General features: G+C 38.6%; 4 protein-coding genes, 1 long non-coding RNA gene and 2 pseudogenes across 10 annotated transcripts; 5 read left to right on the top strand and 2 right to left on the bottom strand.

Moving 5' to 3' along the window:
• Positions 1-3,322: 3,322 nt before the first annotated feature.
• LOC113337162 (inter alpha-trypsin inhibitor, heavy chain 4-like) lies at positions 3,323-9,135 on the top strand. Its single transcript, XM_026582858.1, has 13 exons — positions 3,323-3,876; positions 5,112-5,264; positions 5,376-5,588; positions 5,672-5,761; positions 5,887-6,003; positions 6,112-6,381; positions 6,532-6,694; positions 6,959-7,036; positions 7,217-7,317; positions 7,476-7,646; positions 7,784-7,858; positions 8,202-8,309; positions 8,586-9,135. Exons 1-13 carry the CDS (start codon positions 3,487-3,489, stop codon positions 8,910-8,912), a joined length of 2,256 nt encoding a protein of 751 aa, XP_026438643.1. The 5' UTR covers positions 3,323-3,486; the 3' UTR covers positions 8,913-9,135.
• Positions 9,136-9,259: 124 nt separating this feature from the next.
• LOC113337163 (protein LAZ1 homolog 2-like) lies at positions 9,260-12,077 on the bottom strand. The gene is made up of 9 exons (XM_026582859.1): positions 12,001-12,077; positions 11,228-11,405; positions 11,088-11,144; positions 10,896-11,004; positions 10,609-10,793; positions 10,436-10,524; positions 10,096-10,345; positions 9,711-9,944; positions 9,260-9,631 (listed from the first exon to the last, which is right to left on the bottom strand). Exons 1-9 carry the CDS (start codon positions 12,045-12,047, stop codon positions 9,416-9,418), a joined length of 1,365 nt encoding a protein of 454 aa, XP_026438644.1. The 5' UTR covers positions 12,048-12,077; the 3' UTR covers positions 9,260-9,415.
• A 57,402-nt stretch (positions 12,078-69,479) lies between these two features.
• On the top strand, positions 69,480-71,523 carry LOC113337151. The gene is made up of 5 exons (XM_026582840.1): positions 69,480-69,648; positions 69,761-69,848; positions 69,930-70,561; positions 70,656-70,857; positions 70,966-71,523. Exons 1-5 carry the CDS (start codon positions 69,643-69,645, stop codon positions 70,983-70,985), a joined length of 948 nt encoding a protein of 315 aa, XP_026438625.1. The 5' UTR covers positions 69,480-69,642; the 3' UTR covers positions 70,986-71,523.
• Positions 71,524-90,240: 18,717 nt separating this feature from the next.
• On the top strand, positions 90,241-97,191 carry LOC113337135. 5 transcript variants are annotated; one of them, XR_003354111.1, is made up of 4 exons: positions 90,241-90,521; positions 95,590-96,369; positions 96,474-96,536; positions 96,620-97,191. It is a non-coding gene; the product is annotated as an uncharacterized LOC113337135 (long non-coding RNA). The 5 variants fall into 5 exon arrangements; XR_003354112.1 differs by having other exon boundaries at positions 95,590-96,149; positions 96,272-97,191; XR_003354110.1 differs by having other exon boundaries at positions 95,590-96,536.
• A 927-nt stretch (positions 97,192-98,118) lies between these two features.
• On the top strand, positions 98,119-101,998 carry LOC113337230 (sm-like protein LSM1B). Of its 2 annotated transcripts, XM_026582927.1 has the most exons (6): positions 98,119-98,237; positions 98,365-98,518; positions 101,030-101,098; positions 101,186-101,301; positions 101,399-101,461; positions 101,670-101,998. In XM_026582927.1, the coding sequence occupies exons 2-6, from the start codon at positions 98,458-98,460 to the stop codon at positions 101,745-101,747; spliced, it is 387 nt and encodes a 128-aa protein (XP_026438712.1). In that variant the 5' UTR covers positions 98,119-98,237; positions 98,365-98,457; the 3' UTR covers positions 101,748-101,998. The 2 variants fall into 2 exon arrangements, with proteins under 2 accessions (XP_026438712.1, XP_026438711.1); XM_026582926.1 differs by having other exon boundaries at positions 98,158-98,518.
• Positions 101,999-102,169: 171 nt separating this feature from the next.
• LOC113337228 lies at positions 102,170-104,780 on the top strand (annotated as a pseudogene).
• Positions 104,781-104,813: 33 nt separating this feature from the next.
• Positions 104,814-137,298, bottom strand: LOC113337229 (annotated as a pseudogene).
• Positions 137,299-144,179: the final 6,881 nt, after the last annotated feature.

Below are 144,179 nucleotides of genomic sequence, written 5' to 3'. Positions count from 1 at the left end.
AGTGTCCTTTGATACTCCTAATGGTTATGCCAAAAAATTAGATGATTTATATATATTTTGGAACCTAGGGACAAACAAAAATCCTAATGTATATTTGATTATAGGAAAGAAAGAAAAAGAACAAAAAACAGTAAGGAATCGGTGAAGAAAAATTAAGCGAGATGACTGATGGCATAAGTGAGTTTTTTCAACCCACATGAGATGATTAACGAAATATTTTAATTTTAAAAGACTGTTGTCTTTAACTTATGTATGGGTTATACTTAGTCAATGCCTAAGAAAATAAATAAATAAGTCCGTAACATTCGCATAGTATTTAACAAACTTTCCTTTACAATAACCGTCCCTTTTCTCCCTCCTTTTTCTCTCATTTCCAAAAATAATCTCAATATTTTATTTATAAATTCTTTCTATTCCCAAATCCGAATCCCCATTTCCATTTCAAAATCATCCCCTAATCCTCCCACAAACCCTAATCATCAAATTCATTCATGGCGGAAGAATTCGTGAAACTAGTAGAAGATGAAATCAATCTCTCCGAGAAAATATATCTTGGCAAAGATAGAAATGTTATACCACCAAGAACAATATCGATGTTATCATTATCGTCGGAGGGAAAACAACATTTTCCGGTTATAATATTTTCCAGCAAGGTGCTCCTTGGCTTCAGGTGTACCACTTTAAGATTGAACTAAAGTTGACCACGCTGAATAAATTATGTCATCCAGAAAATATCTCATCCTATAATTATTGTCGTTTATTGTGAAATTTGCATCTGGAGCATTTCCATACTCCATTTTTTCAAAGAAAGCGATTTTTGCAAAATAGTGATGTCGTTATTTGAATTCAGGAGTCCAAAAAAAGCAGTCCATATGCAACAATCATAAGTAGACAACTCTTCCAGAACAACTGGTTTTGAGTAGTGTCCCTTATACTTCCCTTACCCAGCATAGGCTACCTAGTATTCTGAGAAAGCCTCACTTCGCACTTTCAACTAGAAATCAGTCTACATAATCTTGCTTTAATGTCGCAAAAAACATGGACCATAATGGTTAGCTAAAGTTCCGCAAAACATGGCCAGATTTTATTATTTTATTGTTTTTACCATACGATGTACTCATCAAGGGAATCCACTGGCATACCATAACCTAGAATTCTTAGGGATGTTGTTTTCAATCAGGGCTATATCCCCGTACATTTAGTGCATCAAATTGATAGTTGAATTTAGGGTTTACCTGGTATAGATCTCCGAAAAGCCTAATAACTAAGTGATGTGGCATACGAAAGCTCCGTTGAAAAGTAATCACACATCATATGTTGATATCCTTCTTTCGAAATATTCATGTATATCATCTTGTCATTGTTGATATCAGATATAGAGGTCGCGGTACTTTCCTTATGTATAATTGTATCATGACGCACCTCATCCTTTCACCTTCGTCTGAATCTTCATCCATTTGATCCAGCTAAAGCTAGCATCCACGATTATTGTTGTCAGAAATATATCGAAGGAACTTCCTACACTTCCTCATCTTCCAAATTAGGATCCATAAAGAGAAAAAATTTGATCCAAACGTCTTAAAAAAAGAATATATTGATGAAAGAAATTTGATTAATTTCTATGAAAATAAATAGAAGCCATGTGAGTTTACTGGTGGATGTAAGATCGGTTTATAAAGGTATGATATGCATATAGCCGTTGGATAAAAATGTATCCTTATTGTCTGATATGAAGACGACCGCTCGAGACTTGTATGAGTGCCGGATCAATAGGAGACGGTCCTCGACTCAACTTGGGACGACCGTCCTTGTTGATGACGATCGATTCATTCTCCATTGGAATGCATTTTCTCCACTACCCAAAACTAGATTTTCCTATCCACCTGGACCCTCAAATAATAAAAATTTCTCTCTACCACTAGATTGGCCTTAACCTACACATATATGTGTCCAACAAATTAGATGTACTTGACCAGACTCAAATACCTTTTTCAATTTGATCTGTCAAGAATTTTGTGTTAGCGAGTTTCGAACTCAGGCCATCAATATCATAACTCAGTGATTTGTCATTAACTGATGACACGGGGCCCTCAATCAAGTACTTGAATCAGGTGGATAAAGTAAGTCATACTTTGATCCAACATCAAGAAAATGAATAACCACAACGATCTAAAATATGAATCAACCGAACCAAATGTCAATTCATATGCATTCCCATACTAACAATTTTTTTTCTTCTTCTGATGCATCTAACTCATCTAGGTCTAAGTCATTAAATCTGCATCTGACATTTAGCTCACAAGTTATTGATTAGTAAAGTTATAAAAAACTTTTAAATCCTGTCAGAACAAAATAGTACCTGACTTAAATAGTCCCAGAACAAAATATGAACTGTGTCGGACATCAAAAAAGTATGAAAAACAAACAATCTAGCATGCACAAAATGTAACTTATGTCGAGTCAGACTCAGATAGCGCATCAGACTCAGGAACCAAGGCGTATGATGCAAACACACAAGGTGCAGACTGCAAAAACTCTCTCTCTCTCTTACTCCTTTTACAGTAGGAAAACAAACAAACTAAACTCTCAGGCAACCAATCTTGCTCATATTTGGTCCTTTTTGGGCCGGATCTGAGCGGGATTTCATCTTATTTGTTGCTTCAGCTAGTTTTTTCATATTTTCTCTTACCTTTTGGTGAGCTTAGTCCACTCTTACAGTGATTTTATCTCCTCTTTTCAAGAGATTTATCTCGGTTATAATGGTTGTTCTTGGTTACTTGGTTGGGTTTTTAGATCACTGGTGATGCTCTCCATTGACGAAATCTTCATCTTTTTTGTTTTTAGCAACAAAATCTTAACCAGAATCTCCATCTTTGAATTATCTGGCGACGAGATTTTCATCGAAATCTTTATCAAAGATGATTTTGACGACAAAATCTACATCACCAGGTAAAAGAGATTTGAACAAATCACTCTTACTCCAAGAGCACATCTTTCTAGAGTAGAAAAACAAACTAAATAGTTGGAGTTTAATTCCGAGAATAACCATCCTATTTTGATTTAACCGAATTTTATTCATATTTGTATTTGTCTAACTACGATAATCATTCTCTTTCGGTTGACGGATTTTTGGGTAATGTATTTTTAAGATATGTTATTGCTTCGGTGTATTCTCTAATTTTCCGTCTTTCACTTGTCCCATGATTGGTGAAAAAAGACAAAAATGAAGCAACCTACTACCCTCCGTAAAAAGTCGGTCACATTGACATAGTATTTAACGAACTTTCCTTCACAATCACTGTCCCTTTCTCCCTCCCTTTTTCGCTTTCCAAAATAATCTCAATATTTTATTCAATAAAAGTCTCTCCCATTTCCCTTACACCGCACTATTCGGATTCCCCAAATCCGAATCCCAATTTCCTCACAAATTCTTCCCCAAATCCCCCCACGAACCCTAATAATTTCCAATCATCAAATTCATTATTCATGGCGGAAGAATTCGTGAAATCAGTAGAAGATGGAATCAAACTCTCTAAACGAATCTATTTCGGCAAAGACAGAAACGTTACACCGCCGAGAGCGATATCAATTGTATCGGAAAAACAACAACAATATTTGCCGGCATCTCCGATGATGTATGGTGTAATTTCTGATCCATCCATTGTTGATAATCCTGATATACCTAGTTATCAACCGCATGTACATGGTAGATGTGATCCGCCGGCTTTGATTCCGTTGCAGATGAATAGTATTGAAATGGAGGCGAATGTGTGGTTGGATACTGTTTTTGTGAGTATGGTTGGATCTTGGCGTGTTCATTGTGTTATGGGGAGTCGGAGTTGTGATTGTCGGATTGCTATTCCCATGGGAAATCAGGTATGCGTATTTCTGATTTTGGGATTTTTTTTTTTTTTGTGTGAAGTTGTGATTGTTGTAGCTGAATGATGTTTGGGGGTTTCTTCATATTTTTGTTTTTTGTTAAGAATATGTTTATGGTGTTGTTTAATGTGAAATTCTAAGCTGATAAATTCGAACTAGGTTGCGTATAATTGTAATTTAGGGCATGGAATTGTGATTATTTGGAGCTAATCATGGTTTGGGGGTGTTTTGATTTTGTATTCTAACGTAAACTGGAGCTGATAAATTCGGAGTGGGTTGCATTTTACTGTAAATTAGGGGGTAAAATTGTGTTTAGTTGAACTGAATTATGTTTGGGGTAATTGAGAGAGCTTATAAATTGGAAATAGGTAGCGTTTTATTGCAAATCAGGAGGTAGAATTGTGAAGTTGTGATTATTGGAGCTGAATCGTGTTTGGGAGCTGAATAATTTGAGTATGATGTTGTTTCATGTGAAAATGTGGGCTGATAATTTCAACTAGGTTACACATATCATTGTAATTAGGGCATCAAATTGTGATATTGGAGCTAAATCTGTTTAGGGGTTTCTTGATTTTGTGTGTTTTGTTTCATCTTCGTTAACTCATTTTGAAATACAGTATAGTGTTTGAACTTATGCTGCATATACGCTTTATTTGTGTTGTTAAAATTAGAGGTTTTGTCATGATGATATATGTAGATAACGAGATTAATCTCTAAAAATAAATGTATGAATTATTGTTATACACGTATAGTCTGATATCAATGGAGACGGCTCCTATGATTCAGTTGAGGTATAAATGAAAAGGGGAGAGATAAGATCACAAACACAGAATTTCAAATTAACACTTAGTTACCTATTTCCGATGATAGCTGAAGGCTTGGGTTTAATCTGTATCTGTGTGTTCATATATAGCTCTAAAACTCAAAAGACTGACACAATAGGTCATCTTTATGGAGGGTTAGGTGGAATTGTAGGAAACAGTAGTTATTTTCCTTGCTATTCATACCCTGTTTGCACCAAACTCAACCAATATTGGGTAAATAAAGGCGGTTAGATTCTAATCACACTGGGTTGTGCCGTAAAGTGGGCCTGCACGTATAAGCTTAACCACTGTGGCCTTTGCTGGTGCAAATATAAGCTTGACCGTGTAAATTTTTAGAGTGTCTTGGATACTGCTTTGGCTAGCTTGCTCTTAAGGCATAAGTATAAGATTCGGCTAACAGCCTAACAGGGTTCAATTCTAGGTGTTGAGATTGAAGTCAACAGAAGGTCTTTTCATTCCCAACTAACTTCTGTGGAAGACACTACAGATTGTGTAAAGTTAGCGAAAGTTGAAGATGGTGGCTTTTTGAAACCCCATATATTTACCTTGACGATACCACAGGTAATGTTTTAATTGATCCAATATTAATTTAGGTTTATCGCCAGAAGTTGTAGGTTTTTTTCTCCTCTGTATTTTCTGAATCATCTACATGTATTGCTCTAAACATTGAAGATCGATGGAGGGGCAAATATATCTGTCAAAGCAAATTGGTCTCAGAAGCTGGCGTTCGATGCTGGTCAGTTCACTGTGAATATACCATTTAGTTTTCCAGAATATGTAACTCCTGCAGGGAAAAAAATCGCCAAGAGAGAAAAAGTAAAATTGAATGTGAATCCTGGTATTGGATCAGAAGTTTTATGCAAGACATCTAGCCATCCTCTGAAGGTGGGTCTTAGCTTATATTTTGATAAACATTTACATCTGACTGTCAAATTGTATTTTCATAACATGATTGCACAACATTCCAGGAAATAAGACGCCAAGCAGGAAAATTGGCTTTCTCATATGAAGCAGATGTTCTTACATGGTCAAATATGGAATTTAAATTCTCTTATGCGGTAATAATTACGATTTATGAAGGATATCTTGTTACAACTTCGATGTAATGTTCGCCGAATTTTCGTTCCAATATCAAGAGATTCAAAACAGTCTTACTCAAACCTTCCTGTCTAAGTGTCTGCAGGTTTCTTCAAAAGACATATCTGCTGGGTTGCTGTTGCAATCTCCACCTGTTGATGATTTAGATCAGAGAGAGATGTTCTGCATCCATCTTCACCCCGGCAATCATCAGACTAGAAAGGTGCAATTCATTAATTCAGTCTGCATGTTTTGTTGTAATGTTACGAGGTTCTGCACTTAGTCTATAGTTTGATTGGATTACGTTGTCTCATTCTATTAAATTTGATAGGTTTTCAGAAGGAAAGTGGTATTTGTTATTGATACAAGTGCAAGTATGAAAGGAAAGCCCCTTGAGGCTGTGAAGAGTGCACTCTCTGCAGCCCTCTCTAAGCTCAACCCCGAGGATTCTTTCAGCATAATAGCTTTCAATGGAGAGACATATTTATTCTCTTCGTCCCTGGTGCCAGCAACAAAGGAAACAATTGAAAATGCTACTCAGTGGATAAGCATTAACTTTATAGCAGAAGGTGGTACAAACATATTGCTACCCTTAAATCAGGTATAGTCTACATCTGGCCGATTTTTGCATAATAATTAGATAAGGAAAACACCTCTTTGTACGTGCTTCCTTGAGATTTCTTATCACAGTGTAGTCCTTTAGTGACATCAAAGATCGCAAGCTCTAACTTACCTTTCTGGGTTTTCCCAGGCAATAGACATGCTATCTGGTGCTGAATCTTCTGATTCAGTCCCTCTCATTTTTCTTCTAACTGATGGGACTGTGGAAGACGAAAAGCATATCTGTGATGTTATGAAAAGTCATATGAAAAATAAAGGGTCTATGTCTCCGCGTATCTCTACATTTGGGATAGGTAAGCATCCTAGTGGTCGTGTAAGTTTTGACAATTTTTTTTTTCGTAATTAGTAGTTTCCGTACGGAATTTTTGGTGTTGCATTCTCTTCGATGCTATAATTTTTCATAGTCAAGAAGCAGCAGAAGAGGTTGATGCAACTTCTACGACATTTTCCAACAAGATACTCACTGACATGTCTTTCCCATGTTGATGGAATTTATGATTGATATGTGCATTCAAAATTCAAAGTTGGTAATTGTTATAAAACAAAAAACTTTTCAGGCACATACTGTAATCATTATTTCTTGCAAATTTTGGCACAAATCAGCAGAGGCTATTATTATGCGGCTTATGAAGTAGGTCAGTTGTTTACTATGTACCACGAGATTCGTATTTATCAAGGTTTATTTCAGTATAAAGCTTTCTAATTGTTACGTATACTGTTTACAATGATATTACATAGCATCATATGGAAACATAGTGACGCGATGATGGGTATTTCAGAATTCGAAACTTACAGTCTTCATTGTGCTTCATCAGATTCACTCTATGTCCGGATGCAAAAATTACTTACTGAAGCCTCTTCCATTATTTACGCGAATATCACCATTGACAGTATTGATAATCTTCAGGAACTTGAGGTTTGCTTCTCCTGGTTATGAGCTTTGTGGTTACCGATTGTGGACTTCATGTTTGTATTCCCTAGAAGCATCATATGTTGATTGGATTTTACAGAGTCAAAGGATTCACTTAATCTAATCCAAATTTCTAATTACATACTTCTTATTTGTCATGGTAGGTTTATCCGTCCCTATTTCCAGACCTGCTATCTGGAATGCCATTAACTGTTTCAGGCAGATACAAAGGGAGGTTTCCTGATTCTGTTAAAATTAAAGGCGTTTTAGCAGATATGAGCAATTACGAAGTAGATTTGAAGCTGCAGCAGGCGAAGGATATACCTCTCGACAGAGTATAATCTCTCTTTCTTGTTTTTCCTTTTATTCTTGTATAAGAATATCTAGGGTATTACCTATAGAGGCTACAGTACCTGCAACTAGATCATTGGTACTTCAAATTGTTTTCTCTTAATTGTTGTCGTTTTTATAGGTATTCGCTAAAAGGCACATTGATGTACTCACTGCTCAAGCTTGGTACACTCAAAGCAAGAAGCTGGAAGAGAAGGTTCGTTACTGAAAATGCCATATTAGCTGATTTAATTAGAAATGGATAAGAAATGTGACTGTTAATTCCGTCCGTGAATCACATCATAATGATCCTATGTATGTTTTCTAATTTGTACTCCGTGTAAATGAAAGAGCATTTGAAGAGATTGTAAACTTATGTTATTACTCGCGGAGGCTATGGCTGGATCAATGGAAGAGGGGAAAAAAAAATCTTATCTTCCAACATAAAGTTCTGTTCACTTTGTGATGATGCTCTTTATTTCATGTTAATCTGGGAAATTTCACCTAATTTCGCGTGGCATTACCATATTGTTTTACCTCTAAACTGTTATGTATTGCAGGTTGCCAGAATGAGCATACAAACTGGGATTCCATCTGAATATACGCGTATGGTTGTTCTTCAGAACGATGGAGGGAAGAAAGCCTCAGATTCAATTGATATACAAGAGGTAAGCGTTATACTCGACCAAATTGTCTCTGTTTTTCTTCTTTCGGAGCTTCTCATCTAGTACGTGGTGCCTCTATGTATTGTCCTGAAAGCACAATTGCACATTTTCCTTAAGAAGTTGACTCTAGATGAACCAAACAGATTGTTGTAAAATTAGAACGATTTCATGGTGATAGGGTAAGCCATAGGAAAATCGCCAGTAGGGCCAAGTTGTGTGAATAATTCATTTTTCTGTGTATACTCATCAGTCATCTGTGGGAAATTGAATGGAAACTAGGTAAACAAATTGGACTTGCAGAAGATGGTCGACTCCGAAGGTCGAAAAATAATGCTGCTGCAATGCTTGGGAATTGGTTTTGGCAACCTGACAGCCACAACGGAAAGTATACCTCCTGGATGGGGAGAACCCGAGTTACCAGAACCTGTCGCAGATGCATTTGTGAAAGCAGCTTCAAACTGTTGTAGCAGTCTTGCAGATTTGTGTTGTTGCATGAACTGCATCAGGTGTTGTTCCAGTATGAATAACCAATGTGGCATTCTTATCGTACAACTTTGTGGTGGTTTGGCGTGCTTAGGCTGTTTCAGCTGTTGTGGAGATGATTGATGATGATGAAAGACCACAATCAGCGTCACTATTTGTGGTTGTATGATTATCCATGTTTCTGATTGTTGTGTGTATATCGATTTTCATATAATTTATCAGGGCAGGATGTAACTAAAGTTTCTGCTTGCCACTTGCTGTTAATACCTCGGATATACGGAATAGAAAAGGATACGGTATGCCTAAATTGACAACAAATTACAATAGAAACTGTAAAGTTCAGACTTCTGCTCTTCTAGTTTTTGCACTTAACTTGGTTTTCCTAGTAAGTTTACAATGGCTGCAAGGAGCACTTTGGTTTTACACACAACTGTACATAAAATATGCAAGAAAATCTGGCTTATCTGAGAAATTTCGTACTATACTGAAAAATTATTTTCTTACAAATTATCCGTCGAAAAATCTTTCAACAAACAGCTAACAACCACCTACAGACTGAACCTTTAGGGAGGTTTCTATGTCGGAGCACCTCAAAGCAATTTGTATCCAGGATATTTTCATTTTTCCTATCTGTCAGTTTCATCGTGAGTAATTATCTCTTCAGATCGTTCCAAGTTGGATCCGTCTCCTGAAATGTTTTCTTCTATTTGTTCAACCTCTACCTTAGGTCCTTCCTTTTCGGAACCGATTGAAATGTGATGAAACTTTTCTTGTATTTTGGTCACTCCCTTCTCCACTGGTTCCATTGCTTGGTTTATTGTCAAAACAACATCCTTGACAACCTATTACAAAGTGATAAACTAAGAACGATAAATCGAATTTCATCCACACACATGGTAGTGAGATAGAGAGAGTGCTTACATGTTGACCACCTCCAAGCACGATATCCTGTACGCTCTCTGTAACACTTGTTCCAGGGGCCTCCACCCGGGTTTCCTTTTGTTCAACCACTGCTTGTTTCTCTTTACCATCCTCCTCTACCTTGAGGTTGGCTTTGGTTGTAATGGAAGTGACTTTTCCTTGTTCAGAGACTGTCAGGAAACGATACGGTTTGGGCGAGAAGACAAAAACGTGCGCAACTGCTGCAATAGCCATCTGTGCAAACAAGATCAAGAAACACAACGTATCCCTTCTATATTAGAATGCTATCATGTCTGATAATAATAAGAAGAATTGACTAACGATAGGTTAATAAAGGAATAAATTGAAACAATGAATCAATTTCCACGTATTTATAACAACTTACTTCTATACATATGAGAAAATCTTGAAGTGCATTTTGAAATTTCCCCTCTTTAGGTAAAACGCCAACTGCACACAGTATTGAGATACCCATACCTTGCCACCAAGTTGCAAATACAATAGCTTTAAAGCTAATGAACTTGGCAAGTGGTTTTATTGGTTGTAGCTTTTCATGAGTGGCATTATAGAACTTCACGAGACAGTACAGAGCCCACATCTGACTGAAGTTATATACTAGAGCTATATAAGGGTACCTGCAAAATTTGTTAACCACAAGAATTTTAGCGTATCAATACCCGTAGGACATTCAAGCGTAATAACTACAAGAATTGACTGCTACTTACCCATAATACCACTTGAATTCTCCGTCTCCATAAACCCCAAAAACCTCTAATATCAATGCCAATAATGAACAAACCGTCTTCAGAATCATCTGCAAAAATCTCAAGGTATCGGATTCCATTGGGATCAGATCAATGTACAAACTGAATGGAAAGAAGATGAATAATCGACTTACATATTGTACAAGACCAAATTTTACAATTGTGTACAAGTTTTCTCCAAGAACTTGCGGTTGGAAAAAAAAGTGTTTGAATGATGGATTTTGTAATGTCTTATTCTTGCTCTCTTCTTCCAGTAATGGCTCCGAGAGTTGTTTTCTTGATTCATATTCGAGTAGTTGTACAACTCTTCGTTCACCACCTACCTCATTCATGAATCAAATGTCACTTGGCAACACTGGAAAAAAATGCAACAAATGTCTTTCCTAGAGCTATGAAGGACAAGGATAAGGATCGAGCTTACCAAGACAGGCAACTAAATATCTGCCAAAAGAATACAAAGCAAATGCTTCGTAACAATTCCTTATGATGTCACATGCGACAGATAATTTCGGATTCCATAATGATATAATCTGAAAAGAACCAAAAAGTCATAACAAGGTCAAGAATGTTTGCAATCTTGTAGTTAAGTCTCATAACCAGACATGATACTTACAGACTCACAAGCATAGAACGGAACCATGAACAGCACAGCTACAATCCATTTTTGTTCCTGCAACAGACTTGTAACCCATATTAGACACACTCACCATTAATGTTAGCTTTGAACTTGGGAAGAGAACACGATAAACTAACCGGGGGATTAGTATACCATCGGAGATGTTGCAACATGAGAATGATGGAAAGAAACAATGAAACCAAGACAAAGACCGCTCCAATGATCAGTGCTGGCTTATAGAGATCACCATAAGTTCCATCAAAATACGAGGAGTTCATTATAATGCCACCCATATCTTCTTCAATCACCAAAAACCTACACATTGAGTAACACGTAGAATTTGTTACATCTGTAAGCTAAAGTAAGCTGACCCATTTGATTCTTAATCTGACTCACTAACTCGGACTACTGACAGACCATATACAAATACTTGTTAAGTTACATGGATGTCCAGTCGAAAATTTTACATCTCTCTTTATTTAAAAGCTGATCTAGTGACTCAATGAGGCCTTGTGTCAGGCTCAGGCTAAGTTCCTACAAATATTAAAAAAAGACGGGCTAACACATGAGTCAGACTCAGATGATGATTCAGCCATTTACACATTTTAAGATATATTGAAAATGGGTTCTCATAAACTGCTAAATTCATTCAAAATTTAACATTCAGTGGTAGAAAACTAAGTTGACAGTCCAACATATGAATCAGACTTGGGTCTGACTTAGAATTCTATGTCCGACATTTCCAGTTTCCATATTTTAGTACTATATTGAGAATGGGTTTTCTAAAACTCAATCAGAATTTAACATCAAGAACAGAAGAACTTCAAATTCATCCCGACTTGTCATCAAAAACAAATCGAGTCTGACTCAGATGATAACTATCAGAAGTTTAGAAAGAACTCGTACTAACCTGTGATGATAAACTCCACCATTAAAAGGAAACCTTGGATATGTCATCCTCCCGTCTCTGCTACTGAAAATCTGAAACCCAAAAAGATTAAAACCATAACAAAATTGTAAAAAATGGATTATTAGATTTTGATAATAACAGAAAAGTTTGGTTTTTGATCTAATTTGCTGACACGACATAACATGTCAGTCCACGTGGCATCACCACGGCGAAAAAAACGGTACACGTACCTCTCAAATCTCAACCGTTAATCTAAAAACTTTTATAAATAAAGCATCTTATTTCTTATACATATATACCTCCGATTAAAGGAAATGAATTGAAAACCCTAGCTAGTTGAAGATGTCAATACCCAAAGCGATGATGAAGATTATACACAAGTATACATCATGGGAAACTATGGAGGATACCGATAAGGCGGAGAAAAAGTATCATGATATGATGTATCGTTTTTTGCCTCCAGTATTTGATACTTCGGATCTCAAAATAGAAGTTGAGGATCTCGAAATACAACTGGGAGAATGGAGAAACTGGATTCTGAACTCAAGGACTATGTCCTTGCCGGCGGTGATTTTCAAAAACCATTTCATGATGCAGTTGAAGATTCTAAAGGTCAGATTTTTGAAAAGTTTAAGGGCATGGAAGAAACATACTGTGGGTTCCATGATACAGATCGGGCTAGCGCCATTCTGCTAGAGAGATCCGTGAGAACGGTGGACGATCCAGTCTATTGCGAGTGTAGGTCTTCTGGGACTGTGTTTACCCTTACCACTCTCGTGTACGGTCGATCACCCTACAGGACCTGCCCAATCTGCTCCCCACCGGTGGTGGATGAGGATGTTGAAATGCGTCTCACGGAATTGTACGAAGAACTAGCGACCAACAGGAGAAGGGTGTTGGAAGCACGGAATCTCTATGGGACTTCGTGGGTCAGTGTATTTCAAGGTGAATGATCTAACTAGAATATTAAAACAAAAAGTTGATGCATTGAATAATCGGACGTGGATCGACAGAAGTTGTCCTGAGAGGGATTGTGCGCAGCAGGCGCAGGTGGAGGCTAGGTCACCGATGATAGAGAAGTTGCAGTGTCTTTGCAATTTGATTGTTCAAGTCCGCGGGCATCCAACTCAAAACCAGGCAATGAGTGGAGGGGTCCTTCCATATTATATTTCAAGTTCATTATACGGAAACTAGTGATGTGGGATTATTGTCCTTTCATTGATGAAGGAAGTGCTAGGTGATAGAGTTGAGAATGTTGTTGTCTCTTCGAAATACGGCTCCTCCTCTTGTTATCTGGAGAAGTCTGGCATGGGCGGGATGACGATGGTGATCAACCCTTATGACGATATCATTCAGGACCTCCGGAAGAGGTCTGATGCTGACAAGAACGACGTTCACGTTAGGGACGCGACTCTCTTGCTGTTTAGCTGTGCTGATTTGTATTACAAGACGAGATGACAGAGGCATCCTACGCTTTGAGTACTGATAGACACATTTTTGTGTCTGAATTGTCCTCAGTGTTTGTATTGCTAGTGCTTGATTTTGTACTTATTATGGTGTTTTATGTTTGTGTAGGTGTTTTTGGAGAAATACACTTGTGTGGAAAAACTTGCTCAAAAAGTGCTATTTGGACCCCTAGAGGACATTTGCTGTACGGACCCCAGATTTGGCTAAGGGACACTCAAGGTTATGCGTAGCCCAAATTCATCCTCAGCACCCAAATTTGTCCTCAGCACCCATCTGTTATTCGCACCCCAGAAAAGGATAGGGGCACTTCATCTTCAACATTTCAAAAATAAAAAATGGCGGGAAAAAACTTCACTTCACTGCAGATTTTTCGATCGGAATTTGGAGGAGTTTTTGTGCGATTCAATCGCTGAAACTTCATGGGTAGTTGTGATATGTCCTAACAGAGCTGGTATGGGTGTTTGTTTCGATCAAATTTGGCTAGATAACCCAAGATATGAAATCAGAGCATCACGGGTAGGTTTTCCATTCTAAGTCCTGATTGTGTGACCAAGAGATTTTCGCGTGGCTGCTGCATGTTGGAACACTTCTGGACAATGACTGGATGCGTTGAGAGTAATTTGGCGTGGGGAAACAACGTGAGAAGCTAAATCAGGGAAGAAAATATTCCCAGAATATTTTTCATCAAGGCCGAGTTAAGAGAGAATTATCTTGAGTTATAGCGAGATTTCTTGGTGCTACTGGGTATAAATAGGTTCCTAGGATCACATAGAAGCTGCCGGGAGAGTTTGGGAGAGTTTAGAGTAACAACAGAGGAGATTGATCGTGTTGCAGAGAAAACTTTTATGCTACTGCTAGGAAGAACACGAAAAACAAAAGACCACCAGAGGAAGTCGTTTATCAACAGTGACAACGACAGACACACGATGGACGCAAAGATACAACAAAAACAGTTCTTTTCTATCGTTCTTTGTAACAGTGTTTTGCAACAATTATAAACGTTGCAAACACCCGATTTTTCATTATTTTCTCTCCATTTCATCTTTGTAAACAAATTTTGAGCATGAATCAATACTTTGAGCAAGTTTATACAATGATGAGCTAAACCCATCCTCTGGGGCGACGGAGGAAGCTATTTCGCCAATAAAATATGGTAATCTCTATTTTATTTAATTTATGCAATTATTATATGATTATTGGTAGTCCCCGGCAGCGGCGCCAAAAACTTGGCAGGCCTAGAAAGGTGTAAAAAAATTATCCCCGGCAGCGGCGCCAAAAACTTGGCAGGCCTCGAAAGGGTATAGAAATTGAGCGTAAATAAAAACGGGGGCCTACAGTAATACCGCAAGTGCACGGTCGTCAGTTATAGCTCGTGCAAGTACGGGTCGATCCACAGAGATCGGGTGTGTTTCGGAAGTGTTTTAGCTATTTGGGTTCCTAGATTTGCTTTGGGCTTAGAAGCCTTTTGGAAACTGTTGGGCTTAAAGTACTAATGGGTTTGTTCATAATAAAATGAACTGAGCTTGGGCTCAGTTTGTTCTTTGAAGTGCAAATGGGCTTAGGCCTTAAACTTAGGCTTTTGGGTTAAGCCCACAGTTAATTGAATTGGATTGGGCCTTAATGAATTTGGGCTTTGGACTCAGTTGTCTAGATCTTGGGCTTTTGTTTTAGTAAAGAGTCTGGGCCTTTGGGCTTTACTGATTTGAATTGGGCTCAGTTGGATTGGAACTTGGGTTCAGTTGGCTGCAGGAGAAGGAGTGGCAGGGTAGCAGCAGCCTGACAGCAACAGACAAGGCAGCAACAAGAGCAGCAGCAGCTTGACAGCAGTGGAAGTGGTAGCAGCAGTAGCAACTGCACAAGCAGTGCAGCAGCAGTGCAGCAGATGAAAGTGCACAGCAAGGCAAGTGCACAACAAGAAAAGAAGTAGCAGCACAAGCAGCAGGAGCAAGAGTGGCAGCAGCTTGGCAGGGCAGCTGCACAAGCAGTGCAAAGAAAGAGCTGCACAGTAGCACAAGAGAGCACACAGCAGGGGACAGCAAATAGAATGTACAAGCAAGGAACAAAGCAACAGCAAAATAAAAGTGAACAGAAGCAAATGAAAATTACAGTGGACAAAACAATGCAAAAGCAACAGAAAATAAAATGAAAGATACAACAGGGCAACAGCAAAAGCAAAGAACAAAACAAGAATGGACCAAGGCCTAAGGCCAAGGGCAGGGGTGATAAAGAAACTGACAAGAAGCAATACTAAGGCAAGAATACAGGCATTCCTATAGAATGGGTTGAAGACTAGCTTGCTATAAGCACTAGCTTCTCCCAATGCACAATCAACACTACAACCTAAGCATACAAGGAGAATGGCAAGAACATCAGCTTGCTATGAGCACTGATTTCTTGCCATTGCACAATCAGCACATTGCTTCACAGATACCTAGCCTAGCATTCCTTCAAATGTAACAATACATTAAAACAACAGGAACATTTAACTGACAGTGAACATTTAACAGTAAACAACACTAACAGGAATTGAAAACAAGAAATGATACAGGCTAACACATTAACAGAACTTGGGCATAAGCATAACAGGAATATGAACATAAGCATAACACATTAACAGGAAAATTAACAAACAAAGATTTAAAACATGGAACAATGAACAAGAACAACACAACTGTGAACTGAAATTAAGCAGTGACTGAAAATTGAAAATTGAACTAAAGTTAACAGTTAACAGGACATGAGAGTCCTGGATGTGGGCTAATCCCAACATGAGTCTTTACATCACACCCACAGTCCCAATTTATAGTTACAAGCACAATTAGGGTTCTACACAAAAAATCCCCAAATTGACAGTAGACTAGGGTTTTGATTTTCGAGCTTACCAAACGTGATAAGACGAGTCCGTCTTCAACCCATGCTTCTTCTCCCTTCTCTGCTCCTTCCCATGCCTTCAATTTCTCTTTCTAGCTTCACTAATTCGTCAACCATTCACCTAGGGTTTCGGCGAGAGAAATTGACGAATTAGGGGGCTATAAAGATGGGTAATAGTTGTAGGAAGGTAGGGGTGGTGATGGTGGAGGTGTGGTGGTGGTAGAGGAGTTGGTGATGGAGTCAGAGCAGGTGGAGAAGGTGGTGGTGTACGGTGGTTCTGTGGAGAAGATGGTGGAGAGGGTATGGCTCGACTGTGTTTGGGGTAGGGGGTGTGTTTGGGTTAGGTGGATGGGCTCGGGTACTAGGGTGTAAGGCGAATGCATCGAGTCTTGATGTTCTGTGACTCTGAGCTGCGAGATTCGGAGATGGTAGGTAGATCGGACGGTGAATCGGAGGTAAGCGATGAGCGACCGTTGGATTATATGATACAACAAAATAAACGGTACTTGATGGAGTTAGGTACTGTAGTGTTAGGCGGAGATATCAAACTTTGATGCACAGAAAGGGAGCGACCGTTGGATTCAACTACCATCTAATCTGAAGGCTTGGAATTTCAGCTCTGTGGTGCTCGGCAGAGACATCAGATTTCGATGCTCTATGAGGGAGCGACCGTCGGATGCTTCTGAGAAATGATCTGATGGCTGAGAACGGAGGCGCTTTTGTGTGTAGAAAATGAGGTTGTGCGCACCATTCTTCGCGGCTTCCTTGCGTAATTTCTTCCGGCTTTTCACTACTTTTCTGCTTTTCGCTCCGCGACTCATCCGAACTTTATTTATTACCTAAAAATGCAAAATTAATTAATAAAAATATTTATTCTTGAAAAAAATGAAAATACAGAATATGGGATAAAATGTAGAATTAATGCACAAAAGATGAGTTAAAATGCCAACAAAAAGGGATAAATATATACAATATTTGGCACTCATCAAATACCCCCAAACCTGAATTTTACTTGTCCTCAAGTAAAACAAAACTAAGGAAATCCTAACTATACCACTGTCGCTGGTCTCTCGAATGCATTTAGCGTATGCACTAAGCCTTTTAAACCACTAAGTGTCCCTAGTGGACGAGTGAAGTCTCGTGAAGGTTTACCAGAGGTGTGCCTACAAAACCTAAGGACAAAATATAAGCTCATATTCCATCAAACGTGACATGTGCAAAACAGTTAAGCTCACAGCAAAATGGAGATGTCAATCTAGCTATCGAAGGCACAATCCTAGCACTGATAACAAAAAAAGACATGTGATAAGAGTGTAAAGTGTATCTACACATGTGTAAAGAAAGATCTGAAGTCATGACTACTAATCACCAAGAGATAGTTTCTCAGGCTAAGAACTGAGGTCGAAATCTAGCTAGCTGTCCGGACTTTACGAGAATTGTGAATGAGTTGGAGGTATTTCACAATTTCTCGCGTTGTACATCAATGGCATACACCCTCCTTGCTTATTACAAAGAAATAACAAAAGATGACAAATTACATGACTCTTATTTACATTTACTATTCTCTTTTATTTTGGAACAAGAGATGATGGAATTGATAAATACTTGATTTTTTTTTTTTTTTTTTTTTTTTTTTTTTTTTTTTTTTTTTTTCTCTTTTTTTGTAATATATACATCGTTTTTTTTTTTTTTTTTTTTTTTTTTTTTTTTTTTTTTTTTTTTTTTTTTTTTTTTTTTTTTGAGGAAACACTTTGATACATATACAAAGGAACCAAAGATACATGACACTTTGCAGAGGCTTTTGAGACCCTTTTAATTCGATGGTTGTCTTTCTTAATGTAACCTCCACCTTCTATCCCAACCAACCAAAGAACAAGCTAGTCAAGTTTCGTTCAGTATTCTAAAGTGATTGGCAATCGTAACTTCCTATCAAACACCTTGAAGATCGAGGCCATACATGTATTGGTAGATCGTGCGCGTGCAAATTTCTTATCACTATGTGAATTGTGCTAGAATCAGGGTGCCTAAATATCTAGACTAAGACTCCTAATAAAAATACATATTTGCACAAGAGTCAACATTTCAAGGTAAATGAGCTCCATTTTTTATGATTTTTCTTTCAATTTTTTTTAATTTTTTTGAATTTGATTTTTCAATTTTTTTGGAATTTTTCAATTTTTTCAAAAAGAAGAAGGAGTTCGTTTTCAATTATGGCAATTATCATGGTATCTACTCTATACCCCCAAACCTAAACTAAACATTGTCCTCAATGTTTCAAAATATGGAAAGAATTAAAATGCAACATATGGAAAGGGACATGCTGAGTAGAGTAAAAGGAGAGAGAATACCCGATTTCGGCGAAAGCAGAATTAAAACTCCGTTATTCAAGGCAAAAATCCAACATATTTTAGCCGAGATCAAATTGGATTAGCAAAATATATACAAAAGGAACAAAAGGTTTTTTTTTTTTTTTTTTTTTTTTTTTTTTTTTTAATAAATAAAATAAAATTTGGTTTTTGTATGGGAGCAAGCCCACTGTGCAAGCCTCTAATGAAATGGATGGAAGGCTGCGGCCCACGAAACACTAAGTTTTAATTTTGAAAGTTTAATTTGGCCCAGTTGGTTAAGGCCCGACGTTTGTTTTAAAACTTTGGTTTCGAGGTCCACTTTCGAGTGGAATACAAGTCCAATTGATGCTTACAAGCTCAGCTGGGTTTAAACCCAGAGTTCAAAATACAAGTCCAATGAAAGAATTTAAACAAGCCCACAAAAAATAAATACAAGCCCACAAATAAATTATTACAAACCCAAAATAGAAAAAAAAAAGCCCAAAAAAATTGGGTTAATTATTACAAGCCCACAATTAAAAATTGGAAGCCCACAGGTTGGGTTCTCTCAATGAATGGGTTTAGGCTTACCTTTTAGCACAGCCCAGCTGCTCTGATATTGTTGCAAAAACCCAGTTGGGTTTTGGTTCTTTTCCTTGGTGGCGTCCCAGCAGAGGAAAAACAGGTTCAGAATCAGCAGGTCCAACAGCAAATGAAATGAAGCAGATGCAGATGCAAATGCTATGCATGAAATACAAAATAGCTAAGAAAAACACAGATAAAACACAGCACCAATCCCCGGCAGCGGCGCCAAAAACTTGGTAGGCCCGAATGGTATAATTGAAGCGATAAAAACGGGGGCCTACAGTAATACCGCAAGTGCACGGTCGTCAGTTGTAGCTCGTGCAAGTACGGGTCGATCCACAGAGATCGGGTGTGTTTCGGAAGTGTTTTAGCTATCTGGGTTCCTAGATTTGCTTAGGGCTTAGAATACCCCTTTGGAACTATTGGGCTTAATGTACTAATGGGTTTGTTAAAATGAACTGAGCTTGGGCTCAGTTATCTTTGAAGTGCAAATGGGCTTAGGCCTTACAGTGAGTTCAGGCTTTTGGGTTAAGCCCACAATTAATTGAATTGGATTGGGCCTTAATGAATTTGGGCTTTGGACTCAGTTGTCTAGATCTTGGGCTTTTGTTTTAGTAAAGAGTCTGGGCCTTTGGGCTTTACTGATTTGAATTGGGCTCAGTTGGATTGGAACTTGGGTTCAGTTGGCTGCAGGAGAAGGAGTGGCAGGGTAGCAGCAGCCTGACAGCAACAGACAAGGCAGCAACAAGAGCAGCAGCAGCTTGACAGCAGTGGAAGTGGTAGCAGCAGTAGCAACTGCACAAGCAGTGCAGCAGCAGTGCAGCAGATGAAAGTGCACAGCAAGGCAAGTGCACAACAAGAAAAGAAGTAGCAGCACAAGCAGCAGGAGCAAGAGTGGCAGCAGCGTGGCAGGGCAGCTGCACAAGCAGTGCAAAGAAAGAGCTGCACAGCAGCACAAGAGAGCACACAGCAGGGGACAGCAAATAGAATGTACAAGCAAGGAACAAAGCAACAGCAAAATAAAAGTGAACAGAAGCAAATGAAAATTACAGTGGACAAAACAATGCAAAAGCAACAGAAAATAAAATGAAAGATACAACAGGGCAACAGCAAAAGCAAAGAACAAAACAAGAATGGACCAAGGCCTAAGGCCAAGGGCAGGGGTGATAAAGAAACTGACAAGAAGCAATACTAAGGCAAGAATACAGGCATTCCTATAGAATGGGTTGAAGACTAGCTTGCTATAAGCACTAGCTTCTCCCAATGCACAATCAACACTACAACCTAAGCATACAAGGAGAATGGCAAGAACATCAGCTTGCTATGAGCACTGATTTCTTGCCATTGCACAATCAGCACATTGCTTCACAGATACCTAGCCTAGCATTCCTTCAAATGTAACAATACATTAAACACAACAGGAACATTTAACTGACAGTGAACATTTAACAGTAAACAACACTAACAGGAATTGAAAACAAGAAATGATACAGGCTAACACATTAACAGAACTTGGGAATAAGCATAACAGGAATATGAACATAAGCATAACACATTAACAGGAAAATTAACAAACAAAGATTTAAAACATGGAACAATGAACAAGAACAACACAACTGTGAACTGAAATTAAGCAGTGACTGAAAATTGAAAATTGAACTAAAGTTAACAGTTAACAGGACATGAGAGTCCTGGATGTGGGCTAATCCCAACATGAGTCTTTACATCACACCCACAGTCCCAATTTATAGTTACAAGCACAATTAGGGTTCTACACAAAAAATCCCCAAATTGACAGTAGACTAGGGTTTTGATTTTCGAGCTTACCAAACGTGATAAGACGAGTCCGTCTTCAACCCATGCTTCTTCTCCCTTCTCTGCTCCTTCCCATGCCTTCAATTTCTCTTTCTAGCTTCACTAATTCGTCAACCATTCACCTAGGGTTTCGGCAGGAGAGAAATTGACGAATTAGGGGGCTATAAAGATGGGTAATAGTTGTAGGAAGGTAGGGGTGGTGATGGTGGAGGTGTGGTGGTGGTAGAGGAGTTGGTGATGGAGTCAGAGCAGGTGGAGAAGGTGGTGGTGTACGGTGGTTCTGTGGAGAAGATGGTGGAGAGGGTATGGCTCGACTGTGTTTGGGGTAGGGGGTGTGTTTGGGTTAGGTGGATGGGCTCGGGTACTAGGGTGTAAGGCGAATGCATCGAGTCTTGATGTTCTGTGACTCTGAGCTGCGAGATTCGGAGATGGTAGGTAGATCGGACGGTGAATCGGAGGTAAGCGATGAGCGACCGTTGGATTATATGATACAACAAAATAAACGGTACTTGATGGAGTTAGGTACTGTAGTGTTAGGCGGAGATATCAAACTTTGATGCACAGAAAGGGAGCGACCGTTGGATTCAACTACCATCTAATCTGAAGGCTTGGAATTTCAGCTCTGTGGTGCTCGGCAGAGACATCAGATTTCGATGCTCTATGAGGGAGCGACCGTCGGATGCTTCTGAGAAATGATCTGATGGCTGAGAACGGAGGCGCTTTTGTGTGTAGAAAATGAGGTTGTGCGCACCATTCTTCGCGGCTTCCTTGCGTAATTTCTTCCGGCTTTTCACTACTTTTCTGCTCTTTTCGCTCCGCGACTCATCCGAACTTTATTTATTACCTAAAAATGCAAAATTAATTAATAAAAATATTTATTCTTGAAAACAATGAAAATACAGAATATGGGATAAAATGTAGAATTAATGCACAAAAGATGAGTTAAAATGCCAACAAAAAGGGATAAATATATACAATATTTGGCACTCATCAATTATTTGCCTTGATAAATAAATAGAAAAAAATGGTTTTTGTTAAACAATTGTTATTTCAATTGATGGAGCATGCTAGCCTAGGGTTTTGATGTCCCATACTTTCGATTTACAATTGTTATTTCTAAAAAAATCAACTTTTGCAATATTTAGAATCAATTTGAATGAAGGATATGCATAATTATAATTAGAGAATATAAATCACTTTGATATTGGTAATTAGTGGAATCCATAGCCCCAGTTTTCTCCATATTTTTCATATTACTTTTATTTTAAGTTTCCTATATTTTTATTTAAAATTAAGTCTAAAATCTGCTTTCACAAGTCTTGAACGAATCTTATTACTAGAACAACTTTGAAAACACATCAAGTACTGCCCTATGTTTTCCTTTCAATGTTTCGTGAAACTAGCGTGTAATGGTAATCTTTAAGAGATGGTAATCTTAATATCCTTAAACCTTGTGCTGAATTTTTCTTATTTCACCTTTCTGTCATTTTATAGTGTGATCTTAAGAGATGTTCCACTACATCTATGGAATGACAATGGTTTTTCAAAGATAGCTGTCATAGTCTCTTATGCGCCTTAACTCTCTTAAGGAACCCTGTCTTCCCTTATTATTCTTTTGTGTGTTGTAATAACTATAATAGTGATTGGTTAGTGTGTACCCGATCAGATAGTGACAGGTGTACGTTATTTGACCGTTAGAGTTACGTGAATGATTGCTATTTAAAGCTGTAAGAACCTTATCTTCTTCCTTAATGAAAGATTACTGTTAGCTAAAGTGGAAGAGGCTGAGTTCATTAGGAACCAGAGTTACGATTTCTGGTAATTGGTGTCCAATTTGTACTGAGTACAATACATTTGGCATCAGAGCCATCCTAAAAATTTCACCATGGGAGCTTCCGATCCAAAATCAATAAAAGATCTTTTTGAAATCATTCAACGAGATCGTATAACCATCGAGGAAAAAATCAATGTCTTATCTACTGAATCTAAAGACACAACAGAGACCTGCAAGGAGACGGCTGAATCTGTCAAAACACTTACTGCGCAGATTGCAGCATTACTCAGATCAACTCCTCAACCATCCGGATCTGGTGTTCAAGATCCAACCAACCATGGCGATGACTCTTCTCACCAGAATAGTCCAATATTTGGTACCTTCCATCCTTACATTTCTTCCCAACACTTAAAATGAGCACCGAAGCTTGATTTTCCTAGATTTGATGGCGAAACTCCGCGGGGTTGGATTCAAAAATACGATCCTTATTTTTTTCTACACAACATTGAAGAACAACGGAAAGTGGACATTGCATCCATCCATCTTGACGGTAAAGCTGATAAGTGGTTCTTGAATTTCCAAGTGGGTCGTCATCGCATTCTCTGGTATGATTTTGCTCACGTTATTTTTTTTCGATTTGAAAATTCGGTTGATGAAAATTTTGTTGGGTCTTTTAATAAATTGATCCAATCGAATTCTGTTGAGGAATATTTTGACCAATTTGAAGCTCTTACAGCTTTAATGCTTGCTCATAATCCGTCTTTGGATGAACGTTCTTTCATATTAAGTTTTATCAGTGGCCTTAAGGAGGAAATTCGCAACTCAGTCTGTATGTTCAACCCTCAATCCTTGAGTCAGGCTTTCTCCTTAGCCATAATGGAGAAGCAAAAATATCATACACTTCTTAAATTCAGTAAACCCTCTTCTACTTCATTTTCTGCATCTCGACCCTTCTCTTCACCTAACTTTCCTCCCAAACCCATTATTACTAATACCAATTTCTCTAAATCAACACCCACCACCCCAAAGTCTTCCTCTCCTACAAACACCAGACCTTCTTCCTCATCACCAATCTTAAGAAGGGTAACCCCAGAGCAAATGAGTTTGAGAAGAAACAAAGGTTTGTGTTACAATTGTGATGAAGTGTATAAGTTTGGGCACCTTTTCAAAGGGAGACCGCAACTATTTATGGTCCAAGATGAACATTCTGATACTCAAGACACTGAGACTGATGAAGAGGTGTTTTAGGAAGCTGTCGAAACACCATTGGAGTCTGATATTTAGATTTCACTCCATGGTATTACGGGTAATACTAGTGGAGATACTATATGCATTCCTGGATTTCTTAAGAGGCATTTTATATATATTCTTGTTGATACGGATAACACTACTAGCTTTATTGATTGTGCTTTAGATGCTAATCTCCATTCACTACACCATTTTTAGGGATTAGCAACGGCCTCTGACCGTTGCTGACTAGGGTCGCAACGTCAGATCTCTGTTGCAAAACACGGTGTTGCATTTTTTCGCAACGGCACAAGCTCCGTTGCGACTCTCGGTCAGCAACGGAAATTCGCAACGTCCCGTGCCGTTGCGACATTGTTTATTCGCAACCGAGATTTGTCGTTGCTAAGCTGTTTCTAATTATAGGAATACCCGTACCCGGAACTAAATGTTATTGGTTCTGGTTCTAATTTAGCAACAGATTAAAGACGTTGCTAATATTTTGCAACATAAAAAAAAAGGTCAAGTCTTCATTCATTGACCTGGTCAAAATCAATTTCGCCCCACATTTCCCCCTGCAGTTACCCAGTTTCCCATATTCATCATTTCCACAGATATACAAACTATGACATTCATTCATTCAACATACAAAACTGTATACTATTATGAAAAATGAATTCTTCAATTGATGTTAACAAAACGTATGAGTATTTGATACAAATGTATTCCAAGTATCACAACAAACTAATGTACACATTAGAAACATATTTAGTTCCTAAGTTCAGTTCATGGAAAGTTACGAAATTCCTAAGTTATTCTAACTTAAATCACTATAAGGAGATACCACATAAACTTAAAAATCTTGCAGCTGCCAAGGGACCTAATGGCTGCTGCTTTGTTCTCCAACCTTAATTTCTGATCTCATAACATACATCATCATTCAATCAACCTGCGAACAAAGCATCACAAATTCTTCCAATCAGATAACCAGTATGCTTATAAAGATTGAGTCAAAAACTAATAAAGAAATAATATGATATATAAGTACAAGCAGGAAAAATCTGTGGAAATGATGAATACGGGGAACTGTACAAATTTCCATTGTCTCTAATCCTCCTTCCAATGACCTAAGTTAAAACAATGTGAAAAAGCGGGGGTCTAACAACACCACCCAATATTTCGCTTAGCAATCTGTATGGACTAACTCCGAATTACTTTTTAGAGAATCAACTAGACAGTCAGACTCAATCTAGGTAAAAGTATCTCAATGAGTTAATATCTCTCTCTTGTTTTGATTTACTCGAGCTAATAGAAATCAGCGAGTCTTTAATCAAACACAAGGAATAACTTGGATGGTACCAAAGACCAATATCCAAGGATCAATCAATTTGAATCAACAACCAAAGGTTGGATATTCTAAAACGCACAACCTGTATTATTTCAATTATAAAGAGAAACGATATAATGCGGAAATAGAAATAACACATAAACTAGAATTTTGTTAACGAGGAAACCACAAATGCAGAAAAATCCCGGGACCTAGTCCAGATTGAACACACACTGTTTAAGCCGCTACAAACTCTATCCTACTCCAAGCTAACTTCAGACTGGACTGTAGTTGAACCCCAATCATTCTCCACTGATCCAATGTACAGTTATGCTCCTACGCCTCTAATCATAGCAAATGCGCACTTGATTCCCTTAGCTGATCTCACCCACAACTAAGAGTTGCTACGACCCAAAATCGCAAGCTTTGACAATAAAAAAGTTTGTCTCCCACAAACAAGTCTATCAAAGGATCAATATGTCTCCCACGGATAAATCCTAAAGGTTTTGTTCCGTCTTTTGATAATAATCAAGGTGAAAAGGAACCAATTGATAATCCGGTCTTATATTCCCGAAGAACAACCTGGAGTTATCAATCACCTCACAACAATCTTAATCGTATGGTAGCAAAACAAGATGTTGCGGAATCACAAACAATGAGACGAAGATGTTTGTGATTACTTTTTATATCTTGCCTATCGGAGATATCAATCTCAAGCCAATCAATCTGATTGTACTCGTACGATAGAAGATGCAAGACCAGATCACACAACTACGATAAAAGTAGTATCGGTCTGGCTTCACAATCCCAATGAAGTCTTTAAGTCGTTAACCTGGTTTTAGAAGAAGAAAACCAAAGGTTAAAGGAGAATCGACTCTAGCACGCAAACTAGTATCACACGTAAGGTGTGGGGATTAGTTTTGCACAATACTAGATGTCTCCTTTATATAGTCTTTCAAATCAGGGTTTGCAATCAATATTAGCTTAATAACAAAGCATTCAATATTCACCGTTAGATGAAAACATGATTTAGATTCAAGATAATATTTACCAACCGTTAGATCGAAAACTTAGCTTGTTACACATACTTGACAATGCAATCTTCTAGGTTTGTTAACCGTTCCCAAACATATGCACTTGTTGGCTCAAGAATAGTTAACTAAAAGGTTATCCATATGAGAATTTCATATCAACCATGTTCTTCTTCACTATAACTAGTTCAAATGACTTCAAATGAACTAGTTAGGGAGTTATTCAATTGCAAGGAAATCTCATGTACTACACAAGACACAATTGAAGCAAAGATGATTTGATTCACTTGAATCGGTTCATGAACTTTTATATCCACGGTTTTCAAACTGTATTCCTTAGTGTTTTTAAGTTTAAGTTCAGAAATCATCTTCATATATATAACCTTCTCAAGTTCGCAGACTAGGTTTGCATACTTAAGTTACCGGGCAGAGTTTACAAACTCCAGCAGAAATTCTCGGGTTTGAGAACTTCGCCGGTTCGCATACTGGGTTCGCGGATTGAGTTCGCGGACTTAGATTCGCAAGTAGTTTGTTAACTTCAGCAGAAATTCTCGGGATTGAGAACTTCGGCAGTGCGCGGATTGAGTTCGCGGACTTGGCTCACACTATTCTTCCGGTTCTCTTGATCAACAAAGTTCGCAAACTTTGGTTCAAGGAATAAGACTTATACATAAATGTGTTTCCATAACAATGCTTATGTCCACCATTGGTTATGTAATCTAAACTATCATTTCAATCATTGAAACATTCTAGGAGGACGTTATGTAGTTGTTACATCATTTCTCGTCAAAGCAATTTTCAAAGTGATTGAAACATATCATGACTTTCGTCACTAGGTAAAGATAAACTTGATCGAAGCGAAAAGCTTACCAACACATATTTCGATATATATATAGGCGAGGTATACTCAGCTCGAAATACCAAATATATATAATCTTAGTCTATATATATAGCATACAACTTCTTGTCTCAAAGAGTATGAGATAGAGTAGATAAAATTTTGAGTGACAGATAAGTTCAAGTCTTCACATACCTTTTTGTCGAGAAATTTCACTGGTTCCTTGAGTAGTTCTTCTTCTTGTATGATGAATCTCCATGAAGTCCTTGAACTCAACTGCACTTTCTATCCTAGTCCGAGACTTAGCTATAATAGATTAGAAATCAAGACTTATAGTTTTGATCACTAACATTGACAAACATGCTTGAGATAGCAACGCATGTGAGTTCCACCAACCAATGCTCTAACAATCTCCCCCTTTTTCAATTTTAGTGACAAAATTATCAATACATATGGAATACAAAAAGATAAAGAAACTTTAGTAGCTCATATTCCACATGTATAATCTTCAACTCCTTGAAATCTTCGTCACTTCCAAGTACTCCAATGATCCCAAAGGTTGTAAGTTTAGCATCACCGCTGTTGAAGATCCGTAGCTATAACAATGAGAAAGCATCGGTCTCGATCATTGTTATACAATGTCATAGTATTATTAAACAGCGTCAAATTCCAATTATATCACAACTTCAACAATAATACTATGGTGATATGTATTACTCCCCCTTAGTCAATACTCCATCTCACATGGAAACCACTCCCCCTTACACAATGATCCGAAAACCATATGTATTTGTAGTGTGAACTACATATTAATTCTCCCCCTTTTTGTCAATAAAATTGGCAAAGGTACAAGAACGGTATCATAATGAAATTTCCGAAAGAGACATTTTATGACTAAAATAAAAAAATACATACCAACTAATTTTGATGCAATCATAAAGCCGAAGCTAAATGCATTCATCAAGGAGTTTAAAGATACAAGATAACCCCTTTAAAATTCCACAGCCGCACACCCCTTAAGATATGACCATTAAGCACAAGTTCAAAAGAACTCTCCCCCATTTGATGTCATTCCCGAAAGAACAACAACGAGCGACCTTAATTTCAAAAGAAAAGAAGGATTTTTATTGGACACCAAAAACCATGAGAATGATTTTTTATATCCAAAAACTCAATCAAACTAATCACAAGTAAACACATGATTAATTTAATCGGAATACGCAACCAAATTAAACGCAAAAAGTGATCAATTCAATTGATTGTGCTCAACATAAGAGAACTTATAGAGACACGAAAATACTCAACTAGATTAATTACAAGAGAACACATAATTAATCTAATTGTAATACACAACCAAACTAATTACAAAAGTAATCAATTTAATTGTCATTTGTTTTGCTCGACATAAGAATACTTACGGAGCAATAACTAAATAACCAAACAAGATGATTAATTTAGTTCAATATGCTCGACATAACATATCTCACAAAACAACAACTAAGCTAAAAAAATCAATTTGGTTGTATAATGCTCAACATAAGATACCTTACGGAGCCTCACAGTAAAATACATAAAATATGGATAAGGTATGATCAATACTGCGGAATACACAAGGATTCATTCTATCTTCAATCACTATTTGCATAACGACAATAATAGACATAATCCTTGAAAAAAAAAGACTTTAACCTATTGACAATATAGGATTAACTTTTGTATTTGCCAAAAGTCCATTCATTCTTTTACCAGTACGTGAATACCGAACACGAACGACTTTACTTTTGGCAAAGTATGGGACAAACATAGTTCACGGACGTAAACACCAATATCCCATATAAAATTGCAATATATCAAATCATAAAGATTAATACCGCAAAACATCATCCTCCAAATATTTTTAGAATTTAATACCAATAAACCTATAAACATGAAGATGAAAATAATGGACATATCTATGTGTAATCACAATGATTGGTATTCCAAACTCTAGTAATACTTCTCAAAAGTAAGAATAAATTCTCACAAGAAGTTTCCTAGGCATCAAGACAAACTCGTAATGCACATATAAGATGATTTGTCCTTAGAGAGTAGAATCAATCTTTTTCGCCTGGATTTATACCAAGAAAATCTACCAAAGGAGTATAAAAAGATTTTCAAATAAGAACATACAAATTCATTAACGACCATGCACCATAGTTCACATGAAATGATTGTGAACATTCAAGAATCCCATAGTAATGCGTATACTTCCCATTCTTGAACTTCCTTCTTTGCGGTTCACCAACAACATTCTTTTAAAAGCTAAAAATGATCTTAGAATAGTACTACTTCATGAATCCAAGTTCCCAAGTTCAAGAGAAGTGGAACAAGTACAACGAAACGGATAAAAACACTCAAAAACAAGAGACTGGACAAATACCAATCTTTACTCACCCAAATTCAATAATTATCACCTCCATTTTGAATAGAAAAGAGGAAGACACTGCAGAAAGAATGAGGTCATTCCGAGTTCGGACGAAGACGTTACGGCTAAAACAAGTTTACCGAATATCGTCGTCAAGTATGCATACTGGTAGTCCCCGGCAGCGGCGCCAAAAACTTGGCAGGCCTAGAAAGGTGTATATAAAATGAAGCAATGATAAAAACGGGGGCCTACAGTAATACCGCAAGTGCACGGTCGTCGGTTGTAGCTCGTGCAAGTACGGGTCGATCCACAGAGATCGGGTGTGTTTTGGAATTGTTTTAGCTAATTGGGTTCCTAAATTGCTATTGGGCTTTGACTACCCTTTGAGTGATTTTGGGCTTAATGGGTTTGTTTTTAACAATAAAATACTTTAGGTCTTGGGCCTGTGAAATGAACTGAATCTTGGACTCAGTTAGTTTGGTCTTGGGCTTTTGAGTTTAGGCTTATGGATTAAGCCCAAAGGTTGGTTGAATTGGGCTTTGATTTTTTAATGAACTGGGCTTCAACTTTTGGTTCAAACCTGGGCTTGGTAACTGTGGACTGGGCCTTAGCTTTTTGGAATGAGCTGAGCTTTGGGCTCAGTTGGATTGTGGACTCAGTTGGCTGCAGGAGCTGGACTTGGCTTGGCAGGAGAAGTAATGGCAGCAGCAGCAGCCTGGCAACAACAACAGCAGCAGCAGCTTGGGAGCAGCCCTGGCAGGAAAAGGAAGGCAGCAGCACAAGCAGCAGGGGCAAGAGCTGCACAGCAAGGTAGCAGAAAAAGGCAGTGCACAACAGCAGCAGCAACAGAGTTGCAGCAGCAGCAGCTGCAGACAACTGCAAGGCAAGTGACAACAAAAAAAATAGCAGCAAAACAGTGAACAAAAGCAAAACAAAGCAAAAGCAACAGAAAACAACACAAGATGAACCAAGGCCTAAGCCAAGGGCAAGGATGATGGTGAAACTGAAATGAAGCAAGGCTAGGCAGAATACAGGCAAACAAATAGAATGGGAAGAAAACTAGCTTGCTATGAGCACTAGTTTCTCCCAATGCTCAATCAGCACATTGCATACAAGCATACACAAGGAATGGCAAGAAAATCAGCTTGCTATAAGCACTGATTTCTTCCATTGCACAATTAGTTCAAAGCTTCACAGATGTATCTAGCCTAGCATTCCTTCAAATGTAACAGCACATTAAACACAACAGTGAACATGTAACAAACATCAACAGGAATGAAATGGGAATCAAAACATGAAATTAAACAAGCACATAACAAGATACATTTAACAGGATACTAACATGACAACAACAATGAGCTGAAAACAATAAGTGAACTGACAGGAGACTAACATGAACTTGAAACTGAACTAACAGGAGACTAACACAACTAACATGAACATAACTGAAACTAACAATAAACATTTAACAGAAACACTAACAAACAATGATTTAAAACATGGAACAATGAACATCAAACAAAGCAGCTAATTGAAAAAGAAAACAACATTAACAGAACATAATGAACATGAAATTGAAATTGAGTTGTAAACTGAAAATTAACAGGACATGAGAGTCCTGGATGTAGGCTAGTCCAAACATAGTTTCTACAACACACCCACAGTCTATTTATACCCCCAAATACATCATTAGGGTTTTCCCCAATTTTCCCCCAAAATCAGTGAAATTAGGTTTTGCAAATTACCTAATTTTATGGCACAATTCCTCTCATGTGTGTCGACCCATTCTTCCTCTGACTCTCCTGATGCTATCCACGCCTCCAATTGCAACTCTATTTCACCTAATTTGTCAATTTCACCTCTAGGGTTCCTGACATGGGAGAGGCGTGAAATTGAGTGATTAGGAGGACATAGAGTTGGTGAAAGGGGAAGTAATGATGTGTATGTGGTATTTGGTAGTGACAGTGGAGAGTTGGTGGTGGTGGCGGACATGGTGGTACGGCGGAGCTGGTGGAGTTTCTGCAGAGCTGCAGAGGGGAGGTGATGGTGGAGAGGGCTCGATGGTTTGGGAGAGAAGGGTGCGTTTTTTTGAGGTGTAGGTGCTCGGTCGCTAGGGTGTGAGGCGAGTGTATCGAGTTTGATGATCTGCGACGCTGAGCCGTGGGATAGGGAGATGAAAGATCAATCGGACGGTGAGATGAAGTGAAGCTTGTAGCGACCGTCAGATTATATGATACAACAAAATCAACGATGCCAGATGGAGTTAGGTGTTGTAGTTTTAGGTGGAGATATCAAACTTTGATGCACAGCAAGGGAGCGACCGTTGGATTCAACTACCATCTAATCTGAAGGCTTGGAATTTCAGCGCTGTGGTGCTCGGCAGAGACATCAGATTTTGATGATCTATGAAGGAGCGACCGTCGGATGCTTCTGAGAACTGATCTGATGGCTGAGAAAGGAGGCGCTTTTGTGTGTAGAAAATGAGGTTGTGCGCACCATTCTTCGCGGCTTCCTTGCGTAATTTCTCCTGGCTTTTCACTACTTTTCTGCTCTATTTCGCTCCGCGACTCATCCGAACTTTATTTATTACCTAAAAATGCAAAATTAATTAATAAAAATATTTATTCTTGAAAACAATGAAAATACAGAATATGGGATAAAATGTAGAATTAATGCATAAAAGATGAGTTAAAATGCCAACAAAAAGGGATAAATATATACAATATTTGGCACTCATCAAATACCCCCAAACCTGAATTTTACTTGTCCTCAAGTAAAACAAAACTAAGGAAATCCTAACTATACCACTGTCGCTGGTCTCTCGAATGCATTTAGCGTATGCACTAAGCCTTTTAAACCACTAAGTGTCCCTAGTGGACGAGTTGAAGTCTCGTGAAGGTTTACCAGAGGTGTGCCTACAAAACCTAGGTCAAAATATAAGCTCATATTCCATCAAACGTGACATGTGCAAAACAGTTAAGCTCACAGCAAAATGGAGATGTCAATCTAGCTATCGAAGGCACAATCCTAGCACTGATAACAAATAAGGACATGTGATAAGAGTGTAAAGTGTATCTACACATGTGTAAAGAAAGATCTGAAGTTATGACTACTAATCACCAAGAGATAGTTTCTCAGGCTAAGAACTGAGGTCGAAATCTAGCTAGCTGTCCGGACTTTACGAGAATTGTGAATGAGTTGGAGGTATTTCACAATTACTCGCGTTGTACATCAATGGCATACACCCTCCTTGCTTATTACAATGAAAAAACAAAAGATGACTATTTACACGACTCTTATTTACATTGACTACTCTCTTTTTATTTTTGGAACAAGAGATGATGGAATTGAGAAATACTTGATTTTTTTGTATTTTTCTGATATTTTTTTCTGAATATATACATCGATTTTTTTTTTTTTTTTTTTAACAGGAAACACTTTTGATACATGTACAAAAGGAAACAAAAATTACATGACACTTTGCAAGAGGTAGCCCTTTTTGATGCACCCAGTTAAATTCGATGGTTGTTTTTCTTAATGTAACCTCCATCTTCTATCCCAACCAACCAAAGAACAAGCTAGTCAAGTTTCGTTCAGTATTCTAAAGTGATTGGCAATCGTAACTTCCTATCCAACACCTTGAAGATCGAGGCCATACATGTATTGGTAGATCGTGCGCGTGCAAATTTCTTATCACTATGTGAATTGTGCTAGAATCAGGGTGCCTAAATATCTAGACTAAGACTCCTAATAATTATACATATTTGCACAAGAGTCAACATTTCAAGGTAAATGAGCTCCATTTTTATGATTTTTCATTTTTTAATTTTTTATGAATTTTGATTTTTCAATTTGTTTGGAAGTTTTCAATTTTTTCAAAAAGATGGAGTTTTGTTTTCAATTATAGCATATTATCGTGGCATCTACTCTATACCCCCAAACCTAAACTAAACATTGTCCTCAATGTTTCAAAATATGGAAAGAATTAAAATGCAACATATGGAAAGGGACATGCTGAGTAGAGTAAAAGGAGAGAGAATACCCGATTTCGGCGAAAGCAGAATTAAAACTCCGTTTATTCAAGGCAAAAATCCAACATATTTCAGCCGAGATCATATTGGATTAGCAAAATATATACAAAAGGAACAAAAGGGTTTTTAAAAATTTTTATCTACTGGATTATATACAAAAATTCACCATACACTAACAATCTAAAGAGTTGAGGATCAACCCAAAAGAAAAAGTGTAGAGACAAAGGAAGTTTCAAAACACTAAAATTGGACTTAAATGGGAGTGAGAGTGAAAAACCGAATGAATTACCTCTAAACCTAAATTGTTCAACAGGTTTACTTTTAAGCACAAAATCTAACAATTTTAGGGGTTCAGGATTCAAAAGGTCTAACTCATAATGGACTGTTTTCGGGATGGGCAAACATGCAATTTCCAACTGTGGCTCTTTAAAAGTGTTATATTTTGAAGCAAAATAGTCCAAGAGGACTTGGGAAGCACACAGTTCCAAACCTAGGTTAGGCATTTTCAGAAAAATTGGTTTTACAATGTTGGTACAAACCAAATCTAGGTTGGGTGGAAGGCCAACAGATTGTGACTCATGTAGGAGAATAGGCATATCATTATCAATTAAATCAAAATCTCCTAAATCATCTACACATGTCACATCATGCTCACAATCATCAATCACATTGGCAAGATCACAATCAGAATTATCAACATCATCAACAGATTTATTCTCGTGTATCGGCACATCAGGGGAAACATCACATGGAATACTAGAAGAAATATCATGCATTAAGGTCGGGGCAGAGAAGCCTAATGTATTTGAACCCAAAGGTTCCATAACATTTTCAGTATAGACATGTTCTTCTAACATAACATCATAATCATCATCATCATCATGATAGGAATTTTGCAGTCTAGGATAATTTTCAATCCTAAGGTCGGAGCTATTACAAGAATAAAACTCTAATTCATGGGGATGACTCATATCATGTGGTGTTGTTCCTGTTTCCCTAACGGATTCCCATTGATGGGTTTTCTCTGCAATCTCGGCTAAAAAATTCCATGCATCATCCACAGATTTATCAATAAACTCACCATTACACATAGACTCAACCATGGTTCGAGATTTAAAGTCTAGTCCCTCATAGAGGATGACGACAAGTCTCCACTTCTCAATTCCATGGTGCGGACATTCACTCAACAAATCATTAAAACGTTCAAAATAGTGAAAAACAGTTTCCTCATCCAATTGGAAAAAACAATTTATACTTTGACGAATAGCGATGGTCCTATGATGTGGAAAGAATTTTTTGAAAAATAGATCTGTGAGTTGGTCCCAAGTGTTGATTGATTGTGGTCTCAAACCGTAAAACCATGTTTTGGCCCTTTCCTTTAAAGAAAATGTAAACAAACGCAATTTGAGAGAGTCTTCGGACATATGATCAGGTTGCATAGTCCGACAAATTTGTTCAAATTCTCTTACATGAGTATAGGGGTTCTCAGAATCGAACCCTCGAAATATAGGAAGTATTTGTATCATGTTTGCATTTATTTTAAAAGGGTTATTGGTTTGAGGTAAGACAATACATGATAATGGAATTTTTATTGACGGATACATGTATTCATGGAGAGCATGAGGTTGGTCCATTTTGAAATGACACAAAGCCCACTATTTGGTTTTAATGGGTTTTAAAAATTTGGTTTTCTATGGGAAAATTTTGGTTTTGATGGGATATAAAAGAAAAAGAAAATTTGGTTTAAAAATGGGAGCAAAAGAAAATTTTGGTTTTTGAATGGGAGAAAAATAAAAATTTTGGGGCCTTTTTTTTTTTTTTTTTTTTTTTTTGAATGGGAGAAAAAGAAAATTTTTTTGTTTTTTTTCTTTTTTTAAAGAAAATAAAATTTGGTTTTTGAAATGGGGAGCACGCCCACTGTTGTCCTCTAATGGAATGGAAGGCTGCGGCTCACGAAACACTAAGTTTTAACTTTGAAAGTTGAATTTGGCCCAGTTGGTTAAGGCCCGACGTTTGTTTTAAAACTTTGGTTTCGAGGTCCACTTTTGAGTGGAAGCAAGCCCACAATCGGTTACAAGCTCAGCTGGGTTTAAACCCAGAATACAGAATACAAGTCCAATGGAAGAATTTAAACAAGCCCACACAAAATAAATACAAGCCCACAAATTAAACAAACAAGCCCAAAAATAAATTATTACAAACCCAAAATAGAAAAATAAAAAGCCCAAAAAAATTGGGTTAATTATTACAAGCCCACAATTAAAGAAATTTGGAAGCCCACAGGTTGGGTTCTCTTAATGGAATGGGTTTAGGCTTACCTTTTTAGCACAGCCCAGCTGCTCTGATATTGTTGCAAAAACCCAGTTGGGTTTTGGTTCTTTTCCTTGGTGGCGTCCCAGCAGAGGAAAAACAGGTTCAGAACAGCAGGTCCAACAGCAAATGAAGTGAAGCAGATGCAGATGCAAATGCTATGCAGTGAAATGCAAAAATAGCTAATAAAACAACAAGAAAAACACAGCACCAATCCCCGGCAACGGCGCCAAAAACTTGATAGTCCCCGGCAACGGCGCCAAAAACTTGACAGGCTTCTAAAAGGTCCTAAAAATGATCCCCGGCAACGGCGCCAAAAACTTGGTGGGCCCGGAGATATGTATAAAATTATGCGCAATGAAAACGGGGGCCTACAGTAATACCGCAAGTGCACGGTCGTCGGTTGTAGCTCGTGCAAGTACGGGTCGATCCACAGAGATCGGGTGTGTTTTGGAAGTGTTTTAGCTAATTGGGTTCCTAAATTGCTATTGGGCTTTGACTACCCTTTGAGTGATTTTGGGCTTAATGGGTTTGTTTTTAACAATAAAATACTTTAGGTCTTGGGCCTGTGAAATGAACTGAATCTTGGACTCAGTTAGTTTGGTCTTGGGCTTTTGAGTTTAGGCTTATGGATTAAGCCCAAAGGTTGGTTGAATTGGGCTTTGATTTTTTAATGAACTGGGCTTCAACTTTTGGTTCAAACCTGGGCTTGGTAACTGTGGACTGGGCCTTAGCTTTTTGGAATGAGCTGAGCTTTGGGCTCAGTTGGATTGTGGACTCAGTTGGCTGCAGGAGCTGGACTTGGCTTGGCAGGAGAAGTAATGGCAGCAGCAGCAGCCTGGCAACAGCAACAGCAGCAGCAGCTTGGGAGCAGCCCTGGCAGGAAAAGGAAGGCAGCAGCACAAGCAGCAGGGGCAAGAGCTGCACAGCAAGGTAGCAGAAAAGGCAGTGCACAACAGCAGCAGCAACAGAGTTGCAGCAGCAGCTGCAGACAACTGCAAGGCAAGTGACAACAAAAAAATAGCAGCAAAACAGTGAACAAAAGCAAAACAAAGCAAAAGCAACAGAAAACAACACAAGATGAACCAAGGCCTAAGCCAAGGGCAAGGATGATGGTGAAACTGAAATGAAGCAAGGCTAGGCAGAATACAGGCAAACAAATAGAATGGGAAGAAAACTAGCTTGCTATGAGCACTAGTTTCTCCCAATGCTCAATCAGCACATTGCATACAAGCATACACAAGGAATGGCAAGAAAATCAGCTTGCTATAAGCACTGATTTCTTCCATTGCACAATTAGTTCAAAGCTTCACAGATGTATCTAGCCTAGCATTCCTTCAAATGTAACAGCACATTAAACACAACAGTGAACATGTAACAAACATCAACAGGAATGAAATGGGAATCAAAACATGAAATTAAACAAGCACATAACAAGATACATTTAACAGGATACTAACATGACAACAACAATGAGCTGAAAACAATAAGTGAACTGACAGGAGACTAACATGAACTTGAAACTGAACTAACAGGAGACTAACACAACTAACATGAACATAACTGAAACTAACAATAAACATTTAACAGAAACACTAACAAACAATGATTTAAAACATGGAACAATGAACATCAAACAAAGCAGCTAATTGAAAAAGAAAACAACATTAACAGAACATAATGAACATGAAATTGAAATTGAGTTGTAAACTGAAAATTAACAGGACATGAGAGTCCTGGATGTAGGCTAGTCCAAACATAGTTTCTACAACACACCCACAGTCTATTTATACCCCCAAATACATCATTAGGGTTTTCCCCAATTTTCCCCCAAAATCAGTGAAATTAGGTTTTGCAAATTACCTAATTTTATGGCACAATTCCTCCCATGTGTGTCGACCCATTCTTCCTCTGACTCTCCTGATGCTATCCACGCCTCCAATTGCAACTCTATTTCACCTAATTTGTCAATTTCACCTCTAGGGTTCCTGACATGGGAGAGGAGTGAAATTGAGTGATTAGGAGGACATAGAGTTGGTGAAAGGGGAAGTAATGATGTGTATGTGGTATTTGGTAGTGACAGTGGAGAGTTGGTGGTGGTGGCGGACATGGTGGTACGGCGGAGCTGGTGGAGTTTCTGCAGAGCTGCAGAGGGGAGGTGATGGTGGAGAGGGCTCGATGGTTTGGGAGAGAAGGGTGCGTTTGTTTGAGGTGTAGGTGCTCGGTCGCTAGGGTGTGAGGCGAGTGTATCGAGTTTGATGATCTGCGACGCTGAGCCGTGGGATAGGGAGATGAAAGATCAATCGGACGGTGAGATGAAGTGAAGCTTGTAGCGACCGTCAGATTATATGATACAACAAAATCAACGATGCCAGATGGAGTTAGGTGTTGTAGTGTTAGGTGGAGATATCAAACTTTGATGCACAACAAGGGAGCGACCGTTGGATTCAACTACCATCTAATCTGAAGGCTTGGAATTTCAGCGCTGTGGTGCTCGGCAGAGACATCAGATTTTGATGATCTATGAAGGAGCGACCGTCGGATGCTTCTGAGAACTGATCTGATGGCTGAGAAAGGAGGCGCTTTTGTGTGTAGAAAATGAGGTTGTGCGCACCATTCTTCGCGGCTTCCTTGCGTAATTTCTCCCGGCTTTTCACTACTTTTCTGCTCTATTTCGCTCCGCGACTCATCCGAACTTTATTTATTACCTAAAAATGCAAAATTAATTAATAAAAATATTTATTCTTGAAAATACAGAATATGGGATAAAATGTAGAATTAATGCATAAAAGATGAGTTAAAATGCCAACAAAAAGGGATAAATATATACAATATTTGGCACTCATCACATACGGGGTTGCAAACAAATTTTCAAGTCCGCGAACTTAAACCCCTGGATTTTGATTTTAAAAGATGTTATGCATACCTGGTAGGTGTACCAAGAAGTCCAAACATCCCGAACTACTATTTTCAAACCTAAACGTTTAAGAACCTTAAACACAGATCAAGTTAGGTAGAAATGAACGATAATCAAGGTACATGGATCATTAGAAGTACTCCAAAAAGTAATAAAAACATAAAACTTTCTCAAGTTTATAGACATACGTTTTTAGAAAAGTACAATTGAATTCTACAGCCTTACCGAATATAATCTGTGCGCCCCAATTGTTGTGCTTCCCTCACCGTATACATAGCAGGGCATTTCTTGGTGAGGATGCACTTTCAACACAAACAAGTTGTGTTGAGGTGAACAATGTATTGCTCACTATGGCACCAAGAAAGAGCTTCTTTCCAACAACTCTTATAGTGTTGAGAAACACCCAAGGAACTGTTTTTATAAGTCTATCAAATAACTTCAAGAGAACCAAAAGAGATTTGTTTTTCTGATTTCTTGTTTTTCAACTTATAAAAAACAGTTTCTGCAGATAGTTTTTAATACTGCGAAAAGAAACTCTTTTGATAAAAAGAGACGTCCTAGATTCTTCATAAAAGAAGACAATACTACTATCTTGATAGGAAGTATCAGGAATTGATCAACAAATCAATTCATGCTTTGAGGTGATACACTTAGATGACTGAGAATTAAACTCTTCTTGTAATTCGTTTAGTTTATCACAACTAATTGGATTACGCAGAGGAGGAGCATTTCTCTCACTGATTAGTAAATCAATATCAACCTCAACATGAACATGAATATTATTCATCATAACTTGATTTAGCCTGTCAAGAGATTCTTGCTCTTTCTGGAGGTATAACTCAACATCTAGAGATAAGCTCTCAAGCTTTTTTTCAAGACTTGAAAACACTTCAAGGGATTTTAAACCTGGTGGAGGTTTAGATAGAATTTCTTCTACATATTTTATTAAATCGGTCATGGAAGAGAATTCTGAAATCCCTGGATCTGGTGGTGCATTTATTGAGATAGCACTACTGTCCATAGAGTCAGATTGCTATAAACACAGACTTGTAAGGTCTTAAACGTGTTTGCCTGCTCTGATACCAATTGAAAAAGCGGGGGTCTAACAAAACCACCCAATATTTCGCTTAGCAATATGTATGGACTAACTCCGAATTACTTTCTAGAGAATCAACTAAACAGTCAGACTCAATCTAGGTAAAAGTATCTCAAGGAGTTAATATCTCTCTCTTGTTTTGATTTACTTGAGATAATAGAAATCAGCGAGTCTTTAATCAAACACAAGGAATAACTTGGATGGTACCAAAGACCAATATCCAAGGATCAATCAATATCAATCAACAACCGAAGGTAAATCAATCAAAAAACGTGCAACCTGTATTATTTCAATTAAATAAACAAATATAATGCGGAAATAGAAATAACACAGACACCAGAAATTTTGTTAACGAGGAAGCCGTAAATGCAGAAAAACCCCGAGACCTAGTCCAGATTGAACATACACTGTATTAAGCCGCTACAGACACTAGCCTACTCCAAGCTAACTTCAGACTGGACTGTAGTTGAACCCCAATCAATCTCCCACTGATCCAAGGTACAATTATGCTCCAACGCCTCTGCTCCCAGAAGGATACTGCGCACTTGATTCCCTTAGCTGATCTCACCCACAACTAAGAGTTGCTACGACCCAAAATCGCAGGCTTTGACAATAAACAAATATGTCTCCCACGGACAAGTCTATCAAAGGATCAATCTGTCTCCCACAGATAAACCCTAAAGGTTTTGTTGTCTTTTGATAATAATCAAGGTGAACAGGAACCAATCGATAATCCAGTCTTATATTCCCGAAGAACAGCCTAGAGTTATCAATCACCTCACAACAATTTTAATCGTATGGTAGTGAAACAAGATGTTGCGGAATCACAAACAATGAGACGAAGATGTTTGTGATTACTTTTTATATTTTGCCTATCGTAGACACCAATCTCGAGCCAATCAATCTGATTGTACTCGTACGATAGAAGATGCAAGACAAGATCACACAACTACGATAAAAGTAGTATCGGTCTGGCTTCACAATCCTAATGAAGTCTTTAAGTCGTTAACCTGGTTTTAGAAGAAGAAAACCAAAGGTTAAAGGAGAATCGACTCTAGCACGCAACCTAGTATCACACATAAGGTGTGGGGATTAGTTTTGCACAATGCTAGATGTCTCCTTTATATAGTCTTTCAAATCAGGGTTTGCAATCAATGTTAGCTTAGTAACAAAGCATTCAATATTCATCGTTAGATGAAAAACTGATTTAGATTCAGGATAATATTTCTCAACCGTTAGGTCGAAAACTTATCTTGTTACACAATTGACAATGCATGCTTCTAGATTTGTTAACCGTACCCAAATGTATGCACTTGTTGGTTCAACAATAGTTAACCAAAAGGTTAGCCATATGAGCATTTCATATCAACCATGTTCTTCTTCACCATAACTAGTTCAAATGACTTCAAATTAACTAGTTAGAGAGTTTTTCAATTGCAAGAAAATATCATGTACTACACAAGACACAATTGAAGCAAAGATGATTTGGTTCACTTGAATCGGTTCATGAACTTTTATATCCACGGTTTGCAAACTGCATTCCTTAGTCGTTTTAAGTTTAAGTTCAGAAATCATCTTCAGATATATAGCCTTCTCAAGTTCGCGGACTTAAGTTACCGGGCAAATATAACAGTACTTAATATTTGCTCTTTTCGATAATTATACATGGGTATAACAATACTTGACATTTGCTCTTTTGGATAGCTGTACATGGGTATAACCACACTTGATGTTCCATCTTTTCGATAGTTGTACATGGATATTACAATAATCAAACAATGACAACTGAAACTGGCAAGCAATTCTTTTTCTTACAACATGTTTGATCATTGATAAAGCCAATACAAGTACAGATTTAGGTATATCTTACTGTTATCTTGATCATTGAAGCAAGTACATACATTAGTTCTAATGCAGGTAAGTGTACTATTTCCCTATTTTAGTTCATCTTGGTTGGAGGGCATTGTAAATTATTCTTCAGTAATAATGTGTTACGCAGTATTTTACTTCTAACCACTAAAACTCTAATTAAAGAATGATACACAATGAATCTCAATTTTAAAATCGAAAAAAAATTATTTTAATCCTTGGATGGTTGTGGTGAAAACCTTAGTTTAGTTAGCAACTTCCACCAGGCCCACTAGACTTTATTTACTTAAAGCCTGTTCCTTTCAATGTTTCCTTGTCACACTGCTTTATTTACATAGTTTGGTAAGTTAGATGAGGAATGGCCATCCGCTTCCTATTCCTCGATTCGACACCACGACACCACGTTTAATTCTAGAATCTTTGGTGTTCCAAATGCGGCTTTCGAGGGCAGTGATCAGATATATAGACCTGGATTTTATTTTACTTTTTTGCTCCTCCGCTACTACATCATTAAAATCTAGCAGATGTATAGCCATTGTAGATGGTTGGTTATGATAATACATTCAAAAATATATAAGAAATGAAGAAATGAGTCAACTACTAAAGTAAGACAGCTTTCTATGTAGTCATACTTCTTAATGGCCTTCTTGTGGTACTGCTGGATCTTCAATGATATGGCAGGGTAAGAGCAGTTTCCTTTTACCCAAAGTCTACTCTCCGTTTCTTAGTGATTTGAGGAGGATTTTGACAGTTTTGCTTCACTTCTAAATGAATCAGGTGCATGTACATCGTGAAAGACTGCACAAAATAGCATCCTTGCGGGATAGGCAGCGAATATGCAGTCTTCTTTCTAAGTACTTTCCCAATGGAGGTAGGTAAATGTTGATCGCATTCGAGAATTTACTTCATATATGATTTCTTCTGTCTAAAAGATTGTATTTGTGGTTGATTGTCTCGTATTACTTTTCCTAGTTGAATACTAGCACACGTCTCCCTCTATTAAAGTTCCTCAATGGAGCCCTGAAATAATTTTTCACTTAGAGAATAAGGGTTTGTCAGGGCTGATCTAAATGTTATTTAAGCTAGCATAAGTGGTTTTGAGGTGCAGTCTGTGTGTATTGCCTCTGGTTTAAGACCTCGGGGAGTTCGATTTCTTTCACCTATCACATACTAGATTGTCAAGGTACGTGGCTTATGTTCTGCCAGTCCTGGTCCCTGTGGTCCAGCTCGACCTATCGTAATTTAGTGAAACATTTCACTTCGGCTTCTTTTCTTTGTTAATTATTATTAGAAAGTAAAAAGCCAGTGATTGGAGTAGGGGTTTTGATTCTCCAAATGGAGGTCAAATGTTTTCTCATGGTCACTGACTTTTATTATTACTTAGAACAGAAAACTTTGTTCCTACTTTTTGTGGTGTTTGGGATCCTAGATTGAAAGACTTAATGTCCTCGGTACTTTGTTATACCTGTTTCTTTACAAACCACAAACTTCTCTTTCAAGAGGGAACTCACTTTTTTATCAGTCAAATTGACTGTCATAGTAGCTAATTGGTCTTTCAGTGGGGTTTCCTATTAAAATAATTATGTTAAAAATAATTAATAATATAAAAATATATATATCTCAACGATATAAATTCATTGGGACCTCATGTATAGTGTTTTCTTATGGTCCTATGGACCACTTACTCAATTAATGCTAGTCCAATGGTGAGGAAAAGGAGAATCCTTCGATACATGAGTTCTACTCTGCCAATAGGGTCAGAAATTGTACTCGGTCCGTTCCAATTTAGAAGATGTTTTAGGAGTTTTCATGTAAATTAAAAACGGAGAGATATACAAAAAAAGTTTTATCTATGTCCTTGGAAAAACTTTTCAAACATTAATTACTATTAATATGTTTAAAAATAAACTTATGATTTCAAGACAAATTGTGAGGGTATTGTTGGTAATTTTATGGGTAGATATGAAAACTATCAAATAATGTGGAACAAAAAAATAAACCTAAACACTCATCTAAAATAGAACAGAGGAAGTATTATCTAATACTTAAAGGTATGCTAGCATTCTCGTAGCTCGGGGAGGTCCCTTTTGTTTTCTAGCCATCTTGACTTCCTCTTTACATGTCTGGTACTCTATCGGCTACTAGGCCCTGAATTACCATAAATGTACCTTGGCACCGTTGCACCGTTCTCTCGTCCGAGCATCTTTGCCCTTTTGAATGCTTATTCAACCAGTTGGCCACCACGCCCCTTTTGTATATGTAAATTTGTGTTGGAAGATACATAGGGGAACAGCTTTTACTAGATATGGAATGTCTAGGTAAAAGAGATATTCACTTAGAATACACTACCATGTACGGCTCATTTTAGGTGAGTTATACATGATTGCTATGTCATGTTTTTATGTTACAAAGAGATGTCCTTTTCACGCTTTTGTCGTTTAGTGGCTAAGGAAAGACCAGTTCACACGCCATATATAGGAATTATCCACTTTTATCAAATCTCGTCTATGTTGGAAATTGTAGTAGTATTAGTAGTGGATTTAAAAGGTATCGAGTATAAAGCCTTCTCATTTTGGGAAACTGCTGAAACCCATAATTGCCGACCAGAAAAAAAGGAGGTTTTGTAAAGTATTGCAACTTGGACTGAGAAAACAGAGATATGAAGTGAGTAAGCCGCAACTTGTAATTGCTGAAGCCTTGAAGGTAGTTCACATGGACTGTTGACATTTATAAATCTCAGTTAAAGAAACCCTTTTGCTGTTAGACCATTGGTAACAGTATCCTCTTTTTTGTTGCTTTGCATGCTTATCAAGGACAAGGAAAAATTAAGGGAAGGAACTTCTCTAGGCATTGTATTCAGTGTCACCAGTAAGATTTTCCATTCGTGAACTTCGAAGAGACCACATGTGGAAAGGTGCATATATATATGAATGGAGGGCTTGTTAATGAAATCGAATACCTAGTTAAACTTGCAAAGTTGCAATGACCACTCAATACTTTAGCTGTTATACTCTGAAATGCTTCCAATCAATTACTTGCTAGTCCTCTTCTTCGAATTTTTAGGTTACCGAAATTTCTGTGTGAATACCACAGTGATATATTATTTCCCCAACTTCATTATTACATTAGAATCATTACCTTCAGTAGATATTCATGATATAATTATTTTTTTTTTCTAATTCCGCTTGGTTTAACCTCTCTTTGTTTGGGCATTACATCTGTTAGAATGATTCATGTGAATTTGTGTACGTGTCCTATAACTTTGTTTTGTGTCTATGCTTCCGTACTTTCAAGGGTCGAAAACAGTTTACTTTGTGAGCTCAAATATCCTTTTTTTATTCCCTCTTCTTTTATGCATCTAAGTTTCTCTGAAATTTGATGAAGCAGTGTGCCGTTTGCAGAAATTATGATGATACTTTATATAGATGTTGAAACCATATGTAACCACATGAATCTACTGTAACTCACCAAGTTGGTGGCTGTTGTGTTTTAACTTCATAAGGTGACTCTATAACGTAGTGTTAATAATCAAAACTATATAGTTAATTATGACTAATCTACATGTAAAACAAAGTTTATAATCCCTTTGTTGGGATAACAGCTGAAAATACATTTAGTTGCTCGACACGGAGAATTGAGGTTCTGATAGACGCATTTATGTGTCTAATATATCTCAATTGTATATAGTGTTAGTGCTCGATTCTATACTTATTTGGTTATTTTATTTATTTGTAATTGTTTTTATAAGAATAAGGTTTTGCGGCAAAATTGGCTAAAAATATGGCATTTAGACCTCTCTAAATACCATACCGGAAACTCCCCAAAAGTGTACCGGAAGTACCCAAAAATAGCTCGGAGGAACCACGAAAAAGTGCGGAAAACATCCCACAAGAATTGCTAAAGTACTCCTAAGTTGGATAAGGGGCACCCCATTTCAGGGCATGTGCTAAAGGGACACCATAACTGGATTAGGGGGAGGTCAGTTTCCTTCTCAAAATTCAAAACAGAAACTGGCGGGAAAAATGGCAGCAGCGAAGAACAGTTTTGAAAGTGGAACTTGAGCGAGTTTTGAGGAGATTCAATGGATGTATTTGGTACGTATGGACTCTAGAAGACATAACAGGCCTGTTGCAAGCAATTAGACCCAACCAATTGGGCTGGATAAGCCGGAAGAAGAGATCAAAGTCCAGGCAGAGAGACGTGTCCTGCTGTTCACTGTCGAAGATTTTGTGGAGATTTTGGGAGACTTTTACGCTGGATAATCATGTATTTGGTCCTGTTCAAGTCATAGGAAGAGTTTGGTGGCTATTTTATAGCTAACAGACGCGTACAAAGCAACATAAAAGAGATTTCTCTCTCAACTGCACGTGAAGAAAAAGGGAGATAAACTCGGATTTAATCGAGTTATTTGGACCCTGTTGTGTATATAAAGGCTGTTGAGAAGTGGTAGAGAGTTTTATCAAGAGTTTGGGGAAGGTTTGGGACGCAGAGGAGCGAAGAAGAAGGATTAACAGTAATTCACACCTGCTGCTGCTGCCATTGGAGGACCTTGAAGAACAGTAAGAACGGACTGCGCATAGCAGTCTTATTTTCTGCAGCGTCAACAGCAGCAGCGGAGTGTCGTTTTTTACTGCAGCTCCCTGGTATCGTTTCTTTCTGGACGTATTTTGTGGGTCACAGAACCACTGTTTTATAACTTTTGACTCTTTTAATCACACTTTGATCTTTGAATTAATATTTTGAGTGTATGATTAATATGAATAGCTAAACCCCAATACTGGGATGATGGAGGAAGCTGTTTTTCAGCCATGTGGTTATTAAAATAATTCTTCATTCACTTTTTGCACCGATTTTAATTGATTTATGATTTCAATTAATTACTTGTGATTTTGTTTGATGGAACATGCTTAGTCCTAGGGATTCTTGATGTGCCATGCTTATAATATACAAGTAATATTTTCTAGAATCTAATTTGTCTAAGATAGAGTTAATATTTTTTTTATTTTGAGCTATAATCGCCTAGGATTATTTTCTGAGCCACTTGAATATGAAACACATTGGAATCCTGAGTCCTGGTTCCTCTTGATCTTGTGACATATTTCCTGTATATATCTTTATTTTTAAATCTTTACAAGTCCAAGCAACGAACTCTTATTTACCGCAATCGAAATACTACAACAAAATGGCGCCGCCGACGCGGACTTGTATATAGATTTGTTTTTAGGTTTAATTTTTTTATTTATTTATTATTATTTGTTCCTTTTTACGTTTCTTTTTGTGTCTTTGATTTACAGGTTCGAAGTGGAATACTAAGGACTTGGGAACAAAAAGCTTAAAGCTAAAAGCTAAAAGAGAAGAAAAAAAAAGACATTTAGGATTTAATTTTTATTATTATTATTTTTTTGTATATAGCTTTTATTTATTTATTTTTAGAATTTGTAAATAGGCTTTATTTTTCATAATTTTTGTAATTTTTGGACTTTTTATTTGGACTTTATTCTGGACTTTTGGACATTTTTTTATTTTTATTTTTTAACCCTACGGAAGAGTCTTATTATTAATAAAAAAAAATTAAATTGTTTGCAGGGAAAGACGACGATTACGATATCGTCTCGGCCCCTCGGGTTCGTACATGACATAGGAGTCGTGGCCCGAGTCGACTTCAACGGTCCATCCCCCGTCTGGTACGGGAGGTAAGTCCATCGAAACACTCGCGAATCTCCTGTAAGCGAGTTATTGTATTCCTTAAGGTGATTCATTGATTGAGGATGAATTTGGATTGTTTTTAATTTCCTAGTAAAGGGCAAGGCCTGGCCAAATCAAGATAAGGACTCGGATTTCATCACCATTTCCTTCTTGCCCGCCTTAAGAAAACGAAACCTAACGCGAACCCAAGCTTAAAACTTGACTAGAACGAGACCGATAGGGAAACGCGCTTATTAGGAAAAAATTTCGAAGGATATTGGTTACTTTCTTAAGCACACCTCGAAGTTCATAATGGTTTCTGTGAGTTGAATGCGTGACTGCGCCGCCTTGTGATAGTGGTGAGGCCTTGGGTATCAAAGCTCCACTGAGCTTCCCTCGCCTCAATTCATCTTACTTTGACTCGGATTGATTCCAAAAGGGTTTGCTCAAACTGTAACGAATTCCCCTTCGAGAGATAGAAGTTAGTCTAGAAACAATCTAAGTGGAGCCATCATGCTTTTTGTTTGCTAGAAATTTAGGTTTGTTTTGGTCGAGTCAGCCTTGTTTGTGATTGTATAGAATTCCCTTGCAATTAAGAATGTCGAACTGGTATGATAGAAGCCAATACAATGATTATCGACCTGAATTTGAATATGGACATCATCCTTTTTATGACCATGTTGGGAATAGTGGTTGGGAACGCCATCCTTTGGAAGGATATGGGTCATACCCTGGTGAGCCAAATTACTATCCACACGTGCATCAGTCATACGAGCAAGAAGATTATAGTGCTAGTTCTTCGTCTCTAGAGGATACAATCAAACTATTGAAAAGTGGTCCTTATTATGATCCTTCAGTTCCTATTCCTTCTCTATAAGACACTCTCAGGAATTTAGTTGAGTCATCACGTCAGTTAGCTGAATCGACGTATCAATTAGATGAGGTGAATAACGTAGTTATGGACGAAAGAACTGCAACAACAACTGAATTTGTAGAAGATATCCTCAATAGATTAACTCAAAACTTAGATCCTACACTAAGGGAACTTTCTTTGGAAGAGACCCTTGAGAGGATAGCTGAGTCGACACGTAGACTTGAGTTAGAGACGAAAGAAAGTATTGCTCAAAATAACTTGAACTGCCAATATAGTGTATCCAATAGTACCCTTGAGAATGAAGATAGTTTTTCACATAATCAAGATAACAAGGTTATAATTGGTAACACTACTTATTTAGATAAGGTTCAATCATCTTCATACTATTATGATGATGAGGATAGTAGTGATGAAGAATCTGAAATATGTAGGCATAGTGATCAGGAATCTAGTAATCCAATTGAGCCTTATAATGATTATGTTATTTCTGGTTCAGATCCTAATAATTTTAACAATTATTCATCTATTCAAAAAGGACAAGGATTTGATTAAAGATACCCCCGTTTTAGACGATGTAGTATTTCCTTTTGATTACGAAGTCGATAATAGTTTAGAGGAACGAGTTTATTCTGAGAAAAATATTGTAAAGTCTAGCGATTTAGAAACAATAGTCTTAGACGAAGAAGATGAACTCGTAGAGCATTTAAACATGTGTGAGGAGGCATCACCTGAGTATAACCTAGAAGAAGCAATTGACCATTTTCATGATTTTGATGATCTAGAAATTAGAGAAATTGTAGCTAGTCTATCTAGAGACACCCAAAACTCCAAGTTTGGGGATGATTATCATTCTCCATGTGATTTAACTCTTAGAAAGGTCCCTCACTTGGGTCTTGACATATCTGCCTCAACCATTTTACAAGATTATCGTCATACACGTTTTCCAGAACCTAGTGATGTCCATAACGAAGTTCAGTTATTAGAAACCCATCCTCTGGTTGATGTGGTTTGCCCAGGCTATGATACCCAGATTGACTTTGTTTTCCCACCAAATAGTTTTCTTACAATTGTGGGAATGTATAAATTTCAAATGTGTCACTTATTAAGTTCTGAGACTAAGCCTAAGTACTTTAGGAAATGGGAATCGACACATTTGCTTCAGAATGACCACTACTCTGACTGTGGTCAACTATGTAAGTCATACCTAATTGACTTAGAGGATCCTAAGTTATTTAGGTTATTTTGTGATTCCAGGTTCTTATCTGAGTTTTTCCAGACTCTAGGACCTAATAATTTGGATCCTACCTATGAGAAAATGCATCCGAGGAAAATAGTCTATTTAGACCCCTTCATAGAACCTGAACCTGAACCGCAATTAGCGATAGTTATCCAGAAACTAGGTAAGGGCATGCTAGTCTTGTACATTTTCTTGGTTCACTGCAGTTTCCTTTTGTCAGCTCTTTTTGGTTTTAAAGACCCACAGTTATTCCGGCTACTGTTATACGGTTCGAGTTGACTAAGCCTTTTCTATGTCTGGATGAAGACTTTAAACTTAGCACTTCTTGGGAGGTAACCCAATCTCATGCAACACGGTAATATCTTTCCTTAACTCTTTTGCTTCAAATGGTAACAGTTTCTCCTTGTTCGTGCTTTTAATTTTATCTTTAGAACATTGAGGACAATGTTAGATTTAAGTTTGGGGGTATGGGAGAAAGTTTTTAGTTGCAGTATGAATAAATAAACTCCAGAACCTAGAAATTTTTGCCTATTGAGGATTGCACTAACTAATCTAAGTGGATGGAAGCATTTTGGTTGTAGGAGTTGAGGAACCAATCTGATTAGATGGCAACATATAGAAGAGTCTATTCATAAAAGCACAGAGATCAGGTGTTAGAAATAACATGATAGTTTCACCATATCTCGTTGAGTCCTTTTCACTTGTGTTTTTATTTTTTCATTTTAAACTATGTTTCTCTAAGTGATTAGGTGGGGCTCACGATTCAAGTTGTTACCACTGCTAGGGTGAGATTGAGTGATTGAGATACCAAAAAAAAAAACATGAAATGAAAAAAAATTTGAGAGTAGACCATTAGACCAAAACGGAATAAGATTCAATAAAGTCGACCACTGGAACCCTTGTATATGCCAGTTGTGTTGACCTAGAGTTAGGATTATTGACCATTGGTTCCCTTGTATATGCCGGTGAGTTGATACTAGTCAGACTATCTCAGTCATTTAGGATAAGTTTATTTTGGCAGTGGCCTTCAGACAGATATGAGAAACACCGTTCACCTAGTTAACATCAAAACCATCTATGCTTTTCTGTATCCATCTTCCTGATCCATCCATGTGATTAGTTTTGACTCCAAATATGATGTCCATAGTGCAACTATCTGAATAGAGATCTGTCACTTTATATGAATTTTAGTATGCTTGAGTGCAAACTCGTGTACAACAATTGGAATTTCGCATCAGGGTACTTCTTCCTGTAGTCAATAAGTATGCCAACCAAGGAGATTCTTTAGTGCCTTCCAAGGTTCTGCGTAGATAGCTAAGGTATGGAGTACAGGTTTTGTGGGTACACCTCTGGTAAACCCACCCGAGACTATAAATCGTCCACTAGGGTCACCTAGGGGTTTAAAGGCTTATTGCATACGCTAAATGCAATCGACGATGCCTGCGACAGTGAGTTAGGATTTTATTTTCTATTTGATTTGCTCGGGACTTGCAAATAATAAGTTTGGGGGTATTTGATAGACGCATTTATGTGTCTAATATATCTCAATTGTATATAGTTTTAGTGCTCGATTCTATACTTATTTGGTTATTTTATTTATTTGTAGGTGTTTTTAGAAGAATAAGGTTTTGCGGCAAAATTGGCTAAAAATATGGCATTTGTACCTCTGTAGATAGCATACCGGAAGCTCCCCAGAAGTTTACCGGAAGTACCCCAAAAATAGCTCGGAGGAACCACGAAAAAGTGGGGAAAACATCCCAGAAGAATTGCTAAAGGCACTCCTAAGTTGGATAAGGGGCACCCCATTTCAGGGCATGTGCTAAAGGGACACCATAACTGGATTAGGGGGAGGTCAGTTTCCTTCTCAAAATTCAAAACAGAAACTGGCGGGAAAAATGGCAGCAGCGAAGAACAGTTTTGAAAGTGGAACTTGAGCGAGTTTTGAGGAGATTCAATGGATGTATTTGGTACGTATGGACTCTAGAAGACATAACAGGCCTGTTGCAAGCAATTAGACCCAACCAATTGGGCTGGATAAGCCGGAAGAAGAGATCAAAGTCCAGGAAGAGAGACGTGTCCTGCTGTTCACTGTCGAAGATTTTGTGGAGATTTTGGGAGACTTTTACGCTGGATAATCATGTATTTGGTCCTGTTCAAGTCATAGGAAGAGTTTGGTGGCTATTTTATAGCTAACAGACGCGTACAAAGCAACATAAAAGAGATTTCTCTCTCAACTGCACGTGAAGAAAAAGGGAGATAAACTCGGATTTAATCGAGTTATTTGGACCCTGTTGTGTATATAAAGGCTGTTGAGAAGTGGTAGAGAGTTTTATCAAGAGTTTGGGGAAGGTTTGGGACGCAGAGGAGCGAAGAAGAAGGATTAACAGTAATTCACACCTGCTGCTGCTGCCATTGGAGGACCTTGAAGAACAGTAAGTGATGAGTGCCAAATATTGTATATATTTATCCCTTTTTGTTGGCATTTTAACTCACCTTTTGTGCATTAATTCTACATTTTATCCCATATTCTGTATTTTCATTGTTTTCAAGAATAAATATTTTTATTAATTAATTTTGCATTTTTAGGTAATAAATAAAGTTCGGATGAGTCGCGGAGCGAAAAGAGCAGAAAAGTAGTGAAAAGCCGGGAGAAATTACGCAAGGAAGCCGCGAAGAATGGTGCGCACAACCTCATTTTCTACACACAAAAGCGCCTCCGTTCTCAGCCGTCAGATCAGTTCCCAGACGCATCCGATGGTCGCTCCTTCATAGAGCATCAAAATCTGAAGTCTCTGCCAAGCACCACAGCGCTGAAATTCCAAGCCTTCAGATTAGATGGTTGTTGAATCCAACGGTCGCTCCCTTGCTGTTCATCAACGTTTGATATCTCCGCCTTACACTACAACACCTAACTCCATCTGGCGTCGTTGATTTTGTTGTATTATATAATCCAGCGGTCGCTACAAGCTTCACTTCACCTCACCGTCCGATTGATCTTTCATCTCCCTATCCCACGGCTAAGCGTCGCATATCATCACACTCGATACACTCGCCTCACACCCTAGCGACCGAGCACCTACACCTCAAACAAACACACCCTTCCCTTCTCCATCGAACCATCTCCTCCATCACCCCCTCTGCAGAACCGCCATGCCCCGTACCACCACCATGTCCGTCTCCATCACCACCACCTCACCCCAAATCACTCCACTAATTTCTCCCCAACTCTATTCTACCTAAACCCATCACGTACCATCTCTTTAATCATCATTTACAACCTCAATTTCTCATCTCTCTGCCTGAAACCCTAGGTGAGAAATTGGTGATATAAATGATGATTAAAGCATCAATTGGAGCTCGAGAGGAACGAGAAGAATCAGGAGAAGATTGGGTCAACGAGATGGAGCGAGTATCTCATCAACAGTAGGTAAATCAATTTCACCAAACCCTAGTTCTACTGATTTTGGGGGAAAATTGGGGGAAAACCCAAAAATGTGTAATGGGTATAAATTAGTGTTATGGGAAGTATTAGAAAGAGACGATTGACCTCTCTGGACTAGCCAGTAGAGAATTGGAGAAAAAATTTTATGAACTGAAAATTTCAGTACTTGTATGTTTACAGTTGCAATTTGCTTATGTGTTGTAGTTATTTGATATGCTGCAATTTATGTTTAACTTATCTCATATGATGTATGTTTGTTGCCAAAACATGGTTAGCATGAGCTAATCAGTTTCAGGCCAAGGCTCAGTGAAGCCTTGTGCACTGTCAAGTGTGATTGAGCTAGGATAGTTCTTCCCTGCTGTGTTTTGATTGTGTAATTGAGAGAGGCCAATGCTCATAGAGCCTGTGATTGGCTGTACTGTCAAAAGACAGCCAATGCTAGGGGTAGACTAGTGAGCAAGTTGGTGTTCTTTCATTTCTAGTTGTATGCTTAGGATTGAACATAACCTAGACCATGTCACTTGATTAGGACACAAGGTGGATCATCAGCCTTGGCTTACCCACCACTTCTCTTTCAGTCAATCTTAATTTCAGTCACTTTTTCAAGTCCTGTGTGTTTGCATTTCAGCTATATTTTCTTGCTTTTTATGTTCCTGCATCTTGTAGCTACTGTGCACTGAAGTCAGTGCACAATCCTGCCTCTTGCCCTTGGCTGCCAAGCCTTGGTTGTTTGTTGCTTTTCTTAACTGCTTCTTTATTGCTTTACCCTGCACTTTTGGTTCTTTGCTTATCTTTCCCTGCTTTGGTTCTTAGCCTGTTTCTCTATTGCTTTACCTTGTGTTCTTATTTCTCTGCCTGAAACCTTGCCTGCCCTTAGCTCATTACACACCTTAGCTAGGAAAACTTCTCATATGCTCCTCTCCCTGTGGACAAACCCCTACTCACTCTTTTATTACAAATCTTGACCTTGTATACTTGCAAGTGTTTGTGTGCATCTTAATCATCACACCAAGTTTTTGGCGCCGCTGCCGGGGAGCTGGCTGCCATATTTTTGAAGTTTTCATAGCTGTTGTGGCCTTGTTGTGCTTGCATAGTTGTGTGTGTTCATTGCTATCTTGTTCACTTGCTAACTGCTGCTGGAGCTGTGCATTATTTGTTGTTGCTGCCAAGCCTGCTGCAAAGCCTGCTGCTGCTGTTGCTGCTGCTGTTGCTGCTGTGCTGTGCTGTTGCTGTGCTGTGCTGTTGCTGCCAAGCCAAAGTCTGTTGCTGCTGTTGCTGCTGTTGCTGCTGGTGAACCAAAGCAACTGCTGCTGCCAAGTGAAGCTGCTGCTGCCAAGCTGTTGCTGTTGCCAAGCTTGCTGCCAACTGAAGCTGCCTAGCTGCTGCTGCTGCTGTTGCTTCTGATCCAACTTGCTGCCAACTTGCTGCCAACTGATGCTGCCAGGCCTGCTGCCAACCTCTTCTGCTGGGCTTGTGCAACAATCTCTGAACTGGGCTTGAACCAACTGAGCTGGGCTCAGTAACCTCAACTTCTGCTGGGCTTGCAACTTCTGCTCTTGGGCTTGCAACTTCAGCTGGGCTCCGTTGCTGCTGCTGCTGGGCTCTGCTCCACCTGTTGCTGCTGGGCTTGGACGTGAGCTGCTAGGACGATCCTAAAGCCCAACTGGGGTGCAACTAAAAGGGGACTAAAAGCCTATTTTTGGGCTTCCCTCCAAAAACAAGTAAGCCTAACCCATGAGTTAACCCACTTGGGCCTCATTTAAATTCAAATTTGGGCTTGTAATAATTTATTTAATTATTTATTTTGGGATTGTAATAATTTTTATTTTCTTTTTCTTTTTTTTATTTGGGATTGTAATAATTTTTTATTTTTTTTTTTTTCTTTTTTTTTTCTATTTTTCTTTTATTTTTCTTTTCTTTTATGGGTTTGTTTAATTATTATTGTTTTTATTTTCTTTTATGAGTTGTGATAATTTATGATAGGTTTAGTTCAAAAATTTTCAAAAACCCAAAATTTTTAAACCAAAAAACAAAACCCCTTCTTTAAACCAAAACCCATTCAAAAACCAAATCTTCATAACCCTTGGGCCAAATTGTTTCCGATTGCTCTGTCTGACCAACATGTTAGTTAAGGTACCTACTAGGACATGATTGTGACCTACAGAGACCAGACAAACAGACTTGTTAGAATTAACCCAGACGAACCTATCGAAATTCTAAGTTCTGAGGGAGACAGTCCAGATCAACCAGAAACAATGGGAGAACCACGTACCCTCAAGGATTATATGTACCCAACTAGAGCCAGTCAACCGTCTGTATTTTGCTGCCCGAGGCTAATGGCCATTATGAGCTGAAATCTAGCACAATACAGATGCTTCCTATTTTTAGAGGTGTTGAGAATGAAAACCCGTACCACCACGTGAGAGAATTCGAGGAAATTTGTGGAACTCTGCGTTTCACTCAAATGACCGACGAAACCCTGAAGTTAAGGCTTTTTCCTTTTTCCCTGAAAGATAAGGCAAAGGCCTGGCTCTATGCTTTACAGCCTCAATCCATCATGACATGGGATGACCTCATAAAGGAGTTTTTCAAAAAGTTTTTCCCGAACCACAAGACTGCGACAATTCGTCAAAGTCTGAATAGCTTTGTGCAATTAGAAGGTGAGACCTTAGCTAGATACCTGGAGAGATTCAATGAATTATTGCTCCAATGTCCCCATCATGGTTTTGAAAAATGGAGACTTGTGCAAATTTTGTATGAAGGTCTAGATGTGTCCACCCGAACAACGGTTGAGTCGATGTGTAATGGTCTATTCGTAGATAAAACTGCTGACGCGTCTTGGGACTTCTTGATTGAAGTAGCTGAAAAGACGCAACAGTGGGAATCCATCCGTGAAACCAGAAAGACTACATCCGAAGCAAAGGCTTTTAGGATTGAAGCGGATTTTGAGGGTAGAGCAAACATGGCATCAATAGTTAGGAGATTAGAAGAGTTAGAACTACATAAAAATTCAAAACCTTCCACCACTACTCTCCGAGAACATGTCGCTTCATCTGTTTGTGCTGCTTGTAACGACCCCAACCATCAATTCCAAAATTGTCCAGATTTGCTTGCATCCAGGAGTCTAGGCTTGAACAGGCACATGCCATGTTTCAAAACCAGAGCATAACCCTTATTCACAGACCTACAATCCAGGATGGAGAAACCACCCTAACTTTTCATGGTCAAAAGGACCCACTCAAGGAGGACCATCTCAACCAATCAGAGCTATCAAAACAATCAGGGATATCAGAACAATCAAGGTTATCAACACCCGAGAAACCCTCAACAACAATCAAACTCTCAACAACAATCATATCCTCAACACAATACAGACAAGAGATTATCCACCTTAGAGGAAATGTTCCAGAGTTTGATGCAAAGTCAGAAAAATCTAGATCAAAAGATGGATCAAATATGTGAGAGAGAAAAGGGTAAACTTCCGAGCCAACCCCAACAAAATCCAAAGAGGATATTTCAAACAGGCACAACATCCTGCACTGAAACCTCACCTGATCAAATCCATGCCATTACCACCCTCCGAAGTGGTAAAGTCATCGAGAACAACGTAGGCGAACCTAATGATCTGATACAAATTCCACACTGTCTCCACAACCCCAGAAAACCAAAGAATCTGAGCAAGTTGGAAAATCTGACAATTCTACTGCTGTGAATGTCCCTTTGCCAACTCATCTTCCTGTTGCCCATTTCCTCAAAGATTGATCTATCAACAGAAAAGTACCCATTACAATGAGATGTTAGATCTGTTCAAGAGAGTCAACATCAACATTCCTTTTCTTGAAGCAATCAAGCAAATCCCTGCTTATGCCAAATTCCTCAAAGACTTGTACTCAAAAGCGCAAGCTCAATGTGCAAAAACGTGCTTTCTTAGCTGAGCAGGTGTTCCATCATTCTGAACAAAACTCCACCCAAGTTTAGGGATCCAGGATGTCCAACAATTTCTTGCACTATAGGAGAACACACGGTCAATAAAGCGTTATTAGACCTAGGTGCAAGTGTTAACCTACTGCCATATTCTGTTTATGAGCAGTTAGGTCTTGGGGAGTTGAAACCAACATCTATCACTCTACAACTGGCAGACCGATCTGTCAAGATTCCTCGTGGAGTGGGGAAGATGTTTTGATCAAGGTTGACAAATTCTATTTTCCCGTAGACTTCATTGTCTTAGACACTCAACCTGTACAAAACCCAGACTGTCACATTCCTGTCATCTTAGGACGTCCTTTCTTGGCTACGTCCAACGCGATCATCAACTGTCGGAATGGAGTGTTAAAACTGTCTTTTGGTAACATGACGGTAGAATTGAATGTGTTCGATATTAGTCAACAACCTGTGAATCTTGATGATGATGATGTACATGAAGTTAATATGATTGAAGGATTAATGCAAGATTCGTTGACTAACATTCTATCCGTTGACCCCTTTCAAGCATGTATGGAGAACTTTAACCCTGATTTCTATGATGATGCATACTGTAGTGACGTCCTATCTCTGCTCGAATCTGTACCTCAAATGGACGTCACTGAAAGGAAATATGAAGTGGAACAACCCTATTCTCTGATTCCAAGCTTATTCCATCCATTGTTGAGCCACCCAAGCTTGAATTGAAACCATTGCCTAGTACGTTGAAGTACGCATTCCTAGGTTCTTCTGATACTTTACCTGTCATTATTTCATCATGTTTAGACACGGAACAGGAAAGTAAGCTTTTAGAAGTACTTAAGGAACACAAAGAGGCCTTAGGATGGACCATCTCAGATCTCAAAGGAATTAGTCCCACCATTTGCATGCACCACATTAACCTTGAAGAGAATGCCAAACCATCGAGGGAAATGCAAAGGAGACTTAATCCTAACATGAGAGATGTAGTCAAAGGAGAGATCCTGAAACTACTTGATGCGGGTATCATATACCCAATTCCCGATAGCAAATGGGTTAGTCCCATTCAAGTTGTGCCTAAGAAGTCAGGCATTACTGTTGTTCAGAACGACAAGAATGAATTAGTCCCTACTCGTACAATCACAGGATGGCGAGTATGCATCGACTACAGGAAGTTGAACACAGTAACAAGGAAGGATCACTTCCCGCTCCCTTTCATTGACCAAATGCTAGAACGTGTGTCTGGACACAGTCACTACTGTTTTCTAGATGGCTTTTCCGGTTATAACCCCATTTTGATTGTGGAGATTTTTGATGTTTGGGGGATAGACTTCATGGGTCCATTTCCCATGTCTGACAGCAAGTTGTACATCCTAGTCGCAGTTGATTACGTTTCTAAGTGGGTAGAAGCCATAGCAACCAGAACAAATGACCACAAGGTGGTACTTTCATTTCTAAAGGAGAACATATTTCACGTTTTGGTACCCCTAGAGCTATCATCAGTGACGGCGGTTCACATTTTCGTAACAAGTACTTTGAGTCTTTAGTACGCAAGTATGGCATAACTCACAAGGTTGCTACTCCGTACCACCCTCAGACTAGTGGACAAGTGGAAGTGTCTAATAGGGAAATTAAGCACATTCTGGAGAAGACGGTCAACCCGTCCAGGAAAGATTGGTCATTGAGATTGAATGATGCTTTGTGGGCCTATAGAACAGCTTATAAGACACCAATTGGCATGTCCCCCTATCGTCTAGTGTATGGAAAGCCGTGCCATCTACCTGTGGAATTAGAACATCGTGCCTACTGGGCAATCAAAGAGCTGAACTTTTCTCTGGACGAAGCTGGAATTCAAAGGAAACTTCAACTCAACGAGTTGGAAGAGTTGAGAAATGAGGCTTATGACAGTGCCAAGCTGTACAAGCAAAGATGAAGATATTTCATGACAAGCGTATTCTGCGCAAATCCTTCACTCCTGGTCAGAAAGTCTTGCTGTATGACTCCCGATTACATCTTTTTCCAGGAAAACTGCGTTCCAGATGGAAGGGTCCGTACCTAGTACGCACAGTTTTTCCTCATGGAGCTGTAGAGCTGGAGGATGTCTCCAACAAGAACGTTTTCAAAGTCAACGGGCAGAGATTAAAGCCATTCCTTGAGCCATTTCCACCCGACATTGAAACAACCGACCTGGAGGACCCAGTCTATGTGGACTAAACTGGTCCACTCTTTCCCTAAATAACCAAAAGTTTTCCAAATTTTCCCTAAAAACCAAAATTTTGTTTTCCCAACAAAACCAAATTTTTTCCAAAAAGTCCAATCCCATTAAAAACCAAAATTTCTTGTAGATAATGTGTTAGTTAAATTTCCTTTTGTATATTTTGTGCTCATCCATTGTGACTGCTAATATGATGGATTTTTGCCTTGAATAACGGAGTTTTAATCGAGCTACCACCGTACAATCGGGTATTCTCTCTCCTTTTACTCTACTCAGCATGTTCCTCTTCATATATTGTTTTATAATTCTTTCCATTTTTGAAACATTGAGGACAATGTTTAGTTTAGGTTTGGGGGTATAGAGTAGATACCATGATAATATGCATAATTGAAAACGAACTCCTTCTTTTTGAAAAAAAAAAAAAAAAAATAAAAAAAATCAAAATTCAAAAAAAATTAAAAAAATGAAAAATCATAAAAAAAAAATGGAGCTCATTTACCTTGAAATGTTGACTCTTGTGCAAATATGTATTTTTATTAGGAGTCTTAGTCTAGATATTTAGGCACCCTGATTCTAGCACAATTCACATAGTGATAAGAAATTTGCACGCGCACGATCTACCAATACATGTATGGCCTCGATCTTCAAGGTGTTTGATAGGAAGTTACGATTGCCAATCACTTTAGAATACTGAACGAAACTGGACTAGCTTGTTCTTTGGTTGGTTGGGATAGAAGTGGAGGTTACATTAAGAAAGACAACCATCGAATTTAACTGGGTGCATCAAAAAGGGCTACCTCTTGCAAAGTGTCATGTAATCTTTTGTTTCCTTTTGTATGTATCAAAAGTGTTTCCTTTAAAAAAAAAAAAAAAAAAAAAAAAAAAAAAAAAAAAAAAAAAAAAAAAAAAAAAAAGAGAAAAAAATATCAGAAAAATACAAAAAAATCAAGTATTTATCAATTCCATCATCTCTTGTTCCAAAAAAAAAGAGATAGTCAATGTAAATAAGAGTCATGTAATGTCATCTTTTGTTGTTTTTGTAATAAGCAAGGAGGGTGTATGCCATTGATGTACAACGCGAGAATTGTGAAATACCTCAAACTCATTCACACTTCTCGTAAAGTCCGGACAGCTAGCTAGATTTCGACCTCAGTTCTTAGCCTGAGAAACTATCTCTTGGTGATTAGTAGTCATGACTTCAGATCTTTCTTTACACATGTGTAGATACACTTTACACTCTTATCACATGTTTTTTTGTTATCAGTGCTAGGATTGTGCCTTCGATAGCTAGATTGACATCTCCATTTTGCTGTGAGCTTAACTGTTTTGCACATGTCACGTTTGATGGAATCTGAGCTTATATTTTGACCTAGAACTTTGTAGGTACGTTCTAAGCAAACCTTCACGAGACTTCAACTCGTCCACTAGGGACACTTAGTGGTTTAAAAGGCTTAGTGCATACGCTAAATGCATTCGAGAGACCAGCGACAGTGGTATAGTTAGGATTTCCTTAGTTTTGTTTTACTTGAGGACAAGTAAAATTCAGGTTTGGGGGTATTTGATGAGTGCCAAATATTGTATATATTTATCCCTTTTTGTTGGCATTTAACTCATCTTTTGTGCATTAATTCTACATTTTATCCCATATTCTGTATTTTCATTGTTTTCAAGAATAATATTTTTATTAATTAATTTTGCATTTTTAGGTAATAAATAAAGTTCGGATGAGTCGCGGAGCGAAAAGAGCAGAAAAGTAGTGAAAAGCCGGGAGAAATTACGCAAGGAAGCCGCGAAGAATGGTGCGCACAACCTCATTTTCTACACACAAAAGCGCCTCCGTTCTCAGCCGTCAGATCAGTTCCAGAAGCATCCGATGGTCGCTCCTTCATAGAGCATCAAAATCTGAAGTCTCTGCCAAGCACCACAGCGCTGAAATTCCAAGCCTTCAGATTAGATGGTGTTGAATCCAACGGTCGCTCCCTTGCTGTTCATCAACGTTTGATATCTCCGCCTTACACTACAACACCTAACTCCATCTGGCGTTGATTTTGTTGTATTATATAATCCAGCGGTCGCTACAAGCTTCACTTCATCTCACCGTCCGATTGATCTTTCATCTCCCTATCCCACGGCTCAGCGTCGCAGATCATCAACTCGATACACTCGCCTCACACCCTAGCGACCGAGCACCTACACCTCAAACAAACACCCTTCCCTTCTCCATCGAACCATCTCCTATCACCCCCTCTGCAGAACCGCCATGCCCCGTACCACCACCATGTCCGTCTCCATCACCACCACCTCACCCCAAATCACTCCACTATTTCTCCCCAATCACTACCTAACCCATCACTACCACTTTTACATCATACAACCTCAATTTCTCATCTCTGACTGAAACCCTAGGTGAGAAATTGAAGATATAATGATGATTAGCAGCAATTGGAGCTCGAGAGGAACGAGAAGAATAGAGAAGATGGGTCGACGAGATGGAGCGAGTATCTCATCAACAGTAGGTAAATCAATTTCACCAAACCCTAGTTCTACTGATTTTGGGGGAAAATTGGGGGAAAACCCAAAAATGTGTAATGGGTATAAATTAGTGTTATGGGAAGTATTAGAAAGAGACGATTGACCTCTCTGGACTAGCCAGTAGAGAATTGGAGAAAAAATTTTATGAACTGAAAATTTCAGTACTTGTATGTTTACAGTTGCAATTTGCTTATGTGTTGTAGTTATTTGATATGCTGCAATTTATGTTTAACTTATCTCATATGATGTATGTTTGTTGCCAAAACATGGTTAGCATGAGCTAATCAGTTTCAGGCCAAGGCTCAGTGAAGCCTTGTGCACTGTCAAGTGTGATTGAGCTAGGATAGTTCTTCCCTGCTGTGTTTTGATTGTGTAATTGAGAGAGGCCAATGCTCATAGAGCCTGTGATTGGCTGTACTGTCAAAAGACAGCCAATGCTAGGGGTAGACTAGTGAGCAAGTTGGTGTTCTTTCATTTCTAGTTGTATGCTTAGGATTGAACATAACCTAGACCATGTCACTTGATTAGGACACAAGGTGGATCATCAGCCTTGGCTTACCCACCACTTCTCTTTCAGTCAATCTTAATTTCAGTCACTTTTTCAAGTCCTGTGTGTTTGCATTTCAGCTATATTTTCTTGCTTTTTATGTTCCTGCATCTTGTAGCTACTGTGCACTGAAGTCAGTGCACAATCCTGCCTCTTGCCCTTGGCTGCCAAGCCTTGGTTGTTTGTTGCTTTTCTTAACTGCTTCTTTATTGCTTTACCCTGCACTTTTGGTTCTTTGCTTATCTTTCCCTGCTTTGGTTCTTAGCCTGTTTCTCTATTGCTTTACCTTGTGTTCTTATTTCTCTGCCTGAAACCTTGCCTGCCCTTAGCTCATTACACACCTTAGCTAGGAAAACTTCTCATATGCTCCTCTCCCTGTGGACAAACCCCTACTCACTCTTTTATTACAAATCTTGACCTTGTATACTTGCAAGTGTTTTGTGTGCATCTTAATCATCACACCAGTAAGAACGGACTGCGCAGAGCAGTCTTATTTTCTGCAGCGTCAACAGCAGCAGTGGAGTGTCGTTTTTTACTGCAGCTCCCTGGTATCGTTTCTTTCTGGACGTATTTTGTGGGTCACAGAACCACTGTTTTATAACTTTTGACTCTTTTAATCACACTTTGATCTTTGAATTAATATTTTGAGTGTATGATTAATATGAATAGCTAAACCCCAATACTGGGATGATGGAGGAAGCTGTTTTTCAGCCATGTGGTTATTAAAATAATTCTTCATTCACTTTTTGCACCGATTTTAATTGATTTATGATTTCAATTGATGGAACATGCTTAGTCCTAGGGATTCTTGATGTGCCATGCTTATAATATACAAGTAATATTTTATAGAATCTAATTTGTCTAAGATAGAGTTAATATTTTTTTTATTTTGAGCTATAATCGCCTAGGATTATTTTCTGAGCCACTTGAATATGAAACACATTGGAATCCTGAGTCCTAGTTCCTCTTGATCTTGTGACATATTTTCTGTATATATCTTTATTTTTGAATCTTTACAAGATCGAGCAACGAACTCTTATTTACCGCAGTCGAAATAGTACAACAGGTTCAGAGTCCGAGAACAGACTTGTTATGCAACCTCGGTGAACCAAAATTATAATATATCTGTAGGGTCACACAAACCTTTATGCCAATGCTTTCAAGTATAATATGTTTAATTTAGACCTTAATTTATCAACTGTATCACTGCTAACATTAACAATGGATGATAGTATGTAATTTATATAATATTTTATTAATGCTTTGGTTGAAATCACGCAAAGCGAGAACACCATGAAATTTATGAATTTGTATTTGTAAAGAAAAACAAATGATTTTTGTACTGGTTAGTAGCAGACTTATATTGGGAAGAAGGAATGAGCTTGTACAGTTGTACTCCTTCATTCTGCTTCTGACACCGGTTAGAGGCACGGCCATCAAAATGTTGTACACCATACTAAGTACATGTACACCATACTAAGTATATCGTCCCTCATGGGTTCAGCCTCTTCTTTACACCGTCTATGTACATCTACACCATACTTGTATATATCCTATGTATTATAAGATATGTACTAAATTTGCATGTGTTGACGAGTTACGATATATTCGATGTGTATCCATGGATTAACAAATATGATGCCATGACTTTGGGGTGTGTGCGGCCGACATTCTATTTCATTACCTAGTTTGCAATGTTACACCCTGGATCTGTGATTCCTGTCATGATTTTTAGAATATCATTTTGCTCTCTTTAAAAGGAATGCAGCATCATGCTTAATATGACAACTTTCAAGTTATTTGAGTTTAAATCTAGTTAACATTGCGGCTATGGATTACTTGGAAGTAAGTCAACTTTCAAGTAATACATCACTGAGTCCCAGCAGTGGCTTAGGTTAAAAACTCGTCTGGAATCTAAATCTTGCAACAATACAGATATAATTTTTCAAGGCTTCTATGAACAGCAATACAGTTTGAGTACTAAGTTTAAATAATCGTACATATAAGCGTGATTGCCGAAAAATTGCAGATCTCATTTCACCTTGTTATTACTTGAGGTTGTGGGAGTCTAATTTCTAGACTCCTCGAGTTTGTGAGCTTTAATAGTTTATACCATAGGCGTGTGATGTTTGCTCTTTTTGGTAAGTGTACATAGTTATAACAATACTTGATATTTGCTCTTGTCGATAGCTGTACATGGGTATACTATAACCTTACTTGATGTTTGATCTTTTCGATAACTGCACATGGATATTACAATAATCAAACAATGACAACTGATACTGATGAAGTAACTTCATTCTTTTTCTTACATTATGTATGATCATTGATGAAGCCAATACAAGTACAGATGAAGGTATATCTTACTGTTATCTTGATCATTGTAGGAAGTATATACATCTAATGCAGGTAAGCGTACTATTCCCCTATTTTACTTCATCTTGGCTGGAGGGCGTTGTCCTTCATTTGTTGTTTTTTAATCCCTTTAAATAATAATTTAGGCAGTATTTTACTTGATCTAAGCACTAAAACTCTAATTAAAGAATGATGATATGTGATGAATCTCAAAAAAAAAAAAAATTGAAGACAAAAGGATAGATTACTGCAGGGAAAACTAATATGCAGATTCAGTCTCATCTGGAACATGCTCAGATTGAGCAGTCCGTCCGATTAGGGGTGTGTAGAAAAACCGAAACCGCGGTTTTCACACGTAACTGTCCGCAAAATTGCGGGTGAAAACCAATCCACAAGAATCTATGGACCGGACACGGTTGAGTTTTCAAATCCGCAAGGTTTAGCGGTTTGGTTGCGGTTGGACTTTGAAATCCGCGGATTCACCCGCATCCGCAAAAAAAGAGTTTTAGATTTAGATTAGATATCTCTAATTTAATTTACTGGGAATAAGAGGTTCGTCCTCTTCAGAGAACATTTCAAGATCTGCATAATCTTCTTGAAGAAACTGAAGGTTTTGAAACTTCTCGATGCTTGCATGTGATCCACTCCGTATGTTGTGAGAACTACTAGAAAAAGAAGCTATGCCCTCCTCTTGATACTGAATATAAACACAAAACATGGTAGCTAATTATCCGCCAAAGGTGGTCTAATGTGGACAAGAATCCTTCTAAAGCACTAATCCAGAAAATTTATCCTGTTGTTTGTCAATTCATAGAGGAAATTAAATTCGTTTTCAAAAACAAGGTGTTTAATCAAATGATTAAAGATCACTACACTTATCAGTTGTAGTGTTAATTAAGATTACTACCTATTAAGTATATATTGTACTCATAATGTTGTGCAACAAAACTTTGACATTTGCTCCATTGTTATTAATTTATTATCATGGGAGTGAGACAGTGAGTTAACATAAATATAGAGATCAATTATTCATACGAAGGGATTTTCGCAGATAGGCAGACTTTTTTTTTTTTTTAATTCTAAATCCGCAGTTAATCCGCATCAGGTCCGCATCACCCGCTAATTCGTGGATGCCAAATCCGCGGGTGATTGGGCCGGTTACGGTTCCATTTTCCAAATCCGCAACTTTCACGGTTTGGTTGCGGGTGACTCTTAATCCGCAACCGTCCGTCCGTTGCAACCCCTACGTCCGATGACTGAATCTGTATTTGGAACAAGCTCATTTTGAATTTGTAGAACTTTATTTTGATCCTTGGAGGGCTGAGGTGAAAAACGTAGTTTAGATAACAACTACCACCAGGCCCACTGGACTTTATTTACTTGAAGCCTGTTCCATTCAGTTTTATTGCTTTACATACTCTGGGTAAGGGTTTTGGTTAGGAGAGGCAAGGCAAGGCCATCTACTGTCTATTCCTCGAATCGACACCGCGTTTAAGTCTAGAACCTTAGGGATTCCAAATGCCCCTTTCGAGGGCGGTGATCAAAATAAGATTTTCCAGACCTGCATTTTTATATTCTCTTTACTCCTGCACTACTACATCATTAAAGTTTAGCAGATGTGTAGCCATTGACTATGGTTGGTTATGATAGTACATCCAAGATTATATAGGAAATGAGTAAACAACTAAAGTTAGACAGATTGGTATGTAGTCATCATCATAAATGGTTGGATTGTGATACCGGTAGATCATCTTTGATGTCGCAGCGCAAGAGCAAAAAAAATTTACCCAAAGTTAATTTACTCTTGTTTCTTTTTTATTTTGAGGAGTATTTTGACAGTGTTGGTTCACTTCTGAAATGAATCAGGTGCATTTACAGGTTTACACCGTGAAACACTCCACAAAATAGTGTCCCTTGCGAGACAGGCAGCGAGAATGTAATCTCCCTTTTAAATACTCTCCGAATTGAGGTAGGTAAATGTTATCCTTGATCCCATTTGAAAATTTACTTCATATGATTTTCTTTTGTTGTTGATTGTTCTCTTACTACTTTTTCTAGTTGAACACGAGCACGTCTCCCTCCATTGAAGTTCCTCAATGGACCCCTGAAATAACTTTTAACTTAATTTGTCGGGGATGATCTAAATATTACTTAAAGCTAGAATAGGTGGTTTCGTAGTGCAGGCTGTGTATCGCCTCTGGTTTAATACCTCGGGGAGTTTTTTTTTTTTTGATCGATTTAATACCTCGGGGAGTTCAACTCCCTTCACCTATCACAGACTAGATTTTGATGGTGCGTGGCTTATGTGTTTTGCCTGTGCTGGTCCCTGTGGTCCAGCTTAACCTATCATAGCTTGGTGAGATTTTTGAACTTTGATTTCTTTTGTTTATTACTTATAGGATGTAAAAACTAGTGATTATAGTAGGGGGTTTTATTCTCCAAATGTAGGTCAAATGTTTTCTCATGGTCAATAACTTGTATTATTACTTAGAAAGGAAAACTTTATTAACTACTTTTTGTGGTAGTTTGGGATTTTATTGTCCTACGACTCCTACCCGTTTCTTTACAAACCACAAGTTTCCCTTTCAAAGGGGATCTCACTCTTTAATCAGTCAAACGGATTGTCAAAGGGGTAGTAGTTACTTAATCATTTTTGTGGGGTTTTCTTATTGAAATTATTAGGTTATCAGTAAACACCAACCATATCAATTCATTAGTGTAACATCAAGATTAATGGTAACAACCTCATTAACCTCGTTTAGTCTCTTCTCTAGTGACCACATACTCGGTTAACGCAAGTGCAGTAGTACAGGTAGACTGAAGATGGAATAGTGAAAGGTGTTGAAGTGAGTTTAACACACTGCAGAAAATAAAGTTTTACTGTACAGTGCTTTTAAGTAGCTATTTGCTTGCATTTATCATAAGCTTAGGGAGGTTTTCTTTTTTGGTGTGATCTCGGTTTTCTCTTTGCATGAACTAGGACTATATATTTAAGCTTGATACAAATCGTAGCCATTGGAGGCCTTAATTTACGTGAAATGTATGTCGGTCTCGTCCTCTGATTGGTACATCACCTTAGCTTTTAAATATGTATTTAAACATTTGGCCACCACACCTCCTTTGTATATGTGAGTTTTTTGTGTTAGATATGGAATATCTAGGTAAAAAAAGATTTGACTTCTCACTACAGAAAATAGCTAATGTAGTAACCAAAAACTTTAGGCAGTGATGATTACACTACCTCCCTGGCATGGGGAATTTGCATCCATGCAAAATGTGTCAACCTATTATCAGTCTAAATCTTTTAATCTTTTTAACAAATAGAAACCACTTTAAGTAGGTGATAATCTGATTCACTATCACCAATGAATAACCCTGAATTCTAAGATCCTAAAAAGATGTCATGGAAAACCCTTTAACCATTTCTCTAATTTTCACATTTTATTACTTTCCACCTGTCAGATTTTAGATATGAAACACAAAATCTTATTGGCCCATAAATCAGTAGGTAAAATGACACTTGTCTAGTTGTCTAATTAAAGTTCTGTAGTTAAGTCCTAATCACTAGGTTAACCACTAACATGCTTCAATCTAAAGCTAAATCTCTTTTAGTCATATCTTTTTAGAAGTGCATGATTTGCCACATTAGGGCTGACGCGTTCTCGTTATAGTCCCTTGGATGCATTTTCCCGTCATGTCATGTTATTAACCATTGGATGCACTTTGCTACATCTTTTTGGCGAGAATATCTTTTGGTCCCCCCATTTGAATCCCCCATGTAAATGTGGGTATCAAACTCTGCTCATAAAAGATTCAGTCACTGTGCATTTCGTTCGGCATGTTATCAGCCGTTAGATTACTTCGCCCCCATCTTTTTGGCAAGTATCTTTTGGTCCCCCCTTTGAATCCCATGTAAATGTGGGTATCCAATTGGCTCATAAAAAGATTCAGTCATTCTACATTTTATTGTCATTCGTGGCGTTGAACCTTTTAATGGCTGTACATCTATCCCATAGGCCAACTTGCTTTGTGATGTTTGTCGGATCATTTGCTGCCTTTCTACGGCAAAAGGTTTGTACATCAGTCCGTCTAGATTTTTATTGTGGGAAGCTTTGGGATCAAGTTTATTTCTTGCAGTTTAGTATGTTTACGGTTTGGAGATATGCAGTTTAGTGTTAGATTACTTTCGTTTGGCCATTAACAGCAGGCAATAAAAGGGTTGGGTTTATTAACTAGAATTCTTAACATTAGAGTAGAGCTCTCTATATGATAATCTAATGTAAAAATTCCGAACAGTGTGACTGCACAGGAATAAGCCATTTGGTGGACACAATCTAAATCAAAAATCCGCAAGTGACGAACATTTTTGGGAATAATGGGTCCTCACACGGTCATCAACCAGTGGTTAAATTCCACCTTTGATTGGACCTCATTTGGGTTCTAATTCTAGCCTGGGGTTAAAATCTCAGTGGTTCCAAACATCTTTCCCCAGGATTTTTTTTTTTTTTTTTTTGAAAAAGCAACCATTAGCTTAAAAAGCTTTAATGATTTAATTTTCCACCAAAATAAGATATAGGTGAAATTCTTAGTTGGAGGAGAAAAGGTTAAAAGAGTGAGTCGCATAGTAAAAAGTTAAATTTTTTGGGTACTTGTACCAAACAAAAGTTTTCTTGAATTTGGCTGTGGAAATCCTCAAAACATTTCTCTATTTAACACTGCCCAAAACCCTTATTCACTTAGTTTTTTACTACTACCAGCAGGTCCATTACAGTACTATAAAAAGTATCACTGCTCTGAATTTGAACTCAAAACAACAACATCAACAATCAACCACAACACTGTGTTCTATTAACTGATTAGAAACCCTACCACCACCCCAAGTTTAAGAAGAAGGAAGAACTCATCTTTCGTCCCCATCTGTCAGACCACAATGAAGGTAAGCTACATTGAGAGATAGAAAGAGTTATATCTTATGTGGTTGTACATTTCTATTCATTCTTGTGTAAGTTGCTGATGTTTATACTTGTGAAATGCTTGTGTTGTTGTAGTTCTTGAATTGGATGCAAAGCAAGATCAATGGAAAACAACCAGCATCAGTGAGCAGTAAAAAACCTGTTGCGGTTTCCACTAAAAACAGTAAGTATAATTTTTATTGGAATAATTATCTTGAGACATTGAAATGAAATAATCCAATTCATGTGTTGTTTTGTTGTGCAGATGTTGTGATGCAAGAAAGCCGGAAAGATGAATTCAGCGATTGGCCACATGGGTTACTAGCAATTGGCACATTTGGGAACACTGCAGTTAATAAGGGTGGCCAAGAATCATCATCGTCTTCAAAAAGACATGGTCATAGTGACTGCAACAATAATCAAATAATTGAAGAAGAAATTAGTCCATCATCATCGTTATCAGAAGTATTAGGAGACGGTGATTTAGATGATTTTACACCAGAAGAAGTTGGAAAATTACAAGAGGAACTAAAAAAGTTATTGTCCCGTAAACCAAAACCAGCACTTACAGAAGAAGAACAATGTAGGACATTATCAGGAAGACGAGGAGTAAAATTGTTTAATCTTCTTCCATTAGACAAGTTTCTGAACTGCCCGTCGAGTTTAGAAGTTGAGCGTAAAGTTAATGATGTTGATTCTCCATGTCAACGTGAGCTTCGACGTAGTCTAAGTGTCATAGCAAACATGGAAAAGAACCTAAGTCCAGAGCGTACTAAATCAATAAAGAAGAAATCCATATCTTTTCTTCTAAAGAAGATGTTTGTTTGTAGAAGTGGTTTCCCTCCTCCAGCACCTCCAACTTTCAGAGATTCAATTCCTGAATCCCGTATCGAAAAGGTATACATTGCATTACATTTTCGTTAATTCATGTATATTAGATTTTACGTTGTTGTGAACATAGAGATTAACTGTGTTTATTACTCAATTGCAGCTTTTGAGGGCCATGATTAACAAGAACCTATATTGTCCGAAAAATTCTCCTACGACACCAACTGCAAAGAAATTCTTAGAAAATGACAACTATTATTTGGAAACAGATAAAGAAAATGATGGTAAAGGTGGTGATGATGATGAACAACAACCCAAAGAAAAGATCAATGGTGGTTACAAATGGGACAAGACAGATGATGATTGTAAGTTGATACTAATTGATTTGCATTTTCTCATAATCCTTATTTTTCAGATTACATTTACCAAAAATGGTTTATATTGTTCTAATTGAATCAATTGTTTGGCTGCAGATATTGTTCTAGAGATATAAATCATGCACATTATATGTTACAAGCAAGGGATGTATCACATGGTAGTTTTCTTCAGAAAATTGTTTGAAGTAATTCTGATTATAAATGAAAAAAATTTGCAGATATTTATTTTGACTCAAGTATTCAAATTGGAGGTGGAAATTGAAAGAAAACCAGACCCAATCATCAAACCATTCATTCAAGGTGGTGAAGAAGTAATATGAATGATTATGACGGAGATTGAGAGGAAAAATCAGTTGTACAATTTTTGTTTAGTTTCTGTTTCATTACAGAGATTAAATATTTTTTTCTTGATGTTATTACACCAAGATTATTATTACTACATCAGATGATGGAATAGTAGCTGCTATTACCTCAAATCCTTTTTACAAGGAGAAGATAGGAATCCATCATGGTGCCCAAAGATGGTTCCTAAGTAGAGATTATATGAATAATACATTTAAGTTTCACCATTGGAACTTGTAGAGGGAATATAATTTATTTATTTTTACTTTTCTTTTTCCTCATATATTGTATTATAAACTTTTAATTAAAATTACTCATATTGTTTTATTAAATGTATTTTTATGATCACATACCAAGCCATTGTAAATATCCATGGTAAACAGATGCATCACACTAAACTGTCTGAGTTGCACATGGTGTCATACACTGCCAAGATTATTTTAGTGGAATTTGATATGGATGTGGTAAAGGATCCGGAAAATTCCGACCCGGACGAGTCAAATCCAGATAAAAAGCACAAATAACATAGAACAGGCATCCTGTTATAGGGACTGTTGAAACTATCACTATTAGAGGGGCTGCTACGACAAGACATAATGAGTCATTAATTAGTAATTCCAAAAAGCCATTTATCTATATATTTTTTATAATGGTTAAAAAGCTCTTATTTAGTTAGCGTGTTAATTTAGTTATCTAATCCTTAGTTCAATGAACTTTTTTTATATTTAGTAAAAAAAATTAAATAAGATTAAGAGTTAGGTTTGGTGGAGAGATAAAAAGAGTTCTTTTTTTTTAGATTAATTCCAAAACCTTAGATGTGAATTTGCTCAACCAAAATAAATGATTTCAGTGGCAAATTGGAGGTGGGTGAATCTCTATTTGATAGAGAAACAATATTAAAAATACCGCACGATAGAGATCTTACTCTGACTAATCTCTTAGATCAAATGTCCATTTCATAGAAATTTATGGTTGGAACTAAACCATAGAAGCCAACCATACGGATCATTTACGGTTGGAATTAACCGCACGGATCATTTACGGTTGAAATGAACTATAGAAATTAATTGTATGGGTCATTTACGATTGAAATGAACCATATAAGCCAATCGTAGGGGCCATTTACGGTTAGTATCAGATGAACATCAAACCGTAATTGGTTAAAATTAGGGAAACCCAATCGTAAACCAGTTACGGTTGGATTGTTATCTTACGAGATGAACCATAAATAAAATACGGCTCATTTTTTGGTGGCTAGTATTCATCCATAACCAGTTACGGTTGGATTGTTATCAATAAAATACAAAAAACAACTGTAATCAAACTCAAAAACCTAAATTATTGCATCTAAACTAATTGAAACACAAAAAAACAAATCCTACCTTGCATAAGTCATGCTGGTTAATGTATTTAGTGGTTTAAGGGTTTGAAAAAGAAAATTAGTGGAGAAGAACGGTAAAGACCGAAGGAGAAGATAAAAGATGAATCAATACTATTTTTGATTTTTAGTTTTTTTTATTGATTAATTCTAAATTCATTGTAGGGTAATTTAGTCTTTTTAAGGGATGGGATAAGGGTAGTTTAGTACTTTTAAAGATGAAAGGGTAATCTAGATCTTTAACATGATACTATGACACCCCTAACCAATTTGGCGGCTATTACTATCATGGATGAAGTCCCTCCAATGGAATCGTCGACCCCTATAATAGGATTCTAAAAACAAACTACGCTCTCACTTCATAATCTCATAGTAATACTTCTACCAAAATCAGAACCTAAACTTCACGTAAGAATTTTTTCATTCTCTTTCTATTTTCTCTCCCGAAAAAAAAGATAATGAAAACCTAAAGTTCTAACCGCCGCACTGTTCATATACGCTCTTGTGGAGATGATCTGAGCATCCAAATCCTCAATCTTTTTTTCTATTCTTCTTTCATCCCTTGCGTTATATTTAGTTTTCCTATTTCTTTAAATCTCGTTCTTTTAGAGTTCATCTTATTTTCCCCCTTTTATTTTTGCTATTCTCTTTGTTTTCTAGATTTTCAATAGTAACCTAGCTAATTAAGATTCGAGTTATTCAAATTAGGGGATTATTCTCTTATAACCTCTCTTGCTGATTCGATATGGTTTTAATTTAGATTATAATTTCTTGCTTGTTCGGTATTGACAACACTTTTTTCTTTGGTTCTATGATCGGTATCTTCCTTACTGTTGTGATCTTTACTTGCAAGGGTTTATTGTTTGAAGTGGTTTTATCATTTTAAAGGTTAAGGTTTTAAGGATCGACATATCATCAGTTTCTTGTTCAAGATTTGGGTGTTTTCTTTTTTCCATTCAAGCAGGACCAACTATTCGCCATAAAAAGTGTTCTTCAACTTCAGTTCCTCAACAAGTTCCAGGTACCAAGCAGAAGCAATAAAACATTATCTCATCAGTTTCATCTCTAGCTGTCCTGACTCCGTTTCAGTTTCACTCTCCAGAAGCAACATGTTTTCCAAAGACACGGGTAAAAGTTCTTACAAAGACACTCAAGATACAGATACAACTTTTTACAAAGACATCTAAGACACCAAGACCGATTTCGATACCGACCCATATCACAATAGACCGATTCAGAAATATTATAACCTATTTAGGTTATATTCGTTACTTTTGTTACTATTATGCTTGTTACATTTGTTACTGTTACTTTGGAAAAATCATTGACTATTGGTTGGGTGTATGGATCCTTTATACCTAGGTCACATATTTCACTATGATTTTGAAAAAAACCTTGAGATGGTTGGATATATGTATCCTAACATCTAGGATCTTAGATCCTTATGTTATTCATCCCAGTGACAATCCTGCAACAGTTTTGTTCTACCACTTTTGCAAGGAGATAACTAGGGATCGTGAGTACGCATTATTACCAAGGCCCTGAAAGCAAAAGGGAAACTTGGATTTATGGATGGTTCTCTTCCTCCTCCAGCTGATGAACTCGCCTATCAATGTTGGAAGCGCTGTGATGATCTGGTTAGAAGCTGGCTTCTCAACTCCTATCAACCTGACATACGAGCAAGCTGCTTGTATGCACCTTCCTCTCACGCTATTTGGAAAGATCTCCACGTAAGATTATGCATCTCCAATGCACCTATCTTGTTTAGGTTGAAATTTGATATTGCTGCTATTCCACAAGAGTCAATGTCAGTTTCCTTGTATTACACAAAAATCCAAAACTTTCTGGGATTAGTATGATTCCCTTGTTGCTGCCACTGAAGTATGCATTTGTGGTGCTGGGAAATATTTACTCTAGCGCCTTGAACGTGACCGAGCTATGGAATTCCTCCAAGGCTTACATGATCATTTTTCTAACTTAAGAAGCCAGATCCTGTTGATGGATCCATCCTACTGCCTTGAGAATCTTCAACATGGTGCAACAAGAAGAGGAACAACAACATATCACTGCCAGTCCTCTTCCCAATATTGAATCTGCTGCCCTCAACATCAACCAGAATAATCCACGGCCTTCTCTTCCATTTCCGAGTCACAACAAACGTCCTCGACCACATTGCTACTACTGTAATCGTCATGGGAATGTCCGTGACAAGTGTTATCGTCTGCATGGTTTCCCGTCATCCTCTGCAACAACTCCAATTGTTGCTAACACCGCATTTGTGCCTCGGGAGTCTCAACTTATGCAACCTGTTGCCATTCATGCGTTCTCGGCTGAACAATATTCTCGCGTGCTTGCTCTAATCAACTCTCCAGTCGAGGATACACCGATGGAGCCTCGGGTGAATTTTTCTGGTAAGCTTTTTAATACTTTTTTTTCTGACCCGTGGTTTGTTGACAGTCGTGCTACTCACCATATATGCAACTCCTTATCTTATTTTACTTCTTATACTCCTGTTATTACTTTAATTCAAATGCAAATTCCTGATGGAACATTCTCTACAGTCAAACACATTGGTGAACTTGTTTTCTCGCCAACTCTAAAATTATCTAATATTCATCACATTCCTAATTTTAAGTTTAACCTTCTCTCTGTGAGCAAATTAACTTGCTCTTTGAATTGTATTGTCATTCTGACACACAATTCTTTTGCTTTTCAGGATCTAGTCACGAACAAAGTGATTGGTCAAGGTAATCTCACTGGGGGTCTTTATCATCTCCGAGTTTCTGCACTTCCAGCAACATCGCACACAGCTCTTCTCAATAAGACGTCATTCGACATTTGGTACTGTCGTCTTGGACATCCTAGTTTAGGACGTTTTAAATATTTATGTAGTTCGCATGATTATATTCATTCTAATTTTTCCATTTCTTGCGATGTATGCCTGATGGCAAAGCAGACTCGTTTATCATTTAATAAAAATAGTATTACTTCTAAACGGTGTTTTGAACTCATACATTGTGACATATGAGATCCCCTTTCCACAACATCTCTTAATGGTGCAAAATATTTTCTCACCATTGTAGATGATTTTTCTCGCTGCACTTGGGTATATCTCATGCACACCAAGGGAGAAACTTGCAAATTTATCAAATTTTTTGCCCGTCATGTTGCTACTCAATACTATTTCTACAGGCACTTCCCTACCTTATTTACCAATATTACACCGTATTCAATCATATAATGGATCCGAATTTCTCTCTAACGAATTTCAAACATGGATTCATGATAATGGAATCCATCATCAGAGCAGCTATGTCCATACTCCCCAGCAGAATGGGATAGTCGAACGAAAACACCGTCATTTACTAACCGTGGGAAGAACTTCTGGTTTTGAAGCAAATTTTCTCATCACCTACTGGGGTGAATGTATTCTAACCGCAGCTTACCTTATCATAAGATGTCAACTCTAGTTCTCTCCAAACGATCTCCTCATGAAGTTCTATTGGGTGCGCCACCTAATTATCGTCATCTTCGTATTTTCGGTTGTCTCTGTTATGCTCGAAATACTAAAATTATGAACAAATTTGATCCTCGTGCTCAACCAGGTGTATTTCTTGGCTATCCATATAATCATAAAGGTTTTGTCATATTCGACCTCAATACAAAATCTACATATATCTCTCGTGATGTTGTCTTTCACGAGCATATTTTTCCTTTCAAAGATGCCCAGGTTTCTCCTCCAGATTTCTTTCAACATGTGGCTCAAGAAGAATATTTTTTTTTGATGAACCTCCTAGTTCCTATTCGCAATTGCCATCAGCTTCATCTATGGCACATTCCACTCTCGTAATTTCTTCTCAGTCTATGCAACCTTTATCGCCAAATACTGCTAATTTGTTTAATTCAAGAACTGGCTCTTCACTGCATTCTTTGCCTACTTCTACTGCCAACTCTAGTACTGGTATCCCTACTGATTCTATGGTTACTGCACCAGCAGTTCCTTTATGCAGATCGACTCGAGAACACCACCGTCCTAATCACTTAAAGGTATATATTTGCTCGGTTAATCAATGTACATCTCATTCTCCTTATCCTCTTACAAATTATATTTCTTTCGATCAATTTACTCCGCAACATCGTGCATTTTTTTCATCAATTATTATTAATGATGAACCCCGCACATTTATGGATGCTATCAAAAATCCAGTTTGGTGTGATGCAATAGTAAAGGAGCATACTGCTCTAAAGGACAATGATACTTTCACTATCACCACTCTCCCACCTGGCAAGTATGCCGTTGGCTGCAAATGGTTATTTAAGATTAAATATCGCCCTGATGGTACAATTGAACGCTATAAGGCACGTCTTGTTGCTAAAGGTTACACACAACAAGAAGGCATTGATTATCATGACACCTTCGCTCCTGTTGCAAAACTAGTCATTGTTCGTGTCTTGGTGTCTATAGCTGCCATTCATAATTGGCCTTTTCATCAACTTGATGTTAATAACGCTTTTCTACAAGGTGATCTCCTTGAAGATATTTACATGAAACTTCCTCCAGGATTTCAGAAAAAAGGAGATAATCGTGTTTACAAACTCAATAAGTCTTTATATGGGCTTAAGCAAGCCTCTCGCCAATGGTTTTCTAAGTTTTATACAGCCTTACTTAATAAAGGATTCATCCAATCTCGTGCTGACTATTCTCTTTTCACTTTTCATTCTGGTGAAGTCTCTATTTATTTTTTAGTTTATGTTGACGATATTATTATCACAAGTAATAGTGATTCTGATATTCAGGCGCTAAAACATAAACTCGAATCTCAGTTCTCTCTAAATAACCTTGATCGTATACAATATTTCTTGGATATTGAAGTTTCTCGCTCTCCCAAAGGTATTTTTATTTGTCTACACACGTATATTCTTGACATTATTAATGATTCTGGTCTTTTAGGTGCTAAGATTTCTTCTTCTCCGATGGAACAACATCTAAAACTTCATCCATCTTCCGGTGATCCTCTACCTGATCCTAGTTGAAAAAGCGGGGGTCTAACAACCTCACCCAATATTTCGCTTAGCAATCTGTATGGACTAACTCCAATATACTTTCAAGAGAATCAACTTGACAGTCAAAATCAATTATTAATAAGAAGTATATCAAAGAGTTATATCTTAATCTCTCAATCCAATTCGCAATCAAACAAATAAGAATTTGCGAGTCTGATTGAATATAAGAGAAATAACTTGAACGGTACCAAAGACCAATGTTCAAAGATCAATAAATTTCAATCAACAACCAAAGGTTGGATTTACCAATTGATCGATTCAACGAACAACCTGTGATATTTCAATTATATAGCAAAATATAATGCGGAAGAGAAATAAAACAGACACCAGAAGTTTTGTTAACGAGGAAACTACAAATGCATAAAAAACCCGGGACCTAGTCCAGATTTGAACACCACACTATATTAAGCCGCTACAGACACTAGACTACCACAAAGCTAACTTCGGTCTGGAATGTAGTTGAACCCTAATTGATAGACACATTTTTGTGACCGAATTGTCCTCAATTTTTCAGTATTGTTGGTACTCGATTTTCTACTTATTGTGGTGTTTTATGTGTTTGTATGTATTTTTGGAAAATAAACATTTTTTTAAATTTCGGCTCGAAAAGTTGGTATAGGCACCCGGAGGACACATGTTATTCGGACTCTCAATTTTGGATAAGGGACACATAACTGATAAGGGGCACCCAGGGAGCCAGCTGCTAATCGCACCCCATCACTGGTTAAGGGGACTCCATCTTCTTCCTTGATTTGAAAAGAAAAATTGGCGGGAAATTTGGTGTCAATGGTAAAGGATTTATTATCTTTAAGATAAGAATATCTTCTTGCCTTATAAACATGAAGTTTTGAAGAAAAAAGAAGTTATTTTGTATTAAACAAGAAAGATATCCTTAGAAGATTTTATCTTAGATTTTATTCTGCGAATTAAAGAAGATATGGATTTAGTAAAGAAATATATAGAATAAAGAGAAGGAAAAAATTCTGAAGATATTTTTAATTAAAAAGAAGAAGATTTTGGAGTTATGGAAGAATATATTTGAGTAATGTGTATTTTTGTGTATAAATAGAGAACTAGAGAGCACATTTGGGAAGGGGGCAGTCCGGAGCCAAGAGCGTTATTTCATTTGGAGTTTATTATTTTCAATTCTATTTTCTACTGTTTCTGATTATTATTATTTTAGAAAAAGGATTGTACGGTTTATTGTGAGAACTCCAATGGTGATTAATAAAATAAATTATTTAATCATATTATCGTCTCTGGTATTATCATGAGGAGCTAGACCACATTACTGGTACAACAGAGGAAGCAACTTTTCATGATTGTGGTAAATGAATTAATTCTTTATATGACTTTTTGCATAGATTTAATTGCGTTATGATTTCTACTAATTATTTGTTATTTTGTTTGATGTCGCATGCTTGGTTTTAATTACTTTTGATGCGTCATGCTCACAACTTACAACTAATGTTTTATGAAATCTATTTTTGGCAAAGAATTAGAGTCACAACTTCTTTTGTTTGAGTTATATTGTTTAGAATTAATGATTGAACCACAAGAATATGAAAAGTAGTGAAATCCTGCGTCCTGGTATCTCTTCATCCTGTGACCTTATTTTGTATATTTTTCTTTGTTTTTAGTATTTTTTTTATTCAAGCCTAAATCAATCTCAACAAATTCCGAGTAAACGACAACCTTATTTACCACTATTCAAAATTCGATCAATTTTTGGCGCCGCCGACGGGGATTTGTTTTTAGGTTTTATTTTATTTTTTCTTTTTTACGCGTTTTGGTATTTTTGTTTGCTTTCAGATTTGGAGCTAAGCTAAAGGAAAAGAGAAAGTGTTGAAAAGAAAGGAAAAACCCAAAAAGGAAAGAAAAGAGAAATCCAAAAGGAGTGAAGAAGAAGATTTTGTAAATAATTTTATTTTTATTTTTTTAGAAACTGTAATTAAGGTTTTTATTTTTGGACATTTTTTTTTCTTCTTTTCTTTTGGACATTGAACATTGGACTTTATTTTTAAAACCCTACATAAGGGTAGTTTTAAATAAACTGTTTTTTGAGAAGGACGACAATTACGATATCGCCTCGTCCCCTCGGGTTCGTACATGACATAGGAGTCGTGGCCCGAGTCGACTTCAACGGTTCATCCCCCGTCTGGAACGGGAGGTAAGAATTCTAAACACCCGTGAATCCCCTGTCAGCGGGTTTACTGTATGATTTCGTATGCATATATGTTGAGGACCTGAAATCGGATTTAATTTTCTAGTAAAGGGCAAGGCTTGGCCAAATCAAGATAAGTACTCGGATTTCATCACCATTTCCTTCTTGCCCTCCTTAGGAACACGTAACCTACGCCAACCTAAGCCTTAAAATTTGGACTAGAACGAGACTGATAGGGTAACGAGCTTATTAGGAAAGTCGTTCGAAAAATATTGGTTACTCTTTTGAGCATACTTTTAAGTTCATGATGGTTTTTGTGAGTTGAATACGCCGCCTTGTAACGCCGGTAAGGCCTTGGGTATCAAAGCTCCACTGATCTTCCCTCGTCTCTATTCAACTTACTTTAACTCGGATTGATTCCAGAGAGGTTTGCTCAGATTGTAACGAATTCCTTTTCGAAAGAATAAAATCTGGTCTAGAAACAATCTAAGGGATCCATCATGCTTTTTGTTTGCTAGATAAAATAGGCTTGTTGTGGTCGACTCAGCCTTCTTTGTGTTTTTTTAGAATTCCCTTGCAGTTAGGATGTCGAACTGGTATAGCCAATACAATGATTATTCGACTGAGCAACATGAACATTATTCTTTTTATGACCATAGTGTGAATAGTGGTTGGGAACACCAAACTTTTGAAGGTTGTGGGTCATACCATGGTGAGCCCAATTATTATCCACATGCCCACCGGTCATACGAGCAAGATTCTTATGATTCATCTCCTCTAGATGAAGCACGTAAGATACTTGAGTCAACGCGTAAGTTACTTGAGTCGACACATAAGTTAACAGACACAAATGACTTAGTTATGGACGAAAGAACGGTAAAAATGAGTGAAACTTCTTTTGAAGACACCCTCAGGAAGTTAGCTGAGTCAACATGCAAGTTAACCGAGTCAACACGTAGGCTTGAATTAGAGAAGAAAGAAAGAGAAGCTCGAATTACTCGTGATTGCCAATACATTCTTTCCTATATCACCCGTGAAAATGAGGATAATTTTTATAATAATCAAGATGAAGAGGTTAGAATTGGTAACACTACTTGTTTAGATGAGGTTTGATCATTTTCATGTTATTATAATGATGATTATGATGAGGATATTATTGATGAAGAACATGAAATATGTAGGCATAGTGATCAGGAATTTGTTACTCCGATTGAGCTTTATAACGGTAGTTTTGTTTCTAGTACAAATCCAAATAATTATTCACCTATTTAAAAGGATGAGGATTTGACTAGGGATACCACCGTTTTAGACGATGTAGTTCATGATCCTTTAGCCTGCAGTGTGTTGGATAATCCATTATTAGATGTGCCTATCAGTGAATCGGAGGAAGTAACTTTGATTAACACCTTAGTTAATGAGCCTTTATTAGAAACTTTCTCTGATAATCCTTTTATATGATTGTGGTGATGGTTTAGAGGAACGAGTTTATTTTGAGTATAGCGATTTAGAAACAACAGTCTTAGACAAAGAAAGTGAACTCGTAAAAATGAGTGAGGATGCACCTGGTTACGACTTAGAAGAATCAATTGACCATTTTCAGGAATCTAATGATCTAGAAATTAGGGAAATTGTGACTAGTCTACCTAGAGACACTGAAAACTCTAAGTTTGAGGGTGATTATCACTTTCCTGGTGCCTTACCTTTAACTCTTATAAAGTTCCCTCGTGTAGGACTTGACATTTGTGCCTCAACCATCTTACAAGATTATCTCCATAAACTTTTTCCTGAACCTAGTTGTGTCCATAAGAGAGCTCAGTTGTTAGAAACCCATCCTCAGGTTGATGTGGTTAACCCAGGCTATGATACCAAGATTGACTTTGTTTTCCCACCAAAAACTTTTCTTCCCATTGTGAGAACATATGATTTTCAGATGTGTCGGTTATTAAGTTTTGAGACTAAACCTAATTACTTTAGGAAGACCACTTCTTTCATTGTGGTCAGCTGTGTGAGTCAAATCTGATTGACTTAGAGGATCCCCAACTATTCAGGCTTTTGTTATGCGCTTCTAAGTTCTTAGTTGAGTATTTCCAGACTCTTCAGCCTGATCTTCAGAATGCCTTTGAGGAAATCCAACCGATAAAATATTTTTATTTAGACCCTTTTATAGAGTCTGAACCTGAACCACAACTAGATGTAGTTGTCTTAAACAAGGGTATGTTCGATGTCTTCTTGGTTTGTTGTAGTTTCCTCTTCTTGTGGTTAGCACTTTGTGATCCAGATGACACACAGTTATTCCGGCTACTACTTTATGATTCTATGAGGTGATTAATTCCTTCTGATGTCTGGTTGAAGATTTTAAACTTAGCACTTCTTGGGAGGTAACCCAATCTCATGCAACACGGTAATATATTTCCTTAACTCTTTTGCTTCGAGTGGTAACAATTTCTCCTTGTTCATGCTTTTAATTTTATCTTTAGAACATTGAGGACAATGTTAGATTTAAGTTTTAGGGTATGGGAGAAACTTTTTAGTTGCAATAAATAAACTCCAAAGCCTAGAAATTTATGTTTATTAAGGTTGGCACTAACCAATCTAAGTGGACGGGAAAATCTTGGTTATAGGAGTTGAGGAACCAATCTGATTAGATGGAAACATCTAAAGAATCTATTCATAAAACCACAAGGCTCAGTTGTTAGAATTAAAAAAAAAACATGATAGTTTCGCCATATCTCGTTGAATCCCAATCCTTCTGTTTTTACTTTTTAAGTGATTTGGTGGGGAACACGATTCAAGTTGTTACCATTGCTAGGGTGAAGTAGAGTGATTGAGATACCACAAAAAAAAAAAGTTGAGACCAGACCATCAGACTAACCGGAATAAATTCAATAAAGTCGACCACTGGTGCCCTTGTATATGCCAGTTGTGTTGACCTAGAGTTAGGTTTATCGACCACTGGTTCCTTTGTATTTTCCAGTTGTGTTGATATTAGTCAGACCGGTATCTCAGTCCATTAGGATAGGTTCATGTTGGCAGAGGCCTTCAGATAGATATGGGAAACACCGTTCACTTTAAACCATCTATTTTTCTCTTTATCCATCTTCTTAATCTTTCTATGTGATTGGTTGACTCCGGTTATGATGTCTAGAAACTATCTGAGTAGAGCTCTGTCACTTATACATGAATTATAGTATGTGATAATAGTTTTGATTGTTGTTGTAGTAATGAGGTTCAAACTCTCGGACTTGTGAAGATTAAATTTAAAGATTTAATAAAATTATATACAAAAATATTAACAAAGTGGGAGAGAGGTAACCAAGACACTAGATTCCACTATTACACATGAATGATGTCAAATATTTCATAACTCTAATTATCCTTTTAATCCTTTATTTCTTAATCCACAAATAATCAAACATATTCTCAAAAATTAATTGTATCCCTTAAGCATAGATTATCTAACCAAAGCATAACCTATCTAATTGAATCACAACTAATGAAGAAAATTATGTAAACTTTTAAGAACTCTGCAAAAGCAGTGATTGAGTAAATTATAATTAAATATTAGAGAAAATGAAATAGTTACCCATTGTTCATGTGTGAATAACTTCATCCATTGCCTTGGTTACGAGAGAATTAGCCGCTCATCATGTTGGAAACACGCTCAAAAGTTGATTTCATTTATGCTCAAAGGGTTACAAATGATGAATAAGGGAGAATTATAATAAAAATCGGGTTCGCAATGCTTATAACTATTGGAAAAGCCGTTACAAAGAGCCGTTACTGTACTGTTGCGTTTTTTAAGTCTGTCTCTGATCTGCGACCAACAGTATGAGTCGCTGACACTGTTTAAAAACGACGGTTGTGGCGAGTCTGTTCTTCAGTGTTCTATAATGAAAGCAGCAGCAGGTGGTCTCTCTGCAAATTCGATTTTTTTGACTCTGTGGTGCTCTAAACTTCTCCCAATCTGTCCCTCTCACTTCTCTATGATCCCCTCACCCTATATATACTCAACAACAGCAAAATATCACGCCATAACTCTCACAAATTTTCATTAAACTCGTCAGTGAAGAAAAATATTCTAGGAATATTTTCTTCCCTGTTTTAGCTTCTCACGTGTTTCTACAGCTGCAAAATCTCCTCATTTATCTTCTTCACGGTCCAGAGTGTTGCTAGAGTCATCATACACGAGCAGAACACGCATAAATCTTCCAAAACCCGTGAACTATTCTTCTCATGCACGGGCTGCCCTGATTCCTTGTCACGGATTTTCCATCCAAATTTGATCGAAAAAAAACACCCATACCAGCTCTTTTATGACATATCACAACTACCCATGAAGTTACAGCCCTTTAGTCCACCTAGAACATCTTCAAATTTCGATCGAAACATTCTCGGAGAGCTGCCACATTTTTGCCGCCAATTTTTAAGTTTCAAATGAAGAAGATGGTATCCCCCTAACCAACTGTGGGGTGAGAATAGCAGTTGCCTTTTTGGGGTGCCCCTTAGCCAAATCTGGGCTCAGTATAGCAAGTGTCCTCCGGGGGTGTTCCGAGTGATTTTTCGAGCCGATTTTTCCAACAATATTTATTTTCCAAAAATACCTAAAAATACACAAAACACCATAATAAGGACGAAAACGAGTACCAACAATACGAAACATTGAGGACAAATTAGACACATAAATGCGTCTATCAGTATGCTGAGTGCAAACTCGTGTACAACAATTGGAATTTCGCATCAGGGTACTTCCTCCTGTAGTCAATGAGAGTATGCCAACCAAGGAGATTCTTTAGTGCCTTCCAAGGTTTTGCGTAGATAGATAGGGTCCGGAGTAAAGGTTTTGTGGGTACACCTCTGGTAAACCCTCCGGAGACAACACTCCGCCGCTAGGGCCACCTAGCGGTTTAACGTCTTACTGCACGTGCTAAGTGTAATCATTTTTATTTTTCTAGATTAGATTTGCTCGAGGACTAGCAAACAAAAAGTTTGGGGGTATTTGATAGACACATTTTTGTGACCGAATTTTCCTCAATTTTCAGTATTGTTGGTACTCGATTTTCTACTTATTATGATGTTTTATGTGTTTGTAGGTATTTTTGGAAAATAAACATTTTTTGAAAATTCGGCTCGAAAAGTTAGTATAGGCACCGGGAGGACACATGTTATTCGAACTCTCAATTTTGGATAAGGGACACCTAACTGATAAGGGGCACCCAGGGAGCCAGCTGCTAATCGCACCCCATCACTGGTTAAGGGGACTCCATCTTCTTCCTTGATTTGAAAAGAAAAATTGGCGGGAAATTTGGTGTCAACGGTAAAGGATTTATTATCTTTAAGATAAGAATATCTTCTTGCCTTATAAACATGAAGTTTTGAAGAAAAAAGAAGTTATTTTGTATTAAACAAGAAAGATATCCTTAAAAGATTTTATCTTAGATTTTATTCTGCGAATTAAAGAAGATATGGATTTAGTAAAGAAATATATAGAATAAAGAAAAGGAACAAATTCTGAAGATATTTTTAATTAAAAAGAAGAAGATTTTGGAGTTATGGAAGAATATATTTGAGTAATGTGTATTTTTGTGTATAAATAGAGAACTAGAGAGCACATTTGGGAAGGGGGCAGTCCGGAGCCAAGAGCGTTATTTCATTTGGAGTTTATTATTTTCAATTCTATTTTCTACTGTTTCTGATTATTATTATTTTAGAAAAAGGATTGTACGGTTTATTGTGAGAACTCCAATGGTGATTAATAAAATAAATTTATTTAATCATATTATCGTCTCTGGTATTATCATGAGGAGCTAGACCCCATTACTGGGACAACGGAGGAAGCAACTTTTCATGATTGTGGTAAATGAATTAATTCTTTATATGACTTTTTGCATAGATTTAATTGCGTTATGATTTCTACTAATTATTTGTTATTTTGTTTGATGTCGCATGCTTGGTTTTAATTGCTTTTGATGCGTCATGCTCACAACTTACAACTAATGTTTTATGAAATCTATTTTTGGCAAAGAATTAGAGTCACAACTTCTTTTGTTTGAGCTATATTGTTTATAATTAATGATTGAACCACAAGAATATGAAAAGTAGTGAAATCTTGTGTCCTGGTATCTCTTCATCATGTGACCTTATTTTATATATTTTCCTTTGTTTTTAGTATTTTGTATATTCAAGCCTAAATCAATCTCAACAAAGTCCGGGTGACCGACAACCTTATTTACCACTATTCAAAATTCGATCACTAATCAAGATACAGTCGCGTTCCTTATGTCTCTGATCCCAGCAGGATACTACGCACTTGATTCCCTTAGCTGATCTCACCCACAACTAAGAGTTGCTACGACCCAAAGTCGAACACTTGATAAACAAATCTGTATCACACAGAAAAGTCTATTGAATAGATAAATCTGTCTCCCACAGATATACCTACAAGTTTTTGTTCTGTATTTTAATAAATCAAGGTGAACATGAACCAATTGATAACCCGGACTTATATTACCGAAGAACATCCTAGTATTATCAATCACCTCACAATAATATTAATCTATTAACGAAACAGGATATTGTGGAATAACAAACGATGAGACGAAGATGTTTGTGACTACTTTTCTATCTTGCCTATTGGAGATATAAATCTCAAGTCAATCTTAAGATTGTACTCATTCACGATAAAAAAACAGCAAGATCAGATCACGCAACTACAGAGAAAATAGTTGGGTCTGGCTTCACAATCCCAATGAAGTCTTTAAGTCATTAACCTACAGGGTTTCGTGAAAAACCTGAGGTTAAAGGAGAATCGAATCTAGCTTATACAACTAATATCACACATGAGGTGTGGGGATTAGGTTTTCCAGTTGCTGGAGTTATCCTTTATATATATTTCAAATCAGGGTTTGCAATCGAAGTTGCCTTGGTTCAATCCATGGGTGAATAACCTTGGTAACAAAGCATTCAATATTCACCGTTATATGAAAACCTGATTAGATTCAAGATAATATATTTCAACCGTTATATCGAACTTAGCTTGTTATACACAAATGAAATGCACCTTCATTTAGGCTTGAGTAACTGTACCTACACATGTACACCTAGTCGGTTCAACAATAGTTAACCAATGGTTGGCTATGTGAGCACTTTCATATCAACCTTATTTATCTTCACCATAACTAGTTCAAATGACTCAAATGAACTAGTTAGAGAGTTGTTCAATTGCTTAGATCTCATAGTAGTATACAAGACACAATTAAAGCAAAATCGGTTTGATTCACTCGAATCAATGAATGAACATTATAGCCACGGTTTGCAAAGATTTCATTCCTTATTATATAAATTTTTTAGTTCATGAACAAACCGATTTTAGAAATTAACCTTCTTAGGTATGCAAATGGGTACGCATACTTAAGTGACCGGATTGAGTTTGTTTTTATTTTCAAACTCCAGCAGAAATTCACCGAAGTGAAACTTCCACTAGTATGCGTACGAGTACGCATACTTACCCGGATTTCCAACAACCTCCAGTACGCGTATGGGTACGCATACTTTAGGTCCCCGGTTTTGGATTTTTACAAAAATGTGAGAACATACTATGTTTTTTTCCAAACATGGTTACTTGTACTAAACTCTCATTTTAATCATTGAAACTTTCTTAGAGGATGTTAAAATAGTTTTTATCCACAAACTATTTTCATATATCAAAGTGATTTTCAAGTTATTGAAATAATCAACATGACTTTTATCACGAGTAAAGATGAACTTGGCCAAAGAAAAAGCTTACCAACCCATATTTCGAGAAATAGATAAGCGAGATAAACTCGGCTCGAAATAGCAAATATGTATAATCGAAGTCTATATAGAAATATGACTTTTGTCTCAAAATATGAGATATAATAGATATACTTTTGAGTGATAGATAAGTTCAAGTCTCCACATACCTTTTGTCGATGAAGTTCCACAAGTTCCCTTGATTAGTTCTTCGTCTTCATTCGATGAACGTCGTGGAGTCTAAGGCCTGAACTACACTTACTATCCTAATCCGAGACTTAGCTATAAGTAGACTAGAAATCAAGAATTATAGTTTTGACAACTAAACTTGACAAACAAGCTTGAGATAGCAACACTTGCGAGTTCGACCGAGCAATGCTCTAACACTAGTATTTATCGTCGCCTAATAGGTCGACTTCTTTATCTTCAGGTGAATCGTCCTGACATCACTTATTCTGTTAATTATTTGAGTCAATTTGTGCAGCAACCATGTTCTGGTCACTTGGATACTACACATCGTGTAGTCCGTTATCTTAAAGGTACTGTTAGTCACGACATCTTTCTTTCTGCCAGTAACACTTTATCTCTTGCAGGTTATACTGATTCTGATTGGGCAGGTTGCCCCACTACTCGTCTTTCAACCACAAGGTATTTTACAATGTTTGGAGATAGTTCTATTTCTTGGAAATATAAGAAACAACCAACCGTATCTTCCGCCGAGGCAGAATATCGATCTCTCGCCAAGATGATATCTGAACTGTTACACTTGCATTATATTTTCACTGATCTGTGTATCACCATTCCGAAACCCATTCCAGTTTATTGCGACAACCAAGCCGTTATTCATATCTTCGAAATTGAAATATGTTTAGTTTTCATGAATGAACTAAACATATCGAAATCGATTGTTATTTTGTCTGTGAAAAACTTCTATCTGGTCTCATCAAACCGATATTCCGTCCGCAACACAACTAGATGATCTTTTTACAAAGCCACTTGGAGTGGATCATTTTAGGCGTCTTCAAGCAAGTTGCGCATTTTTCCTGACTCTCCTCACGCTCCAACTTGAGGGGAGGGGGGGGGGGGGGGGGGTATTAGACATGTATATAGTTCCAGCAGCTGTGCCGTCACAAGTTAACCACTAGTCCAAGTCTTTAGGCCTATAGCAGCTGGAGGAGTTATTGTAAATCCAAGTCCTATGTATTTTGGTTATTGTAATGTAATCTCTTTCTATTTGTTTAGATTAGGATTGAATCTTTCTCTTGTAACTTGTACCTATTACATATAAATACTCAATGAAGAAACAAAGAGTCTACACGGTTGTGAGACTAATTTTGTCTATATATAAAATCTTTGAGGTTTTAATCGATTTGGTTCCAGGATTAACATGTATTTGTTGATTACTCAATCTCAATGAGACAATATACATGAACAACCGGAATGAATTATTTACACATAATTTGTGAGTAAAATTTACACCAAAAACATAGGTTTTCCCTATTTGCGTCATATCCAACTATGAACAATTTAGTCTGCAAAATAATATATGCTAAGTATTAAAGCATTAACTAAACTTTTTTTTTTTAATACTTTCACTAGTTTTGATTAAATTGAAACGAAGAAAAAGGATTGTAAATGAAACTTAGTGATCAACTTAAAATTACACCTAGGGTTAATAGAATTTTGGGTTTTTTATTTATGAAAGAAAATATTAGTGAATAATAAGAAGATAAATAGGGGTGGTAATAGTTATAGTCAAATTTGAATTAAGGAAATCTTATAAAATTAACAGTCCTAATTGACTTGTCAAAATATTAAGGAAATCCTATAAAATGTCGTGACTAACCTTTGACTAGCCCTATTTAATGTTATGCTGCCACCAAAACTAAAACTAATAGTATTAAAAATTATAAATTGGATAGTATTATTATTTTATGAAATATTTTAAGAAAATAAAGTAAAAATTTTACTGTTTTTATTATGGAGTCCATAATTAGAATGGGATGTAAGAATAAGTAGAAGTTTTATTAGGAATTTTATAACTATCCATAAATATTTTTATTCAAAAAAAAGAATGACAATTAATACAAAGATATTGAGTAGATTTTTTCCTTATATATGGTGATAATATTTAAGATTTTGAATTAAGTTTATATTAAAAACGATTTTATGATTATAAAAAATAAAGGGTATATTTGATAGTTTAAGGGAAATGTATGTCTATAAACAGAGCGGACAAATAAAAAAAGACAGACAAAAATAGAAATTAGGACAGATAAAAGAGACAGAGGGAGTATGTGGTAAATAGGAAAAAATATAATTGAAGAGTAGAATAATTTTAGAAATATGAGGGAGGTGGCAAATAGGAAATGTGTGGGTGGCAAATAGGCGAAACCCTTACAAAACCAATAAATTATTTTGTACTGTGAGTTCAATTTTTTTTTACGGGCTTTATTTACTGTTGGGCTGATTTAGTAAATTATTTCGTATTGGTTTTTACGGGTTTGTTTTAAACGTTTTATTGAGGGTTGATTCTGTATTTAGGTTCACAATATAGGGTCCTAAATATAATATGAATAATTATAGGCTCTTCATTTCTTAAAGAAAGGCAAAGAGAAAGAAAAGAAGGAACATTATCCCTGGATCTATAGATTCTAGTCAAAAGGGTTCCTTGTTCAAATGATTCCAGGGGTTCTGATTTTTACTAACAAAGTTGTAATCTTTACACCTGCAAATGATCAGAGTTATATTTGGGTTTAAAAGTTAGGGTTTTTATGGTTGTGGAGAGAAATCAATCAGTGGGTTTCTATCAATGCTGATCAAAACGCTAAATTTTCAGAAGATTTGAAGAGAAGAAGTTGTTGGTGGTTTCAATGTCTTGGCCTGGTTCTGAAGATGGATTCCTTTCTACTTCACTTGCTAGCTATCTTGACAGTATGTCTTCTCTCCCCCATCTTTCTATATCTCTTTATCTATAGCTTCTGATGAGTTAAAGTTTCAATTTTTATGTCAATTTTTTGTCTATTAATGCTTGATTTTGCCTGGGGTTGCACCAATTTTTGTTAGCTTGTCTAATTTGATGTAAAATTTTGTTTTTTATGCTTAACATTTTGTGGGTTTTGATCAATTTTGCATAAGTTTGTGTTTTTGTTTCACAAGTTAGTTTCATTCATGCTTGATTTGATGACCTGTTAAGCTTATGAGTGTCTTTGAAATTGTTTCGAAACTGTAAAGAAGGTTCATTTTTGATGTAATACTGTTATAGGGTTCAAAATTTGTTAATGAGAAGCTTGGAAACAATTTCTGTTTCAAAGCTGTAAACACGATTTCTGTTCAATGACATGCATTCCATTTGGGTGGATCTTTGCACCATTCAGATTTTCCCTAGTCAGTGGAGAAGGCATTATCATTTGTTTGTTGTGATCTATCATTTTAGGTAGGTGGTTCACGTTTTGTTAAAAGTGGCTCATCACTACGTTAGAGTTGTCAACCAAAGAAAATTAACCAGTCCAGTTTAGTTATTAGCAATTTAGGGAACAGCTTCCTAAAGACCTTCTGGTCTTGATTTATCTTAGAGTCGGATTTTCTTGCAATTTAATTTGCTAGATCAGCATCCTGATTGTCATACAATGGCAGGGATACAGAGAGATGGTATTTTCTTAAGAACTGTTATTAGAGAACTCACTTCCAAGCTAGCTCTCATGCTAACGACCCAACATGATGCATATATGGATGCCTTAATCTCTAGGATGGTGAATTACTTAGGGTGAATGGGGGAATCTAATAGTAATGGTTGATAGGGCGTGAGACCCATGCCACCCAAGGAGGAATGCATTGTTCATAGGAAGGTAGCATCATATTAGCTAGTAGCGACTGAGGTTAGGTGGCAGTGGATGACATGCCACATTCACTCTTGGATTTTCTCATTCACCCCAAGGGTTCATCAACGCTGGTGATTAGGGTGTCTATGTAGGCACCATTTAGAGTTTTAGCATGAAAGTGGGTTGTGTACCAATGTTGCAGTGCTATGACATTGTAATTTTAAGCTTCGAGTACGAAATTATATGAGTGATGCCATCTGTATAGTGTGTTTCTTATGGAGTCAAATGCAGTGGTGTTGGGCTTGTCACAAATTATTCCCAGGAAGGTTAGCCCTTAACAGGTTAAGTAAGAAAATGACAGTCATTTCTCACGGCCTTCTATAACGCGATGTTGGTCAGCGCTCGCTCAGTCAAATACATAAATCAGTCGTTAGATCAAATAATGAAATTGAAATTAACGAATTTAGGGTTTACTTATTACCCTTAATTTCAATTTTGTTATTTCATCAAACGGTTGATATATGTGTTTGGCTGACCGAAAGATTGCTGACCTACATTATGTTATAGACGGCTGTGTATTCACTCTAAAGGGTGATGTCTATGTAGGCATGAAAGTGGGTTGTGTACCACGGTTGTAATTTTAAACTTCAAGTACGAAATTATGAGGGATGCCATATCTGTATTGTCTATTTCATATGGAATGAAACACTCGAGAACCCTGTGATTGAATATACTATTTGGGGTGCCTGGATCATAGAGCAATTGTGTGCACGTCGATTTCCTTGCGATTGGTAAAGTATTTTGACGCCGTTATGTTACTTTTAGACCAGGTGCAGCACTTAGTCAAATATTTCTGTATTTGGTAAAATACATAAATCAGCCGTTATATCAAATGAAATTGAAATAAACGGTTATAAGTAAACCTAAATCAGATTTAAGGTTTACTTATTATCGTTGATTTCAGTTCTGCTATTTCTTCTAATGGTTGAGTAGATTGGTAGCGGGAACTTTTCTATCAATACCTCTGCTCTCGGTGTTCATGAGCTCAGAATCACTATTTAGTTCATTCAGTGCTTACGAGCAAATTGTAATTGTTCCAAAGCTGCAAAGTTGCTCTTGCTAACACTTGAACATGACATGGTCACCTATATGGATACGCTAGCTTTCAGGAAAATTTATCTTCTATTTTCCTTTTGTTCGTAGGTTATGCTTATGTAGGAGAAAAATCGGGGAGATAACATCAGTCAACGATTTTTTCTCCTATATGAGCGTAAACCTACATATGGAAAGGAAAGAGCGCAAGTCGTCAGATCTAGCATAGGGGGAAACTAATAAAAGGCGTCCAGCATGTTTACTGCAAGTATATGGACTAATTTCCAGCATTAATGGGAGTATCCAGTAATACATATGACTGGCAGAACACTATTGGGGTTTCTGGATCATAGGGCAATTGTTTGCATGTTCATTTCCTTGTGATTGGTGAAGTATTCTGACCCTGTTATCAATTTTGTAAAAGTTTGTGTTTTTGTCTCACAATTTTGTTTCATGCATGCTTGATTTCATGACCTATTAAGCTTATGAGCGTCTTTGAAATTGTTTCAAAGCTGAAAGCGGTAAAGATCGTTCCTTTTTGGTGTAATACTGTTAAGGGATCAAATTTTGGTTGTTATTTTACAAGAATTTTTTACAGACTGAAAAAGAGAAGAACTTTCCCACTTAGTCTTATGTGGTGCCTCGTGGTACCAATAGAGATGTAATTTTCTACTGACGTGTACCCGGTCTTTCTGAAAGTTTGTCTGTTCTTTAAACCGTTGATCTATTACGTGAGCTTGTAATTTTTTATAGCCTTGTAATTGTAACTATAAGTTTACCTAATAGATCACCGCTTCAAAGAGCAAAGACAAACTTTTTCAAACAGATCGACCATGTCCGTCGAAATTACACTATGTTGTTTTGCTTGTTAATTGTAGCGTATTTGATCCGAGTTAAGCAGAGGTGAACCTTGTGAAATGTGTATAAGAAAGAAAAAAAAAAGGTTTCTTCTCATAGTACTAGTCTTGTCTACTGAGGCACTTAGCAGAACTCTGTACTTTTTTACATATAACTATAAGCATCTTCTAGGTTGGTTTTAGCCTAGGCACTCACGGATCTGGCCTAGGCTTAATGATTCCTATTCGTTGGAGCTGCATTGGGTTCTTTTTTTCCACCAAGTCATTAATCTTGTTTCACAAATATAGCAGTAGTTACAGTGACTCATTTTTATCCTCCACATCTTATTTTTAATTTTAGCAGAACTTTGTACTTTATATATATATACCCCTTTTCTAGGTTGGTTTTAGTGCTGTGATGTGGAGGATAAAAATGAATCACTGTAACTACTGCTATGTTTGTGAAACAAGATTAATGATTTGGTGGAAAACAAGAACCCAATGCAGCTCCAACGAATAGGAATCTTTAAGCCTAGGCCAGATCCGTGAGTGACAGCCGAATAGTCACATCGTAGGTAGCTGTTATCCCTTAAAATCTTCATTTGGTCAAACACACAAAGCAAGCTGATAGTATTTCACAGTTTACTGAGATGAGCCTCTCTCATCCAAATTACTTAAGGGATTATTATTAAAAAGTCTTGTATCGGCCTATTATTTAAGGGATTATTATTAAAAAGACTAGTACTATGAGAAAAACCCCCTTTTTTTATTTCTTATACACGTTCATCTCTGTTTAGCAGTTAATTTTCTGTTCTAGTATACTAGGTCATTTTGTGTTAGGTGCCATTTTTGTTTTGTTTATTCATGCTTCACTGCATTCTGGATTTTGACTAATTTTACATCTTTCTATGTGTATTACATGTTCGATTTGGGAAGCCTTTAGCCGACGCCAAGTATATAGTAATTCTTCAAAACTCTTTCCTTTTTGTCTAAAAATATAAAATCCGTGCAACATATTTACTGCAAGTGGAGAACCTTAGCTCATAATTCTTCAAAACCTTTTCCTTTTTGTCTAAAAATATAAAATCCGTACAACATATTTACTGCAAGTGGAGAACCTTAGCTCTCATGTTCTGCAACTTTAAACCTGGTTTTCGTCTTTTAGTACTGTGCTTTCATGGTTCTGCTTCAACACTGACCTTATAAGCATTTGCTGAGTAGAGTGATAGCATGGACTTTGGAAATCCACTTTCTATCAAATACCTTCACTGTCGGTGGAAGAAGAACCGTGAATTATTTTCTTCAAGCTGAACAAACTTGTTAACTGGTGACTTAATATGCTTAGGACGTCCAACTTGTTTAGCAGGTGGAGAAGATACGTGAAATTGTACCTTTCCCTGTTAAACATGCTTTTTAACCGGTGATTTAACTATTCTGTCACCTGCTAAAAACTGAAAAAGAATCGTTTCACAAATTTTCCTCACCTGGTAAATAACTAGAAGTTCAAAACATATTAAGACACCGGTTAATGACTTTGTTAGCTCTGAATAAGAATCAGTTCACGTTTCTTCCCCACCTGCAAAACAAGTTTAAAGTTCAAAGAATTGAACTTCCTCGAAGGAAGTTCAAAGCATGGAACTTCATGGTTCCGCTTCAGTACTAACCTTATAACTATAAGCATCTTCTAGAAGAAACTGAAACCCTCTCTCTCTATCTGTTCATAAGCTTAGAATCACTATTTATTTCATAAGGTGCTTATGAGCGAACTTTAATTCTTCCTAAGTTGTAAAGATGCTCTTGCTAACCCTCTCTATCGACACAAGTATATATGTCAGCAAGTATGACCAGTCATAGAATACGTTGCCGCTATGGCTGTAACGTATTCGAGGACTAGCCGTAATTGCTGAACGGTAATTGTAGTGAACTTCTATTCTATGAATTTTCAGGATTGGTAAATCTTTCGGGGTGAATGGGGGATCTAATGGTGAATTGGGTGGGAAACTTATTCATAAGGTCATTGACATTGTCCTTAAGCTATAAACAAAGATTCTTGGCAGCAGTGGATCCCACACCCCCTATTCACCACTAGATTCTTCCATTCATCCAAAATGGTTCATCAAACATGAAGATTCGGGCATCTATGAAGGCGCATTAGAGTGTAGCTATGAAATTACAATGCTTTGGTGTTGTAATTTTACTTTTCATGTACGAAATGATATGGAATGATGCCATTTGACCCCTTTACGTTCACAGGTATAAATTGCAGAGAAGCTTCTTGTTTTGCTGAGAGATGACCAGAAACTCATGGGGATACTTCGTTCTTTTGATCATTTCGGTCTGCTTTTTGTCTATATGTTGATTTATGAATTTGCCTCTTTTCTGCACTTTAGTCGCTTATGGAAAAAGCAAATGCGGTTCTTGAAGGTGCGTGCCTTTTGGGCCGGCTCAAAAGGCAGAAAGGGTTGCTACAGATTTGAAAAACAGTTTTGTGCACCCCCTTTATAAAGTATATCTTTAAGGTTTTATAATCAAATACTCCACCCATCACAATGGTAGAATCATGCTGGTTGCGCAAAATAACAATCCGAGGTGGCCATTGTGCTCTGATTGGAATAGCAAGATAACCCGATTTTATCGCACACTACAGTCATGAACAGTATCATATTGTCAATTTGTAACAGAAAGTAGTCCTTTTATTTTCTTAATGGTCCAGTTTGCAGTTTGTTTCTTAAATGTGCACTCCTTTACATTCCCGTGTATAACTTGCAGAGAAGCTTCTTGTCTTGCTGACAGATGGCCGGAAACTCATGGGGGTATTTGTTCTTTTGATCTGCTTTTTTCCGTCTCTATGTTGATTTATGAATTTGCCTCTTTTCTGCACTTCGGTAGCTAATGGACACTTTGTTTTCTGTATACAACAAATGCGTCCTTGAAGGAGCTTGTGAACAAGCAACTTTTGGAGATCTCTGCTGCGACATTTCTTGAGGTCTTAATGTGATCCGCAGGGAAAATGTTGTCTTAATAAGAGAACTGGTATATAAACTGTTTATTTAATTTCAGTTTTCTGACTAATTGTTGCCAATAGTTAAGTACCTCTCAAGTAGTAATTTTTCATGTTTTTGTTCTCATCAAATAAGATTTAGAGAGGGAGGAGCTTCCCCCGCACATGACTCAGTGTTCACCTGCTGAGATAAAAAAGAGTAAGTGATACTTTTTTTTTTCCGGCAGTATTATGTTAGTTAGCATGGTTCTGACAATACTCTGAGGTTTTACGTTTGGGCAGGCGCAAAAGGCAGAAAGGGATGCCACAGAACTGAAAGGCTCCATGAGAAAAAGAATGGAGTTTCTGGATATGGACTGAATCCATGCTATATATCACCCGCAAATATTATCGCGGCTGATTCTTGCTGGTTAAAGTTGCTCAAATGTGGCCATTTTACTCGTCTTTTAGCTGTTCAAATTTATCTGTGGCAACCACAAATTTACTGTATGCCATATACAATTTGTAGCTCATGGAAGTTGTGATTTGCTTCTTGACCCTGGATTTCATCTAGTGGTTACTAACCTTAGTTCCATTCACACAGGATGCAGCCGTTTGTTAATGAAGTTTTAATGGGTTGATCCCAGTGTCACTGGGGGTGAACATGGTCTGGATTCAACCGGTTTTAACATCATCAGCATCCAGTCCTGTACATGACGGACTAGTTTTAGTGTTGTTTGTCTAAAATTCAATGTAGAAGACATTGGTGGGTTTGTCTGCCGTTTCCAGGAATTTATAATCCCATGGGGTTACAAATTCTGGGATTCATGTAAATTCCTTGCATATATATGGAATTTAGAGTTTTCTGGGATTCATGTAAAATTCTTACCGGGTACATTATATTTGCCGCGCAGAACAGTTCCCTCTTGTTCCTGGCAAGTTTCGGCAAATGTTCCAGCTACAGTTACATACGCAATTAATTAACACAGAGTTTTGTGTAGGAAAATATGGAAATAATTAGCCATTAATCTACAATGAATCCACAGATATTTATTTTGATGAGCATGACACAAAGAAAACCAACCAAAAAAGAACAACTGCTAGTTTTTGGAGCCATGATAGAGATATTTAGATATATATGATATGATCAATGGTTTGATGATGGATGAACTGATTCATATCGATGCCTCAATTTATAGTGTTTCCAACTAAGAAACCAACCAAAAATGTCCCGTTCCGTCAAAAATCCAGTGAAAGTCACATATGTAACCGCTCACATACGCAAAAAAAAAAGTCACATATGTAACCGCTCACATACGCAAAAAAAACCCTTTTAGGATTCAGGTTGCTGGTTCAGGTGGAGGCGGCGGTGGTTCTCAAAGTGGTGATGGTGGCCTTATACATGTGACTTAACTGGGTTGGATTCCAACTAAGAAACCAACCAAAAATGTCCCATTCCGTCAAAAACCCAGTTAAGTCATATATGTAACCGCTCACATACGCAAAAAAACCCTTTTAGGATTCAGGTGGAGGCGGCGGTGGTGATGGTGGCCTTATACATGTGATTTTACTGGGTTGGACGGCAGAGTTAACGTTTTAAGGTTCGGTGGTTTGACTAGTTAGCAGATATGATCAGTTATTGTATTATTTGCCAGCAAGAGTGAGTTGCACATTGTTTTAAATGAAACCACAGACTTGAACGTTGGAATATGAAAAAAAAATCGTTGTCGACTCGAGCACCAACTCGGACTAGTCTAGAATATAATTCACACGCTCCTTTGACATGCTCACAACTCAAACCCCAGTCCCGTAATTATGGCACAGACTTCTTAAATTTCTTAGGTAGAAAAGACTTGAATTCTGAAAGGATATTCTTCTATAAACTTGATGATCATCAGCAGATCTACACACAAGTCAAAAGGTTTTTTTACTTTCAAGTGATTTCAAATCTAGGGTTTTCATTCTAGTAATCTTTGCTAAATTTAAAAAGTTCAAAGCTTTGATTGATTTCAAAAGAATTAAAGTTAGGGTTCTTTTTATGGTTGTAGAGAGAAATCAAGTAGTGGGTTTCTGTAAATGCTGATTAAAACACTAAATTTGAAGAAGATTTTAAGAGAAGTTGAAGTGTTGGGGTGGTTTCAATGTCTTGGCCTGGTTCTGAAGATATATTCCTTTCTACTTCTCTTGCTAGCTATCTTGACAGTATGTCTTCCTTTCCCTCTCTATCTGTTTATCTGGCTTGTGATATGTTAAAGTTTCAAATTTCTGTTTATTGATGCTTGATTTGGTCTGGGATTTTATCAATTTTGATGTCAAATGGTTGTTTTTATGCGTAACATTTTGAGGGTTTTGATCAATTTTGCATAAGTTTGTGTTTTGGTTTCACAATTTAGTTTTATGCATGCTTGATTTGATGACCTGTTTAGATTATGAGTGTCTTTGTAATTGTTTCAAAGCTGTAAAGATGATTCCTTTTCAGTGCTGAAGGATCAAATTTGGAAATTCTCTTTTTGGTTATAAATTTTGGGAATAATACTTAATGAGTTACTTCGGAATTATTTCGAAGCTGTAAACATGTTTTCTGTTTATTTGGATGGATTTGCCCTAGGTAAACACATTCTGCCAAAAGTGGCTCATCATTACGTTAGAGTTGTCAACCAAAGAAAATTAACCAGTCCAGTTTAGTTATTACCAATATAGGAAACATGCCTAGTGGCCTGGATTTATCTTAGAGTCCGATGTTATTGGAATTTTGCTAGATCTGCATCCTGATTGTCATACCATGGTAGGGATTTCGGTTACTAAGAGTATTAGAGAACTCACTCCCAAGCTAGCTCTCATGCTATCGTCCTGACAGGACGCATATATGGATACCTTAATGATGTTGAACGTCTTGGGATGAATGGGGGATCTAATGACTAATGGTAAATAGGGTGTGAAACCCACTGCCACCTTAGGTCACTAGCATTGTTCATAGGCAGCTAGGATCCATATTAGTTAGTTGCGACTGAATTTCGTTGGCAGTTGATCCCATGCCCTATTCACCATTGGTTTCTCTCATTCACCCCAAAGGTTTCATTAAACCCCAATGATTAGGGTGTCTATGTAGGCGCCATATTAGATTTTTAGCATGAAAGTGGGTTTTGTAGCACCGTCCCAATACTATGGCATTGTAATTTTAAATTGTACGAAATTATATAAGTGATGCCGTATGTATAGTCTATTTCGTATGTAGTCAAATGCAGTGGTGTTGGGCTTGTCACAATTTTTTCCCAGCAAGGTTAGCCCTTAACAGGTTAAGTAAGAAATTAATTTATATTTCTGACGGTCGTCGATAACACAATGTAGGCGCCATATTAGAATGTTAGCATGACAGGGGGTTGCGTAGCACACGGTTGCATTGCTATGCAATTGTAATTTTAAACATCAAGTACAAAATTGAGTTATGCCATCAGTATTGCCTATTTCGTATGGAGTCGAACACTCTAGAACCTGGTGACTGAATATGCTACTATTGGGGTTTGTGGATCATAAGGTGAAGTATTTTGACGTTGTTATATTACTCTGAATCAGGTGCATCACATCGTCAAATACTTAGCTTTACGAGGATTATCATGGATTATACTTAATTTTGTGTTCTGGTTCCATGATTTGTTTTGTCTATGGAATGCCTTTAGTCAACAGTAAACAGATTGTAGTTCCTTAAATTTTTTTCCTTTTAGTAGTATATTTATCTTTTCGGCTAAAAATTAATAAAATGTGTACAACATGTTTACTGCAAGTGGGGAACCTTAGCTCTCGTGTGCTGCAACTTTGGACCTGGTTTTAGGTCTGTATATTCATGGTTCTGCCTACTGACCTTAGAAGCATCTGCTGACAATATAAGATGCTCTTGCTAACCCTCTATGTTCCTGACACCTATATGGATACCATAATTTTCAAGATTGGTGAATCTTTTGGGGTGAATGGGGGATCCAACGGTGAATTGGGCGGGAGACCTATTCCTAAGGTCGCTAGCATTGTTCTTAAGTTTTACACAGAGAAGTTAATGCTGAATAGTTGCCACCAATTTTAGGGGGCAGTGGATCCCGCACCCTATTCACTGTTAGATTCTTCCATTCACCCAATATGGTTCATCAATCCCGATGATTAGGGCATCTATGTAGGTGCGTCAGAGTGTCAGCTTGGAAGCAAATTGTCTAGCACTATTGCTATGCTTTGGTACTGTAATTTAACTTATGAGTACCGAATTATATGAGGGATGCCATCTGAACTATCTATTTCTTATGGAGATGACACTAAAATACCCTGTGACTGAATGTACTTTTGGGGTGTTTAGATCACAGAGCCGTTTTGTTCACCCAAAGTGCACGTTCATTTTCTTGTACCCATCACAATGTGAGAAACATGCTCTTTGCGCAAAATAGCAATCTATGGGGGTCGTGGTGCTCTTATTTGATCTATCATAAAATTAACAGTGGTAATGGTGTAGTTGTTCCTTGTATGGTTGTGCTCGAGAACATGTAGTTAGGTCTTGGTATTGTTCTGATTGGGAATTCGAAATACCGTCAACTTGGAAGTGCAATATAAACTGATATCATCTCACTCTAGAGTCGTGAACAGCAGAAGTAGTCATTTCATTTTCTAAATTGTCCAGTTTGCAGTTTCTTTCCTAAATGTGCACTTCTTAACATTCTCATGTATAACTTGCAGAGAAGCTTCTTGTCTTGCTGAGAGATGGCCGAAAGCTCATGGGGATACTCCGTTCTTTTGATCAATTCGGTCTGCTTTTCGTGTCTCTGTTAATTTATGAAATTGCCTCTGTTCTGCACTTTAGTCGCTAATGGAAAATTTGTTTTCTGTCTACAGCAAATGCGGTCCTTGAAGGTGCGTGTGAACGAGTAATTGTTGGAGACCTATACTGCGACCTTCCATTAGGTCTTTATGTGATCCGCGGGGAAAATGTCGTCTTAATAGGAGAACTGGTATAGAGTGTACACTTATTTTCAGTTTCCCAATAATTGTTGCTATGATTTAAGTACCTCTTAAGTAGAAATCTTCCATGTTGTTCTGATCGCACAGGATTTAGAGAGGGAGGAACTTCCCCCACAAATGACTCGTGTTTCACCTGCAGAGATAAAAAGGGTGAGTATGGTAAATGAAAAGCATTTGGTTTAGTAGCTCAGTCTGATGATGCGTCAGTGTTTTTGAGACTCCGTCTACAGGGAGCTGGAAGCTTGCCAATGTAGTACAACATGTATTCTGATGCGAAGTTAAGAGTAGTGGCTAGATTCCTTCTCGGTTATGTTATCATCGTTCTGACTTGACTCGATGTTGTTTTACTTTTGGGCAGGCGCAAAAGGCAGAAAGGGACGCCACAGACTTAAAAGGCTCCATGAGAAAAAGAATGGAATTTCTCGATATGGACTGAAGATTACTACTACTACCTGTACCACATTTTGCCCTGCCATTTTTTGAATGGGGTGAATCCAGCCCATATGTCACCGGCAAATATTATCGCCGCCGATTCTTGCTGGCTAAAGTTGTTCAGATGTGTCCGGACTTACTCCTTTAGTTCCAAGTTTATCAGACAAACGGCCAATATATATCAAGTAGTAGCTCATGAAGTTGTGAAAAATGTTCTTAATCTAGGTTCTTTTAATCTTACCAGGACTTCTGTTAGTTCCTCAGTTAAAACTTAAAGAATGAGACAGATACGTCCACAGAGTAACCGAAGAAACTTTCCGGTGACACGATCACTATATTATTCCTTGCAAATTCAGCTCTTATCATCTGCTGTATTGCAAGATCAACTCCTAAAACTGGCCTTACTGGTTAACAGGCTCTCCAGCCTCGACACTGGCTAAGGTCTAACAACTTTCCAAGAAGTACAAAATCCTGCCGACAGTGTTTGCATGATCTGAACCATGCAAATGTCAGATGGATCTGACTAAAATCCAAAGGTTGAGGAAGAACTGCCCATGACAAATATTACCTCAAAAACTACCACATGTCAGCTGAATCACTAGTTCTCTGCATGTGAAAACAGAAAAATCTCCAACCAAATTGGATACCATCATCTCATCACTGTCTCCGTGTGTCAGGGTTGCAACAATGGTGTACATGATGATGAAGATGTTGTCATTGGGAATTCTATATAATCTACTGTTTTGTTGTCTGTGTATTGAGGGTTCAATCCATGAATACAGTGGAGAAGGATTTGTCAGCAAAGGAAATGCTTTTGTTTTCCTTGGTGGAAGTGAAGGCCTTTACTCTTCTTCTTCTTCTTCTTCTTCAATCACTGCTAATGCTTCTGAAAAGAATGGTGATTCTTATATCAGGTGAGTAAATTTCTTACTTGCAGTTTATGATCTGTCCTTGATTTTTCATCTAGGCATGTCAAAATGTTGAAATCTTGTAGTCATTCTTTCGTCCTAGTTAATTAAGCATAAATTCGGCACTTTTTCATTATTGTGAAGCCAGAACTTTTTCAATCTGGTCTATTTTCAGGCAAAAAAAAAAAGAAAGAAAAGGTGAAAGTATCTCTTTTCCTGAAACGGAGGGAGTAGGAAGGGAAATGTGGAGTGATGTAGTGAAATTTTGGTAGTGGTCATAAGACAGAAAATGAAAATTGCAAATTCTAATTGTTGTTAATTTGGTGAAATTGCTAGATTTGAGAAGATTACGTTTAGAAGGCGAGTTGAAGAGGCGAAGTCGAGTTCTAGATTGATACAAGCTATAGTTTTTGAAGTAGAAGATAGAGATTTGATTGGTGGTTCAGCTTATGGTGGGCAAAGAGATGTTTGTTGCAGGTCTGATCTTGCGAAACTAGGTGTTTGCAAAGAAGGAGACGTTATTGTCCGTAAATCTAAGAAGAACCCTTACTGGCCTCAAGTTTTTGGCGTGTCTTTTAATGGGGATGAGCTTGTTGCGGAGCTAGGACCGAAAGATATTCGAATTACGCAGTCTGAGATGTATAACTTGTACTTCATTCATTGTGATGTGAAGCTTAAGGGGTTAGTTATTATAGAAGGGAAGACGATATGGAAGAATCCGACTGGGTATCTTCCAGGAAGGGTGGCGCCACTCATGAACTTTTACGGATTCATGTGCATTGCATTTCTGGTACTTGGACTCTTCTGGTTCTCACAATATGCAAGATTTTGGTCTGAAGCTTTACAACTGCAGAACTGTGTTAGCATGGTGATTGGATTGGGTATGTTAGAAACAGCGTCGTGGTACTTGGAGTCAGACCGCGGGGATTTACTTTATGTGCAGTTACATTGGGTACTATTAAACGAACGATTGCACGTCTGGTTATCCTCATAGTGTCGATGGGCTACGGTGTTGTGAGATCAACTCTAGGTGGTCTTACAGTGAAGGTGATGATGTTAGGTGGAACTTTTTTCCTGGCGACTGAAGTACTTGAATTGGTAGAGAATGTGGGTACCGTTGATGATTTATCCGGGAAGGCGAGGTTACTATTAGTTCTTCCTGTTGCAATCTTGGATGCTTTCTTCATTGTTTGGATATTTACCTCCCTCTCCACGACGCTTAATAAGCTGCAGGCAAAACGCATGACGGCGAAGTTAGACATTTACAGGAAATTCACAAATTCATTGGCTGTTGCGGTTATTGTATCCGTGGCTTGGTTTTGTTACGAGGTAAGAAAATTTATCTACTTTTTTCTGCAGATCCTGGAATGCATCTTTGTTCCATTCTAGAATCACTGTAGATCCCGGAATGCATCTTTGTTCCAATCCATCCCGGATTGACATATTCTTTTTGCAGCTTTACTTTAAATCGAACGACATTTACAATGAGCAGTGGCGGAGTGCATGGATCATCCCTGCTTTCTGGCATGTCTTATCGTTTTCTCTTCTTTGCGTTATATGTGCTCTCTGGGCTGCCTCTCAGAATTCGATGCGGTAAGAATTCCCGAATTCAAGTTTTTTAGTTACCTTCTCTGTATGTTCCTACAATGTCCGGCATATGATATAGGGGTTCAGGAACGACTCCTAATTATCTTCGGTTACTGACAGGTATGCCTACTCTAACGAGGGAGCTGAAGAGTTCGATAATGAGGATGCATTGACACTAATAAAACCACCACAATCGCCTTCAAAGGGTGTTTACAACGCAGAAGAGGAAGATACGGATCTGGAGATATCAAATGCAGACCTAGAAGAGGATAAGAGAGAGTAGAGATATCTTTTCCGTTACTAGCAAGACATACAGGTGCTATCTGACCTGCTGCACTTCAGTGTCTTAGATTATCGAATACCGATTTTTTTACCTGCTTATAATTGTATTAAGTTTTTTCTTTTTAAGATCATTTCGTTTATCGTTAACAGAAGTAAAATTGTATCTCTGTCAGTACTTCGACATTAGAAAGCTGTAAGCATCTTTCAGTGCTATGGCAGTGTATGTAACTATAATGGATTACAATGGAAGTCTTCTAAAATCTTGGCTTCTCATCGTTTTATGGTTACTTTACAACATTTTGTTCAGTTTAGTTACACAGGTTGTCAGAAACACTTCATATGAACAATAGAGGAGCCAGACTCCAGATACTCGTCTTTCATAATCCACATCAGTTCAAACGAGCTAAGTGAAGCCAAGATAGAGCCTCCGATCCATACGCTGTACTTCCTCTCAGGAGGAGCAACCACTCTCACTCTAACTGCAGATGGTGATAAGGTACATAGTTCTTTCGCCAATCGTTCAGCCAACCCAGGTATCAAAGTGTTTCCTCCACTGAGCACCACATTTGCATACATATCTCTTCTGATATCCATATCGCATTTGTTAATCGATCTGTGAAGAATGTGATGAATTCCTCCAGATTCCATCCCTATCTTGCTAGGATCAAACATGACTTCAGGACACCGAAATCTTCCTGCACCTATTGTTATGATCTGCCCGTCTGGTAACTCGTACGTTCGTTCTAGTTCTGAGTTTTGCTTTTGTGTATACATATATCTCACCATCAGACACGTGTATATAGAAAAATACGTGGAAAGCATGCATGCCAAGACATCAAAATACGATGCACTATGGAACACCCAATAAACCCCAAGGAGTTACTTTATCTCATCCCAAAAGAAGCTAAGATCAACGGTGGAGAGAAAGTTAGCTGACACGGACGTGACAGGGGCAGAAGACACTTGTCTGACACGAGCATACATCTCAACCACCCTCATTAAACACTCTGAGCAGTATACGTGTCGATCAACCTGTGGGACGAGCGAGGATGTCTCTGCGTGATCAAGTGGCAAACGCAGACCTCTGCGTGATGAACACAAGACACTAGAAGATAAGGTTCCAACGGCCTTCAGAGATGGGTCCCACACTCTAACTCTATAAATACCCCCTCTCCACCAAAAGGAAGGGGGATCGGAAAAATCAGGAAGGGAAGGAGAGAGAGATTACGAGTGTAAGTTAATCCTTTAGAAGAGAAAATACATGTAAACCCAAAAGTCATTCGACTACTCTTGTAACCGTGAAGAACATAGTGAAACAACAAACCCCGTGGATGTAGGCCTTAGTGCTGAACCACGTAAACCTCGGTCTTGTTTACATTTCAGCACTTTATATCTGTCTAAGCCCATGGATCTTTACTTGTACGTTTTGCTTTCTTTGTTTTTACCTATATCCCGTGCGCAAACGCCCCGCATGGAGTTGTTAGATGAGGCTGTGATAAACCCGAAGTTTTTGAGCCAAGGAATCAACACTAGGATATCATCATCACAAATCGCTCTAGATTACGATGATTGGTTGTGAGCATTCGGATGCCTTCGTGATTTGTGTGTTCACAATTTGGATATCATCATCACTAACCTGATTCACGCGGATATTCCCGTTTTTCGCTATTTGAAATTCCCTTGTGCAGAAAGAATGGATTGTGAGTAAGGAAGGCGAGTTTCTGCAAGATCTCATTGTCGACAAAAGGACCCGTGATGGAAAAGACGCAGGAAGCAGGAAAATCCAAAGCTTTGTCAAAGGAAACACTCAGGACAACCTCGGTCATCACCCGAAGCAAGCAGAAAGGAGACAAAGCTAAAATGACCAGTCAAAGGCAAGATACGGCGGAAATCACTTCACCTATGAACACTAATTCAGTTGCAGCCGCGGCTCTCAGAGCAGCGGCGACAAAGTACGGTGCGGTAGTCCCGAAGGTTGCAGAGGCTAGCATAACTTGTGCTATGAATCAACTTCATCAACCAAGAGAAAGGGTGGATGAATCCAGAACATTCCAACCCGTGCACCTTCCAACTTTCGGAGTGCCACCAACAAATGATCAAAATCAAACCATACCGGCGGCTCTAGCACCGCAGAGGGGCACTCACCCCGATTTGGAAATGCCAGCAACCGAAGCTGAACCTTTGCCACCTTTAGTGCAGACCGTAGAGGAAGGCGGCACCATGGCCGTAGTGGCACGAGCTGGGACTCCCAATCAGGGGTCCAACCAATCACATCGACTGATGGCTGAGCTTGAAGAATTGAAGAAGAGACAGCAGGTTTACGCAGATTCTGTATCCCTGTTGGCCAGAGAAAATCAAGATTTAAAGGAGCGGATTTCTCTAAGCACGAAGACCAGCCAACAACTTGATGAAGCAAATTCCAAAGCACCAGAGCCAAACCGAGACCGTAGAGTCGTCATAGCGGCTAATGGAGACGCGACTAGGGGAAGTAGCGTATCCGACCCGGATTATGACGACGGAGAATCAGACGGTAACGAGCAGAAGAACTTAGGGCACCACCGCGCTATGGAAGAGCTACGAGATGAGATGATGGCCGAGATCAGGCAATTAAAAAATAGACAAGGCGGGGGGAGGTTAGAAGAGGTCATGAGAGAAGCTAACTCTACGCCCTTAACTCATCGCTTGTCCAACACCCCTATTCCGCTGAAATGCCCTGTCCCAACGTTCGAATGCTATGATGGATCCAGCGACCCTGCTGCACATATTCGGTATTACAACCGTGTCTTAGCTAGATGGGGTCAGAACGACGCCGTACTCTGCAGATACTTCCCGTCAAGCCTGAAGGGATCGGCATTATCATGGTTTGATAATCTGCCACCAGACTCCATCCACTCATACGACCAACTCGCAGAGAAATTCTTAAGAACATACATGTACAACAAGACTGTAAACACCGGAATGGATAAGCTCTTTTCACTAGCGATTGGATACAAGGAAACCACGAGGGAATACACTAACAGATGGGACAAGATCTGCCAAGCCATAGGGAGCGTGGACCCAGTGGTAAGCATCAATTGCTACAAATGGGGATTAGACCGAATGAGTCCCCTATTTGTTGAGATTCATGGAAGCGTGTCTAAGACAGAGGGAGATCTTCGAATAATTATTGAAAAGCACGCTCGACTTGAAGAAATTCAACGGGAAAACCCGAGGGCATATTCGCAGAGATCTCACCGCACCAATTCAGCAGAACAAACCAATGGGGCCAAAAGGAGTTTCTCAGTGGAGAGACCTCACGAAGATAGGAAGGAACGAAGGGATGAACGAAGAACAGGTGACCGAAAATTCGAAGATCAAGTTTACACGAAACTCAACGCTAGCTATGCTCGTATCCTACGAGAGATCAAAGGGAGGGAAAACCTGGAGTGGCCATGGTCTAAGGGAAAGCAGCCCCCGAGATCCGAGAAGTCTAAAGATTACTGTGAATATCATTGTTTCAACGGACACCAGACCGAAAAGTGCAAGAACCTTAAAATAATGATCCAAAAATTAATTGATGCGGGAGAGCTCAAACATTACGTACGAAAGGATTACCGAGGATAGATCCAAGCGAACCAAACCAGTCCAACTTCCGGAAGGAAACCGCACAATCAACACCATCTCGTGTTCCGAAGCCACAGGCCCTCACTTACAGCGCAGATAGGAAAGAGGTTACGGAAGCAATTCGAAGACCGCTGCGAATTGTATAAGGTCGATGGGATAGGTGGACGAGCACGAAGAATGGATGGAATCTCCTATCATCTTCGATGCCGAGATATCGAAGAAGATATGGAAGACCATAACGATCCCTTGGTCCTAACACTACCAGTAGCTGGATGTAACCTCAAAAAGATCCTCATAGACGGGGGAAGCTCCGTAAACGTCCTTTTACGATGCATTCAAACGGATGAAGCTCCATGATGAACAGTTAATGACCTCTTATACACATCTACGGATTCAATGGAGCACCCACGAAGCCCTTGGGAGACATCGTGTTGCAGGTTAACGCAAGGGCCCATGAAACTGGAAACCCGATTCAGTGTGGTGGACACCCCTTCCCCCTACAACGCCATTATTGGACGAAAATGGATACATAAACTCAAAGGAGTTGCGGCAACGTACCACCAATATCTCAGATTTCCAACACCTGAGGGAGTAATGGAAATCAAGGGAGATCGGTCACTACGAGAGAGTGCCAGGCCACTCAGGATCATATCAACAACGAGCAAGAAGAGCAGCGAAAAATCCGAAGAGTAAAAAATAAAAGAAACCGCGAAAGAGAAGGCCATAGACCTGTTCCTCAAGGAAACTACAGGGAAGGGCTTGACGAAAGATGATAATGTCCTAAGCACAGAGACAAGTACTTCAACAACCAGCGAAGAACAGAAACACGCTAAATAGCAATTAAAGAACGTCCCAGTCCTCGGAAATCCGAAGCCTGTGTTCACACCAGTGGAGCCCGTAAAAGAAATCAACATAGGGAAGAAGAAACCCGAAGATGATCAAAATAGGGACCATAATGGACGAAGGAAGAGAAGATTCTTAACCAAATTACTTAAGGAATACGCGGATGTGTTCGCCTGGAAGCTAGGAGATATGCCGGGGATTGACCCAAAAGTAATCCAACACGAGCTACGCATCAAACCGGGCACGCCCCCGTTCAGGCAGAAAATACGAAAAGTAGCTCCAGAGTATCATGAGGCAGTAGAAACAGAACTTCGGAAACTACTAGACGCAGGATTTATCAAGGAAGTCAAGTACCCTACCTGGATCTCCAACATGGTCATTGTTCCTAAGAAAAATGGAGGGGTTAGAATATGCATCGACTTTACTAATCTCAACAAGGCATGTCCAAAGGACAGCTATCCCCTGCCGAGCATAGATCAGTGGTAGAGAGCAGTAGAAGGATATGAAGAACTGTCATTCATGGATGGACATTCTGGCTACAACCAAGTAGCCCTGGCAGAAGAAGATCAGCCACACACAGCGTTCTACACCCCACATGGCCTTTATTGCTACACTAGAATGCCTTCGGACTTCGAAACGCAGGGGCAACATACCAAAGGATGGTCGATGCTATCTTCAAGCCATGGATTGGAGGAACCTAGAAGTCTACGTTGACGACATGCTCGTCAAAAGCAAGCTGCGCAAAGATCACCACCAGGATCTGAGGAATATCTTCGAAGCAATGAGAAAACATCACATGAAAGTGAATCCGGAGAAATGTACTTTCGGTGTCACCTCGGGGAAATTCCTCGGGTATCTGGTAACAAAAAGGGGCATCGAGGTAGACCCAGCAAAGATTCAAGCCATAGTAGAGATGCCGTCCCCAAAGAATTTAAAGGAAGTACAGAAACTCAATGGATCCATAGCTTTGGGCAGATTTATTGCCGTCTCGGACAAATGCAAACATTTCTTCAATATTCTCAAAAAAGGGAGCAGGTTCGAATGGACGCTGGAATGCGAGGAAGCATTCCAAAAAATCAAAGAACACCTAGCCTCAATCCCGATCCTGCAGAAGCCAGATCCTGATGAGGTTTTGGCACTGTACATAGCAGCAACAGAAGACGCAGTCAGCGCAGTGTGGTCAAAACCAATACAAAGATAGAACAACCTATCTATTACGTCAGCAAGACCCTCAATTCTGCGGAAAGGAAACTATACAAGATTGAACAGCTCATCCTCGCATTGGTATGGGCTACTCAAAAACTGAGAACCTACTTCCTAACTCACCTCGTCAGGGTCCCATGCAAAGCACCATTGGAAGCAGTCCTCAAAAGCACGGGAAAAGTGGGCCGAATAGCCAAATGGAACACCCATCTGGACCAATTCAACATCATTCATGAAATTCAACATTCTCGGAAGTCCCAAGTTCTGGGATTTCTTAGCAGACCTCCCCCTTGACAACGACGAAGAGATTAAGGGAATACCAGAAGCCGAGGAAGAAAACAAGGATCCAATGGATATCCTCGAACCTGCGAGTCAAAGACAATGGGAAGTCTTCGTCGACGGATCCAAAAATAAGGAAGGAGCAGGAATAGGCATTGTCATATCACCCCAACGGAGAAAGGATTATACAGGCACTTAGGTTAGAATTCAAAGAGCATACCAACAACATGTTGAATACGAAGCTGTCGTACATGCCCTCCGTATAATAATAGAGATGGGGGTAACCGATGTAAGGCTGACAAGTGATTCGCATCTTGTCATACGACAAATAGGGCTCGAGTATAATGTGTACGATGACACCCTCTCAGCTTACATGGCCTTGGTCCAAACATTGGCATCGCAAATCCCGAACATCAAGTTCCGGCACTTATGCAGAAGGGACCTCAGGCACGCGGATGCCCTAGCATATATATCATCCATGCTGATGGATAAAAACGTCGAAGCTATTAAAATAGCAAGGGTATACGAGCCTTCGATTGCATCTCAATTCTCCTTCGCTACGAATCAAGATACAGTGGAAGAAAATATCGAAGACCAGGTAGGAGAAGACATCCATAACGACTTTGACGAAGAAGATATCCTGTCAAGAGAAAATCAAGACGAAGACTTCAGCAACGAAGATGACTGGAGAGTGATGATCCATGCCTTTCTCGAAAAGGGAAGCTTACCTGCGGATCAGAAACAAGCTAGGAAGATACTCTCCAAAGTAGGAAGATATGATCTTCGGGATGGGGTCCTGTACAAGAAATCCTTCCTCGGACCATTACTACGTTGCTTGTCCCGGAAAGAGGGGCATCGAATTCTAAATGATATCCATTATGGTGACGCGGGGAATCATAGCGGCATGAGATCACTAGCTGACAAAGCAAAAACGCAAGGATATTACTGGCCGACAATGATACAGGATGCCGCAAGGATGTCCCGACGGTGTGAAGAATGTCAGCGCTTCGCCAAAAAGATCCACGCGCCGACAACAATGTTAAACTCCGTCGATAGCCCGTGGCCATTTGCAAAATGGGGCGTAGACATCGTCGGGCCTTTCATCGAAGGATCAGGGAAAAGACGATTTTTGATAGTAGCCACGGACTACTTCAGTAAATGGGTGGAGGCTAAGGCCTTGGCCAGGATTAGAGACGTGGATGTGTTTACTTTCATATTCCAGAACATCATTTGCAGATTCGGTATACCCGCTGAAATTGTATCTGATAATGGTAAACAATTACAGGGAAAAATATAGACATGCTCTTCGATACTTTCAAGATAAGAAAGAACAAGTCCACCCCCATATACCCTCAAAGCAACGGGCAAGCGTAAGTGGTGTGATTTTCAAAGATGCACACAATACACTTGCAAGTATACAAGGTCAAGATTTGTAATAAAAGGGTGAGTAGGGGTTTGTCCACAGGGAGAGGAGCATATAAGAAGTTTTCCTAGGCTAACAATGGTGACAATGCACTATGGCAGTGAGCTAAGGGCATGTAAATGGCATGAACCAAAGATGCAAGGTAAAGCAATAAAGAAGCAGTTAAGAACCACAGCAGGGAAAGATAAGCAAAGAACCAAGCTAAGTAAAGAAAAACAGACAATAACCAAGGCTTGGAAGGTAAAGCAGCAAAGAAACAGCCAAGAAAAGCAGCAAATAACCAAGGCTTGGCAGCCAAGGGCAGGGTGAGGATTATGCACTGACTTCAGTGCACAAAAGCTACAAGGTGCAAGAAAATAAAAAGCAAGAAAATTAACTAAATTGCAAACACACAGGACTGAAAAATGAAAGTGACTGAAAGGGAATTGGTGGGTAAGCCAAGGCTTATGATCCACCTTGTGTCCTAATCAAGTGACATGTTTCTAGGTTATGTTCATTCCTAAGCATACAACTAGAAATGGAAGAACACCAACTTGCTCACTAGTCTACCCCTAGCATTGGCTGTCTTTTGACAGTACAGCCAATCACAGGCTCTATGAGCATTGGCATCTCTCATTTACACAATCAAAACATAGCAACAGGAAGTAACTATCCTAGCTCATTCACACTTGACAGTGCACAAGGCTTCACTGAGCCTTGGCCTGAGGCTGATTAGCTCATGCTAACCATGTTGTAGCAATATACATACATTAACACAGATGATTCATACACAACTAGCAACATATCAGATAACTCTAACACATAAGCAATTTGCAACTGTCAACTAAAAAAAAAACTGAAATTTGAAGTTCATAACAATTTGTAGCAAATTCTCTACTGGCTAGTCCAGAGAGGTATACAGTGTCCTCTACATACTTCATATGACATCAATTTATACCCATTACACATATGTGGGTTTTCCCCCAATTTTCCCCCAAAATCAGTAGAACTAGGGTTTGGTGAAATTGATTTACCTACTTTTGATGAGATATTCGCTCCATCTCGTCGACCCAATCTTCTCCTGCTTCTTCTCGTTCCTCTCGAGCTCCAATTGATGCTTTAATCATCACTTATATCCCCAATTTCTCACCTAGGGTTTCAGGCAGAGAGATGAGAAATTGAGGTTATTAGTGATACTAAAGAGATGGTACGTGATGGGTTTAGGTAGAATAGAGTTGGGGAGAAATTAGTGGAGTGATTTGGGGTGAGGTGGTGGTGATGGAGACGGACATGGTGGTGGTACGGGGCATGGCGGTTCTGCAGAGGGGGTGATGGAGGAGATGGTTCGATGGAGAAAGGGAAGGGTGCGTTTGTTTGAGGTGTAGGTGCTCGGTCTCTAGGGTGTGAGGCGAGTGTATCGAGTTTGATGATCTGCGACGCTGAGCCGTGGGATAGGGAGATGAAAGATCAATCGGACGGTGAGATGAAGTGAAGCTTGTAGCGACCGCTGGATTTTTTTATACAACGAAGTTAACGGCTCTAGATGGGGTTAGGTGTTGTAGTGTAAGGCGGAGATATCAAACGTTGATGAACAGCAAGGGAGCGACCGTTGGATTCAACTACCATCTAATCTGAAGGCTTGGAATTTCAGCGCTGTGGTGCTTGGCAGAGACTTCAGATTTTGATGCTCTATGAAGGAGCGACCATCGGATGCTTCTGGGAACTGATCTGACGGCTGAGAACGGAGGCGCTTTTGTGTGTAGAAAATGAGGTTGTGCGCACCATTCTTCGCGGCTTCCTTGCGTGATTTCTCCCGGCTTTTCACTACTTTTCTGCTCTTTTCGCTCCGCGACTCATCCGAACTTTATTTATTACCTAAAAATGCAAAATTAATTAATAAAAATATTTATTCTTGAAAACAATGAAAATACAGAATATGGGATAAAATGTAGAATTAATGCACAAAAGATGAGTTAAGTGCCAACAAAAAGGGATAGATATATACATTATTTGGCACTCATCAAATACCCCCAAACCTGAATTTTACTTGTCCTCAAGTAAAACAAAACTAAGGAAATCCTAACTATACCACTGTCGCTGGTCTCTCGAATGCATTTAGCGTATGCACTAAGCCTTTTAAACCACTAAGTGTCCCTAGTGGACGAGTTGAAGTCTCGTGAAGGTTTGCTTAGAACGTACCTACAAAGTTCTAGGTCAAAATATAAGCTCATATTCCATCAAATGTGACATGTGCAAAACAGTTAAGCTCACAGCAAAATGGAGATGTCAATCTAGCTATCGAAGGCACAATCCTAGCACTGATAACAAATAAGGACATGTGATAAGAGTGTAAAGTGTATCTACACATGTTTAAAGAAAGATCTGAAGTTATGACTACTAATCACCAAGAGATAGTTTCTCAGGCTAAGAACTGAGGTCGAAATCTAGCTAGCTGTCCGGACTTTACGAGAATTGTGAATGAGTTGGAGGTATTTCACAATTGCTCGCGTTGTACATCAATGGCATACACCCTTCCTTGCTTATTACAACGAAACAACAAAAGATGACTATTTACATGACTCTTATTTACATTGACTATTCTCTTTTTATTTTTGGAACAAGAGATGATGGAATTGATAAATACTTGGTTTTTTTTGGTTTTTTTTGTTTTTTTGGTTTTTTTTGTTTTTTTTTTTTTTTGTTTTTTTTTTGAACTGTTACTGATACACTTTTGATACATATACAAAAGGAAACAAAAATTACATGACACTTTGCAAGAGGTAGCCCTTTTTGATGCACCCAGTTAAATTCGATGGTTGTCTTTCTTAATGTAACCTCCACCTTCTATCCCAACCAACCAAAGAACAAGCTAGTCAAGTTTCGTTCAGTATTCTAAAGTGATTGGCAATCGTAACTTCCTATCCAACACCTTGAAGATCGAGGCCATACATGTATTGGTAGATCGTGCGCGTGCAAATTTCTTATCACTATGTGAATTGTGCTAGAATCAGGGTGCCTAAATATCTAGACTAAGACTCCTAATAAAAATACATATTTGCACAAGAGTCAGCATTTCAAGGTAAATGAGTTCCATTTTTTATGATTTTTCATTTTTTAATTTTTTTTTTGAATTTTGATTTTTTAATTTTTTTTGGAATTTTTTAATTTTTTCAAAAAGATGGAGTTTTGTTTTTAATTATAGCATATTATCGTGGCATCTACTCTATACCCCCAAACCTAAACTAAACATTGTCCTCAATGTTTCAAAGTATGGAAAGAATTATAAAACAATATATGAAGAGGAACATGCTGAGTAGAGTAAAAGGAGAGAGAATACCCGATTGTACGGTGGTAGCTCGATTAAAACTCCGTTATTTCAAGGCAAAAATCCATCATATTAGCAGTCACAATGGATGAGCACAAAATATTCACAAAAGGAAATTTAACTAACACATTATCTACAAGAAAATTTTGGTTTTTAATGGGATTGGACTTTTTGGAAAAAAAATTTGGTTTTGTTGGGAAATATTTGGTTTTGATGGGAAAACGAAAAATTTTGGTTTTTAGGGAAACATTTGGAAAACTGTTTGGTTATTTAGGGAAAGAGTGGACCAGTTTAGTCCACATAGACTGGGTCCTCCAGGTCGGTTGTTTCAATGTCGGGTGGAAATGGCTCAAGGAATGGCTTTAATCTCTGCCCGTTGACTTTGAAAACGTTCTTGTTGGAGACATCCTCCAGCTCTACAGCTCCATGAGGAAAAACTGTGCGTACTAGGTACGGACCCTTCCATCTGGAACGCAGTTTTCCTGGAAAAAGATGTAATCGGGAGTCATACAGCAAGACTTTCTGACCAGGAGTGAAGGATTTGCGTAGAATACGCTTGTCATGAAATATCTTCATCTTTGCTTGTACAGCTTGGCACTGTCATAAGCCTCATTTCTCAATTTTCCAACTCGTTGAGTTGAAGTTTCCGTTGAATTCCAGCTTCGTCCAGAGAAAAGTTCAGCTCTTTGATTGCCCAGTAGGCACGATGTTCTAATTCCACAGGTAGATGGCACGGCTTTCCATACACTAGACGATAGGGGGACATGCCAATTGGTGTCTTATAAGCTGTTCTATAGGCCCACAAAGCATCATTCAATCTCAATGACCAATCTTTCCTGGACGGGTTGACCGTCTTCTCCAGAATGTGCTTAATTTCCCTATTAGACACTTCCACTTGTCCACTAGTCTGAGGGTGGTACGGAGTAGCAACCTTGTGAGTTATGCCATACTTGCGTACTAAAGACTCAAAGTACTTGTTACGAAAATGTGAACCGCCGTCACTGATGATAGCTCTAGGGGTACCAAAACGTGAAAATATGTTCTCCTTTAGAAATGAAAGTACCACCTTGTGGTCATTTGTTCTGGTTGCTATGGCTTCTACCCACTTAGAAACGTAATCAACTGCGACTAGGATGTACAACTTGCTGTCAGACATGGGAAATGGACCCATGAAGTCTATCCCCCAAACATCAAAAATCTCCACAATCAAAATGGGGTTATAACCGGAAAAGCCATCTAGAAAACAGTAGTGACTGTGTCCAGACACACGTTCTAGCATTTGGTCAATGAAAGGGAGCGGGAAGTGATCCTTCCTTGTTACTGTGTTCAACTTCCTGTAGTCGATGCATACTCGCCATCCTGTGATTGTACGAGTAGGGACTAATTCATTCTTGTCGTTCTGAACAACAGTAATGCCTGACTTCTTAGGCACAACTTGAATGGGACTAACCCATTTGCTATCGGGAATTGGGTATATGATACCCGCAAGTAGTTTCAGGATCTCTCCTTTGACTACATCTCTCATGTTAGGATTAAGTCTCCTTTGCATTTCCCTCGATGGTTTGGCATTCTCTTCAAGGTTAATGTGGTGCATGCAAATGGTGGGACTAATTCCTTTGAGATCTGAGATGGTCCATCCTAAGGCCTCTTTGTGTTCCTTAAGTACTTCTAAAAGCTTACTTTCCTGTTCCGTGTCTAAACATGATGAAATAATGACAGGTAAAGTATCAGAAGAACCTAGGAATGCGTACTTCAACGTACTAGGCAATGTTTTCAATTCAAGCTTGGGTGGCTCAACAATGGATGGAATAAGCTTGGAATCAGAGAATAGGGGTTGTTCCACTTCATATTTCCTTTCAGTGACGTCCATTTGAGGTACAGATTCGAGCAGAGATAGGACGTCACTACAGTATGCATCATCATAGAAATCAGGGTTAAAGTTCTCCATACATGCTTGAAAGGGGTCAACGGATAGAATGTTAGTCAACGAATCTTGCATTAATCCTTCAATCATATTAACTTCATGTACATCATCATCATCAAGATTCACAGGTTGTTGACTAATATCGAACACATTCAATTCTACCGTCATGTTACCAAAAGACAGTTTTAACACTCCATTCCGACAGTTGATGATCGCGTTGGACGTAGCCAAGAAAGGACGTCCTAAGATGACAGGAATGTGACAGTCTGGGTTTTGTACAGGTTGAGTGTCTAAGACAATGAAGTCTACGGGAAAATAGAATTTGTCAACCTTGATCAAAACATCTTCCCCACTCCACGAGGAATCTTGACAGATCGGTCTGCCAGTTGTAGAGTGATAGATGTTGGTTTCAACTCCCCAAGACCTAACTGCTCATAAACAGAATATGGCAGTAGGTTAACACTTGCACCTAGGTCTAATAACGCTTTATTGACCGTGTGTTCTCCTATAGTGCAAGAAATTGTTGGACATCCTGGATCCCTAAACTTGGGTGGAGTTTTGTTCAGAATGATGGAACTTACCTGCTCAGCTAAGAAAGCACGTTTTTGCACATTGAGCTTGCGCTTTTGAGTACACAAGTCTTTGAGGAATTTGGCATAAGCAGGGATTTGCTTGATTGCTTCAAGAAAAGGAATGTTGATGTTGACTCTCTTGAACAGATCTAACATCTCATTGTAATGGGTACTTTTCTGTTGATAGATCAATCTTTGAGGAAATGGAGCAACAGGAAGATGAGTTGGCAAAGGGACATTCACAGCAGTAGAATTGTCAGATTTTCCAACTTGCTCAGATTCTTTGGTTTTCTGGGGTTGTGGAGACAACGTGGAATTTGTATCAGATCATTAGGTTCGCCTACGTTGTTCTCGATGACTTTACCACTTCGGAGGGTGGTAATGGCATGGATTTGATCAGGTGAGGTTTCAGTGCAGGATGTTGTGCCTGTTTGAAATATCCTCTTTGGATTTTGTTGGGGTTGGCTCGGAAGTTTACCCTTTTCTCTCTCACATATTTGATCCATCTTTTGATCTAGATTTTTCTGACTTTGCATCAAACTCTGGAACATTTCCTCTAAGGTGGACAATCTCTTGTCGGTATTGTGTGAGGATATGATTGTTGTTGAGAGTTTGATTGTTGTTGAGGGTTTCTCGGGTGTTGATAACCTTGATTGTTCTGATATCCCTGATTGTTTTGATAGCTCTGATTGGGTTGAGATGGTCCTCCTTGAGTGGGTCCTTTTGACCATGAAAAGTTAGGGTGGTTTCTCCATCCTGGATTGTAGGTCTGTGAATAAGGGTTATGCTCTGGTTTTTGAAACATGGCATGTGCCTGTTCAAGCCTAGACTCCTGGACTGCAAGCAAATCTGGACAATTTTGGAATTGATGGTTGGGGTCGTTACAAGCAGCACAAACAGATGAAGCGACATGTTCTCGGAGAGTAGTGGTGGAAGGTTTTGAATTTTTATGTAGTTCTAACTCTTCTAATCTCCTAACTATTGATGCCATGTTTGCTCTACCCTCAAAATCCGCTTCAATCCTAAAAGCCTTTGCTTCGGATGTAGTCTTTCTGGTTTCACGGATGGATTCCCACTGTTGCGTCTTTTCAGCTACTTCAATCAAGAAGTCCCAAGACGCGTCAGCAGTTTTATCTACGAATAGACCATTACACATCGACTCAACCGTTGTTCGGGTGGACACATCTAGACCTTCATACAAAATTTGCACAAGTCTCCATTTTTCAAAACCATGATGGGGACATTGGAGCAATAATTCATTGAATCTCTCCAGGTATCTAGCTAAGGTCTCACCTTCTAATTGCACAAAGCTATTCAGACTTTGACGAATTGTCGCAGTCTTGTGGTTCGGGAAAAACTTTTTGAAAAACTCCTTTATGAGGTCATCCCATGTCATGATGGATTGAGGCTGTAAAGCATAGAGCCAGGCCTTTGCCTTATCTTTCAGGGAGAAAGGAAAAAGCCTTAACTTCAGGGTTTCGTCGGTCATTTGAGTGAAACGCAGAGTTCCACAAATTTCCTCGAATTCTCTCACGTGGTGGTACGGGTTTTCATTCTCAACACCTCTAAAAATAGGAAGCATCTGTATTGTGCTTGATTTCAGCTCATAATGGCCATTAGCCTCGGGCACAATACAAGAAGGTTGACTGGCTCTAGTTGGGTACATATAATCCTTGAGGGTACGTGGTTCTCCCATTGTTTCTGGTTGATCTGGACTGTCTCCCTCAGAACTTAGAATTTCGATAGGTTCGTCTGGGTTAATTCTAACAAGTCTGTTTGTCTGGTCTCTGTAGGTCACAATCATGTCCTAGTAGGTACCTTAACTAACATGTTGGTCAGACAGAGCAATCGGAAACAATTTGGCCCACAAGGGTTATGAAGATTTGGTTTTGAATGGGTTTTGGTTTAAAGAAGGGTTTTGTTTTTGGTTTAAAAATTTTGGGTTTGAAAATTTTTGAACTAAACCTAGCATAAATTATCACAACTCATAAAAGAAAATAAAAACAATAATAATAATTAAAACAAACCCATAAAAAAAAAAAAAAAATAAAAGAAAAATAAAGAAAAACAAAAAAAAAAATTACAATCCCAAATAAAAAAAAAAGAAAAAGAAAATAAAAATTATTACAATCCCAAATAAATAATTAAATTAATTATTACAAGCCCAAATTTGAATTTAAATGAGGCCCAAGTGGGTTAACTCATGGGTTAGGCTTACTTGTTTTTGGAGGGAAGCCCAAAAAGGCTTTTAGTCCCCTTTTAGTTGCAAGCCCAGTTGGGCTTTAGGATCGTCCTAGCAGCTCACGTCCAAGCCCAGCAGCAGCAGCGAGCCCAGAGCAAAGTTGCAAGCCCAGCAGAAGAAGTTGCAAGCCCAGAAATTGAGGTTACTGAGCCCAGCTCAGTTGGTTCAAGCCCAGCAGCAGAGGAAGCAAGCCCAGTTGACAGCTTCAGTTGGTAGCCCAGTTGGCTTGGCAGCAGCTTGGCAGCAGCTTGGCAGCTTCAGTTGGCAGCAGCTTGGCAGCAACACAGTAGCAGCAGCAGCTGGCAGCAACACAGTAGCAGCAGAAAGCAATACCAGCACTTGCAGCAGTGCAAGGTAGTGCACACCAACAGCAGCAGAAACCAACACTTGCACACTTGCACACCAACAGCAGAAAAAACAGCAAAATGCACACTTGCACACCAGCAGCACTTTGAAAACTTTAAAAAGATGGCAGCTAGCTCCCCGGCAGCGGCGCCAAAAACTTGGTGTGATTTTCAAAGATGCACACAATACACTTGCAAGTATACAAGGTCAAGATTTGTAATAAAAGGGTGAGTAGGGGTTTGTCCACAGGGAGAGGAGCATAAGAAGTTTTCCTAGGCTAACAATGGTGACAATGCACTATGGCAGTGAGCTAAGGGCATGTAAATGGCATGAACCAAAGATGCAAGGTAAAGCAATAAAAGCAGTTAAGAACCACAGCAGGGAAAGATAAGCAAAGAACCAAGCTAAGTAAAGAAAAACAGACAATAACCAAGGCTTGGAAGGTAAAGCAGCAAAGAAACAGCCAAGAAAAGCAGCAAATAACCAAGGCTTGGCAGCCAAGGGCAGAGTGAGGATTATGCACTGACTTCAGTGCACAAAGCTACAAGGTGCAAGAAAATAAAAAGCAAGAAAATTAACTAAATTGCAAACACACAGGACTGAAAAATGAAGTGACTGAAAGGGAATTGGTGGGTAAGCCAAGGCTTATGATCCACCTTGTGTCCTAATCAAGTGACATGTTTCTAGGTTATGTTCATTCCTAAGCATACAACTAGAAATGGAAGAACACCAACTTGCTCACTAGTCTACCCCTAGCATTGGCTGTCTTTTGACAGTACAGCCAATCACAGGCTCTATGAGCATTGGCATCTCTCATTTACACAATCAAAACATAGCAACAGGAAGTAACTATCCTAGCTCATTCACACTTGACAGTGCACAAGGCTTCACTGAGCCTTGGCCTGAGGCTGATTAGCTCATGCTAACCATGTTGTAGCAATATACATACATTAACACAGATGATTCATACACAACTAGCAACATATCAGATAACTCAACACATAAGCAATTTGCAACTGTCAACTAAAAAAAAAACTGAAATTTGAAGTTCATAACAATTTGTAGCAAATTCTCTACTGGCTAGTCCAGAGAGGTATACAGTGTCCTCTACATACTTCATATGACATCAATTTATACCCATTACACATATGTGGGTTTTCCCCCAATTTTCCCCCAAAATCAGTAGAACTAGGGTTTGGTGAAATTGATTTACCTACTTTTGATGAGATATTCGCTCCATCTCGTCGACCCAATCTTCTCCTGCTTCTTCTCGTTCCTCTCGAGCTCCAATTGATGCTTAATCATCACTTATATCCCAATTTCTCACCTAGGGTTTCAGGCAGAGAGATGAGAAATTGAGGTTATTAGTGATGCTAAAGAGATGGTACGTGATGGGTTTAGGTAGAATAGAGTTGGGGAGAAATTAGTGGAGTGATTTGGGGTGAGGTGGTGGTGATGGAGACGGACATGGTGGTGGTACGGGGCATGGCGGTTCTGCAGAGGGGGTGATGGAGGAGATGGTTCGATGGAGAAAGGGAAGGGTGCGTTTGTTTGAGGTGTAGGTGCTCGGTCTCTAGGGTGTGAGGCGAGTGTATCGAGTTTGATGATCTCGACGCTGAGCCGTGGGATAGGGAGATGAAAGATCAATCGGACGGTGAGATGAAGTGAAGCTTGTAGCGACCGCTGGATTTTTTTATACAACGAAGTTAACGGCTCTAGATGGGGTTAGGTGTTGTAGTGTAAGGCGGAGATATCAAACGTTGATGAACAGCAAGGAGCGACCGTTGGATTCAACTACCATCTAATCTGAAGGCTTGGAATTTCAGCGCTGTGGTGCTTGGCAGAGACTTCAGATTTTGATGCTCTATGAAGGAGCGACCATCGGATGCTTCTGGGAACTGATCTGACGGCTGAGAACGGAGGCGCTTTTGTGTGTAGAAAATGAGGTTGTGCGCACCATTCTTCGCGGCTTCCTTGCGTGATTTCTCCCCTTTTCACTACTTTTTCTGCTCTTTTCGCTCCGCGACTCATCCGAACTTTATTATTACCTAAAAATGCAAAATTAATTAATAAAAATATTTATTCTTGAAAACAATGAAAATACAGAATATGGGATAAAATGTAGAATTAATGCACAAAAGATGAGTTAAATGCCAACAAAAAGGGATAGATATATACATTATTTGGCACTCATCAGTAAGCTACCAACAAGACCCTCGCCCTTATACTCAAAAAAAAATTAGACGAGCATAAAGGGAGATGGTGTGAACAGCTGCACAATGTGTTATGGGCATACAGGACAACGCGAAGATCCGCCACTGGGGAATCCCCGTTTCTTCTCACTTATGGAGCTGAAGCAGTCATCCCTACAGAGATACTCATGCCAACCACAAAGACCGAAGCGTGGGAGAAAGATCTCACAACAGACATGATGTTAGAGAGATTGGACGACCTAGAAGAAAGAAGGGAAGCAGCATTGCAGAAGATGGAAAATTACCAACGAAGACTTGCAAGGGAGTACAACAAAAAGGTAAAGCTCCGGAATTTTGTAGAAGGGAAGTATGTGTTAAGAACAATCCCACAGTATCAACGAGAGAACAGATGGGGAAAGTTAGCACCTACGTGGGGAGGACCTTTTATAATACATGATATTGCGGGAAGCGGTTCATACTACCTTCGTAATATGAAAGGCGAAGTCCTCCGACATCCTTGGAATGCTAAGTGGCTCAAACCATACTTCCCATAGGGGAAACGAAGCCTTGCAACTGCGTGAAGGGTACCAGAAGAAGAAGGGAGTGTGACCACTCTACATGTTTCTATCTCTGGACGAGGAATTGCAGGCCTCAACCTATCAATCAAACAAGATTTCTATGTATCCACTAAACCTATCGACAATATTGGGGAAAGTAGTTAATCTACAATCTCTCAGGGCTCCCCCATCAGTGTCCATAAGTGTAAGACCAGGGGGAAGGCACCCAGCAGAAAGAGATACCCAACCAATCTTAAGGCAACGGTTCGACGGAATGGGTGTATGTAAATTTTTTAACCCCATATCCTAGAACGTTGCCTCGGCCCCCACCGTCTGGGAATCCTCTGGCCAAGGGTTCGCCAGCGGGGAGACAGGTCTCAAGCCGATCACGAAGGTACCTCCCTTCGGGATCGCACCCAAACACTTAAAATCCTTTTTTATTTTTAGAGTCTTTCATCACAATGCTTAAAATAAAAACAAACCAATATTGCAGGTATATCAAGAAAAGGATCCATTTCATAAAGGACGATTACAAAAAGTGAAAGGCCAATTCAAGGAAGAGTACACATCAAAAAATATTCCTTTTACATGATACTAGCAAAAAATATTCTTTTTACATGATTACAAAAAGTGGAAGGATAATGACGCTGCGGCCTCTACAAAATGCAGCGGTCTCTACCTAGATGATGCCTCCCCATCAGCAGGATCGTTCCGAAGACTTGAAGGGACGCTCCCACCAGATGAGGGTCCCGAGGAGCCAGGAAAGGCAGCAGGAACTGGACGACGCGGATAATTCTTTACAAGACCATGCTCGTTCTTTAGTCCAAGTTCTATCTTCTCTAGCATCTTGTTCGTCTCCTCAGCCAATTTACACCGAGCCTTGTGCTTAATAACTGTCGTCCGCTGTTGGGCTTGGGATAACAAGGAAGACAGACGACTCACTTCTTTAGAAGCAGCACGGACGGCCTCTTCGCGGGATGCCGCCAAACTCTTAAAATGCTTAGTCTGTTCTTCCAGCTGCGCTAAGGAAGATTGAGCCTTTTCAAGTTTTTCATTTGCAACGCGAAGTTGTCCCTCGAGTTCTGAAAAAGACAACACCAGGGAGTTAGCACAGAAAAGACACAATCACACTCGATGGAATAGGGTTATACCTTCGACACAAGCCGAATCTTCTTCATACTCATTAACAACCGCATCTCGCGCTTCATCAAGATGATCATATTCCGCGGATAATTTCTTATAATCTAGTTGAAGGTTGGTGAGAGTAAATTGACTGGCATCTAATTCTACCTGCTTCATCGAATCCATGTGACGAAGGTGGTCGACTTCTTTGTTTATCTCTGATACCCCCTTGATCAATCTGTACATACACACTTCAAGATTCCTCTCAGACTCAGCATGACGAGCTACTTCAACGCGGGACTCGACAAGGGCCTTTCTTAGAGCATCGACTTCGGCACGGGCATTGTCCCTTTCTCTGATAAGACACCGCGCACTATCCTCAACTCCTGAAAAAGGGAGGGATCGAGCCTTTTGTAATTCCTCTTCCAGAAGTTGTATCCTAGACTCCAACAAAGAAGTACGCTCACGGGATTCCCGCAGACTATCACGTGTCCACAGCAGCGTACCATTAAATAAAGCACGGTCATGGTTATACAGATTTTGCATGTCGACCATATGAACATGCCTTGCGCGCCATACCTCAGCCCGAGCATCCCATTTCTTGGCTTCACTTTTAATTTTCTGAACAAGTTCTTTAATACGAGATTTCTGCCGTGCCCTTTCGTTTCGAAGCCATATCAGCTCGGGGACACCACCCACTGGAGATAGGGTGGGGAGACTCAGAAAGAACAACTAAGAAATAGAGGAATGACGACACACTGCGAGGGAAAAAGAGAAAAAAAGAACCAAACCTGTGAAAGCTGAAACTTGGCCGCGAGTTTGCTCTAACTCAGAGCGAACAACAAAAAGCTCTGAACGAAGACTGGCCTTCGCTTCACCCAACTTTTCTTTCTCCTTGAGGCTTTTCTTCAGCTCTTCTATTTCCACCTCAGCCGCAGATAATTCCTTTTCTCTGTGACGAAGCTTAGCCTCGAGCTTCAGAGATTTCGCTTTGAAGAACTGATACAGCACGTGGTTACAATGCTCACTCCTCATCATATACACATCAAGACGTAAAACATTATTTCACCGAAGAATTGGATCGTCACGTAGAAGTACGTACGAAAATTTACCTCCAAGACACGCTGCTGAGGAAAGCCATATTGATACCCGTCGGCTATGGCCATCATATCTGCAACGGAAGTAGGAGGCTCCGACACAAGGGTAGCTTCGGGAACACTCAAATTTCTTCCCCAGGCCTCAGACACCCGCGCCTTGGAAGACATTTTCATCATACGACGGGTATACGCATCAGAATCCTTTTCACCAGCAACAACAGGGGCGGGATGAGGGACAAATAGCAGATTCTTTTCCTTGAGCCAATCCATTATGGCGTCCTCACCCTCAGATGTCGGCGAATGATGGAGATCCGCAGCAGGCGAATCAATCACCGACTTCCCCTTTTCTGACACGGCCCCATCAACACAAATGTCGGCACCCACATGCGCACCATGCTCCTCCGCGCCACCATCTTGAACAGCAGCGTCTCCGTTACTAGCACCCCCCGAGGACATCCCAATCATCATTGGGGGACAGTAGAGAGAAGTCCTCAGGAAAATAAAGGGCATCATCCATAAACTCCCCTGTAGAATACAACCGATCAAAATAAAACTCTTGAGAAAGGGTGGGGAGAGTATCCGTGGCATCCCCAACGGGGACAGAAATATCACCAATAACACCGTCATCAGCTACCACGGCGTTGTTTCTCCCTTCATCATCATCTTGACCCACACAGACCTCTTCTTCGACATTGATAGGGGAAGTACCAGTACGTTCCTCCCCATCTGTAATCTCCTCATCCTCAGCAAACTCTTCGTTCACCGGACTTGTAACTTCTTCATGGGCCTCAGCCTCACCCATCACAATGGTAGAAGACTGCTTCGGCTTAATCTTTTTCTTCTTTGGCACCTGAAAACCAACACCACAAAAAGAATTATTTTTCCCGAACAGTTGAATTTCTAAAGAAGGAGAAGCGCAGCTAGAATCCGCGTACCTGAGCAGTCGAGGCACTCCTCGGTGGAAGTATAGCACCAGAACCTTCCTCCTCGTCTCCCTCAACAACGTCAAGGGCATAAGGAAAATTCATACCTGCGAAGTTTAAACGCCAGGAACAGAAATCTCCATAACGAGCAGGAGGAGATTCACGCGGCTTGCTACTCTCAGTAGGACGCCAACCGCGGGGACCAGGGATCCAAACGTACGCCCATGGACCAACCACTTCGATAACGGTAGCTTGCCACTCGTAGTCATGGCCGCGCTTGATCCTCTCGCGGGCCGGGAAAAGTTTTTCGCTGACTAGACCCCTCCGTGCCGGGAACATACTTCAGCTTGGCATCGATGACCTCATTTAACAAACGAATTTCGCCCCGAGGAGCAGCGAGATTCCTGAGGCTGACACTCCACGACTTACGGTTCCTACTGTTGACGTAATCACCGAAGGAGTTATTGAAATTCTCAGGAGTATACCATTCCTTCTCAGCGGGATTGGGAACGTAACAAGTCATTGTCGTCTCCCCCTTACTCCGCAGATAGCATTCCTTCAGGGCGCGGAGATAATTCCCCGATAGTTGCGATACCGAACAGCTGTGAGTATTGGTGGAAGAGCCTTCACGACTAGCAAGCACATCATAGTAGAAGGAATCACCTGACTTGTACAACGGCAGCATAAGACCAGCTTCGAACGCACCAACCGTGGTCAACAAATGAAATTCATCGAACTCATACTTTGAGATAAGCTCATAAGTAATATCATCCTCAGGGGCATAGAAACGAACCTCGAAGGATTGAAACTCATGCTTTTCCTTGAAAATATCGATATCAATATGCTTGAACGTTACTTTTTTCTTGCTGACCGAAACACTGCGTATCAATGGGGCAGCCTGGTGGGCCCGGGGAAGTGTATAAAATTAAGCGTAATAAAAACGGGCCTACAGTAATACCGCAAGTGCACGGTCGTCGGTTGTAGCTCGTGCAAGTACGGGTCGATCCACAGAGACTGGGTGTGTTTTGTAGTTTCTAGCTATTTTGGGTTCTAAATTGCTATTGGGCTTTTGAGTTAAGGTGATAACAATGGGCTATGGGCTTTGGTACCAATGAGTTTTGAGTACCAATGAAGTGAACTGATCCTTTGTACTCAAGTGGTCTGGGCTCAATATTCTTGAAATGAATTGAACTGGGCTTGATAATGAACTTGGGCTTGTTATTGAACTGGACCTATAACCAAGCAATGAACTGGGCTTGTGGTCAAGCACTGAACTGGGCTCTTGATCCTTGAACAATTAATGGGCTCTTGGCCTTTTAACCTGGACTGGGCTTATGCTGTGAGCCAAACTCAGTTGCAGCAGCAGCAGTGGAAAGCAGCCCAGTTGCAGCAGTACTGCACAGCAGGGGAAAGAAAGCAGTGCACAGCAGCAGCACAAGCAATGCACAGCAGCAGCACAACAATGCACAACAGCAGCACAACAACAGCAAGTAGTAGCACCAGCAGAACAAGGAGTAGTTGAAGTAGCAGGAGCAAATAGCAAACAAAATGAAGGACAAGTGAAAGTAAAACAGTGGCAGTGAAGGAATGAGGAAAAGTGACAGTGCAATGAAACTAAACAAGAACAATGGAAGTAAACCAAGGCCTAAGCCAAGGGCAGGGGAGATGGTGAAGGTGAGATGGTGAGGGTGAGCCTAGGCATACTACTAGAGTGGGAAGAGAACTAGTTTGCTCACAGTCACTAGTGAGCACTAGTTTCTCCCTACTGCTCAATCAACACAATGCTCTAAAGGCTTTAGCCTAACATTCACACAAAACAGTAAACATGAGTGATGAAAGAACACTAGGATGTTGAATCCACCATTAACCTAGGGGATATTCTACTCACAGCTAAAATAGTTACCAAAGTACTAATTGTCTGATTAAAGTACAACTAGTCTAAGGGCTTAACAACATTGGACAAGAGCTGCACATGATGAAGACTATCTTATTGATTCATGGTTTCATCTAGTCCTAGCATTTGAGGTTTAGAACATACATAACAAGAACATTAGAGAACATGATACAAACATTACAGAAACATAACATAACAGGAACATGGGAGTGACAGCAGAGAACAAACATAACACAACAGTGGAGTTCATAACAGGAACAACACATAACAACATCACAGTGACATAAAATGGAGAAAATCAAAACATTAAAATGGATAAACAGTGAACAGCAAAATGAACATTTAACAGAACTAAGTTCTGGACACTGCCTATTCCAGCATAAAACCTCACACACAAACCCACAGTTCCCTTTTATACCCAATACCCAATTTAGGGTTTATAGAAAAATACCCAAATTCAAACAGTGAAATTAGGTATATGATTTACCTAATTTTTGACAGTACAAATTGAACCCATAACTAATTCATTGCTTCTCCTAACAGAAATTAGGGTTTTCTATAAAAATCCCAAAAATTGAGAAATTAGGGTTTCGTAAAATCTTACTTTGATGGCGCAATTTCTTCAATCAATCGCTGACCCATCCTTCCTCTGACTTCACTGCTCCTTCCCATGCCTTTTCTAGCTTCGATTGATAACATGCAATCATTCTCATCAATTCCACACGTCACTGAAATCGTGTGATGTTGATGAAGTTGATTGAAAGTTACCATGTGCGGTAGGTGGTGGTGATGATAAAGAAGGTGGTGTGGTTGTGGCAGAGTTGGTGGTGGCGGACATGGTGGTACGGTGGAGCGGCAGTGGAGTTGGTGGTGGTGCGGGTAGAAGGAAGAGAAGAGGGGAGTGAAAATGATTAGGGTTAGGTCTATTTTGGGGTTATATATGCTAGGGTTATTTCGGTGTGAGTCGGTACAGAAAAGTTTGATGTATCGCAAGCTGAAGCCTTAGGATATGGAGATGGTAGGTGGATCGGACGGTGAGATGGAACAGAGTTTGTATCAACCGTTGGATGTAAAGTACAACGAAGTTAACGGTGCAAGATTAGGTTAGGTGTTGTAGTTTAAGCGGGAGTATCGATATTTGATGCACAGGCATAGGAGCGACCGTAGGATTCAAAGGCAATCTAATCTGAAGGCTTGGAATTTAAGCACTATGGTGTTTGACAAGAACCTCGGATTTTGATGCATTTTACTGAAGCGACCATTGGATTCAGCTGAGATCCAATCTGACGGCTACAGGCGGAGGCGGGAATGGATTTGGGTTTTAGGCTTTGGGTTTAGAATTTGGGTTTGAGAAATGAGTTTTGGGCTTGGACAATCTAGAGCCCACTTCTTCTTTAAGATCAATTCTTCTTCTTCAAGCCCATTTCTTTGGTCTTCCGCACATCATTCTTCACGGCTTCCTTGCGTAATTCCTCCCGGCTTTTCACTACTTTTCTGCTCTTTTCCGCTCCGCAATTCATCCAAACTTTATTTATTACCTAAAAATGCAAATTAAGTAAGAAAAATATTTATTCTTGAAAACAATGAAAATACAGAATATGGGATAAAATGTAGAATTAATGCGCAAAAGATGAGTTAAATGCCAACAAAAAGGGATAAATATATACAATATTGGCACTCATCAAATACCCCCAAACCTGAATTTTACTTGTCCTCAAGTAAACAAAACTAAGGAAATCCTAACTATACCACTGTCGCTGGTCTCTCGAATGCATTTAGCGTATGCAGTAAGCCTTTTAAACCACTAAGTGTCCCTAGTGGACGAGTTGAAGTCTCGTGAAGGTTTGCTTAGAACGTACCTACAAAGTTCTAGGTCAAAATATAAGCTCAGATTCCATCAAATGTGACATGTGCAAGTCAGTTTAAGCTCACAGCAAAATGGAGATGTCAATCTAGCTATCAAGGCACAATCCTAGCACTGATAACAAAAAAAGACATGTGATAAGGGTGTAAAGTGTATCTACACATGTGTAAAGAAAGATCTGAAGTTATGACTACTAATCACCAAGAGATAGTTTCTCAGGCTAAGAACCAAGGTCGAAATCTAGCTAGCTGTCCGGACTTTACGAGAATTGTGAATGAGTTGGAGGTATTTCACAATTACTCGCGTTGTACATCAATGGCATACACCCTCCTTGCTTATTACAATGAAATACAAAATGACTATTTACATGACTCTTATTTACATTGACTATTCTCTTTTTATTTTTGGAACAAGAGATGATGGAATTGATAAATACTTGATTTTTTGTATTTTTCTGATATTTTTTTTTTTTTTAGAACAACTTTTGATACAAATACAAAAGGAAACAAAAATTACATGACACTTTGCAAGAGGTAGCCCTTTTTGATGCACCCAGTTAAATTCGATGGTTGTCTTTCTTAATGTAACCTCCACCTTCTATCCCAACCAACCAAAGAACAAGCTAGTCAAGTTTCGTTCAGTATTCTAAAGTGATTGGCAATCGTAACTTCCTATCAAACACCTTGAAGATCGAGGCCATACATGTATTGGTAGATCGTGCGCGTGCAAATTTCTTATCACAATGTGAATTGTGCTAGAATCAGGGTGCCTAAATATCTAGACTAAGACTCCTAATAATTACATATTTGCACAAGAGTCAACATTTCAAGGTAAATGAGCTCCATTTTTTTATGATTTTTTAATTTTTTAATTTTTTATTTTGATTTTTCATTTTTTTCAAAAAGAAGGAATTCTTGTTTTCAATTATGGCATATTATCAAAGTATCTACTTTTCACCCCCAAACCTAAACTAAACATTGTCCTCAATGTTTCAAAATATGAACAAAATTATAATACAACATATGAAGAGGATCATGTTGAGTAGAGAAAAAGGAAAGAGAATACCCGATTTCGGCGAAAGCAATATTAGAACTCCGTTATTCAAGGCAAGAATCCAACATATTTCAGCCGAGATCATATTGGATTAGCAAAATATATACAAAAGGAACAAAAGGGTTTTTAAGAAATTTTATCTACTGGATTATATACAAAAATTCACCATACACTAACAATCTAAAGAGTTGAGGATCAACCCAAAAGACAAAGTGTAGAGGTTTCAACAGCTTCACACAAATATAACAGGAAATAAACGCAAGTGAAAGTGTGAAACAAAATGAGCTACCCCCAAACCTGGATTTTTCAACGGATAAAATTTTGGAAACAAAATCTCGCAGTTTTGGGGGTTCATCATGCACAAGGTCTAGCTCAAAGTGAACTGTGCTAGGGACAGGCAAACATGCAATTTCCAACTGTGGTTCCTCAAAGATATTATACTTAGAAGCAAAATAGTCCAAAAGGACTTGGGAAGCATACAGTTCCAATCCTAGATTAGGAATTTTCAGAAAAATCGGTTTGACAATATGGGTACAAACCAAATCTAGGTTGGGTGGAAGGCCATCAGATTGTGACTTAGGTAGAAGAATAGGCATATCATTATCAATCAAATCAAAATCTCCTAATTCATCTACACATGTCACATCATGCTCACAATCATCAATCAAATTGGCAAGATCACAATCAGAATCATCAACATCATCAACAGATTGATTCTCGTGTATCGGCACATCAGAGGAAACATCACATGGAATACTAGAAGAAATATCATGCATTAAGGTCGGGGCAGAGAAGCCTAATGTATTTGAACCCAAAGGTTCCATAACATTTTCAGTATAGACACGTTCTTCTAACATAACATCATAATCATCATCATCATCATGATAGGGATTTTGCAATCTAGGATAATTTTCAATCCTAAGGTCGGAGCTATTACAAGAATAAAACTCTAATTCATGGGGGTGACTCATATCATGTGGTGTTGTTCCTGTTTCCCTAACAGATTCCCATTGATGGGTTTTCTCTGCAATCTCAGCTAAAAATTTCCATGCATCATCCACAGATTTATCAAGAAATTTACCATTACACATAGACTCAACCATGGTTCGAGATTTAAAGTCTAGTCCCTCATAGAGGATGACGACAAGTCTCCACTTCTCAAATCCATGGTGCGGACATTCGCTCAACAAATCATTAAAACGTTCGAGATAGTGAAAAACAGTTTCCTCATCCAATTGGACAAAACAGTTGATACTTTGACGAATAGCGATGGTCCTATGATGTGGAAAGAATTTTTTTAAAAATAGATCTGTGAGTTGGTCCCAAGTGTTGATTGATTGTGGTCTCAAACCGTAAAACCATGTTTTGGCCCTTTCCTTTAAAGAAAATGTAAACAAACGCAATTTCAGAGAGTCTTCGGACATATGATCAGGTTGCATAGTCCGACAAATTTGTTCAAACTCTCTTACATGAGTATAGGGGTTCTCAGAATCGAACCCTCGAAATATAGGAAGTATTTGTATCATGCTTGCATTTATTTTAAAAGGGTTATTGGTTTGAGGTAATACAATACATGATAATGGAATTTTTATTGACGGATACATGTATTCATGGAGAGCACGAGGTTGTCCCATATTGAAAAGACACAAAGCCCACTATTTGGTTTTAATGGGTTTGGATTTTTGGGAAAATTTTGGTTTTTGATGGGATATATTTGAAAAAGAAAATTTGGTTTAAAAATGGGAGCAAAGTAGAAATTTGGTTTTAAAATTGGGAGCAAAAGAATTTTTTATTTTTATTTTTTTTTTATTTTTTTTTTTACAGAAAATAAAATGAAGAAAATAAAATTTGGTTTTTGAAATGGGAGCACGCCCACTGTTGGTTTAGTGTTTGCATTGGCTCAGCTGGTTTGAAAACGTTTGGTGAAACTGAGTCCAAAATCTCGGCCTAGAATTTGGGTACTCGGCCCACTAACGAGTTCAACTAGCGTGATCGGTTACAAGCTCAGCTGGGTTTAAAAACCCAGAATACAAAATACCAGTCCAAATTAAACAAGCTCACAAAAATTAAATACAAGCCCACAAATTAAACAAACAAGCCCACAAATAAATTATTACAAACCCAACAGAAAATAAGAGAAGCCCAAAAATTGGCTTTAATATTACAAGCCCACAATTAAAAATTGGAAGCCCACAATTCGGGTTCTCTTAAATGGGTTACCTTTTAAGCACAGCCCAGCTGCTCTGATATTGTTGCAAAAACCCAGTTGGGCTTTGGTTCTTTTCCTTGGTGGCGTCCCAGCAGAGGAAAAACAGGTTCAGAACAGCAGGTCCAACAGCAAATGAAGTGAAGCAGATGCAGATGCAAATGCTATGCAGTTAAATGCAAAAATAGCTAAGAAAACTACAAGAAAAACACAACACCAATCCCCGGCAGCGTCGCCAAAAACTTGGTGTCCCCGGCAGCGGCGCCAAAAACTTCGTGGGCCCGGGGAAGTGTATAAAATTAAGCGTAATAAAAACGGGCCTACAGTAATACCGCAAGTGCACAGTCGTCGGTTGTAGCTCGTGCAAGTACGGGTCGATCCACAGAGACTGGGTGTGTTTTGTAGTTTCTAGCTATTTTGGGTTCTAAATTGCTATTGGGCTTTTGAGTTAAGGTGATAACAATGGGCTATGGGCTTTGGTACCAATGAGTTTTGAGTACCAATGAAGTGAACTGATCCTTTGTACTCAAGTGGTCTGGGCTCAATATTCTTGAAATGAATTGAACTGGGCTTGATAATGAACTTGGGCTTGTTATTGAACTGGACCTATAACCAAGCAATGAACTGGGCTTGTGGTCAAGCACTGAACTGGGCTCTTGATCCTTGAACAATTAATGGGCTCTTGGCCTTTTAACATGGACTGGGCTTATGCTGTGAGCCAAACTCAGTTGCATCAGCAGCAGTGGAAAGCAGCCCAGTTGCAGCAGTACTGCACAGCAGGGGAAAGAAAGCAGTGCACAGCAGCAGCACAACAATGCACAGCAGCAGCACAACAACAGCAAGTAGTAGCACCAGCAGAACAAGGAGTAGTTGAAGTAGCAGGAGCAAATAGCAAACAAAATGAAGGACAAGTGAAAGTAAAACAGTGGCAGTGAAGGAATGAGGAAAAGTGACAGTGCAATGAAACTAAACAAGAACAATGGAAGTAAACCAAGGCCTAAGCCAAGGGCAGGGGAGATGGTGAAGGTGAGATGGTGAGGGTGAGCCTAGGCATACTACTAGAGTGGGAAGAGAACTAGTTTGCTCACAGTCACTAGTGAGCACTAGTTTCTCCCTACTGCTCAATCAACACAATGCTCTAAAGGCTTTAGCCTAACATTCACACAAAACAGTAAACATGAGTGATGAAAGAACACTAGGATGTTGAATCCACCATTAACCTAGGGGATATTCTACTCACAGCTAAAATAGTTACCAAAGTACTAATTGTCTGATTAAAGTACAACTAGTCTAAGGGCTTAACAACATTGGACAAGAGCTGCACATGATGAAGACTATCTTATTGATTCATGGTTTCATCTAGTCCTAGCATTTGAGGTTTAGAACATACATAACAAGAACATTAGAGAACATGATACAAACATTACAGAAACATAACATAACAGGAACATGGGAGTGACAGCAGAGAACAAACATAACACAACAGTGGAGTTCATAACAGGAACAACACATAACAACATCACAGTGACATAAAATGGAGAAAATAAAAACATTAAAATGGATAAACAGTGAACAGCAAAATGAACATTTAAGGAAGCCGCGGACGGTCAGACATGTCTGCGAAAAGATTAATCATAAACAAGTCAAAAACAAACTCAAGGACATTACCAACGATCAAAAAACCACATAAATAGAAATCCACACACGATAACGCAGAAACCCTAAAATTAGCATACATGATCGAAATTCCATAAAATCCCTACCCTAACAATGACCTCCTTGATTTAAGACGAAGAACAGGGGCAAACTAGCATGCAAGCATTGAAAGAAGTTCTTCATCACAAACAAGGAACAACAGTAGCAGAAAATTTACAAATCAACATAGCGTAAAACCATGGAAACAAAGAAAAGAAAAACTTACCAGCAAAAACAGCAGCAGAAAGAACAAATCAGAAATAAAGAGGAAGCAAGCGGGATTAATGCTCAGTAGAAAGAATTTAAGGGCTGAAGAATGAAGACTTACAGAGAATTTAAGGGCTGAAGAATGAAGACTGCCAGAGAATTTAAGGGCTGAAGAATGAAGACTGACAGAGAATTTAAGGGCTGAAGAACGAAGAATTAAAATCGAGAGAATGTTTAGGAAGAATGAAATTAATTTTCTTTCTCTCCTTAATATACCCGAAAGAAAGAGAAGGAAATTAATGGAGGAATGGGAAACGTGCCCGTTACATGAGCAGTTAATGCACAAATAAAAGACGTTCCCAAGTATCTAGGAAAAGTTATTAGGAGAGATAGAAGAATATGCAACGACTGTTTTCTTCAATGCACCCATTAAACATTCAAGCCCGAAGAAAAGGGGCAAATTGTGTATACATATATCTCACCATCAGACACGTGTATATAGAAAAATACGTGGAAAGCATACAGGCCAAGACATTAAAATACGATGCACTACGGAACACCCAATAAACCCTAAGGAGTTACTTTATCTCATCCCAAAAGAAGCTAAGATCAACGGTGGAGAGAAAGTTAGCTGACATGGGCAGAAGACACTTGTCTGACACGAGCAGGCATCTCAACCACCCTCATTAAACACTCTGAGCAGTATACGTGTCGATCAATCCGTGGGACGAGCGAGGATGTCTCTGCGTGATCAAGTGGCAAACGCAGACCTCTGCGTGATGGACACAAGACACTAGAAGATAAGGTTCCAACGGCCTTCAGAGATGGGTCTCACACTCTAACCCTATAAATACCCCCTCTCCACCAAGAGGAAGGGGGATCGGAAAAATCAGGAAGGGAAGGAGAGAGAGATTGCGAGTGTAAGTTAATCCTTTAGAAGAGAAAATACATGTAAACCCAAAAGTCATTCGACTACTCTTGTAACCGTGAAGAACATAGTGAAACAACAAACCCCGTGGATGTAGGCCTTAGTGCTGAACCACGTAAACCTCGGTCTTGTTTAGATTTCAGCACTTTATATCTGTCTAACCCCATGGATCTTTACTTGTACATTTTGCTTTCTTTGTTTTTACCTATATCCCGTGCGCAAACGCCCCGCACGGAGTTGTTAGATGAGGCTGTGATAAACCCGAAGGTTTTGAACCAAGGAATCAATACTAGGATATCATCATCACAAATCACTCTAGATTACGATGATTGGTTGTGAGCATTCAGATGCCTTCGTGATTTGTGTGTTCACAGCCTTGATTCTTCCAGTTCCTTGTCGTAGTCGAATGCAACATAGGTTAGACGCTGCTTTATGTCGTGGACAATCTCCTTTTCTGCTGATGTGGTGAACATATGACCATCTTCTGTTAGGATCTTAGTAAGGCTGTCGGTTAGGTGCTTTCCTGCTAAACCGAGTCGTTCAATGGCATGTGTAAGGGCATATCCTTCTTATATTGGGACTACATGTGACACACCTTCTCCAGAGTCCATCACAATACCTATCCATGTAGGCATCAACTGATATGTCAGACGAGGTAACCTTTTTTAATCTAAACTCACTAGGAGAGGAAAAATAATAAAAAGCATAAAGCGAGAACCTTCTTCTGTATTAAGAATTATACGTTCAGGTTCAAGGTTCAGGATTCAGGGTAATGGTGTTTTACCTGTGGTTCGACCGCTGGCCTATAGGGAAAGCACAGCTTGAATTGCAATATAGGTGGCTGGAACTTCAAACGCTTCGAACATGATCTCCATCATTTTCTCTCGATTAGTTTTGGTATTTAATGGTGCTTCTGTAAGGAGTACAGCGTGTTGGTCAACCAGCACCCTGAGTTCTTTATCGAACGTGTGCTCCCATAGTTTCTCCATGGCTGACCAGTCTCTTACAATCCCATGTTCAACAGGGTAACTTAACTGAAGAATACCCCGCCTTGCTTGCGCTTCATCTCCAATGTAGGTGTCCTTGTGTCCAACGCCAACCATTGCGTGTCTGTTTTTCGGGCGGCCTATTATACTAGGTATAACTACAGTTGGTGCATCATCTTCTGCAAAACCAGCCTGCAAAGTTCACACGCATGAGTATAACTACAAATTATAATTGCTTGCAGAAAAACAAACTCACCTTAACTAAACCAGACCCGTTATCACAGATAATTGCTCGATTTTCGTCGTAGAAATCCATATTAAGATCCTTAGCAGAAAATATTGTGATATTAGCTGAAGCTTTAAAGAAACTAGAGAATGTAGCTTCAGGATGAATCTTAGAATTACTCCCTTTCGGTTGCTTAGACCCTTTAACAGCATATCTCTATATGCTTCTAAGAGGCTAAAAGGTGCATACGTGCATTTATATTATTTATGTGTGAAAAGCATCAATGCTAGGGCACTCCATTAAGTTTTGGTTATGGTGAATCTGACTCGGTATCTGTTAGATCGTTTGGTTTTCTTTTTTTGTTTTCCTGAGGTCTGACTTGAGGTCTGACTAGGAGCTATTTGAGTCAAGTATCATTTTTACATAACTCGTTGAGCATATATCTGATTGGAATTAAAAAGTTCTATAACTCTATTATCGTATAATTTTTGAGTCACATGTAATGAGTCGGATCTAGATAAGTCAGTTGAGTCGGGACGAAGAAAAAAAAACAAGCCAAGGTTACGGGGCTTACTCAGGTTATGAAGCGGATTTTGAGTCAGAAAGCAGGTTTCTGAACCACTTAGCCAATTCAGGTCACAAGCTATATTTTAGATCATACAGCAGATTTTTGATTATGATACACATTTTGGATTGCCACGCGCATTTTGATCTCGTTGAACATTTCGGATCATGGAGTAAATTTTGGGTCACAATTACAGTTTCTGGAGGCAAAATATGCTTTGGGTCGGTTTGACACAATAAAGCTCAAATTTGGCTTTGATTTTTCTTGCAAGCTGAGCTCAAAATAAAGTCGGAGCCACGAAGTTTAGCTGCCGGCCTCTAGCCACAGCCGAACTCGACACGAAGCTTATCTGGCTGACTCTAACCGAACCCGAAAAAGACTTGTTATATAATTTAAATCCAAGTAAACTCAGTTGTTAGTGACTCCATAAATTGATTTAATCATTTACTAAATATTTTGATTAACTCAGTGATTAGAGGGAGTAGGTCCCTTTCGACTGCGTAATAGCCAAGATAAGTAAAGAGATTAAATATTCAAAAATGAGCTTTGATTTAGCTAAAGCAGACTAATTAACAATCATAAGCACAATTTTTAAGAGTGGTGATAGGGTGCACTCGCATTCTGGTGTACGTGTATGCACGCCTCTACGTGGAAAAATCCGTCGAGGTAAATGTATATTGTTGAGGAAAATGGATGGTCTATAATGCGCCAACACGCCGCACGTATCCAATGCGTGTACTACTGTACTTTAATATTTTGGGAAAAAAAATCACAAAATTGGTTAAAAAGACCAAAATCAACAAATCCTGGATGGAAAAAACATGTAAAATTTGATACTATTTAATTGGACGAGAATCAAAAAGATATTTTTCTATTATCCATTTTGGATATTCTACCCAGAATCTTACAAATTAATATTTCACAATGGACTAAAATATCCATATCTAATTATTAATATAATACAAACAACACTATCACGATTTTCAATTAACATGATGAAATCAATGAGCTGATGCAACAACATTCAAACTACTGAATCGTTCTTATGTTACATGATATAGTGATAAGACAATGAAGAGTGCAGTACCATTTTCTGTAATTGCAGAAGCAACTGATTCACCCAGATCCCAGGAATTTCCTATACAAGTTGTGCAACCGTATCCAACAATATGGAATCCTTGCTGATTCAAATACTTCTGTAAGCCACTATGTAAAAGAAAACCAAAGACAGAGTCAGCGTATTGTTAGTAAACTGGCTTTCATAGTGGTACAAGAATATTTATCAAGTCTCGCGGGTTGGTTATATAAATTTCATATACCACAAAACATTACCTCTGGAGAAGATACCTTGTAGCAACTCCGGAACTTGGGAAAGACTTGCTTTGACCCATGGTTTAACCTGAAAAAATTGGGAAAGATAACGTAGCATAAGTTCCTGACAACAAATGTTTAGCCAAGAGAGAACTTGGTGCAATTAGAGAAGGAGAATGCAAAATTTAGTATGTACCAATCTGTAGACCTAATTCAGAGGCCTTTTTGGCAACCAAAGCTTCCCCTAACATGACGCTGGGGTTAGAAATATTTCTACAACTTGTAATAGCAGGCATCACCACACTACGATGTTTATCCTAGATTTAACACGAGCGAAACCAAATTTAGGTTAGAATAAAATCAGTTTCATCATGTATAAAATGTTGGAAATTTGTGGAGTTCATACGTAGAATGTTGGAAATTTCTGGAGTTTCACATGAATAATTCAGAATAATATGATCAAGTATCTAAAACAGGATGAAACATCCTAGTTTAAACATGGGTAAAACCAAATTCAACCGATGTAAAACAAGATGAAATCATTTTCATCCTAGTTTAAACATAGGTAAAATCAAATTTAACACAATATTAAGCAACGAAACCAGTTTCGTTCTAGTTTACATAGAAGTAAAACCAGTTTTAGTATGTTATTGAACAAGAACTCTTATCTAAAAGGAAAAAAAAATGAGTATGTCCACATTTCCAAAAAAACAAAATCAATCAATTTACAGATTAAAACAGGATGAAACTAAGTTCATCTCAGTTTAAAACTGGATGAAATCATATTCAAAACCCAATTAAGAACATTGTGCATTCACATCGCACATTTAATAAACAAAGTTAAAACATGTGTACACAGGTTCATCAAATTTACTAATTAAGATGAAACCATTTTGAATATAATCTCACATTAGGGTTTGAAAACATACCAATATGAGGATACTCTTCAATTAATATAAAACCCTAATTTTCTTATGAATTAGGAAAGTTATTTGCTCAATGCTATGCAGGTGGGATCTGGGAAAACTTTATTTGCTCAATGCTATGCAACATTGCTTGCTCCAATGTCCCAACATATGCAGAGTCCCTAAATACCCTACAAAGCACAGTTTTCTACCCTACTCATGTCTGCTGCCTAATCTTGAACCTAGGTAAAAAACATGAATTTTTAATTTGCAGATGTTTCACGGTTCGAAGCCATTCACATAATTTTATTCAAACAGGAATTAGCTGGATGCAAGTCTCAATCTTAGATCCAAAACTCGTATCAAAAAAAAAAAAAATCTTAGATCCAACACCAGTCGATATTCACACGAAACTTGAAATGCATGCATCTATCTGAGAGGCCACCTAGCGATTCGGTCTCAGGCTAAGATCGGTCCCGAACTCACTCTTAAGAGTCAGCCTGGGATAGAGCTTGATCAGAGAGCAAGCCTACTTCCAGGCCTCACTCCTAAATCCTGCTTGTAACTGTCAGGATTTTCTTAATGAATCACTGACAACCGCGGAATAACGGATCTTGAAATATTACGATGAATAATAAGTAAACCAAGTACAAGCAACTATGAAAATACGAGAAAGATAAATCAACTCACAAGACACAAGATTTATAGTGGTTCGACCAATACATACAACGTGTATATATTGTCTACGTCCACTTTGAGCCACACCAACTCAAATCCACTATGAAGAAAAACGATTACAACGTCGTGTGAATTCCAGCAAACCCTTGGTTATACCGCAACAATTACCCGAGACGATAACCTTGTCTCTTGTTCCTCACCAATATGCTCTCACCACGAAACCCCGGCTTTAGCTCTAAAATCCATACAAGAAATCTCTCACCGATCTCTTAATCATTTTCTACACAATACAATTCTACAAGGCCTAATTACCTATTTATATAGGTTACAAACTTGACCACCAAGAATTGTAACCGGTTTAGGAAACCCCTTTCCTAAAATATCACGACTAACTTTAGGAAATAATTAATTAGTCTTCAATTAACTAACAATCTCCCACTTTGAAGACTCATTGATTGTCTTCAATTCTTCTTTTCTTCAACTTTGGATTTGACAGTGCTAAAACATCTTCATGTCAGTGCGGCTCCCCTCCCAGATCCTCATTCTGAGAGACCAACTAAAGCCTTGCGGAGATTTAGCTTTTATGATTTAACTCCCTTGGTAAACATATCTGCCGGATTCTTCGAACCAAGAATCTCCTCGAGCTTCAACTCTCCTTCTTCTAAGAAATCCCGGATGAAATGATAATGAATATGTATATGCTTCGTCCTAGCATGATAGGCTGAGTTCTTGGCTAAATGTATAGCGCTTTGACTGTCGCTAAACAAAAGACTATATCGTTGTTCCTTTCCCAACTCATCGAATAAACCTCGTAACCAAATCATCTCCTTGCTCGCTTCTGTTACTGCTATGTACTCCTCTTCCGTAGTAGACAATGTCACCAACTTCTGTAAACGTGAGTTCCAACTCACTGCAGTTGACGCCATAGTATAAACATAACCTGTCGTACTTCCCCTTTTATCTACATCACCTGTGAAGTCTGTATCCACATAACCCCTCAAGATAGAACCACCCTTTCCATAACACAATGGTACGTTTTTGTTACCTCTCAAATACCTGAGAATCCACTTCACAACTTCCCAATGTTGTTTTCCTGGGTTGCTTGCATATCTACTCACTACTCCCACTGCATGTGCAATATCCGGTCTCGTGCACACCATAACATACATTAGACTTCCAATAGCCGAAGAATATGGTACGTTAGCCATGTACTCCTTTTCTTCATCTGTCTTCGCACACTGCATACTTGAAAGACGAATTTGACTTCTAAGTGGAGAACTAACTGGTTTAACATTCTCCATATTGAACCTTTTCAACACTCGTTCAATATATTCAGCCTGAATAAGCATAAGTACACCCTTAGCTCCGTCTCTTATGATCCTCATACCAAGAATCTGTTTTGCTTCACCAAGATCTTTCGTAGCAAACTCACTTGCTAATTGTTTCTTCAAATTCTCAACTTCTTGTAGAGATGTTCCGGCAACCAACATATCATCCACGTACAGTAATAATATGACGTAGTCAGAACTGCACCTTTTGAAGTAACAACAATGATCTGCATTACATCGTGAGTAACCACCTCTATGCATGAAGTTATCAAACTTCTTGTACCACTGTCCCGGGGCTTGTTTTAAACCATACAAACTCTTCTTTATCTTGCACACCATCTCTTCCTTGTCTTTTACTATGAATCCTTCTGGCTGCTTCATGTAAATTTCTTCATCTAGGTCACCATGAAGAAAAGCTGTCTTTACATCCAACTGTTCAAGGTAGAGATCTTCAGAAGCCACTAGACTTAGCACTACTCGAATAGTAGTCATCTTCACAACTGGAGAAAATATAATCAACACCAGGTTTTTGCTGGAAACCTTTCACAATATCTCCATTTGCTTCAGACTTCATCCGATAAACCCACTTGTTATGCAACGCCTTCTTACCTCTTGGTAATTTTACTAACAACCAAGTCCCATTCTCCTCAAGTGAATTCATCTTATCTTCCATAGCAAGTTGCCACTTTCCTGAATCATCAGCCGCTAGTGCTTCTTTAATATCTTCAGGTTCACCTCCATCCGTAAGTAATAGATAACTAAGAGCATACCTTGGGTTTGGTTTTGGAGTTCTTGACGATCTTCGTACTTCTTGTGGAACTGTAGGAGTAACTCCCACTGCAGTATAAGTCCCTTCTTGTACTTCTCCGCCATCAGCAACATCGTGATCTTCTTGTACCACACTTTTTCCAGAAACATCAGCAGTATCGATATACAACTCCTTATCGACGTTGCTTGATCCGACATCTTCAACTTGTGTTTTATTCCTGTCCTTGTACAACTCATTCTCATTAAAAGTGACGTCTCTATTTATAATAACTTTGTGACCCACGTAGTCCCAAAGTTTATACCCAAAAGTGTCATTTCCTTAACCAAGAAATATACACTTCTTTGCTTGAGCACCTATCTTAGACCTCTCACCGGGACTAAGATGAACATAACCAACACAACCAAAAACTTTCAAATATGAAAGATTTATCTTTTTTCCGGTCCAAACCTCCTCTGGTATCTTTATATTTAATGGACTACTAGGTGTCATATTGATTAGATAAGCAGCCGTCTCTATTGCATGTGCCCAGAAGGTCTCGGGAAAACCAGACTGTAACCTCATGCACCTAGCACGTGCATTCAACGTCCAATTTAACGTTCTGCAACTCCATTCTCCTGTGGCGTCCTTGGAACTGTCCTCTCCAAACGAATTCCATTTGTAGCACATAACTGTAAGAATTCTGTTTTGTCATACTCACCACCGTTGTCTGACCTTAGGCACTTCAACTTCAAACCAGTTTCTGTTTCAACCAAAGCTTTCCACTTCTTAAACACCTCATACACCTCGAACTTATTCTTCATGAAGTAAAGCCACACCTTCCTTGAGTGATCATCAATAAAGGTGACATAATATTGGAACCTGCTGTGAGATGCAACATCAATTGGTCCCCACACATCAGTATGAACCAAATGAAGTTTCTCACTTTTCAAGGATCTGTCGCCTCTGCTGAAACTAACCCTTTTTTGCTTTCCAAGAACATAGTCTTCACAAAAACTCATATCAACAGACTTCACCTTAGGTAGATATCCTCCCGAACATAGAATCTTCATGTTCTTCTTGCTCATGTGCCCTAATCTTCTATGCCATAAGTTAGTGTCTTCACCACTACTAGACATTGCTAAAGTAGTTCCATCTGAAGTCCGGTATAGAGTACCGACTCTAACTCCACGAGCTAATACCATAGCTCCTTTCTTCACTTTCCGATTGTGTTTCGTAAGCACAACTTCACAGTCATCATCACAAACTTGGCCCACAGACACCAAGTTCTTCTTTAAATTTGGAACTTATCGTACATCCTTCAATTTCCATGTCGAACCATTGACTTTCAAGATCACATCACCCAAACCGATGATGTGGCATGCTTCACCTAAGAATACTTGGCCATAGTATCCTTCCTTGTAAGAGATCATAATACT

Source organism: Papaver somniferum, unplaced genomic scaffold (assembly GCF_003573695.1).
Source record: "Papaver somniferum cultivar HN1 unplaced genomic scaffold, ASM357369v1 unplaced-scaffold_158, whole genome shotgun sequence".
Classification (NCBI taxonomy): Eukaryota; Viridiplantae; Streptophyta; class Magnoliopsida; order Ranunculales; family Papaveraceae; genus Papaver; species Papaver somniferum.
This window is presented reverse-complemented; position numbering and strand designations above follow the sequence as displayed.

What these genes read in the sequence shown, in the direction of transcription:
- LOC113337163 (XM_026582859.1), bottom strand. Translation starts at nt 12,047, where the DNA reads ATGACATATCCAAGGTTTCCTTTTAATGGTGGAGTTTATCATCACAG. An exon ending in CGTTCTATGCTTGTGAGTCT is followed by an intron (nt 11,005 to 11,087) that starts GTAAGTATCATG and finishes GGTTCTTTTCAG; the next exon opens with ATTATATCATTATGGAATCC. An exon ending in ATTTTCTCATATGTATAGAA is followed by an intron (nt 9,945 to 10,095) that starts GTAAGTTGTTAT and finishes TTGTTTGCACAG; the next exon opens with ATGGCTATTGCAGCAGTTGC.
- LOC113337230 (XM_026582927.1), top strand. Translation starts at nt 98,458, where the DNA reads ATGTCTTGGCCTGGTTCTGAAGATATATTCCTTTCTACTTCTCTTGCT. An exon ending in TCTTGCTAGCTATCTTGACA is followed by an intron (nt 98,519 to 101,029) that starts GTATGTCTTCCT and finishes TATAACTTGCAG; the next exon opens with AGAAGCTTCTTGTCTTGCTG. An exon ending in CACCTGCAGAGATAAAAAGG is followed by an intron (nt 101,462 to 101,669) that starts GTGAGTATGGTA and finishes ACTTTTGGGCAG; the next exon opens with GCGCAAAAGGCAGAAAGGGA.
- LOC113337151 (XM_026582840.1), top strand. An exon ending in TGCGGTTTCCACTAAAAACA is followed by an intron (nt 69,849 to 69,929) that starts GTAAGTATAATT and finishes TTTGTTGTGCAG; the next exon opens with ATGTTGTGATGCAAGAAAGC. An exon ending in CTGAATCCCGTATCGAAAAG is followed by an intron (nt 70,562 to 70,655) that starts GTATACATTGCA and finishes ACTCAATTGCAG; the next exon opens with CTTTTGAGGGCCATGATTAA.
- LOC113337162 (XM_026582858.1), top strand. Translation starts at nt 3,487, where the DNA reads ATGGCGGAAGAATTCGTGAAATCAGTAGAAGATGGAATCAAACTCTCT. An exon ending in TATCTCTACATTTGGGATAG is followed by an intron (nt 6,695 to 6,958) that starts GTAAGCATCCTA and finishes AAAACTTTTCAG; the next exon opens with GCACATACTGTAATCATTAT. An exon ending in TTATGCGGCTTATGAAGTAG is followed by an intron (nt 7,037 to 7,216) that starts GTCAGTTGTTTA and finishes GTGCTTCATCAG; the next exon opens with ATTCACTCTATGTCCGGATG.